Here is a 144,179-nt window from a genome sequence, read left to right on the forward strand (position 1 = left end):
TGGTCGAAGTTCGACAAGAGAAAATCGGTTCATATGGAGAGTTGCAGGTGAAGGAGAGACATAGAGGGTTCAACATCAGTTAGGGAGACAAGGACAAAGACGCAAAAGCAGTAGAAGGGACAAATTTGGGCAGATTGACGCTGGTAGAGGCAACGCTGGCTGGAGTAACACAAGCATTGCACAGGCCAGTCCAGAGGCCAGAGAATGTGACGTTGGGCAAGCCAAAGAGACGCAGAGGGTGGAGGAACCTCTCTCTCGGGTCAGATACTTGTTCAAGAATGCCTGTAAATATTTTTCAGAAAGCCTTGTTCTATACTGCTGGGTGTAATTTGTACATGTTGATTTTTGTTGAAGAATAATAAAACCCTCATCTGCTGCATCGGTTTTCCCGCATTGGGTTTTTCTAGGGACAATTGTCCAAAAATAACTGTGTCATTGTGTTTGTATATGTGCCAGAATTTTACTTACATTTACTTCCTGCAATGTTTTAATTATGAAGGTTGTAGTAGAATATGTTTCAATATTTGCCGTATGAATACAGTTGATAACTTATTTTTGAGGTAATAAGTAGAATAAATCATATTAATCACTGCAGTAGGATTTCTAGTTTAGAAATTTTTAGAGATACAAGATTTCTTAGTGCATTATGGACTACATTGAGGGAGAAGATGGACACAAAGTTGAAAAGATCTACAACATTCCATCCACATATGGATGTGAAGACAAAAGTAGTTAAAAGGACTTTGGTGCAAATTCTAAGGGGATACAACCAAAAGCATCTGAAGACCTAGGATGAAAATATGGTTTATATACAACATTCTTACAACAAGCAGTCCACATTTCTACAGGAAAGTCCCTATTTGAGACTTGTTTTGGATATTTTCCACCTTCGCCTTTGGATATTGCATATGGGAAACAAGGACGAGTGGAGGAAGATATTAAAGGAGATGCTTTGACGGCTGGAATTTTTATAGAAAATATCATGCATATCCATCTACAGGTACAAGAAATACTCCAGAAGTCACAGGAGAAATATAAGGCCAGGCATGATTAACACATAACAAAGAAGTCATTCAAGGTGGGAGACAAAGTATGGTTACAGTTGAACAAGGAGAGGTTGCAAGGACCTGGTAAGAAAATCAAGGCTTTGAGGTATGGTCCCTTTGAGATACTGGAAAAGGTGGGTGATAATGTCTATCGACTCATTTTACCACCATATATGCGCATTTACTCAGTTGTGAATGTAGATAATTTGAAACTCTATGAGCCTTCCATGCTAGATCAGGAAGAGGAACAAGTCCTACATTCTATGGAGGATTTGGCACCAAATGCTCAGGCAAAGTTGACAAAAGATACAGTTTTGTAGAAGAGGTCCAAAACTACAAGACATGGGCAACATGACCTTTGGCAGATTGGGTTGAAGGGACAACTTCCAGGCAATGCTAAATGGTACACCAGAGAGAAGGTGGAGGAAAAATTTCCTCACCTCATTTAGTAGAAGCTTTTGGGGACCAAAAGCCTCCCAAAATGGGGAGGTGTGATCCAGATTGGATCATTATATTGTTTGTCATCCATCTCATTGCATTTGGAGTGGAAAAAGTGGAGGAATCAACTCACGGAATCGCTTTTACCGACGGGACCCAATTTGACGAAACAAGGTCTGAAACCTTCTGGGAGTGTTTTGAGGCATCAAACGACTTTTTTTGGTGTAAAATTTTGTCGCTTTAGTGTCATACTATTTCATTCTATTCTACACACAAAGATATTTCCAACAACACAAGAAGCGCGCCAATTAGAGTCTGCATGCAAAATTTATGTCACTCATAAGTTGACCTTCATGTTTTCACACCTATAGTTCGGGAGCCTTGTCAGCCCCCATATTTCATGGAAAAGGGGCTAGCCACATGTTTTTGATGTAAAAGAATCAAGAAGATTCTAATTTGTAACTCTAGTTAAAAGTTGATGTAGTCAAACCTAACCCCTAGTAGGTTATCGAGTTGCATTATAACCGAGCCACTAGGAGGAAAATGCATTCAATTCTTTTGAGAGCATTTTGTTCCATAGCTGAGCAAAGATAGCCAGGAGAGATAGGAGGTAGAACACACAAAGAGGATCTATGCACTGTAGCAAACCATGGGCCATAAGCATCACTTCTTTGTACTTGCAACCATACTTCCATACAAAGAAAGAGAGTAGAGCAACCTCACCTTCCAACTTGGTTTTTCTCCCAAAAGGGTTTTCCAAAGAGCATATTTTGTGTCTTATGTGTGTGTGTGAGAGCTTATTTTGTCGTTCTCTACTTTTCCGCATAATTTATATTCGCATGCATGAACTAATTATAGTCAAGTTTACAGATCTTAAATTTTAATAAAATTGTAATAGTGTAGAATTTTGGATTTTTAATATAATATTGTCATATATGTTGTGACGAATTGTCGAGTGGAATATCCACAACAGTTTACAGATTAAGTTCACATGCTCGAAAGGTATAACATGATGATTTAGTGTGGTGGTTTAGTAGCACATCAAGCCCTCGTCGTGGGGAGGTGACATCCTTATCATCCACACCACCTATTTGCTCCCTTCTCACTCGATATGAAGGGGTTTATTGCGCCGAGAGGTGCTCTCCAACCCAATATGGAAGAGATGTTGTAAGGTTATGTTATGTAAACATTTTGACTGAGTGAAATTACATAACAATAAAAATACAATTAAAAAAATAAATAAATACAAAAATAAAATTAATAACTATAATTATTAATTAAAACATTTTTGCTAGGTCAAATTACATAAAAATAAAAATTAGATAGAGAAAAATTAAATTAAATTAATAATTAGATCCATCTTAACTCTTGTTTTATTATGTTATAGAAACATTTTGACTCAGACAAGATAAAATAAAATAAAATTAACTCCATGTTAAAATAACTAGTTTTGTTGGGTAGTTAAGGTAAGTTTGAGATAAAAATAAAAATAACCCTTAAAGGAAAGATTTTTATTTATTTTATTATTATTAAAGCATAATATATTTTTTAATATATTAATTTTTAACATTTCAATTTTATGTTTTTAAACATTTATTTTAATTTTTAATTATGAGTTTTTATAACTTTTTATTTTATTTGACTTTCTAACATATTATTTTGTATTTTCCTTGGAATTCTTTGGAGCATTTCGACATTATTTATTTTTTGTTAGATCTTATCCTCCATCCATGTCATGATGATGAACCACAATAAAAGGTTCAAAATGTATCATTATCAATTAGAAAAATCTGAATTCAAAAAAAAAACCCTATGTTAAAATACAAATTCTAGGTTATTATTTTTTAATTAATTTTTGTTGGGTAGTTAAACTTTAAAGTAGTTACCAGTGATTTTTCAGCTCCAGGTTTATGAGAACGCATGGTATTTCCCATGATATTCATGTGGAATATAGTCTATTTAAAAGAGGGAATTAAACTAGCCTAGATCTATCTTAACTCCGGATCTACCAAGCGAGAAAGGTCAACTCTTTTTGCATCTTAAAATATTTACATTTCAAAAAAATTGATCTCTCTATACACTTAGTAGATCCAAAATTAAGATAAATTTAAATTAGTAAATAATCTTATACATGTAATTTTAAAATATATATTTTTAATCATTTATATTTTTAATAAATTTTTTTTCCATAAATATATATAGTTTTATAAATAAAATTTCATTTAAATCACTTTTGACTAACACTCCCCATTGGGAAAGCAAGGTTACAATTATTTTTACTCTTATAAATATAATTTCATTTAAATCACTTTTCACTATCACTAAGCATTGGGAAGGCAATGTTACAATTATTTTTACTTCAAAACTTTTGTGAGATAGATATCATCCATAACTTTTTCTTTGGGAATATAAATTTATTACAATATTTGTGAAATAGATTATATATATATGTTTATTCATTGTTTAATTAAATTAATAAATATGAAAATAATTTATATTATTATTTTTAATAAAATAGTAACAGAATTAAAAAAATAAATATAAATATTTCTATATAAATTGGAAATAAAAAATTAATTATTATTTTAATTATAAAAATATTAAAAATTGTTATTTTTTAATAAATTATATATATATATGATGTGGAGATTTTTACATTTTACATAAATTTTTTCGATTCGATCCTGCACATAATGTAGGGGAACTAGTGCTAGACCAAAAAATTATAATCAAATTTGAATTGAGGAAGTGAAAATAAATTAAAAGGAGAAGATAACTATTATTGTTTTTAAATTTAAAGGTAGTTACCAAAAAAATTATAAACAAATTTGAATCCATCAATTGAAATTAAATTAAATATGAAGGAGAAGATAACCTTTCTCGTTTGTAAATTTAAAGTTAGTTATAATGTATAAATTAAATTAAATGAAATGAAATTAATTAAGTTAAAAAAAATAGATTAAGTAATAAAGATTGTATTGAAAAATGATGTAATCTAATTTATAGATGAAATAGTCTTTTTCATAGGAATTCACTAAAATATAACAATATAATTTCAAGATTTTTTGTTATTTAAAATACAATTTTGTATGCATAAATGTATTCAACACTCTGAAAAACCTTTGGGGCACTTGAATTATGCAAATTAAACAATTTAAACTCAAGTTTTTAAAAATCTCTGTCAGATTTTGATTAAAATTAGGGAAAAAGGTCATTTCATCTATAAGTTAGACTAAGCCTTGAGAAATTAACATTTTAACTTAAAATTTAAATAAATGATTTACAAATATATTTGGTTGGAGATAATTTTTTTTAAAGATAAAGAGGAATAATAATTAGTTAAAGAATGTCATAACAAACTAAAGAAAGAGATGTGAGACATGAAAAAGGAAGAGAGAGATTTAAATTACAAAGAAAGTATATGGAAAAATGATATTCTAGAAGAATTAAGAGAAACACAAATATTGATTATAAATTTTAAAAAATAATATTAAAATTTTAAATGGAAGATCAAAATATTGTTTAAAAAAATTAAGAAAATAATTAGATATCATTATAAGATTTTGAATTAAAGATTAAAGAAAATTAGAAAACTACAAAAATAAAAACTATAATGATGAACAATAAGGTTAAACATAATGAAAAGAAAGGATTGGAGAAGAAAGGAGCTAAGGACATTTGAATTTAGAATTAATAAGGTTTTTCCTCCCATGCATATATTTTAACCTCAACCCCTATGTCTAAATTTTTTACTTTCTGTACAAGCTTCATATGCTTCTGATGATGAATGGAGTGTTTATTCTAAATGTTTGACATTAAACATATGTATGTATGTATGGAACAACGAATGTATGTATTTGGCTAAATGTCTACACACACAATATTTTATACTAGGAATATATATATATACTGAAGATCAGCTGTGGGACTTGAAATCAGATTACAAGCCAATTATTTATGTTTCTCTTGGATTGGAAAGAAACAATTAGAGTCAAAAATTTAGCATGTCCAACAAAATCTCCCATAGGGCAGAATTATTTTGACCCCAGAAAATTGTAATACCTTCAAAATGACGCTAGAGAGGCTCTTCGAGAAGGAGAAAATTACAATTCACAGCCTTCATAGTCATGAATTGACACATTTAATTCAATGCACACTTGCAAAGTGCAAAAGAGCAAAAATTAAGAAGTCTGAAACAAATTGCTTCCTGGTTAATGCTTGGTTTGATGAGGAATGCAAAAAGGCAAGGAGAATGTGGAAAGAGTCAAACAAGGACAACATAAAGCTCAAAGCTTACAATCAATTTTTAAGCAAGAAAAAGACCGATTTCATGGTTTCAAGGAGGGAAGAACTAATCTTCCTTGGGAATAATAATCCCAAATTATTTTGGAAGGAGCTCCAACCAAAAAAGATACAAATTGGAAATAATATTACAGCTTCTAAATGGTTTGACTATGCAAGACAACTCAATGAGCAGGCTCCCAAGGTTGACCCTCCCCCCTTGGTCAACACTGATACTGAACTCTTCACGGTACAAGAGGTAGAGATGGGTATCAAGAAGTTGGGTGTTGGAAAGAGCAAAAGACTTAACTGAACTCCAAGCAAAATATCTAAAGTGGGGCTCAAAGGTTCTTGCACCTCACATTACAAAAATCTTCAACAACATCATACAACAAGGGCTCCCCACAGATTGGACAACTAGTCTGGAAATACCTCTTTTCAAGAGCGGTGACGTCAATAATCCCTCCAATTATAGGACCATCATGATAAACCCTTTGTTTGCAAAGCTATTTGGAAGCATGCTAAAAACAAAATTAGCAAGTGGGCAGAAGAAAGAGATAAGCGTGCTAGAGGGCAAGCAGGTTTTAGACCTAAACATTCCACAGTTGATCATTGTATAACTTTAAGGCACATCATTGAAAAAGTTTGGGAGAAAAAGTAAGAAGTCTTTTGTTGCTTTGTTGATTTCAGAAAAGCGTTTGACTCAGTTCCTAAGGACAACTTTTGGCACAAAATGGAGGAACTTGGGGTTCCTAAACATTTGAGAGCAGCTGTGCATAGGTTGCATGAAGAGGTGAAAGTCAAAATTAGAACTTCATCAGGCATTTCTGAAAGTTTTAGAAGCGATATCAGGGTCAAGCAAGGTTGCCCACTGTCTCCTACCCTTTTTGGTTTATATATCGATAGCTTGAGGAGTGGTTAAATTCGCAAGGGGGTGATGGTATCTATTTGGGCAAGTTTGTTATAAGACTTCTCTTATATGTAGATGACCTTATTCTAATGGCTAAATCGGCTCTCGGTTTGCAAGAGCACTTACTATCCCTTGAGCATTTTTTTAGAAGTGTCGGGATGCAAGTCAATATTAGCGAAACAAAAGTAGTGGTCTTCTCTAAGAAAAGAAAACATAACCAACATAAGTTCTACTTTGAAGGCAACATTCTGGAAGAAGTTGCGGATTACAAATACCTCGGAATTGACTTCAACAAAAATCTAAGCTGGAATGGTTGTAGAAAGAAAAGAACTTTGGGGGGTTGGAAAGCATTTTATGCTTTTCAAAATAGGTGTAGAGAGGCAGAGTTATGGGACTGGAAAACCACTCAAACTCTTTTTGGGCTTCTAGTGATTCTGGTGATTCTCTATGGTTGTGAACTATGGGCTAGCAGTACATCCGACATGCAGTGGAGACAAATTGAGAAAATTCAGAAGCGTTTGATTACAAACAAATTTAAGATTAAAAGTGCAGTTCCTTATGATATCTTGTTAAGTGAAACAGGGACTGCTCCTATTGAAGCAATTGCTATGGTGCGAGTCATAAGATATTTAAAAAAATTGAGCAAATGGAAGAGGGTAGATGGCCTAAGGTTGTCTTTAATGATAGATTGTGCAAGAGCAAAAAAACTTGGATGCAACAAAATAACAAATGGTTTAGTAAATGGGGTATTTGCTTGAACACGTGTCCCATAAACAGCAAAGAGATAAAATCTTTTGTTATGGAAAAATTCCACAAGCATACTTGGGATAAGGAGCTAGGAAGAAAGAAAAATTACTATATTGAAGTGTTTAATCCCACTCATAGTCATCAACCAAAAGCATACATAGAGGCCAATATCTCTTGGAGAGCCAAAATTCTTATTGCTCAGTTAAGGACTAATTCTCATCAACTCCATTGTGAAACAGGGCGTTGGAAAAGGCCAAAGGAAGCATGGGAAAAAAGAATATGCATTTTTTGTTCTTCCAGAAAAGTGGAAACAAAAAAACATTTCATTTTAGAATGTGAGGCTTTCAAAGACAACAAGGAAAGTTATGCAAATATGCTGGCAGCTAGCTCTTGGGATAATCTATTTAGCGAGGGGTTTGTCGAGAAGCTGGGAGCATTTATTTTGAAGCTTCACAGAAAAAGGGTCGAATACATCAAGCAGATGAAGAAGCAATCTGTCCCATAAGCTATCTTTAGCCTTGTGGATGTTAAAATTCTTTCTTTCACTCCCAATAACAAGACTCTAAGCCATTACATTAAAGTTCCTCGTGTCATTTGTTGGAATTGAATTTGGGTAGGGAGGATGCCATCATTTCTTCCATCCATCTAAAATAAAGCATACATATTTATTACCAAAATACTAAATTTTTAAATTTATTTTTATATGGATGGTATTTAAATAAATTTATTTATAAATAATTTAATTGATATTTAATCTTATAATATTAATGAATTTAAATAATTTAATCATAAATACATATAAATAATTAAACTATTTAAATATTAATAATATATATGAGAAATAGTAATCAAACTATTTAAATCAATGTAGATTTGTCTTAAATCGTGATTTACCAAGTTTTGAAAGGGATTATGTCTGGAGTTAAAGATGGATCTAAGCTACTCTTTATTTCATAATGGATATCCTCAAACCCTTAAATAGTCTTGATCATAACAAATTTTATGGACAAATACCATAGGCTATGCAATACCATGGGTTTGTAATATAATTATTATTTTTTAATTTTTATATTCACTGAGTCACATTATATAACACCTTAAATAGTGTTTTACAACATCGTTGCCATATTAGACCATAGAGCATAGATGCAATAAAACTAATATCTTAGTTATAAATATTTAGTATTAATAGTCATGATTATACAAAGTTTTAACATATTGTCTATTAAGTTTATGATTAGAAAGAATAATTGATAACCTCTTCAACCATATTCATGTTATTCATGTTTGAAAATAACATAATAAACTTTGATATAATGATTTCAAATCTTGTTATTAACATCAAGGACCAAAACACATATAAAAATATTTTCCACAAAACAAACAAATTTAATATATATTTTTCCCCACGGAAAAATCACAATTTTATTCAAAAAAACAAAATTACATTTTGCATATGTTAAAAAGCATTCGAGCGGAGCCTTACCTTGTACCCAAAAAAGAAAATGCAAAAAGAAAGAACACTAAACTATTCTTTTCTACCCTTCTTTTTCTCCACTTTTTGCCAACCACCAGAGTTGGGAGTGGAAGATACAATGGCCATTTGATTCACTTCTACATTTACAGAAGTTTCTTTATCAGAGTCCGAGCTCTTTGATGCATGAATTCTTTTGGTGCCACTCACTTCTTTTTCAGAAATAACCTTTTCATTTTGCTATTGATGAGTTGTAGTCGTTGTTACTTTGGAAGAAATTGGAACCATCAGAACTACCTACTCCACCCCTCTCTTCTCTATAATTTCTTGGGAATTTTGTTCAACAATATTTGTAGTATTCTCTGGGGTTTCTTCTTCCTTTGCTTCAACATCTTGTGAATCTGAGAACTGTCATCCCTTTGGATTTTGGGCTTGTCTCTTTTTTCTTTTGGGGTCTTTCTTTGCCCGAGGACATGAGTTTTGAAGATGTCCAGTTTGAAGACAAATACAACATCTAAACGCAATATTTTCAAAATATAGACATTAAAACCACTGTAAATTATTATGAATCAAAATAATGTGACCGGGTAAACCTTTACTAAGGTCCACCTCTGTACAAATCCTGGGAAAAGTAAAAATTCCTTTTGTGACTCTATCCACATCCACCTTTAAGAACTTTCCCAAAGAATTGTCGATTCCTTCTAACACTTTGTGATGCCAAAAATGCAGGGGAAGATTATGTAACTTGACCCACACCGACATTTGGATACCACCATGGTATTTGCATCAAAGCCCAGAAAGCATGGGGTCATAAAAAGACCTGCACTACCCCAAAACCATGGCCCCTCTCTTAATGTGTAATCCAAATATCTGGCTGTATCAAAATTGACAATAAAAAATCCCTCGAGCATAGGTGAATACCACAATTTTCAATCCAAGTGGAAAAGATCTAGTGATGTAAATCCTCCTTGGGCAAGAAAACATTAAATTTGCATATGACTGCTTTGGAATAAAATTCATAGTGAAGCTCATTTTACCTCTAGCAGGTTTATTGTCAAAGCTGGTACTTGATTCATTTGTTGCACAATGTAGGGACGAAGAATATTGGGGAGGTGATCAATAGTTTTGTGTGTTTCCACCCCTTCCTTTTATCACATCGTTGAAAGAGACTAGAACTTTAGGGTTACTAGATCCAAGACATCCTCCATTTAACCTCAGGTTTAATATGATGGATGAGTCACATTTAATGTCGTAATATTGCAACTTGGAGTCATCCTGCATTGATTTCCTTGCATAGATCAGACTTTGATATTTTGCTGGATCCCCAACTTCTCTTGAATCTTTTGCTTTAAATATTTCACTAGATCTCTAGCCCAAACCCTTATGATGATGAATTTCCCAACAAGGGATTTAACAAAAAAATGGGAAAAGTTCTTTCACTATCAGCTCTGGGTTTTGGCAGTCAATTTCTCTTCCTACAACCTCAGATCCAGGCACTATAAGGTTGAAAGGATCCATTGATCCACCTAGGCAACTGTTGGAATTTCGCCTCCCTATATTCACTTCTGCCGCCAATCTCCAAATGATAACATGATGTATTTTCCATGAATCCTTGTCTACCCTTCGATTCCAAGGAAAAAAGGAGGCCTAGACATCTGCTAACAGGATCCACTTTGGACATGACATAGTAACCTATCTTCGACATAAAATCTCGCCTATTGTCTCCTAAGAAAAGTTGAAAACTATAAGAAGACACAATGATAATCGAAAATCCGTCGGTGTGAGAGCATGATCTATCACACTGGAGATATGCACGCCGCCTAAGACCCTTCTCTCCTTAAGTTGATTATACCCACTATAGAAGGAATTTGTAGAAGAAAGACGAATTTGGTGTTTTGTGCGAGAAATCTAATGCACGAGGAAGACCTTCCACCATCTCCCATCTAAAACTAAGATCCAAGAAACATAAATCATCGTATGAAGTGAAAGAAGGCAAAATCTCTATAACAATGAAAACTACACAACAAAAAACCCTAACCCTCATCAATCCATCTTTTCCCCTTGAGATTCCAAATCACTTAAATAGATTATTAATTTTATATAAAATATTTTCTAAACAAACTAATATATATATATATATATATAACTTTCAAAATTTTACCTATCAAAAAATATTTCTAACTTCAAAAACTTTAATATATATATAACTAAACTTACTATGTCGGTTATATATCTATATGAAAACTTACTATGTCGGTTCAAAATTTTACATAATGAAAAGGAATATTTCAAATTTCGAGAGGATACACTCCATTCGTATCTATCGAGACAGTTTAAGCCATGTACCGAGAAAGTTCAACCAGATTGTAATATATCACATGAAACCTACAAGGTTGGAAACTGTATTCAAAGCCTTGTTCGACAGAAATTTGATCGAAAACAACTAAGTGAAAGTTACGTGAATACCATTGTTTGGCTCGTGCGAAAGGATTTAACACTCAGATCTGTGGGAAAGAGAGCAAGAACTGCACAGGATGAGGATGAGGATGAGGATGAGATACGCCAGTAAGGGTCATGTGGAATTGGTAGAAGTTATTAGGCAAGGATGAGTGTTATCAGAAATAGATAAATTGGCCACTCTGCTTTTTTGTGTTTCTGTTTCCATTTGTGTGTTTTTTTGGATCTTTTTGCTGTTACCAAAAATATTTATCTGCCAGCCATTCCAGTCGAGTCCATCTCTTTCATACAGACCGACAGATAAACAGTGGGTATGAAATTGGAAGATTCTCGGGTCAGATGGATCAATTATGGACGAGTCCTTTGCACATTATTAGGAAGGTTGGTCCATTGAGAGGTAACGGCAACAGCCGGTGATGACATACACAGTGCATGGGAGAGCATTCTCAATTTTCACTCAAACTTGACACAGTGAAGGCAAGGATCATTGATTTCCTGAAAGTGATCAGAACTGCATTGATTGATTGCTGCGGGGTAAGAATTGATCCTTTTGTTGCCATTTGTGTTTAGCATCTTGATAGTTGTCATTTCAATAAAATCACTCTATTAGCATTTATGGAATCTGTGATTTTCTCTGTTTGTAGTGTTTCTTCACTGCTGACCACAAGAGAGTGTGTCATTGTTGAGAAGGAAGCCCCAGCTATGGACTACTGAAAAACATATCAAGACCGGTGTGCCTTCCATATGGTGTCCTCTTCTGAAAGTAGGTTTAAACTTGATATTATTTATAGTTCGATATTTTACTGTTTAGAGCATTACATTTCCGCTTATTGGGCATTTGATTAACTATTCGAGTCAATTTAAAGGAAATTTGTCTATTTAAGTCCCATGCATTTTTAGCAACCTAGCTTTTTCTGGAGAGTAGAAGTGCATTCAAAGAGTTTGAGGAGAAAAACTGTTATTCACCTTCTAGAAATAAAAAGTGCTTGACTTAGAAATAAAAAGTGCTTGACTTACACGGTTCTCTGTACACCAAGCACAAGCCCCTGCTCTGCTACCTTCAGGCAAGCAAATAAAGAAGCGTCATGGTTTGGGAGATCATATTTCTGCCTTCCCATTGTGTGCTAATTGCTAAAGATCGTTCGAAGATTAGGAGATATTGCAATCATCTGCTGTCTTTCTTTATGTTTTTTGACAGTATAGTTTTGACGAATATTAAGCACCATGCAGTAAGCCAATCATTGGCTTACTGCCTTTCCATCTTGTCCATTGGATGAGAATAATGTAATATTCAGTGGATAGGATGTAAAGGCCTTATTGTTTGCCATATAGTTTTGGCTTAGCAAACAAGTAATGTTCACCTCAGTTCATTAGGACAGGATTTGTTTAGTAAGAATCATTCAATCAGGTAGAATCCAATTGAATGGGAGAATGTACCCTTCTAGGATATAGACTTTTACTACCATGTAACATCACTCTTAACCTAAGAAACTGGATTCATCCAAATCCCCTATCGTGTCCCAAATCCCACGAATCGGACACGATTAGCTAGGTGTCCCAATGAGCATGTCTGACATGTCCTGGAGGGTGGGATTCGAGGGACATGTGAATCCCGACAACGTGTCCTGATTTCGGGACACGTGGCCCCTAAAAAAGTGTGTCATGCAGCTAATAAATCCCGATTTGGACTCATTTGGCACTCATTCTTGAGTGTGTCTTCTGTTGTGAGTGTGCGGGAGCTTGTAGCAAAGGGTTTGAGAGCATTTTGGACGTGATTCAAGCGATAGGTAAGTGCATTTTGTTTCTATTTTTTTGCATTTTTATTACAGCGGTTTGAATGTGCATTTTTTTTACAAGTTTGTGCATTTTTTCTTTATTTTTTTCTAGCATTCATGGCTCAATCAAGGGCAATAGGGAAGGGTTAGGTAGGGGAAGAATGTCCCCATTGGTGATGCCTCCCCTGTTCCAATTTCATTAGGGTCTACAAGTGTTCCCTCTATTGGAAGTGGGGCTGCAATAACAGAGTCAAATGTTGAGGGCAAAATGAATTTAGAAAGACAACAGGCTCAGGAAAACAAATATCCCTTATGGAAGTATGTCACAAGAGAACAAGGGCTAGGCAACAAGTTGAAGGGAGGAGGCAATGTTGCTTGGAAATGCAACTATTGCAACAATCATTTCAAGAGTACTTATTACCGTGTGAAAGGTCATTTGTTGGCTTTACCAGGCTGTGGAATTGGAACATGTACACAAGTGTATTTAGCTAAGAGGAAAGAAATGGAAAAAGAGGCCAATGTTGGTGTGGCAAGGGTGGCTACATCATCTAAGAAAAACAAGAATGATGATCCCCTTCCATTCTTAAGGAAAAGCAGCAACACATTTCCATTTGAGAGTTTTGGTAGGGGTGTGGGTCAAGCAACAAAAAGAAAGGAAGTAGCACTTGCCCAATCGATAAGATTTTTCAGAAAGAGAAACAGGAAGAGCTTGATCTCACCATTGCATTCTTTTTCTATCAGAACTTCATATCCTTTAATGTTGCAAACTCACCTTTATTTCTTGAGATGTGCCGAGCTCTAAGTCAAGGGGGCTCTATCAAGGTATGTGCCTCTTGGGTCAGAGAAACTTAGAAACACATTGTTGACTAAGGCAAAGAAAGAGGTGGACAAAATGCTTGAGGCTATTAAATTAGCATGGCCAACATCTAAGGTTAGTAATGTTTCTGATGGATGGATAGATCCAACACGCCACCCACTCATCAATTTCATGGTGTCTTCCTTCAATGGACCGGTTTTCTTGAAATCAATTGATGCACTTGGACAATACAAAGATGCACTATATATTGGTGAGTTGTTCATTAAAGTTATTGAAGATGTAGGTGTTGATTCTTGTGTGCAAAGCATTACAAATAATGCACCTGTTTGCAAGGCTGCTGGCATGATTGTGGAAGCTAAATATCCACAAGTATTTTGGACACCTTGCATTTTCCATTCCTTGAATTTAGCACTTAAATATATTGCTTCTGATGTGCCTTGGATTGGAAGTATTATTGAGGATGCATGACATATCTGCAACATTGTACAAAATCATACAAATGCCCTCACAATCTACAAGGAGTACACCAATCTATCATTGTTGAAGATTGCAAATAAATGGTTTGCCTCTTCATTCATCATGTTGAAGAGGTTGAGGGAGGTCAAGATTGCTCTTGGGGCCATGGTTATATAAGAGTTTTGGTCTTTTTGGAGAAAGACAAATCAAGCAGCCTCAAAAAGAGTCAAGGACACAATGTTAGATGATGCCTGGTGGGCGAGGGTGTGGACCCTATCATTGCTTTGCTATGATTTGCAAATACAGATCAACCCATCCTTGGAGAGGTTTATGAGGGATGTGATTCCATGATTGAGTCTGTGATGACCATTATTTTACAGAGTGATTGCCCTGAGTATGAGACATCATCAGAGGCCTTCTTCACTATCATACAGGATATTCTTCTTAGTAGATGGGACAAGAATTGCACACTTTTGCATTGTTTGGCTCACTCTTTGAACCTAAAATACTATAGTCATGAGTGGCTGTATGGTGGACCTTCTCGTAGATTCCCTCCTCACATGGATGGTGAAATTTCATAGGGGAGGAAGGATGCATTGAGGCAGATTTTTTAGGATAGAGCATCCCTCAATGAGGTGGAGGATGCCTTTGTGGAGTTTTCCACTAGCACTGGGCGATTTGCAAGCTATGATGTGATTAGAGATAGGGGGGCTAAGAAGCCCTATTCTTGGTGGGCAACTCATGGGGCAACAAGCCCTCCTCTACAACAGTTAGCCATGAGGCTCCTCTCTTAGGTGACTTCATCCTCTTGTTACGAGAGGAATTGGAGCACATATGGGAATTTGTATAGTGTCAAGAAGAGCAGGCTTGAGCAGTCTAGGGCAGAGACAATGGTGTATGTGCACACCAACCTTCGTCTTATTTACAGGCAGAGGGATGAGTGGTTGAAGGGAAAGACAAAGATGTGGGATGTCTTTCCTGATGATATGGGTTTGGACAACAATGTTGAGTTGGCATTGGCCAACTTGGATCTTAATGACCTAGTGCTAGAGCCTGTCACTTTTGATGATGGTGATACTGTTGAGGGGTCATCCTCCACAACAACAAATGTAGAGATGACATTGGATACAAAGGAGGAGGATGTAGCGGAGGAGAGCAGTGGTGACCATGACAATGATGCTGATTTTGATGATGATGATTGATGACTCATGAGTCATGAGCTACCTACTACCTTGAGGCTTGTAGTTGTTTTGTATTTGCTATTTCTATTTGCCATTGGCACTGCTACTACCTATGTAACACATTTTGATTTTGATGCCTTAATGAGAAAATTGCAGTTTCTTGTCTTTCTCCTATTGGATCATTGATGAGTCTGTCACAATTGTATTTGTGTGCATAATGTTACTTTTTAAAACTTACAAATTTTAAATTTACAATGTAGAACCTAGATCTATGTTTGAATTTGTATCATGGATGAGAATTTGTGTAAGAAATATCTATTTAATATTAATTTTTAATATATATATATATAACGTGTCCTAACATGTCTTGTTCCGGGGGGTCAACGTGCTTGTGTCAAACACTCGAATTTTCATGTCCTGCGTGTCCTTTGTCCTTGTGTTAGGTGACTTAGCTCTTAACTAGTGTGTTTTTCCTTCGTTTACTTTTTTTGTCATTGACATGCTTTGAGAGGTCCTTTGTGTGGGATGTTTTGCTCCTTTTTCCTTGGAATACATGCAAAGGGTCATAAGGCCATTTGTCATCTTCATAAGCAAGTGCCTTTCCTTTCAATGGTCCAACAGTGCTATGTGGCACCACATCATGTGAAGGGTTTTCTTCTAAATGTATGTAAGCTCCTCCGTTAGGGTTTCCTATTATCTTCAACATGCTTTAGCAATCTCCTTGAAGAGGGTTTTCAACTCTGATGCTTATTGATGCCTTTTCTTGCCTTGTATCATGCTTTGGAGCCCAAACAAGTTAGGGCATTCAACTCCTTAGATTATGTTTGACCCTAAGCTCACGATGAACCATGCCCTGTATATCTACTATGGCAGGTTTATGTTATAGTGCTCCCTACATCAATCACCAATGTGATATTGGAAAAGGCTCCATCAAAATCTATCTATTATTGAACTCCAAGGGTCTTGTTCTATGCTTGGTGAGAGAAGCAAGGCTCATGAAAATGCAAAATGAACCATTCATTTTCAAAGGGGGTAACACATTGTAAATACTCCTAGTGTGGAGCCCCAGGCTGCTAGTGAATGCTTATGAGTCTTAGCGATGGGCTAGGATTATGGTGTGGTTGTTATGTTTGCCATGGTATGGTTATGTTATATAAAAACATGTGTAAAAAGGAAATTTAGTGATATAATATCCACCAAAAAGGTTGCTTTAGTAAGCAACAAGGCATTAATGATATTAGAAGAGAGGAAGAGGAAAGGATGTTGGAAATACTGAGAGGGTGGTGAATCAATATTTCTTATCAATTAGTAACTTATTAAACTTTTCAGAGCATTAATTAATCTTCAAAATCAAACATAGGTCAACAATACATAGAATCAACAGATAAAAGACGCTAGAATTTTTAGGTGGAAACCCTTTTGGGAGAAAAACCACCGAATGCTTCTCTAATAATTTATGAGTACATCAAATGCTTCAACTCCAACTGAAAAGGGAAGCCCCAACTCCCTAGTACTCTAGAAAAGCATTCAATTTTCCAGCTCCAACTGGAAGGATGCTCCAATGCACTAGTTTTATCAGTTGTTGCTGAAAGGATGCTCCAACATGCTTGCAAGCTCCAACTTGCCCTAGCACCACATTACCACCATGAGTATTTTCAGGCTCCAACCTGAAAGTGACTTCAACCACTTGCCTAGCACCACCCAACCACCTTGAAAATGATAATAGATCAGACCAACTATTGTGGGCTCCTATACTAGGGACAATGATCCACTTACAAGAAATTTATGGGCTCCTGTACCAAGGACAATGACCCACTTACAAGATATTCAATTAGCCCTTACTGCTAATGGCACCCTTACACAAATGACGAAACCCTTACTACAAATGAAAACCTAACGAAACCCCTACTGCAAAATTCAAACTGATGACTAAGTGACTCTTTCTATCAACCTGCTGTAAAATAATGATGACAATGAAGTGTTTGAACAAATGTACCTTGATACAGTGAATGCCAAGAATGATGAGACTCTGTCCTTATTTAGATAAAACCTTTATTTTTAGAGTATGATGTGTCACTGAAACTCTTCTACTAAACTCTCTTCAATTGAGTAATAACTTCAAGACTGCTGCTGAATCATGTGGCACTTACTTCAGAACCCTTACTGTAATTTTCCTCAGATGCACAGTAAGATGACATGACTGCTGCAATGACAATGAGGCACAAAACCCTTTATTGCGAGACCGAATGAATGCTTCTGGATAATTAGATGCTTTCCAAATATGCTGACATCAGTCAGTGAATCTGCTTATAAAACCCTGGATACAAACCAGGATGCAAACTGATGACAAAGTGCATATTCCATATTTTTTTAATAATTGCAAAATGGTGACACAACATATGCATTGAATACTGACTTCATGCTGAATAAATTGTTATGCCATTGTAGTTTGCACAATACATCAGTCCCTTCGTAACTTGGAAACCCTTGTTCATTTATGGCACCGATGATTTGTGCACAGGGGTACTCAAATCACCAAGACAAGAACTGAAGGGGCAAGTCGTCATATACCATAGCTCTAAGCATAGAGATCAGATATTAGTAACTTGGTTACCTGCGTTAGGTTACTCCTTTGGATTTAACTCTTTTCATAGGGCTGAATACTTCCTCAGGTCTATAATGATAAAAGGTCCCAATCAAGCGATGCTGTTTTGCAAGAAACTTGCAACAAGGAGATATGTTGAGACATTAATGAATGCAAGAGTTAGTTTACTTGTCAACAAGACCGCAGGGCTTATAGATAGGCCGAGAACCACTTAAACCACAAGTTATAACTTCCAGAAATGAGACTGCACAGTGATTTGAAAATTGGATCTTAAAACAACCAATGCATTGTCACAGGATCTGTGCACAAGGCCACAATAGATTTATGAATGCAGGACTGATTTGTTTCCATGCATTAGCAACCTATTAAATTTCAAATCTTCACTGAATTGATCAACATATTTGCTTTAGGATTACAGGTCGCAACTTTCAGAGATTGGGCCATATGGTATTGTGCACAACAAGAGATTAGACTGCTTAGTATATTGTTCAGAAGCCTGCCATAGAAGTTTATTCTCTTAGACAATAAGGCCGCAGAGGAGACGCATTCAAGAGATGCTCTGAATTTCACAAAGCTGATGTCTTGAGAGACCTCCGAACTGCACAGAATGCTAATGAATGAAAATTCCAAGTCACAGGTACTCTCAGGTTTATTCCATGATGGAGGCCGAAAGTTAGATGTATATCTCGCCGACCTTTTCACAGAATATAATATCAAGTTAGATGTATTTCTCAATGTTGCACGAAGCGGGGACGTTTTTTGGAAGCGGGGATGTGGAAGCGTCATTTTCCAAAAATCTAGGAAGCGAAGCATCTACTATATATATATATATAATATTTTTTTTTGCATTTATACTCAAAACAAACATCCCAAGTACCAAATTAGTTGTAGAAGACATGAAAATATGCATATTTTTGCATAAATCAAGATAGATATGGCATCCATGATTCCATTGTAGTTACTAGTATGTACATCAATGATTAATTATTCGAACATCAACCATCCATATTCTAGCAATTAAAAACATATATCAAATTTTTAAGCATATTATAAAACATAAAACATTTAAGCATATTATAAAACATAAAACATAGAGCATATTATGATTTATCTAGCAAGTGAGCAACTGTCAACATTTGTCATGTCCAAAATTCAAATAATAATGTTTACAAAATAGTTCACTTGGTCACTGCCAAGACAAAAAGGTTCAAATTCACAAGCCTACAAGTCTAATGATTAATCTATGACAAAAGTAGTAAATTGTGAATATATCTACTAATCTCTCCTCCTTCCACCACAAAGAGAACGTGGCGGCAGGCCTCCACATGATGGCAATGAAGAAGATGGTGCCTGTGGAAGTTGTGGCACTGAAACGAATGAAGACGAACCCCCTGCTGTTGGTGTTGAACCATGGAACCTAGGAACCTGTTGAAATTTGGTACCGGAGGACAGGTGGTTCCCTTAGGCTTTGATCTTTGGCCTAGGGAAAAGTGTCCAAAAGGATTTAATTTTTCTCCTAAAGTGACTTTATAATTTTATAAAGTTAAATCTAATTTAAAAGTGACTTTAAGTGATAAAGTTACTAAGTCTAATTTTAAAGTAAATGAAAAATTAGAAAGGAAAAGTGACTTTGGAAATAAATGACTAAGTGGGTCTTTATTAAAGTGGGGTGAATTAAAAAATAGAAAGTGAGATTTAAATGAGCATTTAATCTCAGCCATTGATCTAAATCTATTTCAGCCATTGGATTTAGAGATCACCCAAAAGTCACTTGGATCACCCAAAAGTCACTTGGAGTTATATTAAAGGAGGAAAATGAGGAAAAGGTCATTCATTCTTTCATGAGCATATTGGGAGAAGGAGAGCAAGAGAGCAAGAGAGATTTCTGAGCAGGGAGGAGAAGGAGACAGCAGCTTGGCACACATTCCAAGGCAGCAGTTTAGCAGATTTGTACAGCTGATTCAGCACATAGTGAAAGGCAGATTTTTGCACAAAAATCGAGGAGCAGTTTGCTGATTTTTCTGCACACAAAACGGAGGCCGTACAACATTTATTGTTGTCCTGTTTGCTGTAATTTCTAGATTGCTGTGAGGCACGGGAAAGGAGATAAGTTGTAAATTTTCTTGCTGAATAATTCTCACTGTAAAAAGGCAATTTTTAGAAATAAAGAAGAGCTCTCAAACTGGTTTTCCCCAAGAGTTGTAGGGGGTTTTTCCAGGGTCAAGTTGACCAAAAATATCAGTGTTTTAATGTGTTCTAATGGCTGTTTTTGATTGCTGATTTTTAATTCTGCAATTTCCAGCATTCTGAAAAATTTCCAGAATTTGTGTTTTCAGCAATATTTATTTTTTTCAGTCTGTTAAATGTATGGTTATGGGAATGGGCATTTAACTACATGGGATAAATAAGGAGAAACTGAAAACCGGGGTGGGAAAACAGAAATTTTTACATGGTATCTGAGCTTGAGTGCTGAAGGGCAGTTTGGGACAGCAAAAGGAAAAATTACAGTTGCTGATTTTTCACTCAGAAAATTCCAGCAAGCTGATTTTTTCATAAACAGCAGTTTTATCTTTACTACAGCAGTGCTATTTTTAAGTTTTAGGACAGCAGGATGTCATTAGGATTGAGGGTGGAGGATAGGCTGGATGGGCATATAAATTACAACGTTTGGAAGGAGAGAATGCAGAGTATCTTTGAGGAGGCAGAAGTCTGGGATATCATGGTGCATACCGCACAGAACTCTGTTGTTGTGTCCACTGATGTTACTCAGTTGGCTGAGTATAAAAAGAAGAACAATAAGGGTAAGAGGCTGATTCTAGACGGAATCAAAGACCATTGCATTCCTCATGTGAGAGGAAAGAGCAATGCCCATGAGATGTGGACAGCATTGTCCAATCTCTACCCAAGTACCAATGAGAACCGGAAGATGGTCCTGAAGGTGGAGCTGAAGAACATTAAGATGGGGAATGATAGTGCAGTTGGATATCTCACAAAGATTACCAATGTGAGAGATGAGTTGGCAGCGATTGGAGAGGCCATTCCATCCACTGAGTTGGTGCATATTGTAGTGAATGGCCTCCCTCGTTCATGGTTGAACTTTGCTGATGGGGTTTGTGCACGTGAGACCCTTCCCACATGGGAGAGGTTTTGGGATGATTGCATTCAGACAGAGATCAGGAAAGGACAGCTTGGGGCAGCCAAGCCAGTTGAGCAGGATGAGGACGTAGCACTGGTGGCAAGAGGCAAGAAAGGCAAAGGGAAGAAGCAGGCTTCCACAAGCGGTGGTGGGGGCAAAGGCAAAGGCAAAGGTAAACAGGGGAACACACAGAAGGACTATTCCCAGGTGAAGTGTTGGAATTGTCAAAAGATGGGACACTATGCAGTTGTGTGTCCGGAGAAGAAGAAGAAGAAGGGGAAGAACCAGGACGTGGCAGCTTCAGCAGAGATTGAAGACTTTGCTGGTCGTTTTGACCGAGAGTTTGCGTTCACTACGTGTGAGTCCTCTAGTGCAGGATCACCTGCCACACAGGTTCAGAGGGAGCATGCTTTTCCCTCGATTAGCGGACCATCTACAGGTATCTGGTATGTGGACAGTGGGGCTTCACGTCACATGACAGGAGTCCGTGAGTACTTCTCAGAGCTTTCAGAGAGTGGCACTGATATTGAGGTAGTACTCGGTGATGACAGAGTTGTTAGAGCAGTCGGGGTGGGGACAGTGACATTTCAGAGGGAGTCCAAACCTCCCTTGAAAGTGTCAGATGTTCTTTATGTGCCAGGGTTGAGGAAGAACCTCATATCCGTCTCAGCTTTGGAGGACAGAGGATATGAGGTACTGTTCAGGGGAGGACAGGTGTTGATGTATCCCAGGGGCGCTCCAGCTGATTCAGCTAGAGTGATAGGTGTACGCCATGCAAAGGTGTACAAGTTTGCATTCCAACCCCTTTTGGCATTGAGCAGTAGTACCGACAGCAGAGCTAGCAGTTCTGAGCTGTGTGAGATTTGGTACCGCAGGATGGGACATATGTATCATGGAGCCTTGAGGACAATGCGGGAGATCACTACAGGTGTGCCAGATTTCAGTACTGATCACTTTGATACTTGCAGAGGTTGTGCGATGGGCAAGTTTGCCAAATCCCCTTTTCCCAGCAGTGACAGCAAAGCGACGGGGATACTTGATTTGATTCATTCCGATGTGAGCGGTCGGATGTCTCATGTTTCCTTGAGTGGATATGAGTACTATGTCTTATTCATTGATGATCACTCCAGGAGGACCTGGATTTATTTCTTGAAGACCAAGAGTGAGGTCTTCAAGCGGTTTCAGGAGTTCAGAGCTCTTGTGGAGACTCAGACAGGTCGAAAGATCAAGTCCTTGAGGTCGGACAATGGAGGAGAGTACACCCTTGGAGAGTTTGTTGACTATTGTGCGGAGGCAGGCATTAGGAGGGAGTTCACTGTTCCTTACAACCTCCAGCAGAACGGGGTTGCAGAGAGGAAGAACAGATCCATCATAGGGGCTGCCAAAGCCATGTTACATGATCAGGGGTTGCCATTGTTCTTGTGGGCAGAGGCCTGCAACACAGCTGTTTACTTGCAGAACAGGAGTCCACATCGTGCCTTGGGGCACATGACTCCGGAGGAGGCTTTCTCTGGGAAGAAGCCTGATCTTGGTCATCTTCATATCTTTGGATGCATTGCATACTCCTATATACCCAAGGAGAAGAGGACCAAACTAGAGCCCACCGCAGAGAAGGGTATCTTTGTGGGCTACAGTGAGACCTCAAAGGCCTTTCGGATTTACATTCCTGCACAGAGGAGAGTTGTTGTCAGACGGGATGTGAAGTTCGAGGAGGACAGGGCCTTTAGGAGGTCACGGGAGTTAGAGTATCTGGATCAGCCAGACCCTCAACAGCAGTTGAGTCAGTCGCAGGGATCCAGTGGGCAGGGATCAGAAGGATCAGGAGGTACATCTATGAGGATGTCAGGTCCGTCAGTGAGCAGTGGCTCATCGAGCCAGAGGGGTGGTGCTCCGGGCAGCATGCAGAGCAGTTCACTAGGGAGTACACTGATGGACAGTTCACACGGTACCTCAGCTTCTACAGGTTCAGGTGCATGCAGGAGGACAGCAGACAGACAGTCAGGAGTTCAGGCTACTGATGGTGATGAGGAGGAGGAGTTTCATTCTCCTATGGGAGAAGCATGCTCAGGGAAGAGGAAGCCCAAGTGGCTTCAGGACACCTTGAGAGATGCCTCATCTGTTGCTGAGCCGAAGAGGCCGGTCAGAGAGAGTAGACCACCTAAGAGGTTTTGTAGTTATATGGCGATGGTTACCAGCATCCTTGACTCTGAGCCTTCTAGCTATGAGGAGGCAGCTAGCCAGCAGGTCTGGAGAGAGGCCATGCAGGAGGAGTATTCTTCTATCATGAAGAATGATGTTTGGGAGGTGGTGCCGAGGCTTGAGGGCAAATCCGTGGTTACTTCCAGATGGCTTTACAAGGTAAAGCATGCTGCAGATGGCAGCATTGAGAAATTCAAAGCGAGGTTTGTGGCTAGAGGGTTCTCCCAGGTAGAGGGAGTTGATTATGAGGAGACCTTCGCTCCCGTGGCTCGATATACTTCGATCCGCTCCATTATATCGATAGCAGCAGAGATGGGTTGGAAGATCCACCAGATGGACGTGAAGACCGCATTTCTCAATGGCTTCATACAGGAGGAGGTGTACATTGAGCAGCCACAGGGCTTTGAGGTGCATGGGAAGGAGTCCCATGTGTGCAGATTGAAAAAGGCCTTTTATGGCCTGAAGCAAGCTCCCAGAGCTTGGTACTCCAGGATAGATGCATACTTGCAGGGGATGGGTTTCACAAAGAGTGAGGCAGATTCGAACCTTTACTTTATTGTGATTGGTGAGGAGCCTCTCATTCTGGTGCTGTATGTGGATGACTTGATCATTACAGGTGCAGAGAGACTCATAGAGCACTGCAAGAGAGATCTTGCGGCGGAGTTTGAGATGAAGGACATCGGTTTGATGCATTACTTTTTGGGTTTGGAGGTGTGGCAGGAGGAGGGGCATTTCTTCCTGGGGCAGGGGAAGTATATTGTGGACATCCTTAGCAGATTCCACATGGAGGATTGTAGACCCATGTCGACACCGATGATCACCAACTGGAAGAAGCTTCATGCTTCAGATTCCGAGTTGGTGGATCCCACATTGTACAGGCAGCTGATTGGTTCCTTGATGTATTTGGTCAACACTAGACCAGATATCTGTTTTGCAGTCAACACGATGAGTCAGTTTATGAGTGAGCCTAGGAAGGTTCACTGGGTGGCTGCAAAACACATTTTGCGGTACTTGCAGGGGACAGTGGATTATGGTCTGGACTACAGGCAGGGAGATGGAGTGAGATTGGCAGGGTACACTGATTCTGATTGGGCAGGTTGTGCTTCTGATAGGAAGAGCACTTCAGGGTGTTGTTTTGGGTTGGGTTCAGCAGTAGTGTCATGGTTCAGCCGGAAGCAGCAGTCAGTAGCACTGAGTTCAACGGAAGCAGAGTATATGGCAGCCAGTCTAGCTAGTTGTGAGGCCATCTGGCTTCGCAAGATGTTGTTTGGCTTATTTGGTCAGCCGTTGAGACCTTCAGTGATTTACTGTGATAATCAGAGTTGCATTAAACTCGCGGAGAATCCAGTATTTCATGACAGGTCAAAGCATATCGGGATCAGATATCATTTCATCAGAGACTATGTTCAGAAGGGAGTTGTGAAGCTTGAGTATATTTCCACTGATGAGTAGGTTGCAGATATCCTTACCAAAGCCTTACCACGGGGCAAGCATGTCTACTTCAGAGACAAGATGGGTGTGGTGAGGAACACCTTCCTCGGTAAGAGGGAGTGTTGAAATTTGGTACCGGAGGACAGGTGGTTCCCTTAGGCTTTGATCTTTGGCCTAGGGAAAAGTGTCCAAAAGAATTTAATTTTTCTCCTAAAGTGACTTTATAATTTTATAAAGTTAAATCTAATTTAAAAGTGACTTTAAGTGATAAAGTTACTAAGTCTAATTTTAAAGTAAATGAAAAATTAGAAAGGAAAAGTGACTTTGGAAATAAATGACTAAGTGGGTCTTTATTAAAGTGGGGTGAATTAAAAAATAGAAAGTGAGATTTAAATGAGCATTTAATCTCAGCCATTGATCTAAATCTATTTCAGCCATTGGATTTAGAGATCACCCAAAAGTCATTTGGATCACCCAAAAGTCACTTGGAGTTATATTAAAGGAGGAAAAGGAGGAAAAGGTCATTCATTCTTTCATGAGCAGATTGGGAGAAGGAGAGCAAGAGAGCAAGAGAGATTTCTGAGCAGGGAGGAGAAGGAGACAGCAGCTTGGCACACATTCCAAGGCAGCAGTTGAGCAGATTTGTACAGCTGATTCAGCACATAGTGAAAGGCAGATTTTTGCACAAAAATCGAGGAGCAGTTTGTTGATTTTTCTGCACACAAAACGGAGGCCGTACAACATTTATTGTTGTCCTGTTTGCTGTAATTTCCAGATTGCTGTGAGGCACGGGAAAGGAGATAAGTTGTAAATTTGCTTGCTGATTTTTTTGCTGAATAATTCTCACTGTAAAAAGGCAATTTTCAGAAATAAAGAAGAGCTCTCAAACTGGTTTTCCCCAAGGGTCAAGTTGACCAAAAATATCAGTGTTTTAATGTGTTCTAATGGCTGTTTTTGATTGCTGATTTTTAATTCTGCAATTTCCAGCATTCTGAAAAATTTGCAGAATTTGTGTTTTCAGCAATATTTATTTTTTTCAGTCTGTTAAATGTATGGTTATGGGAATGGGCATTTAACTACATGGGAGAAATAAGGAGAAACTGAAAACCGGGGTGGGAAAACAGAAATTTTTACAGAACCAAGGGACCAGATGGGGGTGGCATCTCAACACGATCATCATCATCCTGGAATCGCTCAAAAAGTTCATACAAAAAAAACTAGTTAACAAAAAAAATTAAAAACATGAATTAGAGAAATGCTTTATAAGCAAAATTCATACCACAATGGACATACCTGGATAAGAGCATCCTCTAATTGCTCTAATCACAACACTCCATCCTCCAAATTGGGCTCCTCTGGATTCCTGTCCCAAATATTGAGGTCTTTATTATTCTTTGCATCATCACATTAATGGGACAACAATCACAAGTTGTAATGAACATAAACCAAGCTCTCTGCCTGTCTAAACTCAACCTGTTCCTTTTAACACTGTGGATGAAGAATAAGAGCTCCAACACCTCTCTGCAGAAGAAGTGTTTACCACCTATGATAGCACCCACAATGCCAAAATCTGTAGAAGTGGAGTAGCCCCTCCATGCCTGTTCCACCACTCAAGAGAAGAAAAAGTCTCTCGATCTCTAGTTGCATGCATGCTCCCAAATGGACCAGTGTTAAGTGTATAGTTGCTCAACTGTCTCCGTACCATGGCAGCCTCCTCCTCATCAGGGACTAATTTACTCAATGCAATCATATATTTTTTGTGAACCTCTTGATCTTGGTGTGGTTTTCTCCTGCTTCCTCCCCCAGGTGCTGGTGTTGAAAGCCATGATGGATGATAGTATTTAGGTGTCAAAACATATGCTAATGCATGCAATGGAACATTTAGCATTTCTCATCGGCTTTCCACCTCTGCACGAATATAATTGTACAAGGTGATATCTCTAGGCTCAACAATGTCTTTAATCTGCCCCAACATGCTATCCATTTGCTCATACACCTCCCCAATTATTGGTCGATTTGAATCTCCAAACTTGATCATGTAATAAATTGGTTTGGTGAATTGCAAAACATATTTAACTTGTGACCAAAAGTACATGTCAAGATTAGTGTCCTTGGCTGCATTAGCACCATTCTCTATTAGTGCTAATTTCATCCCATGTTTCAGCACACACCATATTAGTTAAAGCTTGTCTCACCTTCACTAGCCGCCTAAAGGTGAGGGAATAACTGGTAAATCTTGTCTTTGCAAGTTTAAGCAACTGCAACTTGGAGTAAGTGCCATAGAAGTAGTTTACCCTTGTATGCCCTGTGATGAATTTAATGAGTTGCTTCCCTCTCCTATAAAGCTCATTAATCCAACCACATTCTTTATGCTTCACAATATCATGCATCAAAAGGTTCAATGTGTGAACCAGGCACCTAGAACAAAAGATGTGTGGATGAGTACGCTCAATAATTTTTCCTGCTGCCTTACAATTTGCTGCATTATCTGTGATCACTTGAACCAAATTATTCGGACCAACATCTTTGATTGATTGCAATAGGAGATATGCAATGTTTTGGGAAGATGCACTGATGGAGGAGGAGTCATGACATGTAATAAATACTGCACCACTAGCAGAAACACCAAGAACATTTATCAAATGTTGGTTTCTAATATTTGTCCACCCATCTGATACAATGGATACCCCACAGTCTACCCACTCATTTGTAAAATGTGTCAAAGCTCTTTGAACCTTTACTTTTTTTCTTTCTAATAACACTGTTCTAGCTTTCTCATAGTTGGGGGACTTGTATCCTTTTGGGGCTTCATTAATGGCCTTTACCATTTCATGCCAATAGCGAGAGCGAAGCACATTGAATGGTACATTGCAAGCACAAAGAAATCGGACTATCTTTTCATCCACATCATCCCTCCTAGCAACATTAAGGAAATCCCCTATTGTTCTTTTACCTCCAGAGCTTCCAGAAGTACCATGAGGAGATGAGCTACCAAATCTAGAGGTTGCACTTGATTCAGAATGAGTTTTTTGTTTCTTGCTTTTTGTTGTGCAACCTCCTCTATTTGGATGTATTTTCTTCTCTGTTTAGCTAAAATGTTTTGGCAAATTTGTATCCCCACAACACCCTTTTTATCATCACTATCCATCACCCCACAAAGATGCCTCTTCACACGGGTATATGAACCACTAAATGGTTTTCCTCCATGACAACCATGAGGGCACAAAAATTTGTAGCTTCCACCATCCTTTCCCCCTTCAAGTTTGGTCACATAGTTCCGCAAGGGTGTTAATGCAGCTTTCCCATCTAGTGTTTCAGTTTCCCCTTCAGGTTCAACTTCATCCTCTTCCTCTTCAAACCCTTCCTCCTCATCACACATTGGGTCACTCATATTGGGACCACTATCCTCTTGTGCTTCTTCTCTTCTATTCTTACTCCCCCTTGCCATCATTAAAACCAAAAGTGGAATGATACATAGAAGCCAAAAGAACACCATCTTGGAATATGGATATAGGTGGTGGACAACCTGCAACTAAATGAGCAAGTAGCAACAATGGGAAAGAGTAGGAGAGGGAGGAGAAAAATACAAAAAAAAATGTCAAAAAAATAAGGGGGTTTGGGTTTGCACTTACCTCTTTAGCTCTTGTAGATGGAAGTCCTCCAAGCGCCTCCTGCTTCACTCCTCCAAGCTCTCCTCTCTTCTCTTCTCCAAGCTCTCATAAACTCAAAGTGAAAAAATGAGAGATGAATGGGGGGTTAAATCCCTTCATTCCTCACCTTAACCCAAGGTGGACCTACCCCCAACAAAGCAAAATGCCAAAAATAAAAATAAAAATTAAAAAAACAACGCTTTTTTTAGCCATGCGGCGGAAACAGAGGAAGTTGTATGGAATCACTCGCGATCCGTACGCTTCGTACTTTGAAGCGTGACGTTTCGTATGGCCGAAGCGTCGTACGAAGCGCGTTTTGGAAAAACCGAAACGTGTTTCGGTCACACGCTTCCGAAATTTTCAGGAAGCGTGTTTATCAGCATTTCGGTTTTTCTAAAACGTGCTCCGTACGACGTTTCCCCCACGCATCCATACGGATCGCGGATCGTGGTTTTGATATGGGGGGATGTTTCTTGCAACATTGGTATTTCTCCACGACCTTTTCACATAATATAATATCAACCTGCAACCAGAACGAATCCCTTGATCCAAACTCTTCAAAATCCTTCCAGATTAGGCAACTCGCTTGATTTTTCTATCTCCCACAGGGCCGAGAATATTTCAGACAAAAAATCACTTCATAGGATATGCGTTAGATCCATGCTCTAATGGTTAGATCTATGTGGAGGGAATTTGAATGTTGAATTTCAAATTCTTGGAACAAAAACCCTTGATACCTTAGGCCAAATTTTTAATTCAATATTAGATGCGCTCAACAAGAGATCTTTGCCAAAAATATTTAATTTATTCTTAATAATAAGACTTCTTTTTGACTTTATGACTTTGCCAAATAATAAGATGCCACATCAACCATTTGTCGGGGTTTTTGCCTAGAAGTTGGGGGCTTCATCTTCAAACAAGAATATCTCTCAAACCATGAGGGCTCTTGTGGCGTGCCACATACCACTCGAATTGACTCGACAAGGACAATCCAACTAAGCTGGTCCAAACACGAAGAACTGTGATTTTCCATGTTATTTTGGTCAACAAAGTTGGGGCATCTTCTGGTGCTGCTTGGGTTGACATCAATGACAACCACATGTCAACAAAGGAGATGCGTGGGAGATTTGATCTTGACACTTGTACTTAGGGAAGTATTACGTTTTAGCCCATGCTTCCTTGCAAAGCTTTCCCATCTATTTGCCCTGAGTGGTCCCATTGATGTTTTCCCATGCTTCTTGGGGGAAGACACATACTCTCTATGTAAGTGGGAAGTATATCTTGTGCAAATTCTTGGGAGGCTTCATCATTATCATTCATTATTTCTCCAATGAGCATTACTATCCCATGCTTTTGCTTTTTTCTACTTTTGGGTTTACGGAATTTGGTTTGAATCCTAGGGTTTTAATCATTAATATGTTGGCAAATGGAAAGAAAGTGTTATTTACTTGTGGCTGGTAAGTGCCAATCAAAGTTGGATATTTGTTATGAGAATGTGAGAGGAATGAGATGGTTTTGAGGGAAAACCATGGCTGGAATGTCCACAATAATGCCCCATTAAACCTACAACCTTCTTGTTGTTGCTCATGGATAGTTTTAGATCCAAGTTTTTTTCTTTCAAGATATTCCTAAAAGGAAACTAATAATTTTAAACTCTTTTTGTCCACATTAAAGAGGATTGCAAGGGAAGAAGATCCTTAAGGCACTATTCAATAGAGAAAGGGAATATCTTTATATTGTGTAGGGTAGTGGAAAATTGATGGTTGGATGACAACCTAGAGTGTTTAGTGTGAAAATTTGGAATCCCGAATCCTATTGCAGCAACTGGAAATTACTCTCCTAATTGTTAATTAATTTTAACAATTTATTTACTGTTTCCTACAACAAATACTGAATAACTCACACTGCAACCTACACAAATAAAACTGCAGAAGAATAAACACTGGAAGAAATGCTAGCGTACACATAAATTTACACAATTATTTTTGGATCAATGTCCCCGAAAAACTTAACTTGGGAAAATTGGTGCAACAATGAGGGTTTTATTTATTATGCATTAGTGAAATTTGAGTACATCTATGGATGCCCAACTGACATTCCAAACAACAAGAAAATTTGAGTAAAACACTGAAGGGAGTTACCCTTCTCCCACAGGAAATCTTTGGCACCAACTTTCTCTATCAAAACTCCGCCTCCTGGAGCACTGCGTCAACCTCTGTGCTGCTTGTTGAGAAATCTAGGGTATGAATAGTTAAAAGATTTCTCTACTTGATAATTGCTTGTGATATACTTTTACTTCTTAGCTTATAATCTTTTCTTCGTTATGTTATTGTTTTGTTCTTTTCATTAAGACAATTACCAAATTCCAATATGCACAATAAAAGACAAGTGACATTGTATGTAGGCTTGTTAGCCAGGGAAAAAAACCTCTCACCTCTTGAGAGGAAAAGCCGATAAAAAATTCTTCTTCTAGATCTTCAATTGATGAGTACCGAGACCATGTCAAAGACCCTTGACTCTAGTATCCTCCCAGGAACCTTGTCACTAACCTTGATGCTTTGCCTCTTCCCTTCCTCGATTTTCTTCTTGATCTCGAACTGCTCTCCTTGGCTTCCTCTAGAGAAACTCGGTCTCTATCCTTCACACTGCTTCTTCTCAGCTTCCCCTAGAGAATCTCGGTCTCTAGTCTCTAGCTCGGTCACCCAGAACAAGTACCCTAGAAGAACCCTTCCTTCGCTATCTCCAGAAGAAACTTCTCCTTTGCTGACCCCAGAAGAAACTCTCCTTCGCTAACCCAGAAGAATCTCTCCTTCGCTGACCTAGAAGAAAATCTCCTTCGCTAACCTAGAAGAAACTCTCCTTCGCTGACCTCGAAGAAACTCTCCTTCGTTATGCGCAGAAGAATCCTTCCTTTGTTATCCCTTCTTCGCACTTTTGCTTGGAGCCTCTTCTTCGCACTTGTACTAGACCTCTTCTTCGTACTTCTGCTTGACCTCTTCTTCATACTTTGGCTTGACCGAATGCTTGTCGAGTTGCTTGCCTCTAAGTGAGGCCGAGTGTGGCTATATATACCAATGTTGCAGTAATCGTTATCGGGATATTATCGGCAATAGGAAAAAATTGGAAAAAATCGTAAAAATCAGAAAAAAAAATCGGTAAAAATCGGGAAAAAATTGTAACATACAAAAATATTCTTTTTTTTAAAAAGTTTTTAATATCTAAAGCATCTACAACATAAAATAAATACATTGACACATAAACATGATAAAAGAACTAATATATAAGATGTGTAATATCATTTCTAGTGCTACATCACACATAACAGTGAATCATGTCCTGAATAGTAAATCCTGAATCCTGAGTCCCAACTTAGCCTCAAAATATCAATAAAAAATATAATAATATATCTCATATCATGAGTCATAATGTCATATACAATGAAATGAACCAAATAACTAAAGTCTAATACTACTGATTTCCTCTGCCCCTCTAGATGTAGATGCCGATGGAGTTGGAAGTGGACTCTGCTGTGCTTTAGAAGCTGAAGAACTAGGAGCTACAGGAGGTAGACCACATCCTCTACTGGTGACAAGGGTAGCCTGGGTAGGTTGTGTCACCTCCTCTTTTTTTTTTTTTTTTTTTTTTTGTTCCAAAGATTTTTTTCCCAAAAAATCGCGATTTTTTCAAGTTATTGCGATTTTTTGTGAAAAATTTTTTAGCGTAAAAATCGGGCGATAATATCGCCAAACTCAAAAAATCGCGATTTTCCGATATTATCGCGATTTTCGCAACACTGATATATACACCTCAACACATGTCCTTTAGGCCGACATGATCTCTAGTGGTTAGGCCGACTTCTTCTAGCAAGGTCTTCCATTGTTGTAGGCCAACTTGAAGAGAATAAGTGACAAGGTCTTGGCTTTACATAAACATTTTTGGGCTTTTACAAAGTGTAACATGACTTCATTACATGACAATGACTCTAATATTTTATGATTAAATGATGAATAATTCCTAAAGACTCTCAATGGCAGTCTTGACTCAAAAATAAAATCTCTTGCTCATGAAACCCATGAAGCAAGCAATATAATAATTTTATTCTTCTTCTTTACATCTCATTACATGAAATCATAATTACATGTCATTATGAAGACTGAACCTAGTTACACTTTTCGACACTCCCTCTTAACTAGGGAGGTATTCATAATGGTACTTGGTCATTCTCAATCTGAAGAATTTCTCATAAGAAGAATTCAACTTGGTAACTCATTTTCATAGCATCATATCAACCAGCATTGTCACATAGCAAGGTCTTGACTAACAACTCCATCTCTCCACAAGATTTGAGCTCAATGCTGGCAAGACCAATGATTTATAGACACTCTCATCATTGTCTCTCTCAGAACATCCCCTACCCAGGTACTCAGGGTGTGTTCCATGAGGATTATTCTTATCTTGGACTCCCCAACCTTCAAAGAATATCAATCCTCCACAACTACTCTTCTTTTGGATGCCCTATCTCATCCTCAAAGAGTATCGGATGCCAAATAATTACCCAATCCTCCATTCTGTCTTCCCAGGTGAAGACCAGAATGACGTGTCTATCTCTCCCTCTCAGATAGGGAGGACATATTCCAATAAAGGAATGTACTCATTCCTACAAAAGGAATGTACCTAAGCTCCCTCTTGGCTTAGGAATTTCCAAGTTTCTTCCAAGTAAGAAACTTCTTTTTAGGCTCCCTCTTAACTAGGGACCTACAACAACTCCTCATGTGGAGATCATGGAACAACCAACTGCTTGAAGAGCTCCTTCCTTTGATGTCATGAATTTATTCTTCATTATGGAGTCTTCATCTTTTGGGACTTCTTCATAGGGCACAAACCATCCATCACTTTCGTTCATGAGTTAGTCATGTCCTCATTCCTTTCATCAGAAAGTGATTCATCAATTTTTCCATCTGGCTTTGCTTCATGTCATGCTGCTTTCTTCATGCCATATTTTTTGAAAGGATCTTACATCCTTCTATATGGTTTTCCTGGAAGTCATCCACAAATCTTCCCTTTGGCAGCCCTATATAAGCCCATCCAGATTTTAGTTCAAAAATAATAAATGAACACTTAAATCAAATATTACCTTTGTGATGGTCTTTCATCATGACATCTTCCTGTAGGTATCAACATCTTGCATACATGTTGACACATCTCCCACATATATCCATTGTCAAGGGTCTCTATCTTTTTCCGACTTTCATCAGAGTCTTCATATCTTTCCAGGAGATATTCTAGTCAAATCTTCTTGGACTTCGGATGTTGAATGCCTTTTACCTTTGTTGCATATTTTACGATCTCTTCCTTTCTTTTCACACACTTCATTCCCAGGAGCTTCCAATCAAAGTTCCTTAATTGTAGTCAGCTTCCTCATGATTCATATGAGAACATATTATGTTGATTTCATCTAGTGCGACTTATGCTTTTCTGCAATCTTTCAGAGGAGGAGATCCCCTTTTTCTTTGATCATGTTTCCCAAGATGGAAATAGTGATCCATATTATCTGCAACCATATGACATGACTTTCATAATAATCTATGTAAGCATACATACCTCATCTTTCCTTTGGGTCATCCAGACTTCTTGTAACAACTTCTTTCGAATGAACGAGTTTTATCTTGCTTCATTGTTATGTCATCATACCATCATCCCTTGAATCCCATGAGTTGGAATTCCTGATGAAACACTTGCTTTCTTTCTAGATCGGTGAACCCTTTGATAAGATTCCATCAGAGAAACGTGAGGATCTTCCATATCCTTACCCAACGAATGTTTCCTTATTGACTATTGTATGATGATCCCAGTCAATGGTGATCTCTTCTTCTTTCTATAAGTATCACTTGAGATCTCAGTGAGGTTTCCAAGAGCTCTTATTCTTTGTAATCAATAAAATTTATTCTAGACATTCTTTCTACTTCCCATATCAAGAGCTCTTGCTTCTAATGCTTCTTTCACGATGCTATTTTCTAATTAGATGCATCATGTCTTATACACACTGCTACATATCTATAAATCACAAGTGAAAAGTACCTTCTAACCTTCTAGTGAAGAAGATCATCTCAATCATAGTAGAGATCTTTTACTTCTTCCTTCTTAAGCTTCTTTGTCTCAGGTTCTTTCACTTCCTCGGTAATATGGGCTTCTTCCCTATCCCTCTTGTCCTTATTACGTTTAGGACAATCTCTTCTATAGTGCCCAAGTTCCTGACATCCATAGCATCTTACCTTAGCCATGTTCTTCTTTTTCTTTTGAGGACCAAACTTTCCAAATTTCCCTTTTCTTCTTGCCATAACAACATATGCTTGATTCTGCTCATTTGGTCCAACATCAACCTTCGCCTTTAGTCTGGTTTCTTCGATCTTACAGAGTGACCATAGATCTTGAAATGGAGTAGTCTCTTTCTTCCCATATAAACTTGAAGTGAAGTTACCCCATTCTTTCGGTAGTGCATTTAGTACCACTGTGGTCATCTCTCTATCAGACATGACTTCTCCTAGCTCTTGTAGTTGATCTCGAATTTTTGATATCCTCATGAAGTATGAGGCTATTCCATCTTCCTTGGACATATTTAGTTTGTAGATTTCTTGCCTTAATGAGATTACTTCTCTTGTAGTACTTACAAAAAACAACTCTACCAATTTGTCATATATAGCTTTTGTAGTCTCCAACTTTGATACATATGGGATTAGAGAGTCTTTTATAGATTTTATAAGAATTCTTTGGGCTCTCACTTCTCCCTTCATGAATCTAGCATGTGCTTGAGTATCTTCTTTTGGAGGCTGGGTTATCGACCCCTTGATGTGATCCATGACCTCATTCTCTATAAGATTTAGGTCTATCCTTTTCTTCCATGCAAGAAAATTTGTAGCCCCAACAAATTTATTGCTTTCATTGCAAAAAGACATTTTGTTACTATCAGATATAGTCATATACTTACTTGATAAATCAATGCTTGCTTCCTCCTTAATCTTGATGTTGATAGAGGATTTGTTTCTCGAGAGATTGATGAGACAGAGCTTGATTCATGATCCTTATTGAGTGTTTTAGTCTTCCTTCTTTCTTGAAGATGGTTGCAAGACTCTTGTTGGTGTATATTTCTTCGATTTAGGGTTTTGAAGATCTTGACCTTGGTAGCCTTTGAATCTGCTACGATCCTTCTTCTAGGCTTGATGTCTTCTTGAATGCCCCTTGTTGACTTCAGCACCAAAGCTCTGATACCATGCTGAGAAATCTAGGGTATGAATAGTTAAAAGATTTCTCTACTTGATAATTGCTTGTGATATACTTTTACTTCTTAGCTTATAGTCTTTTCTTTGTTACGTTATTATTGTGTTCTTTTCATCAAGACAATTACCAATATGCACAATAAAAGACAAGTGACACAGTATGTAGGCTAGTCAGCCAGGGCCAAAACCTCTCACCTCTTGAGAGGAAAACCCGATAAAAAATTATTCTTCTAGATCTTCAATTGATGAGTACCAAGACCATGTCAAAGACCCTTGACTCTAGTATCCTCCCAAGAACCTTGTCACTAACCTTGATGCTCTGCCTCTTCCCTTCCTCGACTTTCTTCTTGATCTCGAACTGCTCTCCTTGGCTTTCTCTAGAGAAACTCGGTCTCTATCCTTCACACTGCTTCTTCTCAGTCTCTAGTCTCTATCTCAGTTACCCAGAACAAGTACCCTAGAATAGCCCTTCCTTCGCTATCTCCAAAAGAAACTTCTCCTTTGCTGACCCCAAAAGAAACCCTTCTTCACTAACCCAGAAGAATCTCTCCTTCGCTAACCCAAAAGAAACTCTCCTTCACTGACCCAAAAGAAGCTCTCCTTCGCTGACCTGGAAGAAACTCTTCTTCGTTATGCCCAGAAGAATCCTTCCTTTGTTATCCCTTCTTTGCACTTCTGCTTGGTGCCTCTTCTTCATACTTTTACTAGACCTCTTCTTCGTAATTCTGCTTGACCTCTTCTTCGTACTTTTGCTTGACCGAATGACCGAATGCATTGCCTCTAAGTGAGGCCGAGTGTGGCTATATATACACCTCAACACATGTCCTTTAGGCCGACATGATCACTAGTGGTTAGGCCGACTTCTTCTAGCAAGTTCTTCCATTGTTGTAGGCCGACTTGAAGAGGATAAGTGACAAGGTCTTGGAGGATACTTTACATAGACAAGTTTGACCTTTTACAAAGTGTAACATGACTTCATTACATGACAATGACTCTAATATTTTATGACTAGATGACAAATAATTCCTAAAGACTCTCAATGGGAGTCTTGACTCAAAAATAAAATCTCTTGCTCATGAAACCCATGAAGCAAGCAATACAATAATTTTATTTTTCTTCTTTACATCTCATTACATAAAATCATAATTACATGTCATTATGAAGACCGAACCTAGTTACACTTTTCAACACTGCTCTGCGTAGTTGGCTAGATAGCTTGCTTCAGACTGGGCTCTGATTAAGTCGTTCTGCCTCTGGACGCTGAGAAAATCGTCTCTCCGACCCTTTGGGACTCCTTCCCGGCCTCTGGACGCTGAGAAAATCGTCTCTCCGACCCTTTGGGACTCCTTCCCGGCCTCTGGAATTGAGAATGAATTTCCTTCTCTCCAAATCGATTTGCCTGACTGAAGCACTGTGCAGTCCCTCCACGCTGCCTCTTTGGGATAATTCGACTCACTTGCTGCTGCCTCCCCAGATCTGGAAAATCTTTCCTTCGGATCACTGTCCTTCCCCCTCACTCACAACTTTGATCTCAATGGCTCTCTCTCTGGTAACTGACTGCTGCTACTCTAGAAATCGACTTGCTCATGAAATTTAACTACTCAATTGTCCTCTCCAAGTGCCCATCGACTTCTTCTTATAATCCTATGTTGGGACTCCAACGACCAAGATTAAATGTTAATCAATGGCTAGGATTAACTTGAAGTCGATCTGTGTGAGTTTCTAGAACATGCACATCTTGACTTAATTAATTATGATTAATTAGTTATATTCCCTAAGTTTAGACTTAGGAAATATTTAAAAACTGACTAATAATCTAATTAAGTCATTTCTAGGTGGAATTTTCAGAAACAATTTTTGGGTTTTGGGGATCTCATGTATTCTAGCCTCTCCACAAAATTTCAAGGATAGAACACATTCGATGCTACAAAAAATAACACTCCCTCTTAGTGAGGAATGTGTTCTAGTGCTCTACTAACCATCTTGTAGCAACACCTTGTTTCTACATCATCTCCTATCACGCTGTTGATGCCTGGCCATGCTGCCCACCAACCATTGTGCAACTCTGATATGTGCTGCTGCTGACCCTGTTGAATTGCTGCCAACATTGCATCTACACTACAATTCCCTCTCCATTTGTTGCTACTGCAACTGCAACATCTGCAACCAAAAAGCATCCTAAACAATGGATCAACTGTGATAAATATGATGCATCTGTCTCCCGAGTCTTTGATTGCTGCTAGTATCTGCGCTTTCACTAAGGAATTTGCATTGCTGTTGACTCTGCACTATGCCATCTGCACTGCTTCCAACTCTACACTACGCTTCCCATCATCTGACTGCTATTTGTCACTCTGGCATCTGACTGCATCTACTGCCACTGATCCATCTTGCTACTGAATACTGTGGGCCCCCATAGCAAGGTACTGATCCAAGAGGTGGACCTCCTGAAGGATCCTTCCCATCTGTAGCACTCTGGGGCTACAACACCAAGTCACCCCACTTTACTCTTGGGGATATATCAAAAAACATGGCGAAGTCTTCCTCCAACCTAGAGGACAACCTATCGATCTCTGTTAATGTTGCTTGCTGGTCCTGCTTCTCCTCCTTGTGCTTCTTGCAGAGAGGACACTGGGTACTATAGTGAACGAGCTCACCACATCTGAAGCACTTGACATTTGACATGTCCTTATTCTCTCGCTGCTCCCCCTATCCCCGACTGGAACCCTTTGATGCAAGGGCCACATTCTCCTCCTCCTTCACTTGTCTCTGTTCGTTGTTGTTGCAACTGATGGAGCTCTTTAAAAGAGATTGCCTCAACCCCTCCTACTGCAAATAGGACCACATCTTGCCCCAACTTGGCAAGGTATCTCTTCCAAAAATACTTTGGAAAAACACCTGCCACTCCTCGGAGACATTATTTAGTTCCAATCACACTAGCTATTTGGGTTGAGGCACTGCCCCAACAATAGACAACTGTTCTCGGACTTCCTGAATCCTGGTGAGGAAGTGGTCTATGCTTTCCCCCTTCTGCATCCTAATGCATCTCAACTTCTCTTCTAAGTACATCTTTCGCTGCTCGGAAGTTCCGTGGTATGGCGTGGAGAGAGTCTCCCACATCTCTCTGGCAATCCCTTTGCCAGTTATGTGTGAAACATTGTGATCCCGAACCTCGTCTAGGATCAACCTCTTCACCCACACCATCTCCTTTTTGACTCTTTTAGCTGATCTGCATCCTGGGGCACTTCTACCACTGCATCAATATATGTCTTTTGGCCAAATTCATCCAAAAGGAAGGACATCCTTGCCTTTAGATGACATAGTTGGAAGCTCCATCCAACCTGTCCTATTCTCGAAGCCTAGTAGTGGCCATCTCAAACAATGTCAAAAATCTCCTCTTCCCTTTTGCTCAGCTACTACTAGGCTATTCGCACTCCCTTCTGGAGTGAGAAACTCTACTTACAATGTCTGTTGATCTGCAAGGGAAATCAAACTTCTTGAGACTAGAAGCTCCCTGAGGAATTTTTTCCCTCAGTGTGTGCTCTTCTACGCTAGCTTTGCTCTAGCAAATTGCTGCAAAACTATTGTGTCCAACTAGAGATCTGCTCTGTGAAAATATTGGGCTGCTCCCTCACTCAGAAAAATCGAATTTCCTCAAGAAACTCATCCTCTTGGCAAAGTGACTACGCTGCCTCTGGGGTTTCGATCTACTGCCCTCACTGAACAATGAAACTCCTCCTTTCTTCGCTAATGAGCTCTTCGGCCGGTCATTTGTGCTCTGATACCATGTGAAAATTCAGAATCTCGAATCCTATTGCAGCAACTGGAAATTACTCTCCTAATTGTTAATTAATTTTAACAATTTATTATTGTTTCCTACAACAAATACTGAATAACTCACACTGCAACCTACACAAATAAAATTGCAAAAGAATAAACGTTAGCACACACACATAAATTTACATAGTTATTTTTGGACCAATGTCCCCGAAAAACCCAACTTGGGAAAACCAATGCAGTAGTGAGGGTTTTATTTATTATGTAGCAGTGAAATATGAGAACGTCAATGGATGCCCAACTAGCAATCCAAACAACAAGAAAATTTGAGTAAAATATTGAAGGGAATTAACCCTTCTACCATAGGCAATCTCTGGCACCAACTTTCTCTATCAAGACTCGGCCTGTTGGAGCACTACGTCAGCCTTTGCGCTGCTCTGCGTAGCTGGATGGACAACTTGCTTCAGACTGGGCTTTGATTACATCGTTCTGCCTTTGGATGCTGAGGAAATCGTCTTTCCGGCCCTTTAGGACTCCTTCCCGGCCTCTGGAACTAAGAACGAATTTCCTTCTCTTTAAATCGATCTGCCTGACTGAAGCATCGCGCAGTCCCTCAGCGCTGCCTCTCTAGGATAATTTGACTCACTGTTGCTGCCTCCCCGGATATAGAAAATCTTTCCTCCATATCACTGTCCCTGCCCCTCACTCACTGCTTCGATCGAACTGGCTCTCTTTCTCCGGCAACTGACTGCTGCTACTCTAGAAATCGATCTGCTCATGAAATCGAACTGCTCAAGTGTCCTCTCCAAGTGCCCATTGACTTGTTCTTATAATCCTTTGTTGGGACTCCAACGACCAAGATTAAATCTTAATCAATGGCTAGGATTAACTTGAAGTCGATCCGTGTGAGTTTCTAGAACATTCACACCTTGACTTAATTAATTCTGATTAAGTAGTCATATGCCCTAGGTTTAGACTTAGGAAATATTAAAAAGCTGACTAGTAATCTAATTAAGTCATTTCTAGGCGAAATTTCCAGAAACGGTTTCTGGGTTTTGGAGATCTCATGTATTCTAGCCTCTCCACAAAATTTCAAGGCTAGAACACATCTCATGCTACAAAAACTAACATTTAGTGGTTAGAATATTGACTAGTCTTTATCATGAGAGAAATGGGTCATGCTAAATAATATTAGGACCTTGTAGGAGCTTTCTTCACCCTATTATCATGGTCTAGTTTGGACGGGAATCCTTTGATGATTCTTATATTTGTGCATTGAATCACTCCCCATTAGTTGAGTTGGTGGACTTCATTGGATTATAGATAAGTGTGTTAAGATCACAAGTTGAAGGGATTTAATGAAACCAAAATGCCAACCCAAAAGCTTGCAATAAAAGAGAAAAAAACAATGCTAAAGAAGTGTGCTAGGATTGAACCAATGTACACTAGAAAGAGAAAGATGCCCAAGCATAAGTGTGCTACATGTGAGATGTACAAATATAAATAAAAGAGAAAATATGCCAACCACAAGAGAATGCCAAAGATGGAGTGCCCTAGGCTTAATACACTTGTTTTAGAGAGCCTTAGCGCAATGATAAAAAAGATGATTTACAAATAAATCTTGAGAGGTGTATTTATACCACTCAAGTAGACAATGCATCCTTCCAAAGGGTTATGTGCCCACATAAGTAGGAGTATACTTCCCAAGAGGGTTATTGACCCTACATACCAAAGTTGTCTAGGTTGGCCTTAACCACACCTTGTGATACAATTAAAAAAAATTAAGGTATGGCATTAGTCATGATTACAAGTACACTAATGATACACATAAATGGGTTGCTACCACATGTATAGATTACACCAACTATTCCAACAACCCCCCTTGTGTTGAACAAGGGACCATAGGGTGATGTCATTACAACACAATATTTACTTTCCCCTTAATGCTGAGCAAGGGGCCACAACGCCCTCCCCTCAACTCCATATCACCCACATCAACATGATTCCACAACTTAGGGAAGATGGCCTCTCATAGAAGTATAGTGAAGTCATTGTGAGTTAGTTGGATTGTCAAAAGCAACCAAGTGTAGAGCATCTAGACTAGGTCAACATCATAAAGAGAGATTCACTATAGTGGTTCAAACTATCCATGAGTTTTCAAAGAGTGGTTCAAACTATCCATGAGTTTGAAATGATTGAAAACAATATATCCAATAAATGTTGCACATGTGTTGTATTCTTTGCAAGAAGATTTATTCTCATCCCCATGCAGACAGGGTTCGGCGGTTGCTCACCCCTTTATCTAGGGGATGCAAGCCCCCCAGATTGGGGTAATGGCCTTAAAAAAATAGGGTCCATTTTTGTTTGTTTTGTGCTTTTTTGAACAATGGCAATCTAATCCAAGTTAACAGATTAGGGTTTTGGATGTTGCAGAATACTTAAATATTGTATTGTGAACCATCAAGTTAATACAATGAAGAAGAGAGCGATGTGGCGCTACATTAGGTTGGTTTTCTTGGTTAAGAGTTTCGATGGTAACTCTCTATGTAATCTAAATGTGCCATTGTTGTTCTTTATTTTTTTCTTAAGAATTTATATGCTCTACTTCACTTACAATAAACTCCAACACCATAATGTGGAAAATAGAGATCCATTATAATAGATTGTGACTTATCTATGGATGAATCTGTAAGTAATGTAAAGGATCCTATGAACTGCTGAGTAGAAGGTCCATCAAAGGTGAGTAAGAATATATAGCTCCCCCACATGAACAAGTGGTCATAGGTCCACAAATATCACTATGAAACAAACACTGAGATGTAGTATCACAATAAATCGAAATATTCACTGTAAAACCACCTATTCTTGAACATAAATAACATCTCTAGATATGGTGGGGTCAAAGGTGAGATCATCACATCTTGAAACCGGTAAGGTTCAATGTGTAAAGTGCTTTGCCATATGTGCACCATTTTACTACTCAAACTCTCAACCGATGTCTGAAAGTCCCATTCGATAAGGTGAAAACCCAATGACAACTTGGAAAAGTTATCCAATATCACCACAATAATTTTCTCCCACTTTTTAGGTTGGCTCTTCTCCAACTCAAGTGGGGCTTCTCCAAAATAGGATTACTAAAGCTTATTACGAAGAGGCTCAAGTTGAATAAGAAGAAATAGCTTTAGCAAAATAGAAATAGTAAAAGTAATTTTATAAATGGAGTGATGCAAGGCTTATGACTAGTGTCAAGTGCACTGGGCAAGTAGAGTCAAGCATCAACCACTAAGGGAAACAACTTATGAGATTAAGAGTTAATATAAGAACAAGTAAAGAAGTTACAAAAACACATATCATGTTCTCCACTATACAACAAATTATTTGTGAAAAACCCAAATTATGGAGAAGTTCAAACAAGTGTGGCAATGCATTTAGAAAAGGTAGATGTGAATGGTAACTAACTCTCGATTAGGATGAAAGATATGCATTAAACATCTCTTTGATAAACACAAAGATATACCTGAGATCTTCTTAGGAGAGGCACAATCTTCTTGATGAGGAGTAATGTTACCTATGTTTCATCCCTTCAACATCCATTTGATACAAATATTTCCAACCTTAGCCTTCAACAAGTAAACACAAGAAAGTCTGTCACAAGAGGAGAAAAAATTAACTTTCCATTGTCTTCAAGATTTTAACCATCATAACTTGCTCAATGTTTGTCATAATTTCTATTTGACCACAATTTAAATAATTGTAGCCATTATGCATCTACTAGTACCAATCTCACAACAATATAGGCACCCTATCAAAATATGTCTTCTTGTGAGCTATGGCACCTCTCCAAAACTCCTCCAAAAGGGATCTCATTAAGTGTGCAAGCAATGGTCTATTAGTTATAACAACTCCTTAAACATAGGGTGACCTAAACGTGTGTACTAGGGCATAGATTCATGTGCAAGATTACCAAATTAATCCACTTGATCCATAAAGAAAGCGAAATCATGTGACTTGGCCTCAACGTATGTGCAAATAAGAGGGAATCAATGGAGCACTCCTCTAAGAATGATACTTCAACTGATCAAGTTGATTTGGGGTAGCATCGAATGTGCTCTAGCCACGACATTTGGTGGAGAGGTTGGGGCACATGAGATCTCCAATACCCAGAAAGGGTTTGGGCAGATTATAAACAAATCAAGAGATATTAAAATAATTAATATTTTTAATGGAGTCCCTAAGTCTAAACTTAAGGAAAATAAAATATTAATGTGTATTAATATGAATCTGTGTTAGAGTGGTCCAAAAGACATGGATCAAGCCAGATCTAATCTTAGCCATTGATTAGAGACTTAATCTCAGCCGTTGAGATGTCAACAGGAAAAGTATAAGAGGGGGCTTGAGGGTCAGTTGGACAACACACCAGAGTGATCAGTCATTCTATTCTCTAGAGCCGGGTTTGCTAAGAGAGATAGAATCAGTGATCGGGAGAGTAGCTGACGGGCATTGAGTACAGAGAAACAGAGAAGGCAGAGATTGTGCCGGGAGAGTAGCGCAACAGCCAAGGAGGATGACGCAGAGCCAGCAAGGGCTCATGCAGGGCCACATAGAGGCAACCAAGTTTTGCGCAGAGCACCAAAAGGGCCAGTGTAGCTGACGTAGAGGCTCCCAGAGCTGACGTAGGGCCTCCTGGGGCTGACGCAGGCCTAGAAAGGCTGACGCATGGCCAACGTGAGACAAAGGGGCTGACACAGTCCAGTTTGGGCAGACGTTGGGGTTGCAGGAGCAGTTTTGTGTGGAGGAGCTACCGGAAGGATTTTTCAGGGGTCTCAGCCAGGAGATTTCTCTCAAACTGTGAGGTATAGCTGCTAAGAAAATTCTCTCTTGGGTAGGCTAGTTTCGACACCCAGATTGTACTCTGATATTGCTTAATAAGAAAACCCTCAGATAGCTGCACCGTTTTTTCCACATTGGGTTTTTTCGGGGACATTGGTCCAAAAATAATGGTGTCATGTGGTGTGTTTGTTCTTGTTTCTTTTAGTTGCTGATCTATAATATGTTGAGCATGCACTGGTGTTTATTTTCAGTATTTACTTTGTAAATAACTTGTTAAAGGAAAAATAACAAGTAGGTAGGAATAAATCAGAAGAAGTGCATGAAGGGTTTCTAAATTAAGTAAACTTAGAAACTTCAACATGGTATCAGAGCATGATCGCAGATCACAGAAGGACTAAAAGACACCAGCCAGAGCCACGCAGAAGAAGCCGAGAACTGCGCAGAGCCTCAGAGAGGTCAGTGTTGTTGACACAGAGGGCCAAAGGGCTGACGCAGGGCATCCCAGGTTAACGCAGACCCATCCGGGGTGACACAGAGCCAGCGTGAGGCAGAGAGGGGCTGATGCAGTTCACAGAGAGGCAATTGCTGGAGTCTAGAAGGCTGCAAAAATATTGCAGAGTGGAGCTGGTGAGGTACTGTAGTCAAAACAGTACCTGACAGAGCAGGGCCAGAGGAGTTGTTATTGAGGGTTTCTAGCCGAGGAACCTGGATCAGCAGTGTAGTTGCACAAGACGATCAGAGTAGGGGGCATCTCGACAAGCGGCAGAAGGATTTCCAAGAGGGAAATCAGGACTCGAAGGGAGTCCAGAAGAGAACTTCCAGACGGGAAGTAGAGACTTAGAGGAGTCCAACAAAGAACTTCCAGGAGGGAGGTAGAGGAGCGTCATGGCACTTCACGGGGTAAGAGACCAAGATAAACTGGATTGAGCATCGAACTTTGTAGTCTGGAAGGCCAGAATCTTATTAGTGCTTGACAAGAATCGTGTCAAGAACTTCGCCTTGAAGGTTATAGCTATCCTAGTCGACCCCAATTATAACGACAAGTACAAAGAGGCGATGGCGAGGGCCAAGTGCATTATCCTTGACAGGGTCAAGGATCATGTGGTACCACATATAGCCGAGAAGGAAACGACAGTTGAGATGTGGGAGGCTTTCAAGAACCTGTACCAGCATACTTCTGTGCAGAGAAGAATGCTACTCGAGAACCAGATGAGGTCGTATCACATGAAGAAGGGTCAATCGATTGACACCTTCCTTGGAGGACTGAATGAGATATGAGATCAGTTGACTGATATAGGAGCGACACCAGATCAAGAGCTTATGGTGAGGACAACCTTGAACGCTGTCTCAGAAGATTGGGAAGTGTTTGTCCAGAGTATCCTAGGCAGAGGGACTCTCCTACCTTGGGACGAGATGTGGGCAGCTCTTCGCCAGGAAGAGATCAAAGGGTAGTCAAAGGCAGGTAGCAGCAGTAAAGGGATTAAGGTCAAGGAGGAGGAGGATGATGTTGCCCTAGCATCTGAGGAAAAGCAGGAGAAGTAAAAGAAGAAAGATATCTCCAAGATCAAGTGCTTCCACTGTGGGGAGATGGGTCATTATGCGACCCAGTGCCCAAGGAAGAAGAGTAAGGGAGAGTCTTCTGAGACTAAGGCAGCGCCAGTATGGGCAGAGAAGAAAGTTTTCACAAACTATGACTGTGCCATGAGTGCACACGCACCACTTGAGAAGAAGTGGGGAGATATCGAGCTATAGTCAGATGGACTAAAGGCGATGAGGGGCAGGATCCTTGAGGTACCTAGCCTCTTGGATTAGACCTTGTTACGGGAGCCCTGGCGAGGAGTAGTAGGACTGGCTGAGTCGATAGAGGTGGATGCGGATGGAGCGGCAGAGAGAGCTACAGTGCAGAAGTCCTGAGACAACATGAGGCTAGCAGGTTGCAGCAGTGCGAGAGGCACAAGAGTGTTGCACCAATGCAGGACAACACAGAGAGGTGTGCAACGGTGCGAGATGCAGGGAATTGTTGCAGCAGCGCAAAGGTTAGAGAGGGAGCACTTGTCAGCGGCAGAGAGAGCTTCAGCATCAGTGGGTGTTTCTAGCCCAACAGGGAGGTCAGTGGGGAGATCAATTACTTACTTCTTAGTAACTGAGTTGCAGTACCGTAGTGGGCAGCATGATGAGAGGAGGTGTAGTGCGGAAGCAGTGCTGGGAGAAAGGACCAACAACAACACGAATGAAGAGGGAGTTGTCGTACAGATGCAACAGTGGTAGTGGCAGAACCATGGGCAGCAGTACAGGATACAACAGTGCAGAGGATGTTGGGCAGGAAGGCCTAGCATCAGAACAGTTACCGATGCCGAATGATCAGAGTAATGCTTAGTGAGGAGTATTGCTAGAACACAGTCCTCGCTAAGAGGGAGTGTTGATTTGGGGTAGCATCATATGTGCTCCAGCCATGAAATTTGGTGGAGAGGTTAGGGCACATGAGATCTCTAATACCTAGAAAGGGTTTGGGCAGATTCTAAACAGATCAGGAGATATTAAAATAATTAATATTTTTAATGGAGTCCCTAAGTTTAAACTTAGGGAAAATAAAATATTAATGTGTATTAATAGAATCTGTGTTAGAGTGGTCCAAAAGACATGGATCAAGCTAGATCTAATCTTAGCCGTTGATTAGGGACTTAATCTCGGCCATTGAGATGTTAACAGGAAAAATATAAGAGGGGGCTTGAGGATCAGTTGGAGAACACACCAGAGTGATCAGTCATTCTATTCTCTAGAGCGGGGTTTGCTAAGAGAGATAGAATTAGTGATCGGGAGAGCAGCTGAGCGGCATTGATTACAGAGAAACAGAGAGGGAAGAGATTGTGCCATGAGAGCAGCGCAACAGCCAAGGAGGGTGATGCAGAGCCAGCAAGGGCTCATGCAGGGCCACGCAGAGGCAGCCAAGTGCTGCATAGAGCACCAGAGGAGCTAGTGTAGCTGACGCAGAGGCTCCTAGAGCTGACGCAGGGCCTCCTTGGGTTGACGCAGGGCTAGCGTGAGACAGAGAGGGGCTGACACAGTCCAGTTTGGGCAGAGGCTGGGGTTGCAGGAGCAGTTTTGTGTTGAGGAGCTGCCAGAAGGATTTTTCGGGGTTTTAGCCAGGAGATTCTCTCAAACTGTGAGGTATAGCAGCTAAGGAAATTCCCTGTTGGGTAGGCCAGTTTTGGCGCCCAGATTGTACTCTAATATTGCTTAATAAGAAAATCCTCAGATAGCTGCACCGGTTTTCCCACACTGGGTTTTTCCGGGGACATTGGTCCAAAAATAATGTTGTCATGTGGTGTGTTTGTTCTTGTTTCTTTAGTTGCTGATCTGTAATATGTTGAGCATGCACTGGTGTTTATTTTCAGTATTTACTTTGTAAATAACTTGTTAAAGGAAAAATAACAAGTAGGTAGGAATAAATCAGAAGTGCATGAAGGTTTTCTAAATTAAGTAAACTTAGAAACTTCAACAGATCAATACCTGTTCCATGGGCCGAGTATCTAGTCAAGCAAAGGCGTCCACACAATAAAGCTCAAACTATTGTACACCAAGATTCCTCCACTTATGCTCTGATTAGTGCTTTGTGGCATCCAACTTACTTTTCAAATGAAGGTGGATCATACATTATAAGGTACATTAACCATGTTTGTAATTTAGTGCTTCCATTTGATGTTTAAGGGCAAATTAGTATGAATCACAGGTTGAGTTGGATGATTGATTTCTTTTGGTCACTTTTTCATTGCCTAAATATGAAGAAGAAATTAATTTTCTATCATCTACAAGTCAACATTTTTCATTGCCTAAAATGAAGAAGAAATTAATTTGTTGTCATCTACAAGTTGGCCCAACAAGTCCTACAAGTTAGCTCCATTAGGGCTTATTAGCCAACATGTGACTCATATATATACAACCTCATTGGCTCTCATTTTGGCACCATTTCATCTCACACATTTGGTCTTCAATTAAAGGAGAAATACCACTCTTGCGAAGGACAAAGAAAAAGGACTATTATAGTTGCGTTGACTTTCTTTTGGTGACTACATTGACTGAAGTTTGTCTTGAGATTATTGGCATCTATTCTACCATAGATCTAATCTCTTTGAAGGCCGAATACTTTTGGAAAGCTCGTTGATTCTTGGGACCGTTATTTCGCTCCTTTTGTAAGATGTTGACCTGGGCTGATCGAGGGTTTGGTAGTGATTCTGGGCCGAGCTTCTGTGGATGGTTCGTTGACCTTTCTAAGGAGACTTCAAACTATTTTTGGCTTCATACTTTGGTGACTACATGCTTGCGTTTTGACCTTATTATGCAGACTAATATAATGAACTTGGAGCTGATTTTTATCTCTATTTTGACAAAGTTTGACTTGTATTTTATTAAGGGCAATTATGGATTTGTTGGAACAATTTTGATGTAACTTTGATGGACAAAATCTCTTTCTCATAAGGAAAGAATTTTGGGTTTTCCCTGTGTGGATTTTTCCCTAGCTATGAGCTTAATATTGGTGTCTCTTGTCTCTTATTGTTTAGTGTCTACGGTGATCTCTATTTACTGCTGTTGTTGAAGATTTGAATAGTTGAAGTTTTTCATGTATAGCTACTTGTTGATTAAAGTGTAAAGAAGGAATTGATCACATCAATAGAAGTAGTTATCAATTGTGAAAAACTATATTCTAGTCCTAGCTACACTAGGATTTCAACATGCTTCATCTTGGTGGTTTGTTAGAATTTCTTGAACCCAACACCCAGTAATCGGTTCCCAACAATTATTAACTGAACAAATACATGGCTAAGTTCCTAACAAAAATATTCAGGGGAAGCAAAATTATTCGATCTGAATCACACGCAGTTCTTGCCCTTCTTGCCCTTGGCCTTGCTTGCAAGGGAAAGGTTCTCCTCGTCCACTGTCGTAATGATCTACCATCTCTAGTCCCTCTCCGAATCTCTTCCTGAACACAGTCAGTCCAAAACCATTCCCAATTGGGGGAATTCTCTCTACCACTTAGAGCATCCTGGAAACCATACCAAGACTTGTGAAGTCTAAGTAAGGCCAAACTCACAAGGTCATGATCAGATACAATCACACCGACACCACCCAATTCATCTCGTACTTGAGTAAACCTTGACAAATATGTGATGATGGGCTCATCCTTGCTCATCCCGATACTCCTCAGCTCCTCCTTAAGAGCAAGCTTCTTGTTATCACTGGTACTTTGATATAGTTCTAAATTAGTTTTGAACATCTCAAAAGTTGTCTTCTTCTCATGGATATGATGAACTATATGGTCTTTGACCCCTTCTAGAATAATCCGCCTTGCCTTGATATCATTCTTAGTATGTTGGGTCAACTATTGGGGATCTTGTGGTGGTGGTATAGCTTGCTTCACAAATTCTCCCACTTCATTATCCTCCAAAACTATCATGATCCTCCCTTTCCATGGAACAAAGTTCAATGCTCCCTCTAAACAGTGATCTGCTCTCAACCCTTGGTACGCCATCCTGCTACCCTAGAGAGCTCTCTAACACCTGCCTACTAACAACCTTGTAATCCTTCATAAGAAGTTGTACCTAGGGCTCAAAATTCTGCCTCTCCTATCAGTCTTATAGTCCTTCACAAAGACTGAACATAGGGCTGAATAAATGCCTTCTAGCAGCCCTCCAATATGCTCTTAAGCTATCAACCAACTGCTGCTCAAACAAATTGTAGAACAAACCTACGCAACCTAGAAATGCATCAATCACTAAAGAACACAAAGCATACCTCAACTAGCAGACTTCTTCATGGTTCTAGGCTTTCCTTTGAGATTTCTTAGCCTCTGATTAGTGCACCAGTCGTCCACAACTTGACCTCTAAACCTCCATAAAGCTTGTGTAACCCTCCCTTTACAAGCCTCCTTCATACGTTGTCCTAAAGGAATGTTTCAGCCACTTGTTAGGCCTTCCAGTCCTCCAATACTGAGACTATAGGGGCTCAATTTTCATTCTAATCACACAAAAAATCTCGGCCTGATACTGTTAAACACACATGGGCAACAATAGAATATGAAAGATAAAACATGAGAGTACAATTTTTATTAACAAGAGATATACATTTATAGTACATTATGTGACCGTTGGGTTCCACATCCCAAGGTCTCTTGGACTACTTTGTCTATTCGGCTTCCACACTAACCCATTGAGGATTAGGTGTCCAACATTCCCCCCCTTAATCCGAAGGGTTATGTATGAGTCCAAGAAGAGAGCTGTAATACAAAATGTGCAAAAATGCATGGCAGCACTAGGCTGAATGTGCTCTCTGAAATGTTGGTATAAAGGGCGGTGGTTTAAGGATGACCACCAACACTGGAACGCTTAGTGCAGTTCCCAGAACTCTTCCAAAACTGGCAAGAAGCTGAAGTCTTCTGCTAGAGGAAGTGCTCCTATTGTTTTGAAGAGGGAAACCTTCAACCATGAAAGGGAGGTCTCACCCACATAAAAGGGAGAACTTCAACCTAAAAAAGGAAGTCTCAACCTGTGATGGTTTAAGGATGACCAACAACTCTGGAATGCTTAATGCAATTCCTGGAACTCTTCCAAAACTGGCAAGACGCTGAAATCTTCTGCTAGAGGAAGTGTTCTCAATTTTGTTCTTGGAATTCTTCCGAAACTGGCAAGAAGCTGAAGTCTTCTGTTAGAGGAAGTGTCCCAGATTACCAACTGAAGGCATGTTTAGGGGCATCTTTGTTTCTGGCTACAACTATGAAACTGATGTGGCAAGTTGTGGCTCAGGCTCGCTTGATGTGACTTTGAAGCTTGTAGATGACCATCATTTCCTCCCCTGTCAGATACAAGGTGAGATGATGGAGAAAACTCAACTGCAAGACTGTTCAATACTCTGGAACAAGTTCTGACATGTGATTGGAATATCTTCTTGGTTGTTGATGCCCATTGCCAAGAAGCGATCCATCCAAGATGAATCTTTGTTCTTGTAGGACGTTTATTTCTGAAGCATCTATGTGAAGAATGGGTGGTTTTATGACAGTGCTTACATGGATGAAGATCAAAACAGTGATCTTCCAAATGGCCAACTCGGTCACAGTGTTGGCATTTCACAATTTGTTGTTGTTGTTGTTGCTGTGGAAGAGGGGCAGAATCTGGAACAGCTGACGCTGAACTGTCATGAATGAATCCAACACTCTGAAACTGAATGGGCTTGGCGTAGTCTGGAATATGAAAGGACAAGTCCTTGTCATATCCAAGACTAGTTCTGTGCTTGTTGTGGACAAGCTGTTCCCAAGGTTTGATGATGGGCTTGGGAAGTGCAGACTGAGTTTCTGCATCTGCATGTACAATTGCTGCTTTATTGGGTACTAAATCTGAACCAACTGTAACATTATTGACTTGCTTCTGATGGGTTGCAGTCTCAATGTTCTGAACATAAACATGTTCAGAATGATGACTCCTCTGTTTTAATTCTTCTTGCTGTAGCTGAGTTTCAAGCTGCAAAAAATCAATTTTCTCTTGTGCATTTTGTAGACAGACTTGAATGTCTGTGAGAGAAACTTTGCTGACTTTTAATGTATCATGATTAGTAGACAATATCAGAGTTTTAAGGAACTCTAATACTTCACTGGTTCTGGCCATTTTTTTTTTCAATGTCTGATTTACACCTTAAAAACTGATCACACCTACTACTCAATGCAGAAAAGTAACACCCACTTACAGTACACAACAATATCCTTTATAAATGTGCAACAAATGAATCAAGGAATCAATGCATATATATGTAGACAGAGACTATAATGAGTTTTAATACCACAACTGGGGCAGCAGCAACTGCAAACTTGCTTGGATCCTTCAAATACTCCTTCCCTTTTGAATCAGAAATGATGGCTAACAAAACTTCAACAATTATAACACTGTGTCATGGACAAGACTTGAATGCTCATATGCTTTGATTGGGGTACGAATCAATATTCTTTGATCTTGCCACTTTCTTCAAAGAAAACAATAGTCCACTTCAATATTTGAGATACTAGATTTGCATGAAAACAATAGTCCACTTCAACTTTATGTAATAATTGCATGAAGATATTTGTAGTGATGTACGCTGCTACCAGAGGTGCCACTCTGCAACTAGTTCATGATTCGCTATAGGACAAGTCCACGTCCCTTTATCAATAATCCCCTTGACTCCAAATGAACTACGGACAGACAATGTCCTCTTTTCCTCAACTTGAGATCTTGATCAATTTGCCCAAAGTTACCAGCGATTCCAAGCCTATAGGTGAAGTCCTGTAGCAATGAAGGACTGGAAACTTGGAGCAACTATAGCTATAGTGATAGCTCGTGTCTTTGCCCTGTGTAGATTCCTTTACCAAAATTTAAATGATTTTCTGCAAATAGCTGCTATGCAGGCTCCTGGGATTCGCTCCAATTTTTTTTTTTTTTTTAGAGAAGACAAAAATGATCTTTATAAACTTGCTGACAGTGCTTAATGCTATGCTGGAAACAATGCGTCCCTCTTATCTAGCAGAGAAAGATGACCAGGAAAGCAATATGAACTTGGTCTGGAAGCTAAGTTGGCCTTCAAGGTTTGATATGTCCAGCACGACCCGATTTTGGAAGTGTTGCTTCAAAGATTAAATTTTGGAATTTACGTACTTGAAGAATGGCCTGTCCATTCAGACATGTTCAAAAATTCAATCTCCAGTGGTAGCCCGAACTCAGTCTCTGAGTGTTGTTGACATCTCAGAACTCAACCAATTTAACATAAGCTCGACCTCTTCAGAGAAATATTCTATAAGGAATGTTTGCGCCCACAATCAAAAGTAGATTTCGTCCATCTTCTGGGACTGATATTCAGTGTGATTCTACCTTCTTGATATTAGAAATTCGTTCCCCTATCTACAATCTGGGAAAGGGATTCAATCTGGTTGTTGAGTCGAACGCCTTCTGCTACCTTGATTAACTCCTCGATTAGACTGTTCCTCTGGCCACCAGCACCGACCCCTTCCGTTTTGAAATGTCAATGAAAGACAGTCTTTGTTGATACATCTTCAGCAAAACCGCACTGAAACTCAAAAGACAGTCGATACATCTTCAGCAAAACCGCACTGAAATTCAAAAGACAGTCGATACATCTTCAGCAAAACCGCACTGAAACCATGTTGAGCGGCCAATCCGAGTTCTCCAACAAACGTACAATGTAAATGCACCAACCAGGAATTAAACAACGAATGGCAGATAAACTCAACGAATCGACCAACATACATATAAACTCAATGAACTAGCACAAAGAATGGACACATAGTTGCAATTGAACTCGGCTTTCACCAGCACTGTGGGTAGAGAATAGCAACATATTCAACCTCAACGAGCGACATTCATTCTCCATGCATGCACAGACACGCTTACAGATAATTAATGGCTGCAAGTTCTCAGAGAGGGATAGAGAACAATGAGCAGCATCAAAACTCGAAACTCGAAAAGGCCTCCCAGTGCTTTCTTTGTATTCTTAGATGAGTTGCGAAAGGAATACAAAAATCAAACCCTAACACGAATTTAGTTTCCGCCGTCAGGAAAGCAGGAGCAGCATCAGGATAGTTCAACGCATGTCAGGCCAGCGTTATAATGTAATGAGCAGCGTGATAATGTTATGAGTAGCGTTCAGCACACAGCATGTCAGACAGGCAAGCGGACTCTGGTATGGCAGTTCAACGTATGGACAGTGAGTCAGAGATAAAAAATAGAGACCTGCGGATTTCAGAGGTCAGGAATGTCGGGATAATGGCTAAAATTGGTGTTTCTTCAACGCAGAATACAACTACAACAACCGACAAGGTTTTTTTTTTTTTGTTTGTTTGTTTTTGTTGTTTAAATATGACTAACACACATGGAGATCACCAAGCATAGGGATGTTCAAAACGTTTAGAATTCCTTTAACCGGCGTATAGAGACACAACGCAAGGAAAATTGATTTTCCATTCCAACACGTGGATGCCTTCAAATGTTTTGTATTCGCGTGAATTTCGCTTAGACTTCAAGCTCAACGCCAACGCATGAATCAACGAGCAATATGATTGCACCCAAACTTCACAACACACATAACATTAATGGTTAGAGTAGTAGCTTGAACAGAAATGAGCCAATGCGCCAAGACTTTTAACTCTCAACATTTTTGCACGGCCTTCAACACATAGCAGAGGTCATATTTATAACCACATTCCACAGTCCAAGGCATACGTTGCATATTTAAATATGGACCAACACATCTGGCTCAATAAGACCAACGCATCTGCCTCACACTATTTCAATGCTTTCCATACACCACATTGTGGTATTCATTCAACGCACCAAAAATTATACATATGCCATCACAAATATATACAACAAATTCAATCATATATAAATATTTAGACAAACACATATATAGAGTTTTGATTAGGAGCAGGCATATAAACTTCAAAATGTGTACCACTATTTCAATGCTCTATTCTGAGTAAAGCTTCAACACCAGCGCATGAATTAATCAACCAGCAATATCACTGCACCGAGAGTTCATGACCCACATAACATTAATGGTCAATGCATAGGTCTGGTGAAAGAAACACAACAAAAGGCCACAAGAAAACAGTGACTCATATTGAAAACAGTGACTCAAATATGAGCAGGGCCAGAATTCGCCCGCTCTGATACCATGTTAAACACACATGGGCAACAATAGAATATGAAAGATAAAACATGAGAGTACAATTTTTATTAACAAGAGATATACATTTATAGTACATTATGTGACCGTTGGGTTCCACATCCCTAGGTCTCTTGGACTACTTTGTCTATTTGGCTTCCACACTCACCCATTGAGGATTAGGTGTCCAACAGATACACAGAGAATTACACACACAAAAAACATAGAACCTCCCTCAAGCTCAGCGATAAATTGCCCTCAAACTCTGCCTGTGCCAAATCATATAAAACATGGCTCCTTCTCACTTGATAAGGCTCCTAGAGGCTATGACTGCTTCAAAAGTTCTTCTCCTATGATGCTTGCCTCAACTTGTGCTGGTCTTGATTCTGTTCACTGCTTTGATACCATGTTGAAAATCCACGAAAATTCTGATTTTCCTGAATGAACAAATCTGAAACTAACTTGTAGTTGTAACCCAAGGCACATAATTTTCTCTACTCAATTTGCAGCGGAATAGGAACAAAAATAACACAAGTGACACAATATCAAAAACACAATTTATAGGGAACCCAACTGGGAAAACCGTTGGCTTGATTGAGAATTTTATTGGTAGAAGAATGAGCAATAGATCTCTTACAAAAACAATCTTGTTCCAATAGAAACCAATCTGGTTTTCTCTGCTTGTACTAAGTTGAAACACTTGCAAGACTCCGATACCTGCTTCCCTATTTCCTTGCGCAAATACCAAGGAAATTCTCCTATAAATCTACGCACAAGCCTCTCTTGGTATGTTGATCCTCTCACAAGCTCACACACACAAACAAAAATCTGTGTTCTATACTGGTTTGTCTCACCAACTCGTATTCACAAGACAATTGAATCAATTATGTGCATTTGTCCTCCTTATAAGCTTTTCACTCATCCTAATTCTGGCAAGTGTATTTTTGGAACTTGGTCTTGTGATTGACTAGTTAACTGAGTCTAACTGACTCATGTAACTTGTCTTAGCCACAAATAACCATAGAGACTTCTAACTCGCACTAGGAGACAAACAATTGAGCCTCAAACTAACCACATGAGTTAAACTGCTTCATGCATTGTCCTAACTTATAGGAATTCGTTTTGATTTTTAGGATTTCGTCGTAAATTTTAGGAACACTTCCTAACTTTTAGGAACTTGTGCATGCTAAGGAAAACTACTTCTTGGTCTCTTTGATTAAGGCACAAGTCAAAGAAGGACTTTTCTCACTACTATTTTCAACAAAAATCCACTAAAGAGTAGGAGGTGGATTGCCGACGTGACAATGGCATCCACCTCATTGTTGTGTCATAGTTTGGCTATTGTCTTGTGAGGTATCTTAAAAGACCTGCTAAATTTTGAGGCAATAAGCCCTAGATATTGAGTTATTACATAGCTATTGTTATATAGTTATGTAGGCTAGAACCATTCATGGTCCCCTTTTATTATAATTGTACCCTTTATCTCCTATATATATATATATATCTATATATATATAATGGAAACCTAGTCTTAGGAGCATAAAATCTCGCCTCATACATTGTATTCATTGTAAAAGGAGTTTCCCCCCTTGAAGTGGACTATAATTATTGGTTTCTTATCATTGTCTAAGGCGCAAGGTTTATAACATGTTAGTTTTTGATTGATTTGGTAGCATCAGACATGTGTTCTAGTCTCGATTTGTGTCTAAGAGGCTAAGGAACACGAGATCTCCAAAACCTAGAAAATGTTTCGTGAGATAAGCTTGCAAAACGCCTTAATAAATTAATTAGCCATCATTTAAATATTTCCCAAGTCCAACATAGGAAAAGTGGTTAATTAAAGTGAATTAATTGAGGAGATCGACTTATGCTCTAGAGACTTCCAGAAAATGACTTGGATCAAGTCTAAGATGATCTTAGCCATTGATAAGGATCTAATTGTGGTCATTGAAGCTCCAACGAGAGATTATAAGAGCAAGTTGATGGGATGGAGATAAACACAGTGTGTGAGAGCAAGAGCAAGGCAGCGCGAGTTTCCAAGTGTGCAAAGATTCAATGAGGGACAAGTTCGAGCCAAAGGGAGAGCATCAATGATTGAGGGAGCAATAGAGAAGAATTCTGGGGAGTTTTCCTAGTAGTTTTCCAGTGCCAGAGAGGGAAGAAAAGGGAGGCTGAAATGATTTTGCAGAGAGGCTGAGTAGCCAGTGTGAGTACCAAAAAGAGGGTCGTTTCAGCTGCTGAAGGACAAGAGATCACTCAAAAGGCAAAGTGAGTCGTTTCCAAAGGTAGAGGGAGGCTAGACGACTCATTTAGAGCCAAGTAGTAGGCAAAATGAATTATCCAGGCCAGGTAGTTAAAATGTAACTAGGTTCGGTCTTCATAATGACGTGTAATTGTGATTTTTATGTAATTGATGAAAATAAGAATTTTTTTATTATTATTGTACTGCTTGTCTCATGGGTTTCATGAGCAAGGAATTTCATTTTAGTGATGGCTCCCATTGTGAGAATTTAGGATTTATCTAGTCATAAAAGCCAATTTGAGTCTATTTCATGTATGAAGGACCCTTCTTGGGCATGTTACATTTGTATAAGGGTCAATGAAAGTGTCAAATAGCCCTCCAAGATAATCACAAGCATCTCCCTTCAAGTCGACTTCAAAAGGAATAATTATATCTCTCCAAATGACACGTCGGCCTAGCTGGATGGCAAGTAGACTTATTATGAGGCTACAACAACTATAAATAGGGCAACACATCCACATTTTAGAGCAAGAATTTCGGTGCAGGTTTGAAGTTTATAAGTGATGTGAAGATCAACGAAAGGGTCAAGGAAGGCAGCCTATAAACAAGGAATGAAGGATGAAGAAGATCAAACCAATTTCAGAACCATTTTGGGCTCTATCTTGTCACACGTGCGAAGTGAAGAGGCAACTTCTGTTGTAGAAGTAACCGAGGGTATTACTAGAGGATTCAAGGTTGGCAAGGTCACTGAAGAAGCTGAAGTCATCAAGCTGAAGTATGTGAGGGAGTATACCCTCCAAGCGAAGTGTTGACAAGGTGTTGAAGTTGGTTATCATACTTCTCACATGCTGCAATTAGGGCCGAAATAAAGTGCAGGTCTGAAGCAGAAGGAAGCCAAGGTTGAAGGGTAGCCGAGAAGAAGGAAGGAGCAAAAGTTTGACTAGTATTGACTTGGGCACGAAGGAAAAGCAGTGGAAGGGAACTTGTGTCTTGGTCTTGGAGAGGCACATAGGTCAAGGGTCTTGGTCTTGGTATTCGTCAATTGGAATCTCTATAAGAAGAAAATTTTGTTTGGGTTTTCCTCTCAAGAGTGAGAGGTTTTGGCCCTAGTTGATAGCCTATATTCTGTGTCTCTTGTATCTTTATGGTTTATGCATTGGTAGCTATTTGATGAACAATAACATTATAATAGCATAATGAAAAGAAGATCCTAATCAAGAAGTAAAAAGCATTCACAAGCAGTTACTAATAGTTGACCTTCGGCCTAGACATGACCTTCTTCTTATCTTGGCCTTCCTTCTAGACTTTACCTTCTTCCAATTCTTGTTTCGGCCTCCCTTCTAGATTCAACCTTCTTCCAACTTGGCTAGGAGGATTCAGGAGTGCTACTCTTTCTCCGCTTCTTCTGCTGTAACTAAGCTCTTTATAAACCCAAAACAAATCAGAAAAGAGCTTGGACTGTCCTCCTTTTTCCCTTGCTGTACTGCGCTTTGTCTTCCCTTCATTTCGCTGACCATAAAACTACCTTTTCGTTGATCATCGCACTGTTTTCAGACTTCAGAACTTGACCGAAAATTCTGCTTTGAAATGATGTCGAGATGCACTATAAATAGTTGTTTCCCAAGGTAATAAGACGACTTGATGTCAAGCTGGGCCGACATGTCAGTTGGAGAGATAATTAATTTCATTTGAAGCCGACTTGAAGAGGGATGTCTTGTGCTTGTCTTGGAGAGCTTTCAACCTTATCTAATGACATATAAAATGTAACATGCCCAAGAAGGGTCTTTCATACATGACATTGACTCAATTTGACTTTATGACCAATCCTAAGGACTCACAATGGGAGTCATACCAAAAATAAAATTCCTTGCTCATGAAACCTACGAGACAAGTATTACAATAATAATTTTATTTTTCTTCTATTCATTAATTACATAAAATCATAGTTACAGGTCATTATGAAGACCAAACCTAGTTACTTTTCAACACTCCCTCTTAACTAGGGAGGAATTCATAATGGTACTTGGTCATTCTCAATCTAAAGAATTTCTCATAAGAAGAGTCAGATTGGTAACCCATTTGTATAGCATCATATCAACTAGCATTGTCACATAGCAAGGCCTTGAATAACAACTCTATCTCTCCACGAGATCCGAGCACAATGCTGGCTAGGCCAATGATGTATAGACACCCTCATCATTGTCTCTCTCGGAACATACCCCACTCGGGTTCTCAGGATGTGTTCCACTAGGACTATTCTTATCTTGGATTTCTAGTCCTCAAAGAATATTGGTCCTCTACGACTACTCTTATCTTGGATGCCCTAACTCATTGTCAAAGAGTATTGGATGCCATATGTTTACCCAATCCTCCATTCTGTCTTCCCAAGTGAAGACAAGAATGATGTGTCTATATCTCCCTCTTAATTAGGGAGGACATATCTATTCCGATAAAGGAATGTACTCATTCCTACATAAGGAATGTACCTAAGCTCCCTCTTGGCTTAGGAATTTCCAAGTTTATTCAAAGTAAGAAGTTTGTTTCTAGACTCCCTCTTAATTAGGGACCTATAGTAGCTCTTCAGGTGGAGATAATGGGACAACCAACTGCTTGAATAACTCCTCCTCACGATGTCATGAACTTCTTTTCGTTATCTAGGAGTCTTCATGTTTGGGATTTCTACATAGGGCACCGACCATCCATCACTTTCATCCATGAGTCAACCATGTCATCATCGGAAAGTGATCCATTAGTCCATATCTGGCCTTCCTTCATGCCATGTTTACTTAAGGATCTTTCATCCTATTACATGTGCATCAATGATGGAAGATATCCATAGATCTTCTCTCGACAGCCTTGCATAAACCCATCCAGATTTTTGTTAAAAAATAAAGGAATGAACATTAAAATCAACATTGCCTTTGTGATGGTTTTTCATCATGACATCTTCTAGTTTGCATCAACATCCTGGATACATATCGACACATCTCCTAAAGATATATATTGTCAAGGGTCTCTTTCCTTTTTAGACTCCATCAAAGTCTTCATGTCTTCCATGGAGATATCCTTAGTCAAATCTTCTTGGTCTCTCGAATGTTCATTGCTTTTACCATGGTTGCATATTCCATGGTCTCTTCCTTCCTTCCTTCGCACATTACATTCCTAAGAGCTTCTAATTAGAGTTCCTCAATTGTAGTCAACCACCTCATACTTCATATGAGGACATATTATGTTGATTTCATCTAGTGAATGTGTGACCCATGCATTCCTGCATTCCTTTGAGGGAGGAGATCCTTTCTTTTGATCATGCTCTCAAGATTGAGCATTGATCCATGTTACTTGCAACCATATGACATGATTTCCACAATATCAAATGTAAGCATACATACCTCATTTTTCCTTTGGGTCATCCAGACTTCCTGCAACAACTTCCTTGATTGAAAGAGCTTCAATCCCTTGATCTGCTTCACTTTTATGTCATCACATCATCATCCCATGAATTCCACACCATTGGAGTACTTCATGAAATATTTGCTTGTCCTCAGGATCAGTGAACCTTCCATTGAAGATTCCATTAGAGAATCTTGAGGATCTAAAGTATCCCCATCAACAAATGTTTCCTTTTGTCAGATGTATGAAGAACCTTGTACTAGATGACATTTCCCCTTATGTTTCCAATGAGGTTCCCAAGAGCTATATCCTTGACTTCCATAGATTCTAACCATCTTTCATGCTTCTCTATGATGATGTCCCGAGCTCTTTCTTTCAATGCTTCTATCATGTCTTAATGCATCCCATTTAGTGAATTATGATAGCCATACCTTACAACAGAAGACTTAGGAATTTGAAAAGAACTTAGGTGAGGAAGACTATCTCAGTCATAGTAGAGATCTCTTTACTTCCTCTATCTTGGACTTCTTCTTTTCAACTTCCTCTTCTTCGGTGATATGAGCTTCTTCTCTTCTTCTTTTGTTATTGTCCTTCTTGATCTTAGGACAATCTCTTTTGTAGTGTCCATATTCTTGACACCCATAGCATTGGATTTTAGCCATGTTCTTTTTCTTTTTTCGAGGACCAAAATTTCCAAAATGTCCCTTTCTTCTTGTCACTGCAGCATAAGCTTGATTTTGCTCACTTGCTCTCACTTGAATCATGGGTTTCATGATCAAGGAATTTGATTTTAGTTAAGGTTCCCATTGTGAACCTTTAGGTTTTTTCATTTAGTCATAAAAGTCAATTTGAGTCAATGTCATGTATGAAGGACCCTTCTTGGGCATGGTACATTTTTGTATGAGTCATTAAATGTATAAGAAAGCCCTCCAAGACCAAGCAAAGCCACCTCCTACAAGTCGACTTCAAGATAGAATAAAAGATCTTTACCAAAAGACATGTCGGCTCACATGCATGTCATGTTGGCTTATTATCATGGGCAACAACTATAAATAGGCAGCTCGGCCTCATTTCAAACATATGCAATTCGGTCATGGTCTGAAATAAGCAGAAGTGCGAGAATCACTGAAAAGGAGCCTCATAACCAACGAAGAAAGGGAAAAAGAAGAGCGAAGTCTTTGGTGCTATTTTTGGGTCTGTTTTGGGCTAGGTACACTCCACACGTGTGAGAATCTGCTATTGTCTACTGCAAGAAGAGCAAGTTACCATAGTCACATTGTGAAGACAGTTTTTGGGTGAAGAACAAGGAAGGTCTCAAGTTGAAGTGTCAAGAAGAAGTCTCCTTCTAGAGCGAGGATAATCAAGAGCCAAATTGATCATTCTCATGTGCTAAGGGTTTTTGAATTAGATCCGAGAAATTGTAGGTTTGAAATAAAGAGGAGGAAGCCGAGGAAGGAACACAAAGTTTGAATTTCATTGACTCAAGAAGGAAGAGGAAGCTTTGTGTCTTGGTCTTGGAGTGGCAAATAGGTTAAGGGTCTTGGTCTTGGTATTCGTCAATTGAAGTCTCTATAAGAAGAAGAATTTGTTCAGGTTTTTCTTTCAGGTGGGAGAGGTTTTTGGCCTTGGATGATATGCCTTAGTAGTTGTTTGATGAAGAATAACACCATACTAACTTAAGTAAAAGATCCTAATCTAAGAAGTAAAAAGCATTCACAAGAAGTTAGCTAAAGAAGAGAAATCATTTAATCTCGATGCTTGTGAACTTTGTTATTCTTCTTGTCTTCTTTAGTTAGATCTTTTCATCAAACAAATATCAAGAACGAAACAGTAACAATAGAGGCCATAGAAATCAGGCTCTCAGCTAGGGCAGAACCCCTCCAAGGGGAAAACCCGAAAAACTCTTCTCTTATTATAGGATCTGCTTCCAATGAGACAAAGACCCAATCCATAAACCTAGTCCTTCTCCTAGTACCAAGTCAGCCCTTCCAACAAGTTCTTCCTTGATTCTGCACCAACTAGCTTCAAACTGCAATTTCGACCTGCCAACTCCAATACTGCAACTCGACCTACAATTTCGGCCCTTGTTGCTACTGCAGAAACCCTAGTTCAACTTCCTCTTGAGACCTTCCTAGAGCAAGGCAACTCTTTCCAAGGTCAACAAGGTCAAGATAGGGTATTCTTCTTCCGAGCAAAAAGATACTACACTTCGTCCTACTACAACACAGTCCTGCAATTTTGGCCCTTCTTGGAAGTTGCAGAAACCCTAATCCTTTGCACGTGTGAGAGAGATTGAGCCAAAAACAAATTTTTCGTCCTTCCTTTCTTCTTTTAGACCTTTGCTCTCTTCTTACTTTGCTTCCCAGCTACAGATCGAACTTTCTTCTTGAGATTGAACTACTTGAGTGTACTTGGATGCCCCCAAAAGTGGTTGACTAGCCTCATATATATAGGCTTCCTGTTATAGTATGAAGACCAACTTGTCAATGTCTCTAGGTCGATTTGATACTTGGAAAGGCCGACTTGTCGAGGAACATTATCACGAGGTCTTGGAGGGTCTTTTGACTCTTAACAAATTTTCTTTACAATATACATCATGCCCAAAAGAGTCTTCCATACATGACAATGACTCAATTTACTTGTAGACTAAATGACAAGCCCTAGAAGCACTCAATGGGTGCTTGACCTAAAAATAAATTTCCCTTGAGCATGAAACCCATGCCTCAAGAATGACAATAATAAATTTATTTTTCTCTTTACAACAAATACATAAAATCATGATTACATATGTCATTATGAAGACCGAACCTAGTTACATATTTCAACACTCCCTCTTAACTAGGGAGGTATTCATAATCCATACAAGGTACTTGGACATTCTCAAACTGAAGAATTCTCATAAGAAGAGTCAGATTGGTAAGCCATCTCATAAGCTACTTCCTTAGCTTATGCCAGAGCATCTCATCATACCAACCAACATTGTCACATAGCAAGGCCTTGACTAACAACTCTATCTCTCCACAAGATCAGAGCACAATGTTGGCGAGACCAATGACTGATAGACACCATCATCATTGTCTCTCAAGGCACATATCTTGACCAGGTGTTCACAAGGTATGTCCTTTTAGGACAATTCCTATCTTGGAATAACACATCCTCAAGGAATTTCCTCTTCGACTACTCTTGCCTATTGGATGCCTACCACATCCTCAAAGAGTATCAGAATCAATCTCAGATGCTTACCCAATCCTCTATTCTTTCTTCACAATATGAAGACAAGAATGATGTTTCTATCTCTCCCTCCCAACTAATGAAGATATACTTATTCCTATAAAAGGAATATACCTAAGCTCCCTCTTAACTAGGGACTTGATTCCAAGCTCCCTCTTAACTAGGGACTTGTTTCCAACAACAACTCTTTGCTCCTTGATGGAGATCATGGTACCTTTAGCTGCTTGTAGAGCTCCTCCTTCCGATGTCATGAATTTCATTTTCATCATTATGGACCCTTCATCTTCTATAGGTGAGATGATGCCCCAAGTACAGTCCACACGTTTGGGAGATTACCCAAAACGGACCTCAAGAAATCCGACTTTTCTTCGTACTTGGGGCATAGCAATTAAGTGATTTCTCTTCTATTAGGACCTGCTTGTGAGTACTTTTTACTTCTTTAGATTAGGATCTTCTTTTACTTAGGTTATTAGTGTTCTTCATCAAACAACTACCAATGCATAAACCATAAAGAGACAAGATACACAAAATATAGGCTATAAGCCAGGGTTAAAACCTCTCACTCTTTGAGAGGAAAACCCGAACAAATTCTTCTTCTTATAGAGATTCCAATTGACGAATACCAAGACCAAGACCCTTGACCTATTTGCCACTCCAAGACCAAGACACAAGATCCTTAGTCAATGATAGTCAACCTTCAACTCCTCCTTCTTCTTCTTCAACCTTGGCTTCCTTTTGCTTTAGACCTTCGACCTTCTTGACTAGCCCTTCTTCCACTTCGGCTTCTTAGGAGGACTGCACTTCTCCTTGATTTCCACTGCAACAGACTTACCTTCGGCCTTCACTGTTGCAACAAACTTCTCCTTCATTGTTGCAACAAACTTCTCCTTTACTGCTGCAACAAACTTCACGTATAGAAGTTTTTTGTCCTTAAAACAATCCCAAAACACCCTTAAGAACTTTGCTCTTCTCTTTTGTTACTTCGCTAGTACCTAGCGAATTCTAGGTAAAGTGCGAGTTGCCAGAGAGGGGTTCGAGCAATGCCAGAGGGGCCAAGTTGATTTGTAGAGGGAGAAAATTCTCTCCCAGATATTTTGCGAGTGTATTTGCTGGAGGATTTCCAATTGGGCATCTAGATATTGTACTCTCAAAATTTGCTGCATAATAAAAATAAACCCTCATCTGTTGCACCGATTTTCCCTTGAGGGCTTTTCTGGGGACGTTAGTCCAAAAATTAGTGTTGATTTTTATTGTGTGTGAATTTATTTCTCAGTTACTGATTTTATTTTCCCCAACATATTTTTATGGTGAAGAATGTAATTGTGAACTATTTGTTAATTGTCGTAAACAATTAAAATGCTAACAGTTAGGAGAATAATATCAAGTAATTTCGAGCAAAGAATTTTCACATGGTATCAGAACATTTTTTATCAGATTGGAGGCTCAAAGGCAAAAGATTAGTAGATCATGCAGTTTCAGAGGGAGATATGAAGCACATAATTCAGATCTGCGCAAGCCAAAAAGATAGTGGGAATTGTTGGGCAGGGAAATCGATTTCCAGAGGCAAAGTGCAGGAAAAGTTCAATTTGCTTGAAGCATAATTTGCAGGCAGTGTGGTTATCAAATAGAGGGTTCCGGTGAGCAAATCAGTTGATTCGTTGTGCAGATCTCAGTGCAGAAGATTTGCAACAAGGGTTGCAGTTGCAGATCTGCGCTGGGGAAGAAGAGAAAAACACACAAAAATTATGCCCAGGATATCTCTAATAGATTTCTCAGATTTCTTTAGTATGGTTGCAGAGATATTCAACATTCAGGGGGCTATGAATTTATCTTCCAAATTGGAGGATGAATACTTAGACAACAGAGCATTTGCTCATATGGCAAGAGTTAGAGAATACTTCTCCAACTATAAGGAAGAGAAAATGGACTTCCAGATTTAGATGGGAAACAAAAGTAAATGTACTCCAGTTGGCGTAGGTACCATCGAGATTCAGAGGGAGTCAGGAGCAAGCACTAGTGTTACAGATGCACTGCATGTGCTTGGCTTGGGTACGAACCTTATTTTAGTATCCCAGCTACATGGTATGATGTCCACTTTATAGGGAAGAAGGTGTTCATTAATCACTGAAACTAGTGGAAGGTGAGGCAGATTAGAGTTTTTAGCAACAGATTGTACAAGTTGCAGCTCAACTCTCGAAAGGCACTAGTTAGCAACGACAACAGTGAAAGCAGTAGAAGTTGGAGAGACCTGAATGCGTTATGGCACAAGAGAATGGGGCATTTACGCCATGAGCACTTAGGACACTCAGAGAGACAATTACAAGTGTTCCAGAATTAAGCAAGGAACACGATGATGTGTGCAGGGGTGCGTACTTGGGAAGTATGCTAAGGCAACATTCCCAAGAAGTGGCAGTAGATAAGAAGATGTGTTACAACTAATACATTCAAACATTTGCGGTCCTATGTCCACTAGATCTCTCAGAGAGTACAAGTATTTTGTTACCTTCATCGATGACTATTTTGAGAAAACCGGGATCTATTTCTTGAAGACCAAGGATGAGGTTTTCAATCGCTTCAAGGAGTTTAAGGCTCTAGTAGAGAATGTGACAGGAAAAAAGATCAAGGTATTTCGCTCAGATAATAGAGGAGAGTACATAGATAGTGACTTCATGGGCTTCTATGCGAAAGAGGGCATTAGGAAGGAGTGGACAACTCCATACAATTCACAGCAGAATGGAGTAGCGAAGCGGAAGAACAAGTCTATAACTGGGGCTACAAAGGCTATGTTATATGACCAGGACATGCCCAAGTTTCTATGGGCAGAGGCATGTAACACGATTGTGTATATACAAAACATGGTTCCTTAATGGGCATTGGGGAAGATAACACCTGAAGAAGTCTTATGGAAGAAGCCATAAGTAAGTCACTTCAGGATCTTCGACAACATTACTTACTGCCATGTACCAAATGAAAAACACACTAAGTTGCACGTGAAACCTCGAAGGCATACAAGATCTACATTCCTAGCAGGAGGAAGATTATTGTGAGACGGGACGTGAAGTTCATGGAGGACAGAGCCTTCAAGAGATCTTGCGAGTTGCTAGCAAATGATCAGAATGAGTCTGAAGAAGCTCCATTGGTCCAGCAGCAGGGGTAGCCACTGGGATAGCTACAAGGACAGTTGCAAGGAAAGTCACAGGGATCTAGTACAATCACTAGTACTAGCACGATCTCAAGTGTAGGAGATCTTATGAGTTCGCAGCAGACGAAGTAGCATAGGAAGGATGAGGAGCTAGTCTATCCTCCCATCACCAGTGGATGTACTGGTAGAGAAGTTCGTTAAATGTTGAGGGACATGTTCACCACTAGAGTGGCACCTGATGATTAAATGAAGACTCCATGCCCAAGGATGATCCAGAGGACACTTGTACCATCAGCTATCATTAGTCAACAGAGTTTTTTAACTCTACTTTTATCTTCTCATCATCTTTCTTGTACCTAGATTCCACACCCTACGGGGAATTGTAATAAGTGATACTAGTAATGATGAGTTTTGAGTTTGTAACAGGCCTAGGATGTTGGGACTCGATCAACAAACGAGTACACCTTGGAGAGTTTTTTTTATTTGGTTAATTTGGTTAATTATCCCTTCTTTTTCAGAGGCGGATAATTTTCTAGGATTTTTCACTCATGTTTTACCCCAAAGTCGGGGTGACGGTTTGAAGTTTGAGCCCATGACACATCTTACTGTTTAGAGTCGATGTATATTACCATACTAGATCACACAAAAAATTTCGTGGAATCTGATTAGGTCTACGTAGTCATTTTTTTAATTTTTTAGATTTCCCGCATGTCAAAATTGCAAATAAAGTTGTATTTAAATTGTAATAAGTGTAGTCTAGAGAAGTTGTGTGGGGTATGAGTAATCAAAATTACACCTTTGACCCTCAACTTTCTACTATGATACACCTTGAGGGGTTAATAATGTGTTTTGGACCCTCAAAACCCACTTTTCCTAAGTTTAGTGGGAAATCTGGCAATTAATTAAGCCAAAAATTAAATAAATAGAGAAAAATAAATATCCACACATGCTAAATGTTGTGGAAATGATGTGGAAAATTATGGGGGAGTTAAAGTTAAGTCCCAAGGTGATGTGAACTCCTAAAATTAAAGAAATGAAATGTGCTCAAATTAAATTGAATTTTTGGCATTAAATGAAAAAGCTACTTGGAAATTCGAATTTGTGAAGTTAATGCACATTTGGGAGAATATTTGGTGGAGATTTTTGTGGGAAATTGTCCCCACATTGGTTACCACCCATATACACTTGTCATTCCACCATAAAATTTGAATTTGGCACATAAGGGAAGAAGAAAATGATGTCCACTTGCCAGAATTCGATTTTTACACTTGACATTGGAGTTCCATTCAACAAATTCGAATTTCTCTTTGGGATTGTCACGTCATGCCACTTGTTTAATCACTTCTACATTGGGATTGGCTCCAATGCCATTTGTCATTGTCATTCTTCATTGGGATTTGCTCTCAACTCTCTATATAATAGAGCCATGGGCTCTCACATTGTATAATATTGTTACTAGCTATTGTGCTTGCGGAAGCGTTGCTATTTTGTACACTTTTAGAAATGTCAATAAAGACTTTGGGGTTTCATTTATGAGGTGTTCCTCTTTTTCGAGTGTGATGAATTGTTGAGCATTGGTATAATTCCTTTTACTCATGCTTTGATCTAATTTGCTTCCATATGCTCTTGTAGATTTGTTAATGTAGAGCTATCTTGCATTGACATTTGATTTAGAAGTATGCTCTAGGTGTAGAATGTTCTCGTCGGTTTTAAATAAATCTCTAGAGTTTCTTATCATTGTTTATTGTTAAATCTATATGGAACTAATTATTGATTGAAGTTTTATAGAGGGAACATCTTGTTGGGATTACAGAATCAAGCGTGAGGGCAAGTCTTTGGAGAGACTAACCCACTTTTGATACATTCTTAAAGGAGCTCTCATTTGTTCTTTGAACCTTCATAGTCTTATCTTACAAAGTGGTTTTGCAGGGATTTTGGCACATAGCTTGTACACAAGTCGAGAACTTCTAAATTTAAATCTCTTTTAAAAAAAACATTGTACTTCATTTTTTTCATTTGTTGCTATCTAAGAACTTGAAGATGGCTAAGCAAAGACGAGAGTTTACTCTCACTATTTAGCTTAGCCTTTTGTAAATTATAATTGTACATATACATTTTATCTTGCTGATTTTTCCATTAATACTTAACTTATTTTGCAGCCATTGTTTGGATTGTTTGCTAACTCTTGTGTGGCAGATTTTGAAGAGCAACTTTCCGCAACATCTAACAAGTGTTTGCAGGACCTTTGGCAAGTGTTGGGGGTTCGATTTCCAAGGATATCGTGAGCCCTTTTGAGGCTTATTTTGGGCAAGTCAAGTTCACTAGAGGACTGCCCATTTTCCTCTCTAAGCCGTGGGCATTTGGAGGAAACTCACACCTTGTTTCCCTTGCATAAGTTTTGTGAGATCTTGTCACTACTTTCTCAAGAAAAGAGGTCTAGTGTCCAAGTTTCAAGCAATTATTGTGAGGACTCTCCTTGAAGTATAGTTGAGAACTTTGAAGGGCCCTCTTCTCATTGTCATATTAATAAAATATCTAACTTGCTTATGGGAGCTTGGGATTTCTCCCATGGTATCCTATCTCCCCATTTAGAGGGAGGCTTCTCTTGGGTGGATTGACATTTGCATGGTTTAAGCTTTCATACTTCATTCACTTACATGCATGCTTTAATTGGGAATTAACACAACCTCACTATCACATTTCATTAAGTTAAATTTTGTTACAATTTCCTTTGAGCTTTGCATTTTCTTTCTCATTGTTTCTTGGAGCTACAAGCTTACACTTTGCTTTGGGCAATTCATCTTTTACATGCAAGCATTTTATATTCTTAACAAACTTTGATTCGTTTCCATTTACCTTGGTAAATTGTTTCATGAGCACTTGAATACATACTTCAATTTTATGTTACATTGTTATCTTGATTATTGGAGCAATTTATTGTCATTGTCTATTTGAAACAAATTTTACTTTCAAGCGAATTACTTGTATCATTTTAATTCATTGATGAAACACATGCAACACTTGTAAGCTAATTTTATTCCTCCAATTGAAGTTATAATTGCAACTTATGTTGAACACTATTTCATTTTCAAGCATTGCAAATCAATCTCTTTGAAGCATTTGCATGTATCATTATTTTAATTTGGGGAATTAACACAATTTGCATTTCATCTAGGCATTTTAGTGTAGGAAGGCCCCAAGCCTCATTAAAATTTTACCTCCAACATAAGTTGGTTGAAGTAGACATCTTAGGGATCCTCTACTCCTCTATTGACTCCTCACTGTGAGATCCATATCATTGGGCAAGGGTGAGGTCTGAAGATTGAAGAGTTAAATTGTAATCTTGTTGTAGAGCTAATTAATAAAATTAACCAAGAGCACTTTCCATTACATTTATTTTGCTTGTCTCTTGGTGGTTTGAGTTTTCATATGCAAAGTATATTCCAAAAGCAAGTATTGTAATCATTTCAAAGTGTTTTATTTTCATATTTCGTGTCTAACTGCATATTTATGTCTTGGTTTAGCATTTCCTTTCTTTTACATTTCCAAGTTAATTACTAATTTTTGGGTTTTGGCAAGATATGTTTCACATGTTTTGATTTATAAAGTTGATTATCTCAAAATCATTTTGTATCTTACATATCTTGTGCTAACAATTCTTATTTACATTTCAGGGTTACTTTGTTTTATGTTTTGAGAGCATTGCATTTTACTTTGAGCAAATATATCTTTAAATTGTTGAGCAAATTTCTTAAAAGGCACTGGTTTTATGGTTTTTAATCATATTAATGATTGGCATTGTTATTTCAAGTTGCTCACTTCATATTTGCCCATAAATATTTAAAAGTAATCATTTTCACTATAACACTCTCCTAGAAACTCACATCTTTTAACTTAACTTTTCATTAGGGACCACCCCCCTTAGCTAACCTAGGAGATAGCTTAAACCGAGAGAGTTGGGATTAATGTGATAGCCCCTTCTCTGGGTTCCCTGCCACCAACCACACCTTGTGGGGTTGAAGGCTTTTCTCCCTAACTTGTAGGTAGGTGTAGGCGGTAGGGTCAATAGGATACGAAGGAGTTCATAGGAGTGACGAACAAGAGAGAACATAAATAGCCAGACATGTACCAAGCATTGGTGGCACAGGTTGTTGAACCTTCCATCTATCAGGAGGTCGAACAACATCAGGTGTGGGTAGATGCCATGGTGGAAGAATACAACCCCATCATGACAAACGATGTTTGGGGGGTAGTGTCAAGACCTGTGGATAGGTCAGTTGTGGGCTTTCGGTCGATCTATAAGATCAAGTATGTTGCAGATGGTAGCATGAAGAAGTGCAAGGCTAGGTTTGTGGCAAAGGTGTACACGAAGAAGGAAGACATAGATTATGAGAAGATCTTCGACCATGTTACCAGATACACTTCCATCTAGTCCATAATATCTCTAGTAGTGCATATGGGATGGAAGATTCACCAGATGGATGTCAAGACAACATTCTTGAATGGGGTGGTAGAGGAGGTGGTATACATCGAACAACCTGTGAGGGATTTGAGACATATGAGAGAGGCACTCATGTGTGCAGACTGAAGAGAGCACTATACAGGCTCAAACGGGCTCCCAAGGCATGGTATGATTAGATTGACAACTACTTGTAGAAGATGGGATTCATCAAGAGTGATGTAGATCCCAACCTTTACTATCTGATGGTAGAGGGTGAGTCACTCATCCTAGTGTTGTATGTGGATGACCTCTTTCTGACAGGGTTATTAGGGCTCATAGAAGACTGCAAGAAGAACCTGGCAGCAAAGTTTGACATGAAGGATTTGGGACTGATGCATTGCTTCCTAGACTGGAAGTATGGTAGGACCGGGAGATCTTCTTTGGTCAAGGGAGATATACTATAGAGATGAAAGAGATTCAGGATGTAGGACTATAGGCCTATCTCCATGCCTATGATTATGAACTAGAGGAAGGTAGAAGCATGAGAGGACGAGGACGTGGACCCAACCTTGTATAGATAGCTCATTGGTTCGCTCATGTATCTGGTCAACACCAGGCCAAGCATCTGCTTCGCGGTCAACACTCTTAGACAGTTCATAGTGGGACCTAAGAGAGTGCATTAGACAATAGTGTGGCACATTCTGAGGTATTTGCGCGGCACGGTCGAGTATGGGGTGATGTTTACTTGAGGTGATGGTGTCAGTTTATGTGGTTTCACAGATGCAGATTGGGTAGGCAGTTTAGTGGATCGGAAAAGCACATCAGGGTGTTGCTTCAACATTAGATCAGGGGTTGTATCTTGATGTAGTAGGAAGCAAAAGTCCGTAGCACTGAACTCTGCAGAGGCAGAGTACATGGCAATGAGCATGGCCACATGCGAAGCTATATGGCTTCGGAAGCAGCTAGTAAGTTTGTTCTGTTAGAAGATGGATGCGACCGATATCTATTGTGATAACCAGAGTTGCATCAAGCTCTCTAAAAATATAGTGTTCCATGATAGGTCGAAACATATAGACATACGATATGACTTCTTCAGAGATTGTGTGTAGCATGGAGTAGTCCAACTACAACGTGTTCCCACCAAGCAACAAGTTGCGGATATCCTCACGAAAGCTCTAGGGAGAGCTAAGTTCGTTTATTTCAGAGAACATATGGGTGTAGGGGAGAACCCCTTCTAGTTGTAGGGACAATAGATCAATTCTCAATTGTGGTAGTTGCAACAACATGAGATCAGATGCCATGTAGGCAGTGTTGGCAATAGTGCAGGGAGGAACAGTGCAATGTCAACAACGATACAAATGCAAAGTGGTTTAGCTACAAGGTTAGCAGGTGAATCAATGTATGTGTAGTAGCTTGGTGGACAATGACAGTATGTTGCAGATGTTAGACACTAGAAACGTGGTTCAACTACAGAGGAGATATGTTGGGGAGAGAACACCTTCCTCGTTAAGAGGGAGTGTTAGTTTTTGATTGAATGGTAGCATCAAACACGTGTTCTAGTCTCGATTTGTGTTTGTGAGGGTAAGGAACACGAGATCTCCAAAACCCAGAAAAGGTTTCATGAGATAAGCTTGCGAAACACCTTAATTAAATTAATTAGCCATCATTTAAATATTTCCTAACATAGGAAAAGTGGTTAATTAAAGTGAATTAATTGAGGAGATCAACTTATTCTCTAGAGACTTCTAGAAAATGACGCAGATCAAGTCTAAGATGATCTTATGTTAAGTTATGGTATGTTCTACGCTTATAACAATTTACTTCTTTTTCTTATTATATTCCACAGATTAGCAATCACATGTACATAAAGCAAAGTGCAAATAGAACATTAAACGATCAACAGAAAACAAGCCAAGACAAGAGACACAAGATGTGGCGGCTAGCCAGGGACAAACCCCACAATGTGTGGGGAAACCCTTTGATCAAATCTTCTTTTATCTTCAATAATTCAGCAGAGAGAAATAGTACAATAAATCTGATTTATATCAACAGTAGCAAACCCTAGATCAACAGCGTCAACATTAGCGGCTTCATCATCAAATTAGGGTAGATGATATCTCACAAACCGACCGTCAGATCGGCATGATTCCACCACCAAAAGTTGCGGCTTCTAGAGGAGGTTCAGATGAACCTATAGCGCAGTTCAGATGAAGAGATCTTCTAGTCCATGCAGGTCAATCTTTACTTCTGCAGTTGCAGCTTCAGTTTCGGCAGCTTCCGGCTTCAAACTAGGGCAGTCGATATCTTGCAAACCGTCCGTCAGATTGACTTGATTCCACCACCAAAAGTTGCGGCTTTTAGAGGAGGTTCAGATGAACCTATAGTGCAGTTCAGATGAGGAGATCTTCTAGTCCACGCAGGTCAATCTTTACTTCTGCAGTTGCAGCTTCAGTTTCGGCAGCTTCCGGCTTCACATGTGTGAGAGAGAGACCCTTTTCTGCGCAGTAGAGAGAGAGATGTGATGAGATGAGTGAGTCCAAATGAGGAAAAGTCCTCCTGTATTTATACACAACGTTGGTGTTTGAATAGATGCGACTGTTGGGCTTCTGAGCCTACATGAGTTGTAGGTCGGCTTGATAATAATTCTATAATCAAAATAAATTCATATCTCCATGAATACTTATCAGAATCGGATGGTCTTTATATCAATCCTACACCTCTCGACGAGAGGAATCTAATAAAAATATTATCAGCCATGAATAAGATGACCCACATGAAGTTTTGCCCTGGTTGCCAATTTTAACATCTTAGCTGTCGATAAGGATCTAATCTTGGTCATTGAAGCTCAAGAAAGAGATTATAAGAGCAAGTCGATGGGATGGAGATAGACACAATGTGTGAGAGCAAGAGCAAGGCAGTGTGAGCTTCCCAGTGCGCCGAGATTTAACGAGGTACAAGTTCGAGCCAAAGGGAGAGCATCAGTGATTGAAGGAGCAACAGAGGAGAATTCTGGAGAGTTTTCCCAACCGTTTTCAAGTTCTAGAGAGGCAAGAAAAGGGAGGCCGAAATGATTTTGTAGAGAGGCCGAGTAGCTAGTGTGAGTAGCTAGAAAATCCCAGTGCGAGTGCCAGAAAGAGGGTCATTTTTGTCTTTGAAGGCCGAGTGATCACCCATAAGGCAGAGCAAATCATTTCCACAGGCAGAGGGAGGTTGGACGACACAGTTAGAGCTAAGTAGCAGGCAGTATGAATTATCTAGGCTAGGCAGTGCGAATTCCAGGCAAAGTGCGAGTTGCCGGATAGGGGTTCAAGTAGGACCAGAGGGGCCAAGTTGATTTGCATAGGGAGAAAATTCTCTCATAGATATTTTGCCAGTGTATTTGCTAGAGGATTGCTAGTTGGGCATCCAAATATTGTACTCTCAAAATTTGTTGCATAACAAAAATAGACCCTCACATGTTGCATCAGTTTTCCCTTCAGGGTTTTTTTGGGGATGTTAGTCCAAAAATTATTGTGTCGATTTTTATTGTGTGCGCATCTATTTTTCAATTCTTGATTTTATTTTCCGCAACATATTTTTATGGTGAAAATTGCAATTGTGAATTATTCGTTAATTGCCGTAAACAATTAAACTGCTAACAATTAGGAGAATAATATCCAGTATTTGCAATCAAGGAATTTTCACATAACAATCATCTTCATAATATTTTTCTTTAAACACACTATATTCTCTTTCCATGGAGTCAAACAAACCATTCAATGCTTTGATCATTTCAACCCTTTTTCAAATTTTAGCAATCATTTTTTCCATAGGGTCTTTGAGCAAAAGAGCCGTGAGATCTTGTATCTCCTTGTTCTTCATATCCAACATAGCACCTACCGCAGTCCGTGCAACCCTCAACACATCATTATCCATAACTAGGATCCCAACATTCATGAAAAGCTTTGATCAAACCTGCAAATGAAGTTATCTATTTTGAACCACATGCATGAAACCATTCCAATGCACACTCTTTCAAGGTGAGTACAAACATCCTCGTCATGCTATCCTCTTGTATCACATTTAGATTAGAGTTAAGCTGAATAAAAAATATAATGTGTATAAAATATATAACAGTTGTGTAGTTAAGTGAGGATATGCATGGAGCTTTGGAACACAGTCAAACCATCTTGGAGGAGGGAGTGCATTTGAATATCTCATAATAACTAAAATATCTAATGGAGCAAAATTCTCTATATCAAACCATTCCTTCATCCATGAATCTGCCATACTAGAAAATTTCAAGAATTGGAAAAATGCATGACTATCATGCCTTTTCATACCAATGTGTGGAGTTGCCAAGGTGAGTCTTAAAGTTGTGTGTGCTCACCTCTACACAAAGCAAAATCATCGAAAATTTGCAAGGAACAAGGGCTTTGTTCCTTTATGAAGTCACCATATGAGCAAGAGGTCTTTACTACACACACTCATAAAAATGTAAAAAATAACAAGATTACAGATCGAGGAAATGGACTTTATCCCTAGCAATAACACCAAATTTTTACATCTCATACTCTCACCCAATGTGTAAAAGTCCCAAATGAAAATGCAAAAAACTGAGGGCAACTTGGAGAAATTATCCAACATCACCACAATAACTTTCTCCCGCTCTAGTTTTGCTCTTCTCCAACTCAAGGGGGGCTTCCTTGACTTAAGATTACCAAAGTTTATTATCAGGAAGCTCAAGGTGATTAAGAAGAATTAACATATTAGCAAAACAAAAATAATAGAAGTGGTTTTATGAATGGAGTGATGGAAAGATCAAGAGTAGTGTCAAGCCCATTGGGAAAGTGGAGTCAAGCATCAAGTTTCAACCAATAAGGGCAACAATATGTAAGATTAAGAGAGAATATAGTCCAAATAAAGAATCTACAAGCACACCTATATTGCTGTTCACCAATATAACAAATTATTTGTGAAAAACCCAAATTATGGAGAAGTTCAAACAAGTGTGGGAGTGCATTTAGCAGAGGTAGATGTGAATGGCAGCTAACCCTTGATTAGGATGAAAGATATGCATTAAACACCTCCTAGATAATAACAGATATTTGAGAAAGGGATAAACCACAATTGATATCTTCTTAACAAAGGCACAATCTTCTTGATGAGGAATAATGTTACCTATATTTCAGCTCTTCAACACCAATTTGATACACATATTCCAACCTTAGTCTTTAATAGTTAAACCCAAGTAAGTTTGCCACAAGAGGGGAAATCTTTAACTTTCCATTGTCTTCGAAATATTTAACAAAAATTGAAAGGGAAAAGTCTCCAAGTCCAACTATAAAATGACTAAGAGTGCTACTCTTTAAATAATGTGAGCTCCATCTACCTTACAATAAATAAATAATTGTTTTCCTATATTTATTAGTTTCCCAATAAATAATAATAATAAAATAATCTTCTCAATAACTTCGTTACTAAAAAGAGCAATGACTTGTTGAGATTCACTTTCTTCTCCACAAAGAAACAATAACATATACTTGGAGTTATCTAGATACATCCTTATCTCCAAGGAAAATAATCTAATAATCTTTGCTCATAACCAACTCGGACACTAGTCAAATAAAATAATGAGGCAGTTATGCCATGCATATCGTCTCAAGGTAGATGTTTTCTTCAAAGATATCCTCAAAACATATGAAGCTTTCCTCTATTTGCAAGGTCTTCTCCATGGTTGGCATATATTAATTTCACTCCTTTGAAATAAGCAAAAAGCTCAAGCAACAAAGACCACAATTTGAAAATCTTATAGCCATTTTGCATCTACTAACACTGATCTAGCAACAATTTAGGCACTTTGTCAAAAGATATATGAGCTATGACGCCCCTTCAAAGCTCTTCCAAAAGTGGATCTCATGGATATGTGAACAACGGTCCATTAGTTATAACTTCTCCTTAAACACAATGTGACCTCAACATGTCTGCAAAAGCATAGATTCATGTACAAGATTACCAAATCAATCCACTAGATCTATAAAGCAAGCAAAATCATGTGGGCATGCCTCAACATATGTGTAAATGAGAAGAAACTAATGGATTTATCCTCTAAGAATAGTAGTTCAATAAATTGTTACTCAATCCCTATGCCAAGATTATCTAATGAAGCAAATACGTCCTACACAATGAAGCTAAAACCATGTTGATTGGATCATTATATTGTTTGTCGTCCATCTCGATGCTTTTAGAGTGGAAAAAGTGGAGGAGTTAGCTCCCAGGACCATTTTTACCGTCAAAACCCAATTTGGCATATTGGGGTCTGAAATCTTCTGGGAGCATTTTGAGGCATCAATCAACGTTTTTTGTGGGTAAAACTTTACCACTTTACTGCAACACCTTTTTTCCTATTCCACACACAAAGACGTTTCCATTGACTCAAGAATCACCTCAATTGGAGTCTATATGCAAAAATTATGCCATGTAGAAGTTGACCTTTCTGTTTTGACCACCATAATTTGCAAGGATGCCATGTCAACCCCCGTTATTCATGGACAAGGGGCTGGCCACGTGATCATGATGAAGAAGACTCTAGAAGATTCGATATTGTAACTTTAGTTAAGAGTTGAAGGAGTAAAACCTAACCACTAGTAGGGTATTGAATTGTGTTATAATTGGGCCACTAGGAGGAAAAAGCATTCCATTATTTTTGAATGCATTTTTTTCCACAAATGAACAAAGTAGTTAGGGGTATAGGGAGAGAGAACGCAAAGAAGATTTGTGCACTGTAGTTGCTCACGGGCCAAATGCCTTACTTCTTTGTACTTGCATCCATTTTCTATCCAGAGAAAGAAAGTAGAGCAACCTCATCTTCTAATTGAGTTTTCTCCTTAAGGGGTTTCTCAGAATATATCTTGTTTCAATTGTGGTTTATGAGTTTTTATTTCGTTGTTGTCTTTTTTTTGCATAATTATAATTTGCATGCATATACAATAAACAATGATTAACAGATCTAAAAATCCAAGGAGAAATAAACCCTTAATAGTGTAGATTTCATATTTTCCAATATATTTTAGTAGATATGTTGTGACAAATTGTCCAATGAAATATCTCAATGGCAATTTATGGATCATATTGGTATCAGAGCAGGTTTCATTGAGTATATTGTGGGAGTTGCAGGGGATCCATATTAGTGAAGCTGAAAGTCATAGAACCCCAGTGATGGCCGACGAATCTATGAATAACCCTTTTGGTCCTACAGAGGAGAGGTTTTCACCGTTGGAAGTACAAGCTATTGTTATAAACCATAATGTGAGCCTCCTCATGGGGGCCTTGACCAATAAGCTCGGGCTATTCGAAGAAGATGGGGGTTCTAACCCAGAGGTTTGATTAGAGAGGAATTGAGGAGATTGGGAAGAAACAAAGGAGCTAAAGAAATAACCCAAAAAGATCAATCCAGGTCGAGTGTTGTGAACCATTCATAGTCCTTGTTCAAAATGGAAGTGAAAGATGACATCATGCCATATCAAGATAAGATTGATGTTCTGAAGCTAAATCATTGGTTGCAACAATTAGAAGTTTATTTTAGTGTCTATCATATAGAGGAAGAATAGAAGATTTTGTTTGCTCAACTTAAATTAGAGGGCCATGCCCTATCCTGGTGGGAAAGCCATACAAAGACGTTAAGGTTGGAGGGAGATCCTCTAGTGACTAAGTGGGAGGATTTCAAAACCCTTATAAAGTCATAATTTTACCGTATTAGGTTTGTAGAGGACCAGTGAATCTGGTAGCATTATTTCAGGCAGAAGCGGGGGTAGAGTGTACATGAGTACACCACATAGTTCAAAAAGATGACCATAATGTTGAGTATCTCCCTAAAGAACTTGTTGCCGCAAAATCTAGCAGGTTTTGGAGAGGGAAACTGTTAAAATTGGAAACTAGGGCCAAATTCCTCTTTGGACAACTCCTTTGAGGAAGATATTTGCGGCATTGAATTCCTCTTTTTGAGAGGACCAAAATCAACCTAAAGATCATCAAATTTGTTTAAGGAGAAATGTGTTTTTGATTTTATGCACTCTCATATGTAAAATGGTCAAGGTCGGCTTCACCACCTTCAAGTTCAAACGACATGTCTTTTGACCCTATCCAAATCCTATACATAGGGGTGCTTCCAACCTCATTTGATACAACAACAACGAACATAATTCCTCTGAAATAAGGTGTGGATCTGAGGCGAAGGCATTCAAGGGAAAAGAGCTGAGTTGATGAGAAGTATATCTCTGTTTGGGTACAACTTTTTGTGGAAGAGAGGGCCGCAGTTGTTTGAGGTTAGCAGTAGTCAACAAGGAGGCTCGAAGGGCTATTTGGAGACAGTCATAAACTGGCTAGTTTATAGCCAGGTCGATCGTGGACCCCATAGAAGGTTGTTTCACGGGTTTTCAAGTGGTTTTGAGGGAAACTAGGGGTTGTTTCCGTCAAAAAATAACGCCTCCAAGCCTTTAAAAGGATGTCTCCCCTCTCATTTGCCTCACACATCTCATTTGGATTTTTTGTGAGCTTGGAGAGTGTTGAGTTTTTGCTGGAGTAGTGGAACAACAAAGAGTTTGGGTTGAGTAGTAGCCACCATGCCTCCAAAAGCCAAGGATACTGAATGGGCTCATTGTGATGTGATTGATGACAAAATGATTTGCAAATATTTCCAAAAATCTATTGAAGGAGGGGGTATCAGTAGGTTCAACCAACATTTGGCTGGGACAGGAGGCCATGTAAAGCCATGTAGAGGACCCAATGAAGTAATACGACATATTAGGGCAGAATACCTTCAGAAGTTTCAGACTCAAGTCACTCAAATAGCTGAAAAGTTTGTGACTCAAGCAATTTAAAAGTTTGAGAATCGAGACTCAACCAACTGAGTTTGATCACGATGAGAAGTGATAATATTGATCACTGATATGTAGACTTGTAGTAGGCTGGTGGCCCCATAGCTTGTAGCATTGTTTTTAGACTCTAGAAGCCATTTAGATTCTCGTTGATTATGTATTTTGTTGCTAATATGTGTTGCACTTTGTGCCATTTTGATATATTCACGTTTACATGGTATATAAATGAGAAAACTTTGCATCTTTTGTCTCTATTGGTTTGGAATCATGGTTTTAAATCTTAAAAATAGTTTTTTCATTAAAATTAATTATTTCATGTATTTATTAAAACCGGTTCATTAAGATATAACTAGTCCTGGTTTGAATGGTTTAGGTTTGAAACCCAGTTTATTAAGTGGATTAGTTCGGTCACTGGTTCTGATTTTGAATACTATGGTGTAGGGGTCTGAGTTAACCAGTTTGAGTGGCCAGATTGAGCGGGGATTGCTTGTGGAGGAGGGTAAATTTCCCTCAGTTGATTTTACTAGTGTTTCTCTCATATTGGATTTCCAATTGGGCATCCATAGATTGTACTCAAAATTTCACTGCTACATAATAATAAAACCCCCATCTGCTCCATCGGTTTTCCCGTATTGGGTTCTTTCGAATACAATTGTCCAAAAATAACTATGATATTTTTATGTGTGTGTGCATCTATATTTCTTAGTTTCTAGTTTATTTCCGCAACGTTTTTATTTGTGAAGAATCGCAGTGTGATTAATTTGATATTTTGCCTTAACAAAATAAATTGCATAATTTATCAATTAGAAGAATTAATTCCAGTTGCTGCATTTAAAGCGAAATTTCACGCTCGCCTAGGGATTCACACCAAGCCCTAGTTTACTACCTTAGCCTTAAAGGGGTTGAAATTCAAAGGAGAGAGAAAATGGATAAGAAAGGTAAATGATCACCATCCAATTGGACTAGTCCCTTATCCCTTGGGACTATGGAGTCAATGATGTTTCAAATTAGTCAAATAGCTTCTAAGGAGGCCAAAATTTTGATGCCCTAGCTACCAAAATTCCAACAATTACCTATCCAATGGAAGGAGTTTTCATGGGAGAGCTACCAAGATTTCACCACTAAGGACATTCATTCACATGCTATGTATGAGTAATGCATGCAATAGATCATCTAGATTTAGCATTCAATAGATATTCAACAAATTAGGGCACAAGTGCAATTACTAGAATCAACAAAATTCCATACATTAGACATGCAAGAGATAGATATTCAAAATTTAAGTCCACTTACAAGATAACATGCAAAGAATTCATTCCATTCATCCAAATAATAGCTCCAAAGTGCAATGATTTAGCTCCAAATATCAAAATGCATCAAATATCCAAAAATCTCCACAAGTTCAAGAGATCGAAATGCACATGTAGGTTGAAAACAATCCAAGAGTGGTATGATGATGATAACTCATAATGAAGCCTCCTCTATTTATACGAGGAGGTCGAGTAGCTATTTTAGCCTAAAAGCCCCTACAAATCATAAAATAATGTGCCCCTACAAGCTAGGTCACAAGCCGATCCAGTAGCTAATGTGAAAGATAAGAAATCCTCCACATGTAAGAGCCAAAATAGACTAAGGTTCTGACGTCATGCAAGAATAGGCCCTTCTAGGGTTGGCGTTGAGGTCAAATGGTACCAAATCAAGTGTAGAAGCCCTCGAAAATCACTATCTAGGGGTTGGCCCCTAGATCTTTGTCATAATCATCTTGTAGACCCTAATTTTGGGTTTGGGGCACAAAATTGGGTCTCATGAGTCTCCTGGTGGTGTGAATGTCTAATTTTGCTCCAATGTTGAGGGCGCTGAAGATGGTGCTAGCCCTCCCATGTTTCATGACATGAGACAAATTTCATCTAGGCACTGGATCAACTGTCTAACCCTGTAGTAATGATAAGCTGATTGGGGGCATGCTGGTCAAGGTGCATCATCCCATAAATGATATAGGGCAAAGTTTTTAAAATTGGCAACTAGGGCCAAACTCCATGTGGGTCATCTTATTTATGGTAGCTGATATTTTTCTTGGATTCCTCTCGTTGAGAGGTGTAGGATTGATCTAAAGATCATCCGATTTCGATAAGTATTCATGAAGATATGAATTTATTTGTGTTATGGGACAATTCGTCAAGGTCGGCCAGCAACCAAATAACCCCCACGTGTGCTCAACGTTTTAGTATAAAAGGAGGTGGCTTGATAGTCATTTGGACACACACTTCACTCTTGATTTCTCTCCACTTGTTTTGGGTTTTAGTGGCAAGAGAAATCTAAGAGGATGAAGCCCTAAATGCAGGTCTAGAAGGAGACCCTATACACAGAGAAAGAAGGATGCCCTAACCGCTGTTATAATGAAGCCTAACCGCAGTCCAAGCAGGGAGATCTAGCACGGTGAAGGAGACCTAACAACTGACCCTAATGCAGTCCTATCATGCCCTAGCCACAAGTCTTATCATGCCCTAGCTAAACGCAGTCATGCCCTAATCCTATATGTTGTTTTGGAAGGGTTTGAGACAACCCTTAGATGCAGTAAAAAGGGATGCCCTAACCGCAATCAAAAGAGGCTCCTAGTCACAGCAAAAGCAAGATCATTGAAGGGAGATCTATCCATGTTTAGGGGAGCTTCTATACGCAGCAAGATCCGCTGTCATAAGGAGGCCTTGAATCCACAATCTTGGAGCCCTAGCCGCAGATCTAAGGAAGGGTTATAGCCCAGCTTTGGAGGAGCCATAGCTGATGTAAAAACGTGCCCTAGCCGCAGTCTATACATAGCTAAATGCAGTCACAGAGATGATGGCAGAATGCCCTAGCCACAACAAGAAGAGACAACGCGGTAAGGTCACTTCAGGACAACATGGAGAGCCTAGATTAGAGGCTGAGTTGCTGTGGGAGTGCGGATTAGTTTGAGGGTTGTTTGAGGGTGCAAACAGGCCCAAGAACAGGGTTGTCTCAAGGATCAAGGAGTTGTGTGTAGGGCTGTTGAGGCCAAGCCTAATCAAGGTTGTTTGGACTACAATCAAGGGGTTTTGGAGTGAGCTGTAGATGACAGCTAAACTGTGATAGGCAGCAGGCCTAATCACCTCAGAACAAGAGACAACGTGGATAGGTTTGGGGCAGATTTGTGCCCAGAACAACAACACGGTTGAAGAGAAGTCTCCCTTGCCTAGGCTGCAGATTATAAGGGTTGCTTGATGAATCTGTTAGGGCTGTTGCAGCAATCAGTCACTGTAATCAGTTTCGTTGTTCGAAGACATTGGCATTGCTATGTGCTAGGCCGCAGGCCATAACACCATAGCAAGCAACCTTGGTGTCTTATGATGAATGTTGTAAGTAGACAACATTGTATATGACAGTAGTATGCATAGTGCAACACTACACAAAGCAGCATGATGAAAGGTATGCAACATGATGATGTAAAGGGGCGCAACATGGTGTGATGCATGGTGCAGCTCAGTGATGCTGGACATGGTATGATGGTGCAGCATGGTGCAGCACAATAATAGGTGCCGCATGGTGATGGAGTCACCTTGGAAGATAAGTTGAAGCAACATGCCTTCAACTGAGTTCAGTTAAGCTACCTCATGTGTCATCTTCTTAGAGATGATCTCTGCTCTTATTTAGATAAGTCAAAATGTTGACTTCTGATGTATATGTACTCTCTCTATCTTTGCTAAAGTATTGAAGAACATATAAGAAGAATTGATCAAGGGTTTCCCCACATTGGGGTTTGTCCCTGGCTAGCGCCACATCTTGTGTCCTCTTGTCTTGGCTTGTCTTCTGCGATTTATGTTTATGTTCTATCTGCAATTTAGTATTATGTTGATGTGATTGCTACTCTGGAAAAGATATTGAGCTAATTGGGAAAATTGAAGTAAATTGCTCTAAGAATAGAACATACCTAAAATTAACATGGTATCAACGCTGAGGTGAAGACAAAGCCCAAGCAAGAGTGAAAGAGTAATCACCGAAGACAGTTGGAAAGGACAAAAAAGACTCAATGGGTTCTTCATCCCTCTTCAAATTCACCAAGGGTGAAGTCGAAGCAGAGAATAATATCCAAGTGGTGCAGCCGAAGCATTTGCTGACCTACCTAAAGATCACTTCAATGAGAAGTCTGAATCTCAGGGTGGAAGGAAAGGCAGATGCCTTGCTTGCAATATGTTTGGCCATTATGCGAAGAAGTTTCCGAATGGCAGGGACACATCACTTGATGAAGATAACAATCATTCCAGGGACATCTTCAATGATTGGAGGAATGATAGGTAATGCAGGACATCAAGGAAATGGCTGACTATTCAAAGAAAGCAAGGAACCCCAGACTCTTTGGGAATTTGGCTTATTGATTTTAGTGCTTCAAGGCACTTCATCGGATAGAAGGGTGCTCTCTCTAATTTGGTAGAGATGGAAACAACCGTGGGATTATACTTGGAGTCAATGCCACCTATCCCAGAAAGAGTGTAGGGAATGTTACCCCTCAATTGAACGAGGGTAACTCGATTCATTTACAAGAATCTCTTTATGTACTTGATCGCAAGAAGAACCTGGTGTCCATTTCGGCAATGGAAGTCAAAGGTTTCAGGGTGGCATTCATCGATGGAAAGGTACTTCTACTCATGGGTTCAGGGTTGGCAATTTATATCAAGTTGCAGGAAGTCCATTGGGGACCATGTCGATTGACATATCTCTTCTATAGCACCGGAGGTCTGCTCATTATGGGGCCCTACCCAATGTGAGTCAAATAATGACAGGGATGCCTGAATTCAAGAAGAGCATGAAGGTACATGTCCGAGATGTACCGAAGGAGAATATTACAAGGGAACCATTCCCCTCATGTAGCAGGTCCATAGGGTTGGAACTGTTAGTTTATGGTATGTTCTATGCTTAGAGCAGTTTACTTCTTTTTATTATTATTATCCACAGATTAGCAATCACCTGTACAGTAAGTAAAGTGCGGATAGAACATTAAACAATCGACAAAAAACAAGCCAAGACAAGAGACACAAGATGTGGCGGCTAGCCAGGGACAAACTCCAATATGGGGAAACCCTTTGATCAAATCTTCTTTTATCTTCAATAATTCAACAAAGAGAAATAGTACAAAAATCTGATTTATATCAGCAGCAACAAACCCTAGATCAGCGGCATCAGTGGCATCAATCAATATCTGTCAGATCACCTACATCAGCGGCATCAGCGACATCAATCAATATCTGTCAGATCACCTAGATCAGCGGCATCAACATCAAAACTAGGGCAGTCAATAGCTTGCAAATCGACTGTCAGATCGGCTTGATTCCTTCTCCAAAAAATGCGGGCTTTAGAGGAGATCCTGATTCACCTACAACGCAGTTCTGAGGGGGAATTTGATGGTCAACGCTAGTCAAACTTCTGATCTGCAGTTGCAGCCCCAAATACTGCACTTTCCTTCCACACGTGTGAGAGAAGAGTCTCTTTCTGCGCAGTAGGAGAAGAGCCTCTTTTTTGCGCAGGAGAGAGAGAGATGTGATGAGTTGAGTGAGTCCAAATGAGGAAAGGTCCTCCTGTATTTATACACAACTGTTGATGATTGAATAGACGCGACTGTTGGGCTTCTGAGCCTACATGAGTTGTTGGTAGGCTTGATAATTATCCGTAATCAAAATAAATTCATATCTCCATAAATACTTATCGGAATTGGATGATCTTTAGATCAATCCTACACCTCTCGACGAGAGGAATCTAATAAAAATATTATCAGCCATGAATAAGATGGCCCACATGGAGTTTGGTCCTAGTTGCCAATTTTAACACTCCCTCTCAATTAGGGAGAACTCCATCTGCAATCTGTCTGTCAGTATGAGGGGTTTGAGATTCATGATCAGGAATCTCTTGTATGCAGGGGGAAGAAATCCCTCTATAGCTTGAAGCAAAACACCCCGGGCTTGATATGAGAGGATTGATAGCTGTCAGATGAAGTTAGATTCACTATGAGTAGACCTCTCATACTGGCACCTTATGAGGACGACCTCTTCCTGACAGGTGCAGACCCTCTCATTTGCAAAAGTAAGAGGGAGTTGGATTATGGATTTGGGATGGTAAACTGCAAGCTTGGGACTACCTCGATGGAGCTTAACTTTTAGAGGTTATGTGGTAGTGATGTCGGACCTGATTTGGGAAATGCCTATGAGTTTCATAAACTCATACTAGCATTGATGTTCTTGGTGAACTCCCGTCTAGATATATGTTTTGTAGTTAGCATGTTGAGCTCATATATGGATGAGCCTCACTGGATTGGTGCCAAGAATCTTCTGAGATATCTTCGGGGCACAATCTCTCATGGATTGAGATACACTGCCGGAAATGTGAAGCTGCATGATTATTCGAATGCTGACTGGGCAGGGAGTGTGGAGGATCGCAAGAGCACTTCTGGGTGTTGGTTCTCTTTGGGTTCTACTACGATATCCTGGATGAGTAGGAAGCAGAAGTCGGTTGCTTTGATCATCGCTGAGACTGTATGCATAGCTACATAATGACCTTGTGTGAGCTGCCTGGTTGAGGAAGCTCTTCAATGAGCTGTGTGGACACATGCTGGATACCACCGTGATCTTCTGTGACAACCAGAGGGGGATTCGATTGTTGAGGAATCCAGTATTCTATGATCACTCCAAGTATATAGACATTAGGTACCACTTTATCTGGGATATGGTACATCGATGAGCAAGAAGGCTCCATCACATTGGGACTAATGTACAGGTCGCTGACATTTTGTTGAAGCCCCTGGAAAAGGTCAAATGTGTGACTTTCTGAGAATGACTAGGAGTCGTGGAGAGACTCTCTCTCTCTCTCTGTTGTACTATTGAAGAACATATAAGAAGAATTGATCAAGGGTTTCTCCACATTGGGGTTTGTCCCTGGCTAGCGCCACATCTTGTGTCCTCTTGTCTTGGCTTGTCTTCTGCGATTTATGTTTATGTTCTATTTGCAATTTAGTATTATGCTGATGTGATTGCTAATCTGGAAAAGATATTGAGCTAATTGGGAAAATTGAAATAAATTTCTCTAAGCATAGAAGATACCTAAAATTAACAAAAGTGCAAGAGCTCTGTGGGTGCTGAAGGTGCCCATGGATTCAAATGATGCTCTACAATTGTTCAAAGTCCCATGACTCAACACATTATCTGGGGGTGTCAATATACTCCTCTGGTGGACTTGGGCCCCAGTTAAGTTGCCTAGCCCATTATTAAACCACCTGTCAATCACACAATATCCAGTGTTGCAACTTCACCATTAGGTACATATATTCATTTTTGCATCTAAGTGGATCAAGCTTGAAAGTAAAGGGCAAATTGACATTTCTTATAAGGATTCCCTCCCAAAATTGGGGCTTTAATCTCGTGTTACCTCCCTAGGAAGGAGTGGTTAATAGAATTCCCTATTAGGTGTTTCTAGGCCTTAAGGGGAAAGACATGTCCTTGGTCCACCCTTCAATCGATAGCTTCCATGTGAATAATGATGGAATGTAGGGGTGAAGACTTCATGGCGAAGTGCCATGGTCAAGGGACAAACAAGAAGGAAGCTCCACATCCTAGGTGTTTAGAATTTAAATGTGTTGAGGGAGCAATCGTGGATGCATGAGTTACCTTGGCCTTTGTTTTTCAACCCCTCTAATTGCCTTTTACCTTTTCTTGATTTTTCTTTGTATTACTGCTTGAAGCTTAAAGGAATGAGAACATGCCTTGTATGATGTATAACAATTATTACCCCCTTAGTGGTGGGGCAGTTCATCGCCCACCAGGGGTTGGGACATGCAAGGGTTGCTTTTCCATGATGTGGCAGGGCAACATTGGCCCAAGAACTGAGTGATGGCCATAATATGGAGTTAGAGCTTATGCTTGGCTTTTGCCCATGTGCTAATTTGTATGTCTCGATCATCTTTTGCATTTTTACAATTTTCTTTCCTTCGTTTTGCTTTATGGCCATTATATGCTCTTTACCTTTCTTTTAGTTGCATTGACCTCTCGAGGAAAATTTCCTGGCCCAACCTAGGTATGAGGGTCTGAATGCCAAATTCCAATGAACCAATGGTCAGTCAAACCCAAAGAAGGGAGGTGGAGTAGCTCATGATGTGAGATGGAAAGTGGCAAGTGTGGAAAGGGAGAGATGGGGCTATGCTATATCATTTGGGGTTTCTCAAGTAGTGCCCTTCCTAAAGCCATGGGCCATTAGGCGAGGCCTCACTAAACTAGGGTTGAAAATTAACCCCCTCCCCCATTTAAGGTGAGGGAACAAAAATACTGTTAAAGACCTTCCTTCTTTTAGGTTACCCCACAGTCCGTGCCAAATTCTTAATTACAAGCATGCATAAGCACCCAAATGCAAAATGAATAAAATACCTTTTGGCTTGGATGCCCACCTTCCAACATGTGCTCTTGGCAAATGGGCGAGGAAACATATGACTGATACAGGCGGCAGAGATATGAATGGCACATCACATCGGCTACTCGGAGGTTCTTAGGAGCTGCTCATTGTTAGCTGGAAGAGATGATTAGGAGAAAAGTTTCTCCTAGGGGTTACCCACTTTTGGTGGGTAACAAAACCCGAACGTACTCCTCAAGTATTTGGGTGGTCTACATAGCCATTTGCAAAAGCAAGTGATGCTTTTCAAGACCAAATCGATGGATGAGGCTTGTGTATAGACATAATACCTAAGGAACATAGGCCAAAAGAAAGGGAAATCAAGTGGGTTGAAGCAAAAGGAGCACCATGATGCTTCTAAGGAGGGGAAGAAGTGGAAAGGATTAGAAGACAACAGCCACAATACACCAGTGCAAAGATCCCAGCAACCACAACAACCACTATAACATTGATGGTTATATAGAGGAGAAATGTTGGAAGTTGCATCGAGAGCTTAACCCGAAGAACGAAAAGAAAGACAATAAGAATAAGAATCTCATGGCCACTAATTTGAGCAACTAGGTTGAAAGCAGTTTGAACATGGATGAGAAAATCTTATGTACATTAGTACAAAAGGAGGTGAATCTGAGTAGCCTTTAGGAACAGGAAGAGAACTAAAAGACTAGACTCTTCCATAGAAAGATACATGTTAAAAATACCAAGATTGATGCTTTGTTTGACTAAGGATCACAGACAAGTCTCATTGCAACAGAGTTGCTTGACAAATTGGGATTGGAAGTTCGTGATCATCTAAGGTCATATCCATTGGGATGGGTAAATAAGGATGCAAAAGTAAAAGTAACAAAACAATGCAACATCAGATTTGCTATCAATGTTGATGATGAAGTAGAACTAGATGTAGTTCTCCTTGATGTATGTGCAACGGTGTTTGCAAATCCCTAATGTACATATGAGATGCAATCTTCATGCAAAGAGACGCCAAAAAAAATAAAAAAAATTGTTGGTAAGTGCCAACCAACCCAAGAAATTGATCAATTCTAGCAAGAAGTGGTTTTTATTGTTTTTAAGAGATTAATTCTGTAGAAGAGTCAGAGAAAGCAAGGGCATCCCTGGAGGGGTGTACTAAGAAACAAAAACAACAACTAGAAGAGTTGCTACAAGCATACATGGATGTGTTCCATGAGCCTAAAGGGATACCACTTAAGAGGGAAGTGAAGGACGAGATCCAACTATTGCAAACTCCCCATTGCCAAACATTGCGCTATACATGTAATTTGTTATAGAAGCAAGTGAGATGAAGAAGTAGTTGCAGTAGCTATTGGAACATGTGTCGTTCGACCGAGTTCATCACCATGTGAGTTTCCCATCACCATTGTGCCAAAGAAGGATGGGACTTGGTGAATGTGTATATCTCATAGGGCATTGAACAAAATTATACTCAAGAATAGGTACCCCCTACCCAAAATAGATGTTCTGTTGGATCAGTTGTAGCAAGCGAAATACTTCACCAAGTTAGACTTAAAGTCAGGATTCCCCAGGTTCAAGTCAGAGAAGAAGATGCCTGGAACATTACCTTCAAACCAGGCAAGGCTTGTGTAAGTGGTTAGTCATGCCATTTGGCCTATGTAATGCACCAACTACGTTTATGAGGTTAATGAATGATATACTGCGCCCTTTTATAGATTCATTTGTTATTGCCTATTTGGATGATATACTAGTATATAGTGCTACCTAGGAGGAGCACATTTCACATTTGATGCAGGTGTTGGAGACAGTAAAGAATCTCCAACTGCTAGCAAATGTCAAGAAGTGTGAGTTTGCACAACAATCCTTGTCATATTTAGGGTATGTGATAGGTGGAGGTGACCTGAAGATAAATCCTGCCAACATGGAGGCCATCATGAAATGGCCAGTGCCTACTAATGTTTTTGAGGTCAAGATTTTTGTTGGGGCAACATAGTACTCGAGGAAATGCATAGCCTCATTTTAGTAGTATTAGCACCACTCCACGCCATAATAGCAATTGGCGAGAGTTTAGTGGGGAAAGGTTTAATAGAGGGTCTTTGAGGAGTTAAAGAAGAAGATTAGTCAAGCAACAGTTCTAGCAATACTGAATTTGCAGTAGCCCTTAGAAGTGGAGACATATGCAAGTGGGTATGCAATGGGAGTGGTCTTGATGCAGAGAAGAAGGTTTGTATGCTACCATTCCGAAGTATTTCGTGAGGCAGTTTTTAACTAACCTACCTATGATAAGGAGCTTTATGCCCTGGTGCAAGCTGTGAAGAAGTGGAAGACTATTTGATGGGGAAGGAGACAATAATCCTCACAGGTCACCAACCACTACAATATTTGCAGGCCTAGAGTAAGCTACAACAAACTAGGCATTACGAGTGGATGAGGTTTTTACAACAATTTCATTTAGTGATCAAGTACAAGAAGGGGAGCACAAACAAGTTCGCTGACATGCTTTCAAGGCCACCCACATCAAAGATCACAACTTTGGTAAATTTGTTGCACATGAAGCCATTCTCTCATGATGCATACAAGGAGTTATATTCAAAGGATGAGGAATTCAAGGAGTTGTTTCAGTAGTTGGAAAGCTAGAGTCGCATGACAGTGACAACACAATTAACTACCACCTCTAGGACAATTTACTCTATAGTCTGGATAAGTTTTGTATTACTAAATGTGAGCGATTGCAACTGATTAGATAGGCTCACACCTCCAAGGTTGCAGGGTGCTTTGGTGTAGGGAAGATAATGGTCAACTTGTAGAGGTATGTGTACTGGCCCAAGATGCAAGAACATGTGTCTAGTTTCATAAGAGGATGCATGCTTTGTTGTACTAGCAAGCCTATTGACAGGAAACATGGTCTATAATGTATATCATCCCTTACCTATACCCACTCGTCCTTAGAAAAGCCTTTTCATGGACTTTGTAGGAAGATATGACCACCTATTCATGGTAGTTTATAGGTTCAATAAAATGTATGTTCAAATGCCTTGTAGAAAGACCATAAACTTGTTATTTGGATAGGTTTGGGTGCGCTTTGGGATACCAAGGAGCCTCATTTCAAATAGGGACACAAGATTTCTAAGTGTATTTTGGACTACATTGTGGGAGAAGATGGACACAAAGTTAAAGAGGTTTATAGCATTCCATTAACATACATATGGGCAGATAAAAGTAGTCAATAGAACTTCAATGCAACTTTTGAGGGGTTCTAATCAGAAGCATCCGAAGACCTGGGATGAAAATATGGTATATATACAACATTCTTATGAAAAGGCAGTCCATACTTCTACTGGTATGTCTCCATTTGAAACTTGTTTTGGATATTTTCCACCTTCACCTTTGGATATTGCATATGGGCACCAAGGAGGAGTGAGGGATGATCTTACAAGGGATGCCTTAAGGGCAGAAAGATTTGTAGAAAAGATCAGAGAAATTCATATACAGGTACAAGAGACAACGCAAAAGTCATAGGAAAAATATAAGGCCAGGCATGATTTGCATAGAATAGAGAAGTCCTTCAAGGTGGGATACAAAGTATGGTTATAGTTGAATAGGGAGAGGTTGTAAGGTCATGGTAGGATAGTCAAGGCTCTACGGTATGGTCCCTTTGAGATATGGGAAAAGGTGGGAGATAACGTCTATAGACTTAGTCTACCCCCTTACATGTGCATTTACTCAGTTGTGAATGTAGAGAATCTAAAACTATATGAGCCTTCCATGTTAAATTAGGAAGAGGAATAGGTCCTACCTTCTTTAGAGGATTTGGCACCAGATGCTCAGTCAGAGTTGACAGAAGATACAATTTTGTAGAAGAGGTTCATAACTACAAGACAAGGGCATCATGACCTTTGGTAGATTGGGTTGAAAGGATAGCTTCTGGGCAATGCTAAATAGTACACCTAAGAAAAGTTGGAGGAAAAATTCCCTCACCTCATTAAGTAGAAGATTTTGGGGACCAAAAGCCTCCCAAAAGGGGGAGGTGTGATTTGGATTGGATCATTACGTTGTTTTTCATCCATCTCCATGCTTTTAGAGTGGAAAAAGTGGAGGAATCAACTCATTGGACCATTTTTACCGGTAGGATTCAATTTGGTAGATTGGGGTTTGAAACTTTACAAGAGCATTTTGAGACATCAAATGACTTTTTTTGGGGTTACAACTTTGTTGTTTTAGTGCAACACATTTTCTTCATATTCTACATACAGATACCTTTCCAATGATACAAGAATCACCTCAATCGGAGTGAATATGCAAAAGTTATTGCCACTCAGAAGTTGGCCTTCCTGTTTTGACCACCATAATTCAAGAGGATGACACATCGGCCCCTATTTTTCATGGAAAAGGGGCTAGCCACGTGATTGTGATGAAGAAAACTAGAAGAGTCAATATTGTAACTCTTTTTAAGAGTTGAAGTCAAACCTAACCACTAGTAGGCTATCAGGCTATGTTATAATTGGGCCACTAGGAAGAAAAGGGGTTCCATTCTTTTTTAGTGCATTTTGTTCCATAGATGAGTAGAGTAGCTGACAGGGATAAGGAGAGAGCACACATAGAGTATTTGTGCACTGTAGTAGCCCATGGACCATAGGCCTTCTTTGTACTTGCATTCATTTTCTATTAAGAGAAAGAGAACAAAGTGGTGTCACCTTCCAACTGGGTTTTCTCTTGAAAGGGTTTCCCGGGATATATCTTGTGTTAGTTGTGATTTCCGAGTTTTTATTTTGTTGTTTTTTATTTTCTATATAATTATAATTTGCATGAATACGCAATAAATATTAGTTAATAGATCCAAAAATCTAAGGAGAAATAAACCCTCATACTATAGATTTCAAATTTTCTAATATATTTTAGTAGATCTGTTGTGACGAATTGTTTGGTAAAATATCCATGGTAGTTTACGGATTATCAAACATAGCTGTTGAGAGAGCTAAAACCATCTAGAAATGTGTATAGGAAGAGTGTTGTCCTCAAATAAGGAGTCCATCATGCTAAGATCTCATCGTCATGCTAAACCAATCGATAAGCACTATGGTGTTCATCCAATGTAGCCAAGTATCATCCAATCTCATCCACGCTTAGTCAAGAAGTGCAAAGGTGGTGTGCTTACTGTTGGTGCACAAATTGTTCCCACATATAAACAATTGAGCACACATTCAGTGAGGACTAGGTAGCCCTCCCGTTCTAGGTGTAACTGCTGGTCCTCAATACACCACAAGGGGTAACCTTGTAATATAATTGTCACATTTTCAATATGCAAATAGCATAAGACCAGATGTGAGTGTTTTAGTCGTGGTAGATGATGGTGGCATTCATAGGAGGAAGAGAATCATTTGGCGATATATAATTCTGAAGTCAGCTCACCAACGAGCAAGACAATTGATAGTTAAATATGGCGATGATAAAAAGAGAAAATTAAGGAAATAGAGATATAAATCAAAAGAGAAATGAAAATATCGGCCTTTAAAACAAGGTTGCGCTCTAGTTAGATGAAAACATGTGTAGCAGGTACAAGCATGCTTATTTTACTCTAGGCTAAATAACAGTTAATACTATATATCGAGATTGCTATTTATGCAAGAGTAAAACATGCAAATTTAGAACAACGTACACTATGGGAAAGGTAAGAATATATTAACATAATAACAAAGCATACAGAGCTGCAATCACTGTAAAGCATGAATTATATTAATGAAAGATAAATATCCAATCGCAAATAACCCAGGGTAACTCATTTAGTAATTGTGCTGATAATATCGATATCGGAACACGACAACTAAAGAATTAAAATATAAATGAGGTCAAGCCTCAAATTTAATTGTGACTATAATTGCAATTCAGAAAACATACGAAACAAAACGAACAAATAAGAATCGCCAAGAATAATTTTCAAAATTAATAACGAACACTGTATAGACATAAAAATTAAAATAAGTAAAGTAATTAAAACATGATAACGAAATGATTAAATATGGTGCCGCCTTCGCGGCTTTGATGACTTGACTTTTTGGTCAACCCCGAGGAGGATAGTGTGTGCGCTTCGTGCATTTTTCTAGTTGGTGCTTGAGTGGTAATGAGGGGAATCTCGTTCCAATCTTTCGGTTTATCTGTGACCGATTGTAGTGGTGGGACTGATTTGGCTATTTGAGATGAAGAGGCGAGCTGCTGAACTAACACGGTGTGTTTGAAATGATTCTTTAACTTAATTAGTTTGTCCCAATTTGCAACAGACATCTAGGGCACACTTTTGTATTTGGTAATTGCCACCACCAGTCGAGATCTAATTTGATATTTGGTGGCAGGAAGGTTCTGCTTTCATGCACATAAGCCGATAATCTAGCCTGTTTTTTAAGTCGCGAAATAATACCAAGCAGATCATAATGCCAACAATTTTCCCGCGTGAAACCAAAAGAAGACATTTCTTTTTCCAAGGCATCAATGGCATTCTTATTTTTAGCAATTAGAGGAGATATAGCATAAGGATAATTGAACAATGCCCCTTTCTTTTTAAACACAAAATGAAATTCATTAAGTACAATCTTTTGCCTTAATACCTTGAATGCAAACAACAAAGGCGTTACATACTTGGGAAGCCGAATCTGTTGATTATCAAATGCATATAATCAAATTACAGTATATTCTAGAAACATAAACCAACTACCTATATTTTCTTGCTTGGTCAACCTCAAAACTTTGACTTGCTCTTCTAAGGGTCGATTCACTTTGGCTTCAATTATCTTAGCTTTTAAAGGATAAACAAAGCAGTCAACATATTGAGAATAAGCCAATGGAATGCGCTGAGGATAAATGGCATTGGACCAACGAAATACTTCTTTTTCTCTGCCTTCAACATCTGTAATATCTAATAGAAGTCCAACAACAAGGAAGTACGAGGGATAATTATACAAGATCAAGTGAACCAGGTAAGAGCAGTGTCGGTAGAAGCGGAAAGGAATGGTGGTAGACAAATCCACAGTAAGGGCCAGAGCTAAGTATTTGGGAAAGTTAATAGTCTTTTGGTTTGGCTTAAAGGTAACAAGACGAATTGCTAAAAACAATTATTCGTCTACCTTAGAGTTATCAGAGAGGCCCATAAGGATTGACAAGAGAGACGTTAAAGTCTGACAGAAAGGTTTTAGCAAGGTGGTCGGGATATGGAATCGGGGTCGAAATGGATTGGCCAAAGAATTGCACGCAAAATTCCGGTCCTAAGCAAGCAATGGTCATCAACTGATGTAATTGTTGATGAGGAAAGAGTCCTCTTTAGGGTAAGAATATTAGTGAGGCACACCTTGGTGTCCTGCACTCCCGCCAATTCATTTACAAGGGATTATTTTCCTATTGGCTTGGCCATAGCGGCTCAAAAGGGCAGGATTACAACTGTAACTAAAAACTAGAGAAAAATAATAACTTATAGGTGAACATATTTGAATTCGGGATGAGTCCAGTAGCTTTTGTAACCTTGGCAGGATCATAGTCGAGCTCGAGCAAATATCACGCAGAGAGCAAAAATAACGAGCAGAGTGGGAGAAAGATGGCGCGCTTAGGCTTAATGGTGTTTTAAGACGCTCATTAATGAGGCGGACAGGTGTGGAATTACCATAGGTTGCGTCACCAACCATGGTGGGTGGGACCCGTCCATTGCACGAAAGAGACTAGCTAAATGTCGTGCAAGTTAAAATGCAATGACCGTTGATCCAATAACGATCAACGACGATCGTACTATCGGGTCTGCTGGGATGCACTAATGAGCGAGCAGGTTATTTGCGATAGGGTCCTAGCGCTGCTAGATGTGATGTTAATCGACGGTCTACATGCATCGGGATTTACTGAAGCGCTTATTGCGCACGCATCTCCAAATGCGATAACACCCTTTAGAGCTAATTAGATTAGCTCCAACGCTGATCAAGCCGGGAACTTGCAAGCAATTTAAACACTTCGGGAGCTTAATAGGGACTAGCCAGTGTGTAATTTAAAAGAGCGAGAGATTTTTTTTTAACCTTTGATCGGCAATTAAAGGCAAATCTGCCCCTCATTCCTGCTCAGACATTAGATAAGGCGCTACATTACCTATAAAGGTTATAAGAGCTTTAATATTTATAAAAAATTTGTAGGGTGGGGATTTTTTCCCCAACACTTACTCCAAATGAAGTGTGCATGTGCTAAATATATCATTACTATGTCAATCATACCAATATGACCTAGGGTGTTTTCCCACTAGGAATCTCTTGACCATATAAAAACACTTCAAATACTTCAATAAGCCTATTGGAACTATGTAAAAGGCGGTCAATGTGCTAGGCATTTACGAAGTGAATGATATCAACTGGGTAAATGTGCAATCCTCATGTAAAATAGATTCCATATGCTAGAAAAATCAATCTCTAGACAATCTCACATCACCAATTATCCAACCCCTTGGGGTTTTAGAGCCATCATAGATGAACAAAGATGTAGCACTCTCGATATGAACTAGTATGCTGAAGACAACAATGATGAGATAATATTTGTATTGGAAGGGTCATATATACATTATACCAGAATATGGACCTATGTAGTATGTACTCGATTCAAAAAAGGTGAAATGCAAAACAAATAAAGTCATACCTTGTTCAAAGTTTCAACACAATACGTCAACCCTGTATGCAATGTTCATGGATAGATGTGCCTTGTAAATTGTGTCAGCAGTATCATCTAGAAGTTCCCTATCATAAAACTCTTTTATCCCTTGAAGATAAGTCAAGAAAGACTTGAAGGCACAACTCTCCATATGACATCCATTGCATATAGAGTTCTTTTTTATCATATATGCCCAAATATAAGTAGCCCCTTTTTTTATGCCTGTAATTCCCTGTAGTGAGCGGATTGGCCAAGCATGAGAGCAGGTGGGTAATAGTGCAAAAATTCATTATGAGGTTATTAGGTTCAAAAAAGAAAAAGGCTTCATAAAGTCTTCAAGGTATCCCCTATATAGGCGAAAGAAGGGAATAGTACCAATCCAAGAAATATTTAGTGTATTTTTCTTGTATTTATAGTGCAATCCTTAGGAAAATATATATTTTTTTAACCACATGGTGAATCGGTAACTGCCAGTCCTAATCTATGGGAGACCCAGGATCAATCCTCGTAGCTGCCTCTATAACACCAGGAGTACATCCAACCACCTGCAAGTCGGGTATACTAAGATCCTATGATTTTAGCAAGAGCAGACTCACGTGCCGCCAAGACGGGATTGGGGAATCCACCCCTTTAGCTTCCACCACAGCAGGTCAGTGTACTCAATGAGATTTGAACTTCAGTCTCCCAGGCTTCGCCCAAGTGACTTACCGTCAAACCACACATCACTGTACTCAATCCTTAGGAAAATATTACTATAAAGAATGAACAAAAAGATAGTGCTGGATTTTGAAGAGAGTGAAAATACCCTAGGGAGGAAGTGTTTCTCTTGTAAAGAGGGTAAAAATCCTTATATACCCAAGGAACCCTAGAAGAGAAGGGCAACCCTTGTATAGGGGTAAAAACACTAAAAGAAGAGATCTCAGCTCGTAGCCTTGTAGATTATGACAAGAAAACTTCAGACCAAATGCTGAAGTGAACCCTGAAAGAGATGTTCTAAACAAACTTTTGGATCAGCTGTTATAGTGATTCGTTAAAAGTGGGTTAAACCCTAGAAAAGAGATCGCCCAAAAACCTGATTATGCAATGCTTAGGGCAATGCCACTGGCCAAACCCTAGTTTCAGAGGGTCAAATCAGTGGAAATCTCTGTAGTTACTCCATAAAACAGCTTTAATGACCCTGAAAAAGAAAAATATTTTCCAGCCAGCAGAAAACCATGAAAAACAACCATAATATTCCTCTAATATGGTTCTCTTCCAAACACCAAAATTTGATCACAATAGCATGAACCACCAAGAAGAAAACCTAATGGCAGCCAAGAAGAAAATCTAACAGCAGAAAAGTAGGAAAGGTTCAAATCTGCTTTGATACCATGTTGATATCACCAACAGATCAAATGGAATCAAAAAACTAACTGAAAATCCTCTAGTGAAATGAAGAAAAAGCAGCCCTAAAGAAGTGCACTAGAGATGAACGAGATGTGTTAGAGAAATAAAGATGCCGAAGCATGAGTGATTAAATGCACATAAAACAGAAAATATGCCAACCACAAGAGAACATCAAAGATGCATTACCTGTAATTTTAAAACACTTGTATTGGAGATTTAGCTCAGTGACCAAAAAATATGATTACAAATGAACTTGAGTGGTGTATTTATACCAGGCATCCTTCCAATAGGGTTATGGGACTACATGAGGAAGCACATCCCCCAAGAAGGTTATTGAACTTACATATCAAAGTTGACTAGCTTTGTTTTAACCACACTTAGTGATACAATAAACAAATAACTTATGACCTTTACCATGATTACCAGTACACTAGTGATACTGACACATGTGAATCGCAGGTGGTCACATGTACAAATCAATGTTGCAAATTTCTCTGATTTTTCCTTAGTTTTCAAGTTGTCAGATACTTGCAGAATTCTTTGGGTCTAAGTTTACTTGCTGATATTTTTTAATAATTTCCAATATTCTCCCCAATATTTCTGATAAGTTTCTTTCCAGACCCTCAGCAACATAATCCCTGGAACGATATTTTCAACATTGGTACATATTACATCGATAATTCAACAAAGTGTTCATAAGTATCTCTTTGTAGAATGCTTTCTGTTTTGCTATTTCTTGATTTCAATGGGTAATGAATGAATTCTGTTTATGCATTGTTAGCTCCACTGCTATTTTATATTTGCATATGAATTCAGGACTATCTTGCTGCTAGAGGCCAAATAAGCATCAGAGTAAATGAAACAATTGGTTAATGAAGAAATTTTGTATATAGTGCCTCAGTAGACAAGGGAAGCATCTGAGACCGTACATTACATATTTTCTAGGCATCCTACCATTATAGGGATGAAGAGAAATGACCCCCAAAGTGTATTGCCCTTGACTTATTCTCAAACTTTAAATAGGTAAAACAGTACCATGGAAGTGTAGCAGAGTAAAACACCGTTAAAACTTTTGCCTATAACTTGAAAGGTTTTGTACTCTCAAATCTTATACCTTCTTTAAAATAATCCTGGCGGCATTGTGGAGAAAAGTTTTTGTTTGAGTTTTGGAAACTTCAGACTGTTGCCCATCACATGAGGGTATATTTGTAGAACTCTCCAAGTTTATACCTTCTGTAATTAATTATGGTCGCATTGTTGAAAAAGGTATTTTTCTCTCTTGGAAATTCCAAAGAGTTTGCAAGGGTGAAAGGGTCTGCCCATCTCTGGACTTTCATCCTTTGTATCTTCATAAGTTTTCTTGATTGAGAAAGGGCTAATTTTGAAGTCCGTTAACGAGTTCTTTTATGCAGTGTTTATCTGGGCATTCCTTCGATTTTAAGTGTCTGGAAAGTGGAAAACATACATGCAGTGTGTTTGTGCATAATGTAGCTTGCTCTCTTCATACAAGATTTCGTTGTATGTACACACCTTTTGGGGGTTAATTCTTGACTGGTGTTAGTGAGTATATTGTTTACCTTACAGGTTAGTCCTCTTTCAATATGGATGAAGTGGGTTATTGGTTATTTGGCTGGTACTTTCTACTTGAGCATGACATCTTTGTGGTACAATACCAATACCTGATACCCATGAAGCCTGGATACATGTTTTTGGAAAGGAGAAAATGTTAGTTTTTATTATTTTTAGGGATATTAGGCTTTGTAGGGTGCTTCCATTTTGATCAAGGTCTGCCTCTGAAATTTATGCAATTTTTTGTTTATAAGAGCCATGCTTGCTTTAATTCTTGCATTTGGTTTACTGCTAATTGTGACTACTAAGCAATAAGTAATTTTTTAAGCATCTTTGTACTCTGTGCACACAATCTTCCTGTAGCTGTAGCTGTGATAAAAAGAACTTTCAATATGCTTTCATATACAGATCTCTTCTTTGCTACATGTGTACATCATTGTCCTTGTAATTTAAATTTATGCATATGCATTTTCTTGTCATATAAGTTTATAACAATATACTTTAGTGTCTGCATTTAGTTTTCTTTTGTGATTCCTAGGCCATAAATTGATTTAAACCATTCTTCTACTCTGTTATAGTTGTAATATAGTAAATATTAAACAGACATGTATATACATCTCTATAAAAAAAATACCTTCGACACATGCTCTTGATCACATGCACAGAGTTTTTGTTGTTTGCTTCTCTGCTTTGTATTATGTGTTAATACACACACTTGCTTCTGTGGATGCATGCTTTGTAATAATTATTTGTAGCAACTATTTGCATGGTTGTAGCCCTGGGGGTTAGCTCATTCAGTTGGTGCCACAGTTGCAAAGTTGTAATAAGTTGGTTCCAGCCAAGATGTCGCCGTTAATCCAACATGCTGTGCAGGTCTCTGGTTTGATTCCAACAAGGTAAGATGCACCAAGTCTATGCCACCTGCTTTACACTTGGTACCATCCTCAGAATGAGGGGAAGTGTCTGGAAGTTTCCTGGGGATTAATATCCAAGGAAAATAATAATTTGCCATTGTTGTGTCTGTGCGCACTGAGAATTTATTAAGTTTAATAGTGTTTTCTGTGGGGACATTTGTTGTCTTTCCTTGTTAGCACATAACTACCTCTTGCATTCAGGCCCTGAGTTTCTTTCTCGTTTCTTATTCTAATATGTTTTGATCCCATTCCAATCGTGAGAAAATAGAACAGCTTTTTGATAGCAGTAGGTTGTTTAGGTGTGTATTTTTATCATGCACTGTGCTTCAAATAATTTTGAATGATTGTAACTAACAATTTCTTTAAGAGAGCACTGGGTACATCCATGTAGAAATGCAGATTAAAAATGTATTCTATTAGGTTCTTGATTGTCATCCCATTTTGAAATATAAGATCCTCATTCTTGTCGGTATCTACTTTTAAATCTATGCAATACAGAAAGCTTGTATATCAGATTTAAAAGCATAGTTTGGATTTCTATACTAGGAATTCAGTTAGCAGGTGAAGTCTTCCCTTTTCCTCTTCAATGAACACAGCTGACTAGCTTTCGAGTACGTTATCCAAGATAATCCTCGAAAGATAAATCTTGAAAGTCTCCTCTTCCTCCTTTCAGACCAAGCACAAATTCTCCAGAAAAATGGTACCCTTTTCCTGAATGATAGTCAATATGAAAGTAGAAGATTCTCAATGGGAGGGGTTAAATATGGACGATTACTTCACATATTATTAGCAAAGTCGGTCATTTATTCTCTCCTTGCTTTCTTCAGGTGACAACCGATGATGATCAATACGCAGTACATGGGACGGCATTGGTAGTTTTCACTCAAACTTGCATTCACAGTTTGGAATGGGAGAGCATATTATATCAACTGCGGTTTGTGGCATTTCAACTAAGGCCAATGTGCTATTGAACTTTGAAGTTTTGTTTTCTTATATTAGACTTGAGTGAACATGTTGCATGTAATGCTGTTGGACCAGGCAAATGGCATGTTGACACGTTGAAGGCAGGGGGTACCCTGGAAGTGGTCAGAATCAGAACTGCATCAGTTGGGTATGCACAGTAACAATTTAACCTTTTGTTGTCATGTGTTTAGCATCTTGGCTATCCGGTATATATATTTTGTTTGTGATTGCCTCTGCTTGCAGCGTGTCTTCAAAGTATGTCACTGTTGAGCTTCCCATGGATGAGAAGAAAAACCCAGCTACGGGTGGTGGTATGGATTACTGAAAAGCGTATCTAGACTTGTTCTTGTCTAGAACATTAAATTTTCCCTTATTGGGCATTTGATTGTGTATTCAAGCCAATTTAAAGGAAATGTGTCTATTGAAGTGCTCTGCAGATTCTTCAACCTAGAAACCCAGCTCTTTGTGGAGGGTAAAGACGGCAATCAGAGCAATTTTAGAAAGAAAAAAATTGTTATTCACCTTCTGGAGATAAAAGGTGCTTGATATACGCTCATTCACGGACATCAAGAACAAGCCCCCGCTAGTTTCTGTGACAACCAAATGAGAAATGAAGAAACTTCATGGTTTTTGTTATGTGAGACAATTGTGCCTTGAATTGCTTCGAGCTTCAATACGAACTGGAGCTCTTTCCCAGCAAAATACATAGATTTCTGCCTTCCCATTGTCTAGTCATCCATTTCAGGAGAGTTTTTGAAGATGTGAAATTGTCTACTCATCAATGGGGAATCCAGGAACTTCGACGGAGGCTGTCATCTTCTCGTACACCCCTCTCGTGATCATTGTTGCAGTTATCCTGGTGTTCTTGCTCCTCCTCCTTCTGGGGTTGTGTGTCCGTGCTGTACAGCTAGCGCTGGCGCTGTGTGTTCGTGCCGGACAATGCTGTAGAGACTGCTGCAGCAGACGGAGGGTGGTTGTCTGGCCAGCTATTGAGCCCACCTAAAGAAGGCGGGAATCGGAGAATAACTGAAATCATGATAGAGAGTATTAGGGTTCTTTTGGTTGGCTAATCCACGCTGTGTGTTCGTGCCGGACAATGCTGTAGAGAGTGCTGCAGCAGACGGAGGGTGGTTGTCTGGCCAGTTATTGAGCCCACCTAAAGAAGGCGGGAATCGGAGAATAACTGAAATCATGATAGAGAGTATTAGGGTTCTTTCGGTTGGCTAATCCACTGGAATTTGAATTGATAACATTTTAGCAAGGAGTTATGAGTGTTTTAACAGTACAACCACTACCGTAAATCCAAAGCTGCCATCAAGAGGATTAGGGTTACTTGTATCAAAATTTAACATTTTTGCAGGGTTGCATTAATGAGCACAACAACTCTGACAGTGGATATGTAGTTAGAAACCCTGAGGAGTGTCTCTCTATTGAATCTTGTTGGCACTACGGTAAAATGAACTTCCAGTCAACTTTATTAGATGTTTTGCTTGTATCTATGTTGACACCTGTAGTTTGTCTTGCTAGATTGTCTGCAAGTTATATTTTGTTAATGTTGTTAGAAAGTATTCTGCTCTTCTATGATTATTCATTTTAGAGTTTCTTTTAGTTTCAGACATTATAGAACATTTTTGCAAAAAATACTGCAGTGTCATGGGTGTAAAGTCATTTGTCCAGATATATATTGGGAGCGAGATTTATCAATTCACTCAAAAGATTAACTGTTTCTTTTAGTTTCAGACATTATAGAACATTTTGCAAAAAATACTGCAGTGTCATGGGTGTAAAGTCATTTGTCCAGATATATATTGGGAGCGAGATTTATCAATTCACTCAAAAGATTAACAGCAATCTAATTGATATAACAAACATTTATAACAATCCAATGAATATAATAACTAAATGCACTGTAAATAGATATATCTTCGTATTAATGAGAAAAGAAACCCACATATAGAAGGTAAGAGAAAATAACTTTGCTTACAGTGATGGCGTGGCAATTTATATTAATGAAGCAAATACATCTTTGAGAGCTTGGATTTACACTAATGGTGTGACAATTCAGAGTAATAAAGCAAATGCATCTTTCAGAACTGGGATTTATGGGTGAATATTTACAAGTCAGAGGATGTAATTACAAGTTGTGTGTTCAAAACAGGGAATTTTAACTTACAAGATTGTTGGAAGGAAAAGTTACAAGTTGTGTGTTCAAAACAGGGAATTTTAACTCACAAGATTGTTGGAAGGAAAAGTTATTTAACACATTAATTAATGAAAGACCGTGTAAAAATATCAATCATAATTATCAGTTAAATTCGAAGATGTTGTGATGCTACTGCTAATAAACTTATTATAATTTTATAAAACTTCCCATTATCAATTAAATTCGAAGATGTTGGGAAGTTTTGCCTTATAAAAGTGTTGGAAGAGGAAAGCTATATAAAATACATTATTGATAAAAGACTCATTATTTTATATATATATAAAATAAACATGAAAAAGGAAGGAAAAATTATACCATTGTAATTTAATTAAGTAGGCATTAAAGACGTGTGAAAGCATATTAAGTAACTGCACATAAATTAAAAAGAAAGTTGAAACATAAGGGCCACTCAACATATTACATTAGAAAATGCCATTTTTTTTTTATACATTTTAAAATGAAGTGGTGTTGAAGTAGTGGAACAAGAGATCAGCTCATTAGAGATTGTTACGTGGAGTTTGTCAATGTTTAACTAAAATTTATTAATAAATAGTAAAATTACAAATGTTGATTAGATAGTTTATGTTAATTATGACATATATGTTGAAGAAATGTCCCTCGTAAAATTAACGTTGAAGGCATGTTCTTAGGGTACTTTGTACATATTGCATGACAAAACTTTAGAAATAGTTAATTGGTTAGGATGTAATATATCAATTCACTTGAAAAGATGAATAATGAGCTAATTCCCCTAGGGGCTTGCATCCAATGTAATCCCTTTTTGGCAAGTTATGCTGGTGGAGCATACCATAATCTTAGTGGAAAGCTTAATACTTTCTCAATCACAAGTGAATCAAAGCTCCATGCTTAAGACAAAATTTTAAATGTTAGTGAAGCTGGATTTTATGTAAAGGAATTATATCTCACAAGCACTTTAAAACACCATTTCTAAAAATGAAGTAATGGAAACTACGGTAAACAATGCTAGCCACCTGAACATTTGCAAATGTATGAATAATTACTTGCATTGTGGAGGATGTAAAATTCATAAAATTCTTTGTGATTTTTTATTATGAATTGTTGTATTTTATCTCAAGAATAAGTCATATTATGTTAAAATATTTAAGATTTGTATGGATTTTAGCCAACAAGTGAATAAATGAATCTCATGAAATGTAAATGCAACCATGGGAGTGAATATCAATTAGCAACATCAAAGTCCTTTTACATTACTAATTGCATTAGTATGTGGTTTGTATTCACTATAGCAAGTTGAAATTGTAGGGAGAAAAAATTATATCATCAAAAACATATGAGTTATGTTCGTGGTAGTAGGTTGTTAAACAAGTTATGGATAGAAGCAATTATAATAACCATTGCTTGAAACATCTTTCCCTCTAAACCATTTCACGACATGACATATAATGAAGCTTGGTATGGAAACAAGTCATGAATGATGTGTTTGAGACTATTCAACTATCCAGCAAATGTGCATGTAGTGTTGGAGAAGTAGAAGAAGCTTGATGATAAGAGTGTTAAATGTCTAATGAACATTGCTATTGACTATGAACATTATGACAACATTAGTTATTATGGAAACTAAATAGTTCAACCAAATCCAATTGTTTTAGCACTCGCATGGGACAACAACTAACGAGATTCTTTTTTGGTCCTAGATAGTACAACTTATGTTACAAAGTAGAAGAAACCACACATATCATTCTAACTTTCCTTTTTAGGAAGGAAGGGAGGAAGGAAGTGGAGAGGATGACATGCTTTCAAAATATGTGGGTAGATGATGATATTGAAATAGCCTTTAGGTTATGGTGTGCCAACAAGGATATAAAAGAGATTAGAGTTCTTCTCTTAACATTGCATGGGGGTGTGGCTAGATAGGAATCTAAAATTGTTTAAAAAAAGAGACATTAACATTAAAATGTGTTGTCTACGCTATAAACATCCCAAATGTGTACCCACAATCTTAGGAGGAACATTCAACTCATGGTTACATGGAGGAGGTAATAGATAAGAACTTCTTATGGGCATACTTTGATGGTGCCTCTTAGTGGACCCCTCTTAGGGGAAGAACCAGAGGAATATTGTATTTATCACAAAACCATAACTTTACATTCAAAGCTAGAATCGGGTAGGAATTAAATACCTTATGTGAGTTGATGGCCCTTAGATTGGTTTTGAAACTATTCCAACAATCAAGAGCTTCTCATAGTCAAATTTATGATGATTCAATTTCGTAATTCAATGGATGCGCAAGGAAATAACTCCGAGAGACTTTAATGATGTATAGTCACTACTCTCAACTTTTTCACAAATATCCTTTTCACACATCTACAAGGATGGGAATATGATAGTAGATGAGCCTCCTAAAGTAAAAATAAAGATAGATCAAGGAACTTGGATGTCATTAATATTAGAGGAAGGAAACACTTTTGATATATGCTCATGAGTCTTGGACATCATTCCATTTACTCATATTTTTGTTTCTTGTCGGTAGATAAGATTGAGTATATGTATTTTCCAATATCAATTTAGATGATGACCAAAAACTTTATTTAAAATTTTTGATCACTGTGTACAAAGTGGGGAGAAGAGGTATGTGAGGGAAATCTATATACAAGGCTAATATAATTATTTCTAATGCATATAGCATTACACATTGTAATTTGTTTTTATTAATAACAATACAAACTTTTTTGTTAGGAAAATAAAACAATCAAATCTAAAAAAAAAAGAAACTTTCTCGAGTCGTTCTAATTTTTTTTTTTTAATGGTTGTGAGATGTAGACATCAAAATCTTAGTAGAAAAATATGTGAGGCCAAATCTATATACAAGGCTAATATAATTATTTCTAATGCATATAGCCTTACACATTGTAATTTGTTTTTATTAATAACAATACAAACTTTTTTGTTAGGAAAATAAAACAATCAAATCTAAAAAAAAAGAAGAAAATTTCTCGAGTCGTTCTAATATTTTATGTTTTTTAATTTTTAATTTTTATTTTTATTTTTAATTTTTATTTTTGTTATTTTTTATTTTTTATATGGTTGTGAGATGTAGACATCAAAATCTTAGTAGAAAGAAGGTTAAATTGGACAATGTGTACACGCATTAATTTATAACAATCTCAACATTTTTACTTAAAAAAACAATAGAATTTCAAAGGATATGTCAATATTTTATTTCAATCTATTTATTAAATTTAGAAAGCTTTCAAAAATTCCAATGGAGCATTGGATTATGGGTGAAGTCAAAAAAGTATTAAGGTGTCTATTAAGGTTTTCTTTTCACAATGGTTTGTTCTATAAAAATAACATGAGGTCACCCTTCAAACCTTTACATCCAAGTTGAAGGAAATTTTCTTTATGCAATGCAATGCAATGCTTTGGAACATATATTTGGAAGCACTTCAAATTATATATATATTCAATAAATTGTAGATTTTCATTATATTAGATTTTATAATATAAATGATGTAACAAAAACTAAGGTTCCCTTATGAGTAAAAGTCATACATCATAATTCTATAACACCTTCACAATTTCATATATAGAATGCTAACTAGTACAACAAACAAACAACATATAACTCTTAACACAAGGATTAAAGTGGAATCCCATAAGGGAAAGCTACCATCTCAATTGATTGATCTCCCTTTCTTATTGGTTTTGCTGAATAATTATACAATAGGTTAATGACCACCTCATTAACTTAATAACTCATTTTGAAGGCCATGTTAGCCTTTTCTCTTATCTACTTCATGTTTGGAGAATCCCACCTTTTGGCTTGTTATCTTGGAAATTTATTGTCTTTTTCCTCGATCCATTTTCTGAATGTTCAAATTGTTCATGTGTTAAAATTGGCAACTAAGGCCAAACTCCATGTGGGTCATCTTATTCATGGCTGATAATATTTTTATTAGACTTCTCTCGTCGAGAGGTGTAGGATTGATTTAAAGATCATTCGATTCCAATAAGTATTTATGGAGATATGAATTTATTTGATTATGGAATAATGATCAAGCATACCAACAACTCATGTAGGCTCAGAAGCCGAACAGTCGCATCTATTCAATTATCATTAGATGTGTATAAATATAGGAGGACTTTTCCTCATTTGGACGCACTCAACTCATCACATCTCTCTCTCTCTCCAGCGCAGTAAAGAGTCTCTTCTCTCCTGCGTAGTAGGTGACTGTCTCTCACACAGGTGGAAGGAAGGACACAGAAAATAGCGCTGTAACTGCAGAACCAAAGTTTGACCAGTGTTGACCTGAAGATCCCCTCCTCAGAGCTGCGCTGTAGGTCCATCTGGACCTCCTCTGAAGGCCGCATTTTTTGGTGGTGGAATCAAGCCGATTTGACGGTCGGTTTGCAGGATATCGACTGCCCTAGTTTTGATGATGAAGCCACTAATGTTGATGCTGCTGATCTAGGCTTTACTATTGCTGATATAAATCAATTTTTTTGTACTATTTCTCTCTGCTGAATTATTGAAGAATAAAGAAGATTTGATCAAAGGGTTTCCCCATATTGGGGTTTGTCCCTAGCTGGCCGCCACATCTTGTGTCTCTTGTCTTGGCTTGTTTTCTGTTGATCGTTTAATGTTCTATTTGCACTTTACTTATGCACATGTGATCGCTAATTTGTGAATAATAATAAGAAAGTGTTATGAAACCAGCTCACAAAAAGATAGAAAAGATAGTTGAACGCCTTAAAATTTAGCCTCTTTGAGGGGGCAACCTCCTTTACATCACACAAATGAATAATTCTTGGATGATTCAAATGACAAAACCTCCTTTCTATATATGGGAGTCTAAGGGGTCACAATATAACCAAGCCGACCCAAAAATAATAATATAAAGGCACAAAAATAACAATAGAGAGATTCTATGGGGCACAACAATAACAATATGGGGACAATAGGGGCACAACAATATTAATAAGGGATACAACTACAATATTAATGGGGGCATCACTAGTATTATAGGGACCTAACAAAAATAAGTAAATTTCTCTAAGCATAGAACATACCATAAATTAACATGGGATCGGAGCTGAGCTGAAGACAAAGTCAGAGCAAGAGCAAGAGCAATCACCAGAGAAAAGATTGGCAAGGCTATCCTAAAAGAACTATGGGGTCCTCAACACTCTTCTGTGCCGAAGACAAGCTCATTGAGAAAGCTGACTATCACGGATGGAAGATGTCTATCGATCTTACCTTAGAAGATCAAGGAGTGTTGGACCATGTGAGAGGCAATATTGTTGAGCCTCCATCAAATGCACCCGTTGCTGCGAGGAACAAATGGAAAACTGGCAAAGTCAAAACAAAGAACATCGTCCTGGACTCTATCGACAAGCGCTTGGTGGCCTACATCTCCGATCTAAACACCTCCAAGGAAATCTACGATAGACTGGTGAGTTTATTTAAAGTTAAAAATGCAAATCAAGTTCTGTTTCTTAGAAATAAGCATACATATGAACACAAGATATAAGGTGGAAACCCAATGTGGGTGAAAACCACCTACTGCAATGTGTCTCTATCTTCTTGTTAATAAGAAACTTCTTTTTACAATATTTCTGTACTGGTGCAGTCTTATACCAGTGTGCAGGCTTCTACCTGCAGAAGGCTACAACCTTCTCTCGTTCTCCAGCTTCTTCTGGAAGGGAGCTACAACCCCCTTAGCTCTTGTACTGATGTACTAGTACGTAGGTGCTGACCTACAGAAGGCTACAACCTTCTCTTTTCCTCCAGGGACTACATTTCATAAATTTTCAGACTGGATCCATCAATAGCATCAATCAAACGTCAAATATATCTGCATCAATCAAACTCCTTTGCACCAACCAAAACTGAATCACACAATCACTTCTTTGAATGCTGTAACCAAAATGCAGTAATAGTACCAGAACCCAGAACATTGCGTATATGCTATTTTGAATTACCGAACCAGCGTGTATATGCGCCTTTGCTATGTTGAACCTGCATACAGATCTATAAAAGATAATTTACCCTTTTCAAATATTCAGACAACAGTCATACCCAGATTATCAAATTTACAGATCAAGTCATGCACCAAATAAAACAGATCAAAATCACACAAAGATACTTCTCTTCAAGCCTTAAGATCTTGACCCATCAATAGAACTTATCCTTCTTCTAGCACTCAGGTTCCTCCTTGATTCAGATCCAGCTATGCACCATAATCCAATAACCAGTATTCTAGATCTTGCTCTTCATAAGATATTCAATACTTGAGTACTTTTGCCTAATGATCTCCTTCCCCTTTTATAGTCTTAGGCCTTACTCAATACCATGGTCCAAAACCACTTAGAACAAATACTTGGGACCCAAAACCTGGGTTCAACACTTTGGACGAGATACCATGGTCCAAAACCATAGGTCCAAATACCATGGACTAAAAACAAGTTTTCCCACATGTACGCGCTTTTCCTTGCATGAAAGTGCGTGCATATGCATACGCGTCTTTTGATTGGCTATTTCGCGCGTATACGCGACTTTGTTAAGTGGAACCTACGTATATATATTTTTCCTTCATTCTGAGAGCCTGAACTGTGATCTGTTATCTGAGTGGGTTGCCATCAAGGACAACACGTGTGTCATAGTGCCAAACCTATGACATAATGCCAACAATCTCCCCCTTTGAACTTGATGGCAACCCCAAGTCACTCAAAGTCATTCTCCCCCTTTTTCATCAAGGGCAAAGGGTTATGCTCCCCCTGAGTACATGCTGAAATCTCTGTTCTGCTGTGTTGTCCATGATCCCCTTGACTGTAGGCAAGGTCTGCAAAAAGATGTTCTACAAGACAGAACATGACTCTATACATCATAAATGCCCTTCCTATCACCAAAGACTCATACATACATCCATCTCCCAACCAAGTTGGGATGTACCAAGATTGACTCATCCACCCAACCAAGTGGGGATACATCAACAGTTTACACATGATAAAACAAGAACATTACATCATCCATCCCAGACATAGTGGGGAAACCAACATAGGCCGTTACATGACCTTGATAATAAAATAAATACATGACATATAGACTAAAATATCTGAGACAAGACTATGATAGTCATCAGCAACTATCATTAGCAGCATCTGTCAATCGTCATCCAGACTAGCAACCATGATCTCCCTCTACACCTGTTCCACCTGAAGCAAAAACAATTGTGAAGTAGTACCAAGATCTTCTAAGATAATGCCAACAATGCATTATAAGAAGTAAATGCTCCCCCTGAACCTGTGCTATATGGTCTCTATCAGACCCATATCAGACTCTTTTCATCCTGAATCTGGCCTACTGATATTCTTCAAACCGACATATACGCGACTGTATCTATAGAAACCAGCGTATGTATGCGGATGCTCTTCATGAAATTCACATACAACCACTTTTCTCTGAAACAGATAAGTGTCAATAGCAAGATGATGCATCAACTACTCCCAGCTTCTGTCTGAGGTATTCAAATGTCTCCCTGGGCAGTGGTTTGGTGAATATATCAGCAACCTGTTCCTTGGAGGGAACATACTCCAATTTGACCTTTTGTTCAAGCACTTGTTCCCAGAGAAAATGATATTTGATGGGTATGTGCTTGGTCTTTGAATGCATGACTGGATTCTTTGAAATATTGATTGCACTTGTATTATCACATAAAATGGAGATAGGTGGAGTACAAGTGATTTGAAAGTCTTGCAAAGTTTGCATCATCCAAAGGAGTTGTGTGCAGCATGATGCAGCAGCCACATATTCTACTTTAGCTGTAGATAATGCAATTGAACTTTGTTTCTGTTGAACCAAGATACTAATCTGGAACCCATAAAGAATGCACCACCACTAGTGCTTTCTCTGTCATCCACGCTTCCTGCCCAATCTGCATCTATATATGCATGAAGTGTGAGATCTGTATCTCTAGGATACCATAAGCCATAGTTTTGTGTTCTTTGAAGATATTTGAAAATCCTTTTAACTGCCTCAAGGTGTGCTTCTTTTGGATTTTCCTGGAATCTTTTGACTATTCCTACTGCATGCATGATGTCTGGTCGAGTACCCGTCAGATAGAGCAGACTACCAATCATGGATCTATAGGTTGGTTGATGTACTGCTGCTGATTCATCATTTGCACTGAGGCTGCATCCTGTTACCATAGGGGTACATACTGGTTTCGAATCTTCCATGCCATATTTCTTCAAGATCTGCTTGAGGTACTTGGTTTGTGACAGAAAGATACCATCTTTGTTTTGTTGGACTTGTAAACTAAGAAAATATGTGAGCTCACCAAGCAAGGACATTTCAAATTCTTTCTGCATCACCAAAGCAAAGTTTTGACTCATGGCTTCTTCATTGCTACCAAAGATGATATCATCAACATACACAACAAGTATTAGCAATTTATCATTGTCAATTTTTATATATAGATTGCTATCTGCTCATCCTTTTGAAAAACCTTGTTGATGGAGGTATTTGTCCAGATGATAATACCAAGCCCTTAGAGCCTGTTTAAGACCATAGAGTGCCTTCCTAAGTCTGCGTACAAGTTTTGGATCATTTCCAAGGATGAATCCATTTGGTTGCTTAATATACACTTCTTCTTCTAGGTCTCCATTTAGAAAGGAAAATTTCACATCCATTTGATATACTTTGAACTTCTGAAAGCTAGAAAGAGCAAGGAACATTATTATGGCTTCAAGTCTAGCAACCAGTGCAAAAGTTTCTTCAAAGTCTATACCTTCTTGTTGAGCATACCCTTTACAAACAAGTCTGGCCTTGTTTCTAATAACATCTCCATTTTCATTTAGCTTGCTTTTGAATATCCATTTGGTCCCTATGACATTCTTATCATTAGGTCTAGGAACCAATTCCCAAGTGTTATTATTTTCAATCTGCTCAAGTTCTTCATTCATGGCCTTGACCCAGCATTCATCTTTGCATGCTTCACTTACATTTCGTGGTTCAACGGAGGAGAGCAATGCTAGATAGCTTGAAGCTTCTATAATAGTTCTTCTTGTTTGAACACCTGCCTCTTTCTGCCTCAAAATTTGAGTCTCTGGATGATTCTTCTGTACGTACCTGGATGGAGTCTTTTCTTCTACCCTTATATATTCTTCTGGTGCCTCATAGGTTTCTTCTTCATCATTAGTCTGATTTGAAGGTGAAGGATAGTCCTCTTCATATTCAAAATCTTCGGTTTTTATCTGCTTTGGATTGTTGCCTGCTTCATCAACCACCACATCAATACTTTCAACAATTTTTCCAAGTCTTTTATTGTAGCACTTATATCCTTTACTTCGGGAAGAGTAACCAAGGAGAATGCCTTCATCTGCTCTAGGTTCAAACTTGCCAAGATTTTCATCAGTCCTTTTGATGTAACATTTGCTTCCAAAAACTTTGAAGTATTTTACTGTAGGAGTCTTACCATACCAAAGTTCATGAGTTTGAGTGCTATTTACCTAGATGTTTGTTTTGTTGAGAATAGTAACGGCAGCAAATGCAGCTTCACCCCAGAAGGTTGCAGGAGTTCCAGATTCATCAAGCATAGCACGAGCCATTTGTTGAACCGTTTTGTTCATCCTTTCCACTACTCCATTTTGCTGAGGAGTCCTTGTATTAGAGAATTCCCTTCTTATTCCATGTTCTTCACAAAAATAAAAAAATTCATCCGAGGTAAATTCCCCTCCTCGATTAGACCTGATGCATTTGATTCTGTGATCTGATTCATTTTCGACCAAGGCTTTGAATGCTTTGAACTTTTCGAAAGCTTCGTCTTTATGCTTCAAAAGTCCTATCCAACACATCCTGGAAAAATCATCAATGAACAATATAAATTATTCTTCTCCTCGAGGTGACTTTTTCCTTGATGGACCACATAAATCAGTATGGACAAGTTCAAGTGGCTGACTTGCTGATCCTTCTTTCTCAGGGAAATGAGTTATGGTTTGCTTACCAAACTGACATGATTTTCATATTGTATTGTTTGGAATTCTGATGTCAGGGAGATCACGAACCGCCTGATATTTTCATGCTTTCCTTATCTGAGGGAAGCTTAGATGCCCCAATCTTTTGTGCCATAGCCAATGTTCATCATTTTTTCTTAGATAGCATTGTTGTTATCCTCCCTTGAGTATGTATAAATTATTTGGAGTTCTTATGCCTTTGATCAATGTTTCTCCTTTATCAAGTTCACGAACAATACATCCATTTGATCAAAATATTACCTCATTTCCTTGATCACACATGTGACTAACACTCAATAGATTATGTCTTAAGCCATCAACATACATAAAATTTCCAGCTTTGACCTTTTCTTTCAAAAGAACAGAACCTTTACCTTTTATGAGTGCAGGGAGTGTCATTTCCAAATGAGACCTTCCTTTCCTTTTCTAAGGCACTATATGACTGAAGTTTTTCTTTATCACTTGTCATATGCTTCGAACATCCACTGTCGATGTACCACTAATTTTCCTGTCCTTTTGCATATAAGGCTATACCACATCTTTTTTCTATCTTTCTCCATGTTTTGGGTCCCAATGAAGGTTGCTCCTTCTGAGATGTTTGCCAAAACTTACTCCTACATTCAGAATCTTCATGACCGAAGTTGTTACAAATAGAGCATTCTATTTCATTTTCAAGAGCAGAAAAGTTATTTTAGGTCCTCTTCATGATCCCAATCACGTTCCTTTGATTTCGTGCTTCTCGAGTCATGATGGTCTTATAGGCAACACATTGAGCAGCTTTGTGTCCAAAGTTATGACATGAAAAACATTGGCCACTAAAGAAATTCCTGCGATTATCAAATCTATCGTCTGGGTGATTGTAGTTTCCATTGACATTCATTATTGAGGCAAATTGAGAATGATTTACCTGCGGTTGGTTGTAGCTTCTGTTCATCCTTGAAGTAGATTGACCCCGATTTACTTGGTGATCTACTTTATGCCTTTGCTGATGATTGTCAACTTGTTCACTTCTCCTTGCTGTATCAAGATAACTTTTGGAGGTGGATGGCTTCTGAGCTTGAGATGCTTCTTCAGTATATCTAAGACCTGTCTTGATTAGAGGAGAACACTGCACTTTGATAATCTCATCTAAAGTTTCAGATCCTTTAGCAAATCTAAGATTAATAGCTTTTGTTTTCTCAATATCTTTTCTAAGTTCCACAATCTCACATTCTAACTTTTCATTGTGTTTTTCCCTTTCAGCAAGTTGAAATGTCAGAGTATCTATGATCATACTCTTTTCTTCTAAACAAATTTTAAGTTTAGAAATTTCTTCATAGAGATCATCTTCATCTATAGCATCCAAGAAATCATCATCTTCAAAAGCCATCAAAAGTCTATAATCATTACCATGTTCATCTTCATCACTATTTGAAAGTCCATCGTTGTCTTCATGTGTATAATAGCTCTTCCTACTTACATTCTATTTTCTGTTCCATTTAACTGGTTCCTTACCTTTATCAAGCTTATCTTTATGAGGACATTTGGCTGCATAGTGACCGACTCTCCCACAAGCAAAGCATTTGAAAGGTAGCTTACCTCTGAATCTTCCAGAGCCCCATTGAAGGTTCTTGACAAAGTTTGATTCTTCCTCTCCTTCTGACGTATGTCCTAACTCATTGTATTCTCCTTTTGAAGTTTTGAATGTAGCTTCTCTAATTTTTGATGGACCCACTTTTCTAATTTCGAAAGCAGTTAGGATTCCGTGCAGCTGTGACATGGTAATACTCTGAAGATTCTGCTTTTCTTCTATGGTAGAAACTTTTGATTCGAACTTAGAAGACAAAGATCTTAAAACTTTTTCAACTAAAGTAACTTCTTTTATCTCTTCACCAAAGTTTTTCATGCGATTAACAATCTCATCTATACGTAAGAAATAATTAGCTACACTTTCATCATTGTGCATTATGAGAGTTTCATATTGAATTCTGAGAGATTCTAGTTTTGCACGTTTTACCTAATTGTCTCCTTCATAGCTTAGAATGATCTTGTCCCATATTTCTTTGGCGGTTTTGAGCTGCATAACCTTGACGAATTCTAATTGAGATAGACTCCCCAATAGAGTATTGACAGCCTTTGCATTTGTTTCATACTGATTTTTACCAGCTATATCTGTAGGAGTTGTTGATGGGAATGTGTATCCTCCTTCCACGATATCCCAAACTTCTGCACCAAGAAATTAAAGATAGGTTGTGGTTCTTACCTTGCAATAGACGAAGTTGATCCTATCAAAGATTGGTGGCCTGATGGATGCCTCCATTTCGTAGTTGCTCATGATGATAGATCTTCCTTCAAGCGATCAAGCTTCTTCTAAAGGACCTGCTCTGATACCTATTGTTGGAAATAATACTGAGAAGGGGGGTGAATCAGTATTATACACGCTACTTCAGATATGGGAACCCGCGTATACACGCAATTGTGTCTAAAGAAACTAGCATATATCGAGTAAACTTAAGATTTAGTTAATCCATTTGATCTTTAATCAGTGCATCGGAACTTCATTAACCATAAGAATAGTAAACAGGTGCAGTAAACCGAACAGATCATCACACATATGAACACAAGATATAAGGTGGAAACCAAATGTGGGTGAAAACCACCTGCTGCAATGTGTCTCTATCTTCTTGTTAATAAGAAACTTCTTTTTACAATATTTCTGTACTGGTGCAGTCTTATACCAGTATGCAGGCTTCTACCTACAGAAGGCTACAACCTCCTCTTTTCTTCCAGGGACCACGTTTCATAAATTTTCAGACTGGATCCATCAATAGCATCAATCAAACTCCTTTGCACCAACCAAAACTGAATCACACAATCACTTCTCTGAATGCTGTAACCAGAATGCAGTAATAGTACCAGAACCCAGAACACTGCGTATACGCTATTTTGAATTACCGAACCAGCGTGTATACGCGCCTTTGTTATGCTGAACCTGCATACAGATCTATAAAATATAATTTACCCTTTTCAAATATTCGGACATCAGTCATACCCAGATTATCAGATTTACAGATCAAGTCATGCGCCAAATAAAACAGATCAAAATCACACAAGGATACTTCTCTTCAAGCCTTAAGATCTTGACCCATCAATAGAACTTATCCTTCTTCTAGCGCTCAGGTTCCTCCTTGATTCAGATCCAGCTATGCACCATAACCCAATGATCAGTATTCTAAATCTTGCTCTTCATAAGATATTCAATACTTGAGTACTTTTGCCTAATGATCTCCTTCCCCTTTTATAGTCTTAGGCCTTACTCAATACCATGGTCCAAAACCACTTAGAACCAATACTTGGGACCCAATACCTGGGTTCAACACTTCAGACAAGATACCATGGTCCAAAACCATAGGTCCAAATACCAAAGACTAAATACCATGGACTAAAAACAAGTTTTCCCACATGTACACACTTTTCCTTGCATGAAAGTGCGTGCATATGCATACGCGTCTTTTGATTGGCTATTCCGCGTGTATACATGACTTTGTTAAGTGGAACCTGCGTATATCTATTTTTCCTTCATTCTGAGAGCCTGAACTGTGATCTGTTATCTGAATGGGTTGCCATCAAGGACAACACCTGTGTCATAGTGCCAAACCTGTGACATAATGCCAACATGTCTTGTATATAAGTCGACTTTAATTTTTGAAGATATGTGTCACCTTATTTAAGCCGACATGTATGTTCTTTAATTCATTTGCAGGCCGACGTGAAGAGGATTGTGCTTCTCCTTTTAGAGGGTTGCTTTGACATTTCTATATACTCATATATATTTTTCTCATGCTCAAGAAGAGATTATTTTGAGATATTAATAAATCCTAAGGCTCTTAATGGGAGCTACTAATAAATAAACCTCTTGCTCATGAAACCCATGCAACAAGGAATAATAAATTCATTTTCTTGTTTACAAAAATCATAATTACAATGTCACGAAGACCGAACCTAGTTACTCTTTCCTCAACACCAAGAGTGTCCAATTTTATTTAGGGTCAACCTAATCAAATATGCTCATGTGGTATTTAATTCAAAAATACACTTTCCCTTGTCCAAATTGAGCACTTCAGTAGTCAAAATTGGTCCTCTTGAAAAAAGGACTCTCATCCCATGGTTGGAATTTGTCACTGAGCTGCAAAATTAACACTCCCTCTCAGCTAGGGAGAAATTCCAACTACATCATGTAATCATCACAAGTATCCTATCGTCAAACCATATCCAATATCAAGTATCTCATCATCAAATGTCATCATTATTCATGTCGGTTCATATCTACTTCTTCCTGCTTATCTCTTGATTGTGTCTGATCATATGCTGAACATTGTTGAATCTAAAAGAATAATATTTTGACATCGGAGGGGAGCCTAAGCTACCACCCTCTAACACATTGGAGAGAACATCTCAATCCAAAACAATATCAAGGAGCACATCCCAACCTAAAACCACATCTGAGAGCTTAGTCTCAACCCAAAAGCGCATACGAGAGCACATATCAACCCAAAATCACATTGGGGAGCACATCTCAACCTAGAATCTCATGGGGGAGTAAAAAATCATCAACCCCATATCAAGCAATAGGTGATATAGGGGAGCAAAAAATCAACCCATCCTATTGCCTACAGATCTTCCCAACAATTACCCTCAAGATTCATGTGGTAGAACACCTGCATCAAAATATGAGCTTGGGTGAGATACTTGACTTACCAAAGGTAAGGATCACACACCCCCAAGCCTCCTCAACTCATTAGCCAAACAGTGAGGGACAATCCCATCAAGCCTAGCTTGTGGGTATGATGCCAACTGGGCTATACTCTTCACATAGACCAAGATAGGGGGAAATACTCAACTTTTCAAAACAGACAAGGATCACGCACACCTTATGGGTGAAAATAGGGGAGATAATGGGACTACTACAAGAGTATGGATCACGTACACCTATTGTCCAAAGTTCCATCAACCCCAGGATCCCTCCATCTCAATTCCACACCTTGGGAGCTTAGACAGGGGGGGATATTTTCCTCAGTGTCCTCGATCAACGATGCTCTGTGTATATCACAAACATATCATTGTTCTCACATCTGGTATCATCTTAATCATCATGTCACAGTAGAAACATTCTCTTGCTCATGCAGGTCATCAAATCAAATACCATATTAGAAGAAAAATATATATACCAGAAAAGGGTTCCATATTCATCTTCCCTCTCACGGAGGCAGCAACCACAAGCCTGAGCTTGTCTTGTATGTCAGCGTTGTCTCAATGTATGAAGAGATCTCAATCCCATTTATATGTGGGATTATCTGCCAATCTGATCCCACTCAATATTATCACAATGCCTCCCTGTCATATTCAAAACCTACTCAAATAGCTCTCCAAAGAGATTCTTCAACCTGTATCATGCCAGCATCATCATACTCAACCTCGAGCGTGCTTAAATCTACGGGATTCTCATCCAAAAATATCATGGTTGATCTCATACTAAGGTAGCACCCAGATGTGCTCATCTCATTAATAACGATCCAAAAAACACACACACACACACACACACACACACACACACACACACACACATATATATATATATATAGTCACATATCACAGGAAGAATGTCTTAGACCAAAAATTCACATGCAAATATCTCTAAGGGAGCTTGGCAGTAACTCAATGTGTATGAATTAGCTCAATCATGCATTGACTCAGAATATACGGACGAGTGTTCTCATGGTACATCAATGCTTCCATCAACTATCAGTTGCCAAGTTAGGTTCAACAATATCTCTTCACAACTTCTTGAAATTTAATCGGAGTATCCAAAGATTCATATTTTCACTTTCTTTAATGGCTTCATGATATAGATTTTCTTTTCCATACTTCAAAAAGTAATTCATCATGCCATGAATCTTCATTTTGAACTTCAGAGGCCAACTCCCTCTTACTTTGATCATTAGAAGCTCATTACCTGTTAAGAATAAACCATCAGTATATAAAACCAAAATCAAAGTCATACCTTGAACCACTTTTGAAGTAGATGTTTGGATTAACACATCTTCCTGGGTTCACGAGATAACTATTAATGTGGACATACCAGGATTGGGGAGCTTGCTTCATACAATGCTTTCTGCAAACATAACACTTGACCAAACCAATATGCTTAGCCTTACACAAACCAATACTATGTAATCAAATCAGCCAAGTAAGCTTATCAAGCCTTAGATGCTAGATCAAAACTAATATAAAAATCATAAAAGTTTCTGCCAATATCTCTGTGACAAACTTTTCGAACCAAATGTCAGGTGGAGCTCTCATCCAAATATCAAGTCATGACCTCATATATTGTCATGTCAACAAGTTTTTATCAAGAAATATGATATTTCATTAGGCCATCCTTATGATCATAACATGAATCATGTCTGCCACTAAATATGAATGGATACATAAGGGATAAGTCATATAAGTTTCATGCATATACCAAGAATTTGTCATATAAGTTCCATCCATTCATTGTGAGATTACTTCATATGAAATCACAATTGTTTATGATTCAACCAATGTGCCAAAGACAATGAGGCCAATACAATATCATTATTGAATCCCAATATTAGTTACTGAAAGTTACTATGCTATAATATCGTTATCAAGGCAAATCATTAGTCATAAAGTCAAAAACCCTAATTTTGTTAACTCCGTGAATTCAATCAATCCATAAGCCAAAAACATATTAATCATCATGTCAATATTATAAAGAATATTTATGAACTATCAAGCATCATGTAATTGTGCATCTATACTAATAAGCTAGATCTTGTCAAACCCTTACAATTGTTATCAAATACTATCATATACTAGCTTCAATGATCAAATCAAAATAACATACTAATATGCATATTCCGCTCACTTGCAAACACAAGTTTAGTATTCACATTCTCTATAGTAATTCAAACATTCAAACTTACCTGCTCATGGAACTTTCTAATGTCTGCTCCATATCTGAAGGGTTGTCATATTGTTGGTGCATTCCTGATTTTATGCATAAGGGTTTCATTTTGTGACCTACAGGCATAACCACACCCATATGCTTTCTTATGTGTTGTTGAGAGGCTACAACCACACCCTCAAGCTTTCTTATGTGTGGTTGAGGCTTAAAGTAAGGAAAACTCTCTCTTCTCATACCAAAACTTGTTGCAGACTAACAACATTAGATATTTGTCTATTTATGTTAGAAAATTTCAACAATAAAGAATCTTCTTCACATTTAATGAAAATGACAATAAGTGCAGGGATCTTATGGAGAGATTGGGAAGCCACTTCAGTCATCATTATTCAAGCTATCAACCAGTCTATAATATTGTCATGCATCAAAAAAACTGTTAGATCATAAAATCAAACTATATTAGGTTCTAACATATATTTATCCTGGTCATAACATATTTGCATCAGCTACTTCATCATCACATGACATCAAACTTTTATCAAGGCTTAGAGTCTTATGATTAAGGAAACATACAGGTGATTCATCATACTTTGAAGATCATGAAAAAAATATCACTTACATAGCTTAGTCCATCAATTAAGGTCATCCAAATTTTACTGTATGACATAATCACTAAATTTGTCAAAACCTAACCAAGGATAACAAGAATATCATGTATATCAATCTTATTGCCATACTTTCATCATTAACATGTTGAAAATGCAACAAGAAAATCTCAGTTTTACTTTGCCTTGGTCAAACTACAGAAAATTTGAATTTCTATTTCAACATAAATCTTGGAGGTAGTTAATTGAGGTGACATGCAACTTGTCACTCAATTAAATCGGTTAATTTAGGTTGGGGAAGCTTGATTTCAGTTCAATATGTTTGATTGCTAATTTGTAGAAATTTGTTTCAGTTAATTTGATTTCTTTTCATTTTAACTAGTTCTAACTGTTAGAAGAACTACTAGAGGTCAAGTTGTGGAAGTGGAACTTCAACCACCCTCAGTGATCAACCGGTTAACTGATCAATCAACCCAAAATAATTGTTGCATGCAGATAATTCAAGTTACCCAGTTGAGATGGAGATTCCAAGGCAGTGTACTATCAGTTGTAGCATATTCCAATGTGTACAGGTGGTGCATGCAGTCAGAGGAAGGACCCTAGGGAATTGCACAATTCAATAGTGGGAAATTCCTAAATAATAGGGGCCAATTTCCCAAGGAAACATCACAAGGAAATAGGAGCTTGGAGGGCTTGAAAATTGGCTAAGTGTTGGCCAAATTCAGTCAGTCAGGCAAAGGGATAGACTATACACGTGCAGGGTGTGCTCAAGCTTGAGAAAGCATATGTATTTCATCTCTATTCTCTGATTAATGAAATATAGATAGTAAGGGGTTTTGAGTAGTTGTTTTCCCCTAGATAAATCTTTGTGCATGTGTGATGTTTCCTTTTGCATGTATATGATTTGTGTTCTAGATGGTGAATTAACTTCCACAAATCAGTAGAGTATCTTCAAGTCTTATGATTTAGTAAATTTCATGAGCCGGTTTGAATCTACACATTAATTTCTACATGGTATTAGAGTGGGAATCACTGTAGAGCAGAGATTTCAAAGTTGTCCTTGTAGGATGTTTGAATTTTCATATCAGTGTTGTAGGTTTTCTTCAGGACTGAGAAGATGGTTTTCAATGGACTAAGGCTTGAGTATGCCCTTGAGGGAAGCTCAAATTATGTTGCATGAAAGGATCGCATGGAAGCAGTATGGAGGATAATGGGTTGAAGGAATTCATTGATAATGATATTTCGAAACCAACAAATTTCGATGCTAAGGATCTAGAAGAATGGAAGAAGTGTGTAGCCAAGGTGAGGATAATCATATTGGAGGGAGTACGAGACCATATTGTCTCAAATCTCCATGGGAAAGAGACTCCATATGAAATGTGGTAAGCACTGACAAATTTATTCCAAAATAGTAGTGACCATAGGAAATTGGCACTCAAGGACAAACTTTGAAATATCAAGATGTAGAGGAATGAGACCATTCCACAGTACCTGAGCAGGTTGACACAATGTCACGATGAAATTGGTCAGGTGGGTGCTATTATAATAGAGGATGATTTTTTGAGCCTAGCCCTTCTAGGCCTTCCCAAACACTGACACAACTCCCAAGATTCAGTGAATGGGAGGGAGAACTTACCAAATTGTGAACGCCTATGGTCCGATTTTGTATAAGAATAAATGAGGCAAAATACCAAAGACGAGACTTCATCCAATGGTGAGGATGAGGAAAGGAAAGGAAAGGGAAAGGGAAGAAATCCCAATCCAAGGCAGAATCTAGTCAAGGGGGGAAGAAGAAAGACTTGTCCATAATCAAGTGCTTTCACTGTCATGAATTCAGGTCCTATGCCACGAAGTGTCCACATAAGAATACAAGCTAGAATACCTCAGGAGGAGCGACAGGTGAAGCTTTGGCTTCACAATTCGAACTTGATTTTACTCGCATTGCATGCATGGCTAGCACATTGATGGGAAGCGTGTGGTACCTGGAAAGCGATGCCTTGTTCCATATGACGGGGAATAAATATTTTTTCAGTTATTTGGAGGAGAAGGATCTCCAAATTCACATCGATATGGGAGATGATTGAAGGTACAACACGACCGAGATAGGTACATTCACCTTATAGAGGGAGTTAGGCTCCCCTTTCAGGCTCAAGGATGTGATGTTTGTTCTAGGTGTAAAGAAGAATATTGTCTCCATTGTGGTTTTGGAAGACCGTGGTTCAATGTGATCTTCAACGAAGGAAAGACATTCCTGAGACACATAGCCACAGGACAGGTGAAGCAGATCTAGGTTTGTGTGAAGAACCTCTACAAGCTAGATGTGGAGGATTGTGTTGCATTGAGCACCAAGGCAGAGAAGGTGCAAAGCTGCGATGTCGGTGAAATTTTGCATAGAATACTTGGTCATTTGCATCATGGCACTTTGAAGATCATGCAACAAATTACCAAAAGCCTCCCCAAAGGAGCACTAGAGCAGTAGGACATATGCAAAGGGTGTATTGTGGGGGAGTACACAAAATCCATTTTTCATGATTGAGACAACAAAGTACATGCAGTCCTTGAAAGGATCCACTATGATGTCTGTGGACTTGTCTCAACAGCCTCCACTGCCAGGCACAAATATTTTGTCATCTTTATTGATGAATTCTCGCAGAAGTGTTGGAACTTCTTCATGCGGAAGAAGGATGAGACTTTCTCCAAGTTCTTAGAGTTCAAGGCACTAATGGAGAAAAAAATGGGCAAGAAGGTGAAGGATCTCAGGAGTGATAATGGAGGTGAGTACATGTAGAATGAGTTTAAAAATTTATGTACAAAAGAAGGCATTTGAAGACAGTTGACAACACCCCACAACCCATAACAGAATGGGGTGGATGAGAGGAAGAACTATAGCATTGTGGGAGTAGCAAGGGCGATGTTGCATCACCAAAGCCTACCTCTAGACTTGTGGGTTGAATCATGCAACACAATAGTCTATTTGCAAAATATAAGTCCTCATCAGATTCTTGGTATGATCACACTAGAGGAGGATTTCTCAAGGAGGAAGCCAAATGTGTCACACTTTAGAATATTTGGAGCCTCATTTTATTGCCATATCTCCAAAGAGTCAAGGAAGAATTTAAAGCCGACAAAAAAGTTGGGGGTATTTTTGGGTTACATAGAAACTCCCTACAATTACTGAGTGTATTTTCCATCCCTCAAAATGACAGTTTTGTGTAGGGATGTCAAATTTGATGAAGACAAATCCATGCAGTGCTCTCTTGAGAGGGAGCTTCAAATCCCACTAGAGGAGGAGATTTTAGTTCCAAAGGAGGAGCCTTGGATGTTGTGGAGCAACCAAAATTTTAGGAGCAGAGAGTGGAGACATCCACACAAACAAAATCATCTAAGGAAGGCAGGAAGAGAACTAGGGAAGCTGAGAGACTTGTGTAAGATGCGAGGGAGAATGTGGGTGGTCCTTAAAATCAGCGCATGTAGAGAATGTCACCAGATCGGTACACTGGCTACATGGATTTAATGACTGAAATAATAGAGGCTGATCCATTCTCTTTCGAGGAAGCAGTAGAGAAACCAATATGGGTTGATGCAATGGTGGAGGAGTATGAATCCATTGTAAAAAAAAATGTTTGGGAAGTGGTCCTAAGACCAACAGACAAATTAGTTGTGGGTTCGATATGAACCTTCAAGGTAAAGCATGCAGCAAACGAAAGCATAGAAAAGTACAAGGCTAGATTTGTGGCCAAGGGGTACTCTCAAGTTGACGGAATTTACTATGACAAGACATTGTCTCTTGTAGAAGGGTACTCATCCATAAAATCAATCCTTGCTTTGGATGCATGGATGGGGTGGAAGATCCACTAGATGGATGTGAAAACAACATTCCTCAATGGAGTTATTGAGGAAGATGTGTATATCGAGCAACCCGAAGGCTTCGAGACTTTTGATCGAGATTATGATGTGTGCAGACTCAAGCGAGCGTTGTATGGTCTCAAGAAAGCACGTCATACTTGGTACACCATGATCGATAACTATCTCACCGGTTTGGGCTTCACCAAAAGTGAAGCGGATGAAAACCTTTATCATATTTTGGTAGAAGGTAAATTTTTTAATATTGTTTTATATGTTGATGACTTGATTTTGATTGGTGATGAGCTGTTAATCAAAACTTGCAAGCAGGACCTTGCAAGAGAGTTTGAGATGAAGTACATGGGTCTCATGCACTACTTCCTTGGATTCAAAGTATGGCAAGGTAATGGGGAACTATTTGTCTCTCAAGGAAAGTATGCCAACAAGATACTTCAGATCCGCATGGATAGGTGCAAACCCATGGAGACTCCTGTAGCAACCAATTGGAGGAAAGAGAATGCCACTTCAGGTGAGGAAGTGGATGCTACCGATAGTTGGTAGGTTCACTCATATATCTTGTGAACACGTGACCAAACATGTGCTTTGCAGTCAACCAACTGAGCCAAGCTATGGTTAGGCCAACCAAACTATTTTGGAGGGAAGTTAAGCATGTTCTATAGTACCTCAGAGGCACTATCTAATTTGGACTATGGTACAGACGGACAGAGGGAGTGAAGTTGTGTGACTTCACCGATGTAGATTGGGCGGGAATTCCATTAGACCGAAAAAGTACATCAGGTGGAATTTTTAGTGTTGGGTTTGCAACGGTTTCTTGGTACAACACGAGGCAGATATCAATGACACTTAACTCAACAGAAGAAGAATACATGGTTGCAAGTCAAGAAACATGTGAGGCGATTTGGATGAGAGATACTTGTTGGCTTGTTTGGTCAAATGCTGGATCCTACTGTGATTTACTATGATAATCAGAGTTGTATCAAAATATCTGAAAATCTTGTTTTTCATGATTGATCCAAGTATATTGATATATGATATCACCATCTACGAGATTGTGTGTAGAGGAAGATTATGTTGTTGCAGTACATTCCGACAGAGGAAAAGGATGTTGATATTTTGACAAAGGCCTTGTCAAGAGGGAAGTTTGAGTTCCACAGATGTAGGATAGGGGTGGTTGATAATCCTTTTCTTGCTGAGAGGGAGTGTTGAAAATGTAGCAAGAAAATATCAATTTGACTTTTCCTTGGTCAAACTAGATAAAATTCAAATTTCTATTTCAGCAAAGATCTTGGAGGTAGTTAACTGAGATTACATGGAAATTATCACTCAGTTAATTCGAGTTGGGGAAGCTTTATATCAGTTTAGTATGTTTGATTGCTAATTTGTAGCAATCTATTTTAGTTAATTTGTGTTATTGTCATATTAACTAGTTCTAACTGTCAAAAGAACTAGTGGAGGTCAAATTATGGAAGTGGAACTTCAACCACACTCAATGATCAACCAGTTAATTGATCAATCAAACTAAAATAATTGTTGCATGTAGAGAATTCGAGTTACCCAGTTGAAATGGAGATTCCAAGGTAGTGTACTATCAATTGTAGCATATTTCAATGTGTATAGGCAGTGCATATAGTAAGAGGAAGGACCCTAGGAATTGAGCAATTCAATAATGGGAAACTCCTAAATAATAGGGGCCAATTTCCCAAGGAAACAACACAAGGAAATAGGAGCTTGGAGGGATTGAAATTTCGCTAAGTGTTGGCCAGAGTCAGTCAATCATGAAGAGGGATAGACTACACACTTGCAGGGTGTTCTCAAGCTTGCGCAAGCATATGTATTTCATCTCTATTCTCTGATTAATGCAATATAGATAGTAAGGGGTTTTGAGCAGTTGATTTCCCCTAGATAAATCTCTGTTCATGTGTGATGTTTCCTTTTTCATGTATATGATTTGTGCTCTAGATGGTGAATTAATTTCCACAGAACAGTAGAGTAGCTTCAATCCTTTTGATTTAGTAAATTTCATGAGAATTTTTAAATCTACACATTAATTTCTACATAAGGTCACCATGCTTATCACAAACATTATCAATAGTATCAAGTTACCATCTATTAGAATCAAGGTGCTAGCCTTCTTTATGGGATCAATATATCCAAAATGATAGATGTTAGCCAAACATTAAGTATACCAATATACCAAAGATCAATATTAAGTAGCTCCATAGAATCAAGAAGTTCATCATGTCTAAAAGGTAAGATACATGTTCATTATTCAGTACACCATCCCATCATGAGTACCATGAATCAAATTTCATATGCATGAGCCATTTGTGAAGGTGACATTACCATAATACCTTAGGGATTACCTTGCCATCCTATATTGCATCTATAACATTGAAATAAAGAACCATACATACATTGAGTGTTCAAATATGTGTGTGCACCTTCTTATTTTACATAAGCAGCTATAGCATTTTGTCATTTTTTCATCAACTGCCTCTTTACATTTTCCAATGCTACTTCTTCTCTTCCTGCACTAACTATGATCCGCAAGAAGGGTCCACTTATCACAACTCTTCAAGAGCATAGAATCATCCAAATACTCGAATATACATGCAGGAAGTATAAGTAATAATGAAAACAATAATGAGATCGATAAGTCTAAACATAATTAAAGACATAAAATATCACCATAAATTGAAAAGTACTTAACTTCAATGAGAGGTGATCATCTCCCTCTTGAACCAACCTTCAAGAGGCATCATTGTCCATTGTCCATATGACAATGTTACCTTCAATATTTCAACCAACTTTATCAACAACCAGGCCTAATAGAGACTATCACTTCTAGGGCTTCATCAAATATGTCACAAGTACTTGTACATATTCACATCAGTCATGCTAGGGTTTCTAAATTACATACCTCCAATCTTTGCCATAAACCAGGGTTTCTTCCAAACCCTAACCTCATAGTATCCATCAAATCCTAATAACCAAATTGCCTAGGGTTTCCTTCAGACCCTAGAATTCTTTTAGGTCTCCTCCATCCTCTCTTGCATCCATAAAGGGTGTCTTCATAGGGGTGATCTTCAATGACTTTTCTTCAACCCAACTCTGGTTCCAAGTTTATTTTTCTTAGGGCTATATTTTCTTTGCTTTGATAATTGCATTTCATTATTTCCATATTAAATTCTCCCCATAGAATCATAACATTATTCAGTTTTGCATCATTATTTAGTGACATATGAAACTATATAGAAAGAAAAATATCATCATCAATGTAGCAGAACATAAAGGAACAATAGAAGAAAAACATTCACACATAGAGACACTGAAATTGATTGGAGACCAGGGTAAAACCCACTATGGGGAAAACCCTGTCAATTTTTTCTTCTTATTAGATTATCATTGAATGATTCAGAAAATGAGAGTAAAATGATCCATATATTCATCCATACAACTATCCAACAACATTAACTAAATAATATTCTTGAAATGAACCCTATAATGCTAATACTCAAAACCCTGATTCAGGAGCCTGTAATCTACTATCATTGTCTCCAATCAATTGTCGAACCCTGTGTTCAACGAGCGAAATCTGCGGTCAACTAAAAAAATCAACCTTTAGGTTCCAATTGTAGGGAAGATGTGCCATGCATGCAACTGAAAGGCTTCCGTCAAAATTTCTCCATGACATGTTTGTGACTCTAGTTGAAATTTCTCCACGACATGCCTGCGACAGAAACCCAAAACCATAAAAACAGAGATGTGAAATTCAAACCCTGCAATTTCGGACACGCACTAACCAATCTCCATGAATTTGCCACAGATCTATGAGAGCTAAACCAAAGAAGAGAATAGAAGAATGTCTCATAATCATGTCCAAATGAGGTTGAAGTCACTTGTATTTATATCCTTCCAAGGGTGTCAAATTTTCTTTATGGCCAACTTAATCAAATATGCACATGTGGGCTTTAATTCAAAAATACACTTTTCCTTATCCAAATTGAGCGTTTCAATAGTCAAAATTGGTCCTCTCGAAAAGAGGAATCTCATCCGATATTTGTCGCTGAGCTTCCAAATTAACAATCCTTTCATCCCCTCCTATGATATTTTAGAACTTCTTGTTAAAAAATAAAACAATATAAGACAAAATAAACTTAAAAATAAAAAATGAGCAAAGATAAAATTACCACAATACACTAGATTTACATGGAAAACCTAGCAATGGGAAAAACCATAGGCAAAGGATTAGTAGCTTTATTTAATCATCAAATAAAAATACATACATCGACTTACTTCTTGCTCACACACCCCCATTTTACCATAGATGATTCCTAGCCTATATACAAGCTTTGTTACAATAGCATGTTCCAATACCATGGAATATCAATAACATGTGCCCAAATAGCAGTGACTCATTTGACTCATTTGACTCATTTTGTCACATTTTGGAAGCAATAACAAGTCAAAATATTATATTTATTTTATTTTAATTTGATTTGCTCTCACATCTAAAAATATCCCACTAGAGATCAAATAGAAGTTTGAGCGAATATTTTTGTTATTGTTTCTATATCCTTGCTATTAATCCTTTCACAAGATGCATTTCATGATGTTTGCATCGACCTAGTCAATATTTTGCAAAATTCCTGCTTATCCCTTAGAAATTTTTTTGTTAACATATTCGTTGGATTATATTCAATGTTTATTCTCTCCAACTGTAGTAGCCCGTCATCTAGCGCTTGATGACTCCAATTATATCTCACATAAATTTGCTTTGTCTTAGAATGATATGTTGGGTTTTTTTCTAAATGAATTTCACCTTAACTACTACAATGCAACACATTTGTCTTGTTTTATTCCTATCTCTCCTAAGAATTGTTGCATCCATAACATCTTTTTGTAGGCTTCTATGACATCTATTTATTCTTTCTTTGTTTTGGAGAGGGATACTACTTTCTACAATCTAGACACTCAAGATACTACTACACATGTAAAAGTATATAAAAAATCATTGATGGATTTTTTTATGTCCACATATCTAGCCATGTTTGCATCTATATAACCTTCAAACATAACATTATTATTATTACCAAAACATAAATAATAATGACTAATACCCTTGAGATATCTTCAAATTCACTTTACTATTTCTCAATGTCGTTGTCTAGATTTACAAGGAATCTTCTTACTACTCCCACTGCATGTGCAATATTTCGTCAGGTACATACCATGGCATACATCAAGCTGCTAACTGATGAAGCATATGGGACTTTACTTATTTTCTTCTAATGCAGAGTATGAAGTGGATGCTAGAGGGGTACCAATTGGTTTGAAATCCTTTATGTTAAACCTATTTAACACTTTCTCAATACATTTCTCTTGTGACAACCACAACCTTTTGTTTTTTCTATCACCTAGAAACCCTTATGGGGAATCAACTGACTAACAAATCTATTATTCTTAACCCAAAGGAAAATTATAATGGAGTCTTCATACCTTTAAATAGGATACATTACCTTATAGTACCATCGGAAAAACCATGGAATCAAAACCTAGAGAACAAAAATTGCCAATGGCTCTATAACTGAGTCAAATTTACCTGAACTACCCTAGCATTTCCTATTTAAATTTAAAATTTAGTAAATAAACATATAAATCTTAATATCTATAATTATCTCTCTCCCTCTCTTTCTCTGTTTTATGTGTCATTCATATAACATTAAATAATTAAATAATAATACTAACAACAAAGCATGTCAAAGAAAAATGGCATGCACCTATTTATGTAATTATACATATTATTAAATTTTAATAAAAATAAAAATAAGAATTCTATATAGAAATATGTGAAATTTACAACCAACTTAACTCCATACCTATCAATTGTCTCTCAAGGTGCAAAACTTTCCTCAAGTTTTGCACACAAAAATAGGTTTACATCATGAGAGATTTGATCCCTCTTGACCCTTGGTAAATGTGAAATTAAGATACATCTACGCTAGTGATATTCATCCTCATCTAAAATTCACAATGTTTATTTAAAAAATAAATAGATTTAAACTAAATAGTTTTAAAAATAATTAAGTGATAAAAATAAATAAAATTATGACTTGCATTACTAAAAAAACATATTAGAGAAATGATGATTAATCTTCAAACTCTTTTTTCATACTACCAATTTTATAAATATATTCATTTCAAAATATTTACAATCTAAATTAAAATGAACAATTATAAATATGATTTTATTCATTTTTTAATCATTTGTACAAACATATACATTTTACAAGAAGTTGAATATTATATTTATAAGGATTATCTTTATATAATTAAGATAGATTCATCTATGTATCAAGTGTAAAAAAGAATCAACCATCTCTAAATACAACATTCTTTTTGAGTGTAAAACTTGAAGAAATCTTTGTACCTCAGTATAATTAATCACTCTCAATACTTAATAAATATTTAGTTAAGATGAAACTATGTTGGTTTTTTTATAAAACTATTTATATTTTATATATAATACAATATATAAATTTTACTTAAAATATTCTTATTTTTAATTCTATTAAAACTCTTATAATACATATAACTATGTATATATTTATAAAAAAACTTAGAAAAATATTTATGGTAAATACTAATATTTTATATATTTATGAAATATCATATATATATGAAAATTAATTTATAAAATGTATTAAGTTTTTTTCATAGTTATTAATGAAATTTAAACATGAAATTTTAAAATATTGTATTTATGAGAATAAGTTATTATTATTTAAATTTATTTTAATGTAATATGTATATTATGAGTTATTTCAAAGAAATGAGGGTTGCAAGAGTGAGAAGTATTATTCTCAACTTTAATGGAAAATTTGAAATTGAGTAGAGTGGGGGGTTAGGAAATTGCACAAATAATGCAAGAGAGACAAATGGATTATTACAAGAGCTCCTTCTAGCCAAAGAAGCAAACATCAAAGTTTTGGAGGCATTGAAAGATTCACAAATGTTTATCCATCACCTTGTTCATGGATCTTTGCCTAAGGATTGCAAGTTACAAAGTTGCAAGTTATTGATCGAATCAAGTATCTGAAACTAGTCTTCTCTACTATTAACTTACTTCTTGTGTTGAAAATGAACAATTCTATTGCCGATGATCCCGCCAATAAAGGTGTAAACTTGGACATAGGATTCCTAATCATAAATGATATTTCTTCCCTCACAATTATTCGTTAAGAGTGGTTTGATATGTAATGTAAATATTTTTGTATGTACAGGGCTTTTGGAGAATCTACACCTCCAAAGACCCTGTATCCTTTAGGATAGTAAAACTATTAATAGATATTAAGAATAAGGACTGCTGTGAGGTTACATACATAAGTGGCCTAGAAAAAAATCATTATACTCACCTGCTATACAAGATGTGATCCAAGTGTAAATTTTAATTTAATACAATATTCTCATCATTGTGAAATTCAAAAAAATTACCTATAAATTTATTAATAAAAACAAAATTATAATTTAAAAAATGATTTGCATCAATTTATTATTTTATTATTTATTATTTTTTAATTAAACCAATATTATGTTTTTTATTATTAATTAAAATTATTTTATTATTTGTTATTTTTTAATTAAATGTTTTTTATTATTAATTTTTAATTTAAATTATTTTATTATTTATTATTTTTTAATTAAACCAATATTATGTTTTTTTTATTATTAATTATTAATTTAAGTTATATATATATATATATATATATATATATATATATATATATATATTTTTTTTTTTTTTTTTTTAATCTTATATGATATTTATGTTGATATATGCAATAAGATTATTATTTGAAGTCTACAATTATCTAGATTATTAGTCATTGCTTGGCTGGGGACTATAGCAATCACCTTGGATTGACATGTGTTGACTCTCAACATTTTTCTAGAGTTTGTTGCAATTTTAACCAAAGTTTGGAGAAAATGGGTAATATTCCTATTTTCATGTAAATTGAAAATAATTTTCTAATTTTCTGTAAATCTTATTTATAATTTTAGATTGGCTCAACAAGCTCTGATGGAACATATGCATTTTATTTTTGGTATTTGTCACTAACAATTCATTTAAAAATAGAAAAACAAAAAAATGAAAACTAATTTTGTGAGTGGCTATTCAGGTGATGAGTGCTCTGATCACGGACACTATTGGTGAGTGCTATGACCACCAACACTGTTATGCTACTGCTATGCCCAGTGATGTTAGCACTGACAAGGTTGACCTAGGTCTAAACAAATCTACAACTAATATTATTATTTTCCAGAGTTAAACAAATCTACAACTAATATTATTATTTTCCAGAGTAGATCCTTTACATAAGCAGGGTAAGGCTCTGAACAAATTCGCAATTAACATGTTTTCATGAATGCCTCTTCAGCAGTGAGTGGAGCTTTGGTTGTGGGGAGCTTTCCGCACAAGAAAAGATCTGCACACTCCTTACCAGCAATTGCTTCACACGCTAGCAGAACTGATAGCAGAATTACACTAGTTGCATGTATTTTTTGGGGGCATTTTAATGGAATGGACTTTTTTTGGTGGGTTGGCGGTGTGGCTATGGTTCACTCTTTGTTCTCCTATTTCAAAGCTCTTAATAATTTAACTCAGAAATATTTTAAACTGAGGGTATTGTTTTAACCTAGGGATTTGCCAGTCAAGACTGCAGGTTCCGAGATCGCTAGGTTAATAACTTATTAGTAACATTTGGCAAGAATATTTCATGGAAATTGATAGATTTCGGAGCCCTTGAGCTACGATTGGTGCTGGAGTTTCGTCCCAAGATTCGTTTTCAAGGTTCATACTAACGACGGGTCGTTCATATTTTACAGGTAACCACAACTGTGTCTCCTATTGTTGTTTTCCCCGTCCAGCCAAGACCGTGGAAAACAACCGCTACAACTAGCTTTGCTTCATTCTCCCATTCCAGGAGTTGAATTACATAATTCACTTGATCATCAACTAGTTATGAAATTAATGTTACGCATAAATTATAATATGCTATATAGACAGGATAATCCAAACAGCCGAAAATAGGCGAAGGGTTCAAAGGCTATGATGAGAGTCCACCTACCTGCATGGTCAAGATAAACACATTAAAAGAGCGTAGTTTAGGGACTCTGAGGAGTTGTCCCACAAGGATTTTTGTAAATCCAAATTATAATTGTTAAACTTCAAAATTTTAGGTGTTTTAGACATTTTTGATGGTGCTGTATCCATTTCCACCATCAAAAATAGGATTCAAATACTACATTTACAAGATTTTTTGAAAATTTTTTGCCGAGATTCCAATCACTTTTGACAATCCGAACCATTCCTCCACCTCTTTAAAAGAGTCCCATTAAAAGCTATGATCTCTATCTCATCTGATATCTACTCAGTTTCCGGGTATGTCCTGGACATTTTTTTTTGTCAACTTCAAAGTTGGGATATGTTTTCAATCTACAGTATTAGCATCAGGCAGTAATCATAGACATTGTATGTATATCCAGGAACATGAATTATAATACACATATATAGTTTTTTTCGTGCTGAAAAAATCATGATTGCAATACACATCTTTAGCATGATTGCAATACACATCCGGATGAACAAGAATTGGTTTAGCGAGAGTTGTGGTATAGAAATTGTATATAGATGGTCACCCGTACTAAGAAATTATACACACCTACCCTCTACCTCGAAACTTCTACCAGCTTTTGATTCAAATTTTTTTTTTTTTAAATGTCAAATATTTTCGCCTGTCATTGTGATGTAAAGGTTGTGCGATCAACAATTTTCAATTTTCCCTCTGGACTGCATGACATGGACAATAAGCAGGGGAATAATGAGGCCACTTTGAGGCATGTTTACACTTTGTGGTAGGTGTTTCACCATTGTAATCGCAATTTTCAATTTTCCCTCTTCACTGCATGACATGGGCAATACGCAGGGGAATAACGAGGCCACTTTGAGGCATGTTTACACTTTGTGGTAGGTGTTTCGCCATTGTAATGCCCTACTGATATGGGCTTGGTCAAATAATTGACTAACTTCGACTGATTTTGATTGTCTAATATTCTGCGAATCAGCAATGAAGATAAAAATGACCACATTGTAATGCAGGAAAATGACTTCTCCTCAGGTTTTGGCCTTATTCCTTGCCATCCAGGATAAAACAAAACAACATGGAATTCTATCCCTTTAAATTGTTGTAGTAGACAACCTTAAATAGCAAAACCTAATTAATATCAAAATATATACACCAACGACTACTTACATTTCTAGCGTTTGAAGGCATTGTGGTAAAGCTATGAAAGTTTAGGATACAACGTTGTTAATTTTCCTGAATTTCGAATGACCTAGAAGTTCAGTAACGAAAGATGCATTGCTTTGTTTTATTCTGTGTTTCAGAAGACAAAAATGTTGTTCTTTGCCCTCTAGTTGTCTTCCCTATTGCGATTTTGCAGGCTTAGTTACAGCGGGGAAACATAGTTAATTTCGAATGGAAAATTAGGCTGAATTTCAAGTGCAGGACAAGCACAATTTTATGACAGCAAATTTCAGTTGAACTACTAGAATTTAGTAAAATTAGGGCCATCACACTAACTTTGGTACCTATTTGTAATTATGACATGCAACTTTTTAGTTGTCTCACTCAATTAAATTCCATGTTTAAAACCATTTGCAGGGCAAGCTAAAAGAAAGAAAAGACGAAAAAAAGGAATTTAGTCGTAGGGCTTAGGTCGTTAGGTGGTCCAAATTCTCATCCACGAAACTGTTGCGAAAGGGTTGTGTAAAGCCGTATATCTATCTGCAACCATAACAAACCTTAATTTAGAGCCAAGCTTTAATCACTGGTATCTGCTGGCGGCCAACATGAGTTTTTAACTTTTTAAGTAAAATATAGTAAAAGCTAGTGACATAATATATTGGAAATTCTTATTTCCAACTCTATAGAAAAGTAAATGCTGCCTGATATGCGAGGCAAATAGCTTTCGCCCTCTCTCTCCATGCTGCTATCTCGATTCGGGTGCTGTCACTCAAGGGCGAAAGCTATTTGCCGCAGCATTTACTTTTCTATGGGGTTGGAAATAGGAGTTTCTTAATATCTTGGCCAAAATCACATGTGGCAGAATGGATTGCAAAGATAAGCATATACTATTTAGATAATCTTACTTTATCAAGGGAAAATGGACCTAAATGATATTATGTGCGCAAGTGAAAGAGATAATTGCTAAAGAGTGCATGCTTTATGGTTTTTGTTTGTAGCTAATTACGTCATTTTGTTAATTAATTTTTTTATGGGATGGTCTTAATTTAAAGGTGTTTGGTATAGTTTTGTCGTCATTACTATATCAATGAATAAAATTCATAACACTAATTTTTTTCATATCTAAATTATATGTGATTAAATCATGTTTAAATTAAAAAATTACAATTTTTTATTAAAAATTTACCATGCTATTTGTTAATTGTCATTTATTATGATTAAGACGAAGTGGAAGGATTAAAAATTGTTGTGACACGTATGAATCTTCATCACCATCTATTTCAATTTAGCTTAGGAACACCAACAGTTTCAATTCCGACTAGCCATCACTTACCGTTTCAATTCGCCTAGATGAAATGTCGCAAGAGGGATGTAAAACATCGATTTAGCCTGGCAATCACCAACAGTGTCAATTTCATTTAGCCATCACTTACCATTTCAATTGGCCCCCTCCATGAAGATAACCACACATTAGATGAAGCTTCGCTCGAGGGATATAAGATAGTGTATATCTTGAATATGTAAGATAGTGTATGTCAGGAACTATGTGTGTAATGCAAATTGATACATTTGTAGATATTCGAGGGATTAATTAATGATCCCCTCAAAGACATGGGAATAACTCTTGTTAATGATGTTACAGTCCAGCACCATTTTTAGCATGGTATAGAGAGCATTGATAATTTGTTGTAGGGATCATATGTATATAATTAATCCTTCAATTTTTATGTTTTTTCAGTGTACAAATTATTCAAAAGAAATATGTTTAAAACTTTTCAAATTTTGTTTGTTTTTTAGATTAATAGGTCGTAAGCAAAGTTCAGGAAATAGGACGCTAGGAGGCCTGAATATAAATCATTTTGTTGCTGCAAAATCAGATTGTTGCAACTTGGATCATGGACTCGCCAAATCTCATATGGGTTAAGTGGGTGAGATTTCCATGGTCTTGCCTACCATCAAGGGTTCCCAAGAAATATTGAAGGATTTTCCAAATGCTTATGCAAATGTGTGGATGTTTCATTAATTAGTTGGCCCTTTTTGTAATTCCCTTTATTCCCTTGAATTCATTAGTTTCTTTTGTTAATTCCCTTTATTCCATATTACTAGATGCAAATGGAAATATCTCACCTCTTAGTGACAATGAAGGGAGCCCTGTAAGAATGTGTTTTCTAGATAGAGTGGACTTGTCTATTCCAATAATTTGCATGGTTTCCTTTTACAATTATAAAAAGTATTCCAATTGGATTAGTTAAAGCAAGAAAAATTATAGCATATAGAAGGTATCAATGTAAGATAGTGTATGTCGAGAACTATGCCTGTAATGCAAATTGATACAGTTGCAAAGATTCCAAGGATGAATGCATGATCCCCTCAGAGACATGGGAAGAACTCTTGTTAATAATGTTAAAGTGTGGCACCATTTTTGGCCTAGTATAGAGAGCATTGCTAATTTGTTGTAGCGATCATATGTAGGTATAGAGAGCATTGCTAATTTGTTGTAGCGATCATATGTATGTAATTAATCCTTCAATTTCTTTTTATGTTTTTCAGTGTCCAAATTATTCAAAAGAAATATGTTTAAAATTTTTAAAATTTTGTTTGTTTTTTAGATTAACAGGTTGTAAGCGAAGTTCAAGAAATAGGATGCTAGGATACCTGAGTATAAATCATTTTGTTGCTGCAAAATCAGAGTGTTGCAACTTAGATCATGCACTCACCAAATCTCACATAGGTTAGGTGGATGAGATTTCCATGGTCTTGCCTACCATCAAGGGTTCCCAAGAAATATTGAAGGATTTTAGAAATTCTTGTACAAATGTGTGGATGTTTCATTAATTAGTTGGCAATTTTTTGTATTTTGTGTACTCCCTTGAATTCGTTGGTTTCTTTTGTTAAATCCCTTTATTCCATATTACTAGATGCAAATGGAAATATCTCATTTATTAGTGATAAGGAAGGGAGCCTTGTAAGAATGTGTTTTCCAAATAGAATAGATTTGTCTAAGATTTGCTTGGTTTCCTTTTACAATTATAAAAAGTATTCCAATTGCATTAGTTAAAGCAAGAAAAATTATAACATATAGAAGGTATCATTGTGTTGTGTATTCTAAATTGCACGGAAATGATTTATAATGATGAGAATTTTCTTCACAAACTTTGAATTGAAAGAGCATAGCAAGTTGTTTACCATACCAGATGAAGCTAGCATTGCATTAGGTCATTTATATTTTAGGTTTTTGTTTCCCTATAATAAGGAAATGGTGATGTATATGTTGTTGTATACCGTAAATATTTTTTCCGGTGATATTTAAGTGAAAATTTAATCCAAGTTTAATGGAAGAGGTCGTAAGCAAATTTTGGTCAGTTTACATTGTTAATATGCGCTTATGTACAACAAAAAGAATTGAAAAAAAAATCTTCACTGTAGCTTCTGAAAACCCTGAAGTTATAAAAGCAACATAGAATGAAACAACATAGAATGAAACAAAGTGTCGGTTGTATTATTCAAATAAAACTTAAAAAGGAGCAGTTTTCGTTTTATATGATACGTAGCAGCCTTCATAGTCGAAGAAATCTACAACAATGCAAATATTGATGTGGCTTTTGAGATGTAAATTTCATAGTATTTATTTATTTAATTATTTATTTATCTATTTATTGATAAATCACGGTACCAAATTCATAAGTAATGTTGTGTTGGGAATTTGAAAATAAATTTATTTATTTTTAAATGGTATTGAATATTATATTTATTTTTTAAATGTGGTAAGAGTTTTTAATTTAGCAATTCTTGTATTATTCAGATAAAATTTAAAAATGTGCAGTTTTCATTTTATACGATATGTAGTAGCTTTCACAGTGGAAGAAATCTACAACAATGAAAATATTGATGTGGCTTTTGAGATGCAAATTTCATAGTTTTTTATTTTTTATTTTTCATGTGTTGTGTAGGGTGTTTATTGATGAATCACAATATCAGAGTTATAAGTAATGCTCTGTTGGGAATTTGAAAAAAGATTTATTTATTTTATTTATTTTTAAATGGTATTGAATATTATATTTATTTTTTAAATGTGGTAAGAGTTGATAATTTAGAAATCCATTATAATTTTTGATAATTTTTTATTATTAAATTGAATATTTATATCACATAAATTTTTGTTATAGTTTTCTATAAATGTAAAGTAATTTTGTAAACTGAAATTTTTAAGTTTCATAAATTTTTGTGTATGTTTTAGAATCTTATTAGTTGTCATTTGCTATTTTCATTGAATTTGAATTTAGAATTGATCCATTTCTGTTATACTACATAATTTTAGTTTTACTACTATTTCTTAATAAATTGTTTTTGTAATAAAAAACTTTGTTTATATATTTAGTGTTCGTTTGTAAAATTATAGTAATAAATAAATTGGATTTATCTCAAAACATATTAATTTTAACTCATATAAAATTTCCTTTATAAATTATTTGAATGGTTTTTTTTTTATGAATTAAGATTTTGGACACAGTTTTCATTCATCTATTTATCCATATATCACAGTAGTATTGAATGTTAATAGATAAATGTTTTAAAGTTATCTTTAAGCTAATTTTATAATTTATATTGTAATTTTTCTTATTTTAAATAATTACTACATATAAATATAATTTTTTGAGATCATGTTTTCGGTGATAATCACATCAAAACACCAGAAGTGTGGTTCATCCTCAGAACAAGATAAAGAATCAAATCATGGTAGTAAGTTTAATAGAGAGACCGACCATTCAAACAACCAGAAAGAAACAACTACTTCTGACCAAAGGAAACAACTATATTTGGTCAAAAGTAGTCATTTCTTTCTAACCGTTTGAATGGTCGGTCTCTTCATTTAACTTATTACCATGATTTGATTCTTCATCCTGTCCTGACAATGAACCACACTTACTGGTTCAAATGCATTGACAAATAAATTTTGATGTGATTATCGCCAAAAACATTATCTCAAAAACTTGATATGGATCACAAAAGCTTTAATTTAATAAATAAATACAATTATTTTATATAATCCACATTTTCCATTCATCTATTTATTTATCCAGATATAATAGTAGTATTGAATATCCACGTATAATAATAGTATTGAATGTTAATAGATATCATAGTAGTATTGAATATTAATAAATAAATGTTTTAAACTTATCTTTAAACTAATTTTATAAATTAAATGTAATTTTTCTTATTTTAAATAATTACCACATAATCCACATTCCAATAATATAGAGTGATTTAAAAAAATAGGTTTAAATGTAAACGCCTCAATAATATAATTATTGTTTTATTTCCAAGTATAAAAACCACTATTAACATCAACATTAAAACCTAAAACCTAAACCTGCTATTAATACCTAAATTTTAACATTTTTGGTTAGAATGTTATTAATTTTACCATTAGGTTTTAGGTTGATGCTTTAATGTTAAGGTTAAGGTTTTAATAACAATTTTTAGGTTTTCATATTACATTTTAAGTTTATTTTAAGATTTATAATAATATTGAATTTTATGTTAAATTTTAAACCTTATATTTCAGATTTAATATTATTAAGTTTATACGAAAGTTTATGTAAAGTTTAATAATAACATTAAAATTTATATGAAGTTTAATTTATATTAGGTTTAATAGGTTTAATGTTTATATTGAGATAACCATTAATATGATCATTATCATATATTGGTAATATTTTAATATTAAATTTTCTTAATATTAATATTAATATTATTATCAATTATTATATCATATTAATATTAATCATTAAAAACATTAAGGAATATACAAAAAAAATTGGTATGTTTTGAATCTTATTAGTTGGCATTTCTCATTTTTATTGAATTGGAATTTAGAATTTATCCATTGCTAGTCTTAAAAGCCATTCTACTAAATAATATTGGTTTTACCACTATTTTTTAATAAAATTATTTTTGTAATTAAAAAACTTTATTTGTATAATTAGTGTTGGATTTTAAATTTACATTAATTATTCATGTGGTTAACATGATTTTAAAACCAATTTTAAAATGGTGTGCCCAACAAAACAAAAAAAGATAATAATAATTTTACCTTTTACCAATATTAATATCGTTTTGATTTCTTTGGAATGAAAAGAAAAAACTTACAATATTCATTTAACCAATATTAACATAGTTTTGATTTCTCACAGATGAGCAAAAAGTTATGATAGTAGTTTTATCTTTGAAGATATAATATTGTTTAGCTTTTAATAGTGGTTTTAAGTTATAATATATAACTTAGGTAGGTTTGATCTCAAAATTCATTATAGGTTATAATATATAATATAAATTTGATTTTTAATCTGTTTGAATTTTAACTTTAATATTAATATTTTTTTTTTTTTTTGTAAGCTTGGTAGGACTACATCTTCATCATGTCCAATATATTACCTCAATCGAGGTAGGGAATTGAACCGATGACTTCACATCAAAAAACATCTTAATAGAGCACCCGATTACCATCTATCCAAGACTCCGTGGACAAAATTAATATTAATTTTAATATTAATATGAATTAATATAAATACCAACATTAATATTACTTTTAATATTATTAATATTTATAATTTTTTTTTTTTGTAAGCTATGGTAGTACCTTTCATTTTCTATTCACATAAAACTAGGTTAAGCCATATACATTGTTTTGGTGACCTCAACCCGCCCAGATGGGAAACCGGGTCTGTTGGCCACCTCAAATTATTATAAGCCATCCAGTAGCAAAAATGAATAAGTCTATCAATCCACGCTAAATAAGCTTCGCAACAACAAATGCTAAGCGTATGCCAGACAGTCATGAAAACTAACAAGAAAATGGAATACTATCCTCAGAAAACAAACATGATAAACAGCTGCAAGAACTAAATTTTCAATCTTCCACAATCTCAGGTGTTGTTGCCGCGTCCCTCGTTGCTGGAGTAAGCTTCTTCAGCTGTTGTTGGATTTCGTCTAGCTTACTATCCTACATAATCATTATGATTTGAAGGTTCTTCATTTCTTTCTTCATATTAGGCATACCCTGGGCCAGCTCAGCCATTTCACCTGCTACTTGCTCCAACGCCTTGGCGAGTAAGCACTTCAACACCCAATAAATGTGCAAGGCCTGTTTATATAAAGTCATTCGTCCCCTAGTGTTTCCCGGGTCAGGAATGAGGTCCCCCCATTCCTCCATTTCAGGCTCCGAGTCTCCTTCCATTACATTTTCTTCCAGTTCCTGAATGAGATTGTGAATATCCTCATCAGTTCCTTCTCTATATGCCCTTGCAACCTCTTGCACAGTTTTCCTCATGGGTTTCTGACTATGTCTCTGAGGAGCAGGCGTAGAGGTCGCTGGGTCATTATGACCTAGCTGGTTATGCCGGCCTCTTCCACCACACCCCCTACCTCGACCTGGGCGTGCCATTTTGCTCTTTACAGCCGCCTGTTTACCATGGCCAACAGCAAAGGTTAGATTCTCTGCAATTGCTTTTGTTCCCGTCTCTTGAGTTTCCCTCTCCCAAATTTTGCCCTCCCCACTCCAAGTTCTCCCGATGGTCTGGCTACTCCCAGGCTTCCCTCCCCTTGGCCATGACAAGTGAGTGCTCTCTGTAGTCTTATCTGCCTCCCAGATTGCTTGTTTGACCTCCTCAGGCTGCCCTGTGCCCAGCACTTGCAGAATCCCAGCAGGCCTTTACCCTGGTCTTCGCAGTTCCTTCCCATGCTAGACCCTTCCTCTGCATTTCTCATCTTGCCACCCTCCGCCTCCTTACTGCGTGCTGCAAGGGAGATTTCCAACTCTCACATACTTCTCCCTCTCTCTGCTACTCCTAGC

At 37.8% G+C, this 144,179-nt stretch overlaps 1 long non-coding RNA gene across 1 annotated transcript; it reads left to right on the plus strand.

Moving 5' to 3' along the window:
* The first annotated feature begins 11,190 nt into the window (after positions 1–11,190).
* Positions 11,191–103,673, plus strand: LOC149236481 (uncharacterized). The gene is made up of 5 exons (XR_016246223.1): positions 11,191–11,887; positions 11,998–12,116; positions 102,250–102,356; positions 102,461–102,533; positions 102,629–103,673. It is a non-coding gene; the product is annotated as an uncharacterized LOC149236481 (long non-coding RNA).
* Positions 103,674–144,179: the final 40,506 nt, after the last annotated feature.

Source organism: Pinus tabuliformis, chromosome 8 (genome assembly GCF_031772625.1).
Source record: "Pinus tabuliformis cultivar Carrire ecotype Pingquan chromosome 8, CPIR1, whole genome shotgun sequence".
Lineage (NCBI taxonomy): Eukaryota > Viridiplantae > Streptophyta > Pinopsida > Pinales > Pinaceae > Pinus > Pinus tabuliformis.